This window comes from Rhea pennata, chromosome 1, assembly GCF_028389875.1.
Source record: "Rhea pennata isolate bPtePen1 chromosome 1, bPtePen1.pri, whole genome shotgun sequence".
Lineage (NCBI taxonomy): Eukaryota > Metazoa > Chordata > Aves > Rheiformes > Rheidae > Rhea > Rhea pennata.
The window spans coordinates 118,952,191-119,072,404 of record NC_084663.1 but is presented as its reverse complement, the minus strand read 5'-3'; the positions used below and the strand labels follow the sequence as shown (position 1 = coordinate 119,072,404).

Below are 120,214 nucleotides of genomic sequence, written 5' to 3'. Positions count from 1 at the left end.
TTTATTTTACTTGTCACACCCAGGCTTACAGAGATGGGTATGTGGCAACTTGGGCTGAGAACACGTAGAACATGTAGGAGAAAGTTAAAATCTACTGGACATAAGGGGGTGGCCTTTTTTATTTATTTTTTTTCCCCAGCATGTAACCACTACATCATCTTGTCTTGTTCATATAATTTTGATAATGAATAACCTGTACTATTTTTTTCTTAAATGACCATTACATTAAAAGCACATACACACCTCAACTGTCTACAAAAGCTTTGTTGAGTAATTCAACAGCTAAAAAGCATTGAAGCTGCTAATGGTTAAAATTAAGGAACTACGCTCTTGTAAACTATAATTTTACCAGAATTCTACTCTGGCCACAGGTCTAGGATGAGAGCTGGTATCAGGATGAAGTTGTCTGTCTATATGCATTGGGAGTAGGTCTTGTGTCTTCTGCTGCAGGTAGGTTTAGGGCTAGAGTTAGGGATCTGAGGGCTTTCCAGGCTGGTACCAAAATCCAGCCCATCTGGAAAACTAGCACATAGGCTGGTAGTAGGACAGAGCTTTATCTCATCAGTAGGAGCTAGAAGTCCTCCTCTGTGCTCCAGGTAGGGAAAGAGTTGGGTCTAGGTTTTGGGAAGTGAGGGTCTTCCAAGCAGGGTATCTTAGCTTCCAAGTAGATTAAGTTCTCTTCTATTTTTAAAAGCAGATCAGCTCCTTGATCTATTGTGTAGTATATCCCACAAATGGTTGTATTGGAATAATTGCAACATTGGTGCTCCACAGACAGACATGAGGGGAAATAAGGGATAGAAGACAAGGGTATATATTAGCTGTTTTTGCTAGTGAGCTCCATGCAATAGGCCAAAAGTAAACACATTCAGCAAGAGACTTAAAGCTCCTAAGAGATCACCTTTGGAAAGAAGTAGCTGAAATAGAGTACGTGAGAGAAAGACTGATCTAGAAGAAGGGGACTCAAATACTTGCGAACTACTTTGCTCTACATAATGAGGTGTTACCACATCTTACAAATTTTTCTTTAAGGAAAAAGGGAGTGTTGAGAGAAGAAAGACTGTGAAAGACTTTTCTTCCCAGTTCTGCAATATTTTTTACTCTCCGTCAAAAACCTAGGGATGGTTTAGACAGAGTTTCAGTGTTACATTTTAAAACAGGATTTTGCATATCTTTTTTATAAATAAGCAGACCGGCTCTTAAGAAATACTTATTTTTCTTTGCCTAACAGACAAAACCCATAGAACACTGGGTATATTTGGAGTCAAAACGAGTAATGATAAGCAGAAATTTGAGGAAAAAATAGTACATAAAAAGAAAAATGAAGAGGAAAGTACAATGCAGAGAAATGAGATTTGAGAGAAATAAAATTGAAAGAGGAGAAAAAATGTACAACAGGCTAGAAAAACAGAACAAATGCAAAAGAAACAACAAAACAGTATAAGCTTCTCTTGGTTCAGTAAGTGCAAAGTGAAGCAATATACAAAGCACTACAGTATCCTAATCAGAAATTTACAGTCAACCTTCATTGACTATTCTGTCTCTCCTTCTGTCTGTCTTTCAGTATGATCATACTGAAAAATATAATCCTTACTATTTTCCTCTACTTTGATCTGCATTTGCACCTAGGCTGTCAACAAAGTAGACTTAGGACCAGTATATAAATGGTTGTGATTGGAACTTAGAGAATCCAAGAGTTTCCAAAGGTATAGGACTACCACAAAAAGTATATAGTCAAAACAAAGGCTTTCCCAAACTGATGGTTATTATTATTGGTATTGGGTGGGAAAACACAGATTTTGTCATCTAACAGAAGAAGAATAGGATAAGGCATGGCAGATGAATATAGTCATGAGTAAAATAAATATTTGTGTTCCTATTTACTTTCTCTTTTGTCAAAGAAAAAGAATAAAGAGATCAATGAATAAGAGGGGAAAGCAGGAAATTACATGGGTTTTCATGCTTTGAGGTTTCTAACTGATAGTGATTAAAAAGGAATTACTTGTTAGGTCTCCTTGTTTGGTAATTGTTTTCTTTAAAATTTTTGGCAGTGGAAGCTACTGTACAAGAGACAGTACTGAAGTGGATGGACTGCTGGTATGATAAACATGGCCCTTCTTACGTGCACAGAGACCAGTTCTGTTCATTTATTTTGGTTCATTTGTTTGCCTCTGATTATGGACATAGTGTACAAGTTGGCATGTGATGCCAGTTTTACCTGTCTTGATTTCCAGATGTTGAAAGCAACAGGCAATTTCAGAAATTTCTCACTCCCTGTCAAAGATTATCAGGATTTCATTAATCTTGAATTAATCTTAGGAATGTCTGTTCGCATAACTAGTATTTTAAGATGGCTTCTTAGTTTTACAACCTAGCATTCTGCCTGTTGTAAACTTAGTATAGTCAGTAGTCACTTCTGTGTTCTGATGAACACAAATTGCACCAGTAAGATGCATTTACAATTTTTGTGATGAAGACGTTTTCCTAACTAAGGGGCGCAGTACTTCCCAGGTCTACAGAAGCTGCTAAGTGTCCTATTAGCCTGGTTCCATCTCCTTCTCCTGCTTGGAACTATAGACAATCATTTAGTTGTTTCAACTACATTGTTACCTTATAGTGGCGTATGATTATGGGTAATATTTGCCAGTTTTTCCCTGTTAAATCCTGCCATACTGAGTAGGAGATGTCCACTTGCCTCTTAACCATATGTGCAGAAAGCATACGTGACTTTATTATGTGATCCAAATACTAAGAAGCCATGCAGTTTTTCCTTTGGAGTTTGTGTATGGGGACTCATGAGTCTCATGGGGACTCTTTGACCTTTCCAGAGGCTAATATTTGTACTTTGATGAGATGTTTCAGTCTAGAAGATGCATTGTGCAAGTATCAATTCAAGTAATTCTTGGTATCTTGCATATCCTCTGTGCAGTGGCCTTCTTATGCCAATAGACTTAGCTCAGAAGAACTTTAGAAAAGATTTCTTCATAATGTGGAAAAAGGTGATGTCAGCTGTTCTCTTAACTTGTGACTCCCAGGTAAAGCCACCATACAGCTCAGTCCCTTGGTGCTAAGCCATGATTTGAAGTAAAGTCCCAGAAGAAGTTCTTCTCTCTGGGTTACATCATTAACACTTCAGAGAACGCCACGGCAGCTCTCAGACAGACTTAATTCTAAATCAAACCATCATCTGGAGTGAGCAGCTTGTGTTTCGCCTGTCAAAAAGGTGCTGCTAAGTAACTAATGTGGTCCATCTCTTTTTAGGCCAGAGAGGTTGCCATGGTAACCTATTTGAATGTAGATAGATATGCTTTTGAGTCATCATCAGAGCCTGGCTTTGATAGTACGGGGTTTGGATTGACAGCCAGTACTGCATATTGTGTAGGTTGGCACGCCTTTGGACCAGAAGGTCCTAGAATTGCTGCTGTTGCTGCCGGATGAGGCTTACTGAAAAAAAAAAGAGCGCTGCTCCCTGGGTTTTCTCTGATATTCTCTTGAATGGTTGTGATTTATTCCTTGGTGTTCTTACTTTATAAAGAGGCAGGTTAGAAATCTTTTGTCTAAGTAGGACAAGTTGCTTGCTTCAATTTCAAAGTCCTTCCCCAAAACAATGGGGTCTTTTGGGAAAGAGGCCATGGTATTTATCTTAGGAGAGATGTATCCTTTAAGGTTCTGTCATACAAGTCCTTTTCATATAATTTCTATGATAAATAAATATGTGGTTGTAGGAGTGCAGAACAGTTTTCTGCAGCCATCCTCAAGAATTGTTCTTTACAAATTTGTGAATCAAGTACTGCAATCTTATCTCTTTCACTTCTGGGAACTCCTTTGCATCCTAAATTTCCAACTTCTAGGAAGATCTATTTTCCCTTTATTTGAAAAGATGAAAAATGCATTAGGTTAATATAATTATAAAGTTTCGCTCATATCCAGAATGCACAACACAATGCATTTCTCTCTAAAAAATTGCATTTGGTTCTGCTGATTTTAACAAGTTGAATCTACCTATTTAATGTAAAGCTTTTGCTTCTGTTTAGGAAATTCCTGGAAGAGTCAAAAAAAAATGTCCTAAATCCCGTTAAAATTATGTCCTTCATTGGCAGCTTCTTTTGAAGCTTATCTGGTGATACAAAATACAGTTTCCTTGCTCTGTAGTTGTGCAGCAGAATGTATGTCTTTGCTGGCTAAACCAAAAACTTTGTTCTTGATGTCAAGAGAAAGCTTCTTGTGTTCCCTCTGGAGGGGTGTTGTCTCTGAAATTCTAACACATGATATTTGCAGTATTCTGACTTCACAAATCTATTCAAGAAAGTTCTTAGAAGTATGTTCTGCTAGTATGCCTACGTGACCATAAAACCTCCTGCTAGCTAGGAAAAAATAGTTGTGACAGATTTTAAACTACATTTCTCTAAACTGGCCACATAGCTGAATTCACCACACTAAGAAATTGTTTTTCAAGCACAAGAAGCAATAATGCATGGCTGTCTACCTCCTTTTCCTCCCAGATCGCCTATCCCCTCACAGCCCAATATTTTATTTGACGTTTCCAGATTCCCTTTGTACCTCAGACACTGAACTACTCAGAGGTCCAGCATGTGACCCTGCACTATCTCACCAAAGGGGACTGTGTACTTTGGTTCATTTGGGGTTATGTATGTGCTGCTTGGCAGACCAAGCAGAAGCATTTACTGTTAAGCTTACAGTGCAGTTTTTCCCATAGTGAGAAAAAAATAACTAATTAAATAGGATCAATCGTCTACCCACAGACCAATTTTCACAAAACTTCTTTGAACCTCCTTTTTCATTTGAGAATTCTGTCCAAGAAGGGTCTGTCAAATTGTGAAGTGACTGAACGTTACCAGGAGTTAGAATTTATTATGAGAGATAGACTGAGGGAGTAATAAAGAGGCAGTCCACTCAGCCGTATGAAACCAGAATAAAACCAGTTTGGTCTTTCTAGTATGCATGTAAATCAGCTATGTGTATGTTGTCTTCTTAAAAGGTACATTTCAGACTGGCTCCGGCTATGCACATCGTTTCGGCCCTGGAGCGTATTCTGTGGCATCGCTAATGTAGGCTAATTGCTGTGTGGGCCAGCACTCTTTGTAGGGCAGGCTTTTCAGGGGATGGCAACTTCACCTCAGCATGCTATTCCAGGGAACAACCAAGGCTGGTGTTGACCTTATGCTGAGAATGCCCCTGCTCACCTCATGATCCTCACTGCATGCTAGTGGTGAAGCCAACTGGGCCTGTGGTGTCAAGTCCCACTGGGACATTCTTGCCAGAATGGAGCTACTAAAATAGTGTGGCAACTGCCTGGCAGCGTTCTTCTGCTGGTGTGAAGCTATCCCTTAGGTATTCGTGCTGCAGCTTTGCCAGGCTGTTCGCAATGCTTTGGGGAAGGCAGAATGCCACAAGCACCTGTGGAGGAAACACACGTGCAGCTACAGATCTGAAACTAGTTTTGGAAGAATAACGTCACACATGCGGTTCAGTGCTAACATGTCAGTCAGCCTGCTCTTCACGTGGTCAGTTCCCAGTTCTCAATAGAGGCATACAGGGAGTATGAATCCAGGAGGCCACCAGGTAGTTTGCAATGAATCAGGCTGACTTGGCTCTTTGTCAGACCTTACAGTTCTCCATCTCTGCTCTTAAGGAGGCTTTAGGATTTTCTGTCTCCTAGTGTCACTGTTAGTGACTTCCACCTCAAATTCCCTTCCGCTGGAAACCATTAAACTACCTATCAGTTATGCTGCCAAGATGAGAGAGAGAAAAAAAAAACAGTTAAACAAATTATGGCTTTCAGGCATCAGGAAATGATAAAACCTTGCAAGGCGCCAAAAGAATCTGAGGTAATGCATCCTTTTTCTTCTTCAACTGAGGTCTGAAAGTCTGATTGCTTATTTATTCACTAAAGATATGTTTATAGAAAGACCTTAGCAAAAATGGCTTGAACCATACCCTGACCAGTTCAGTTCAGGAAATCCTGAGGTGGACCAGGTGCTTGTATTTTGGCATCACTTTCTGGGCAAGGATGAAGACTAGAACTGGCCCATAAGCTTTAGCAAATAGATAGTTGGGCTGTTCTGATTAGTGGTTTTCCTTCTACAGGATTGTGTATTGTCCCGCGTTCTTTTATTAAGGTCAGCTCCTGTCTTTGTACATGACTAAATCTATAATGCAACTAGCATGCCTAGTACACTGGTATACTACAGCTGTCTGATACTAGTGTAGTCACACTGATATGTTTAGAATAATCTTGAGCATTTAAACACTGATAGTCATGGCTACAGATTGCCTAATCTGTTTGGAGTACATTTCTGAATAAAGCCATAGATTTAAATTAAATATAAATCTCTTAATCTATATTTAGACATTTAAATGGTGGTGGCCTGGCTTTCAAGGTGCCAAGGATTTTGAACTACCTTTGACCTTATCCACCACCACTGACATTCACATTACCTCTCTTACATGTACATAAATAGATATAGACCTATAATTTACTCTTAACTCCTTTCATAGGGCAAAGAATATTACCCTACGTAAGAGGATGGAGGAAATAATGTACTATTAAACTGTAGTGGAGGAATATGATGATGCTATAAGTAATAGTGCTAGACAGCAAATGTTCAACTTAGCTCTACTTAGGCAAGTAGGAAATAAGATGGCCAGAATTCACTGGAGCTGCAAAATTTACAAGTTAGAAATGAGCTAGGGTATTTCATGGGCAAAGTTCAGAATGTAAGCTTATGTAAATATACATTTATTGCTGTAAATAGAATATAAATAGATTTTACATTGTAATTGAATATATTTATATAAATTAGAATACTCCAGTAATAATGAAATACTCTATATAAATTACAATAAACTTAGATTAATAAGAGAAGCATTCTGAACCAAGACATTGTTCTTAGCCTTGAATCTGTATTCACATGGCATTCCCATTTGTAGGTGCCTCGGTACCTTCTCTGTGGTAATTTCAGTAAGACTGCTTCCCATACCTCGTACTGTTCCTTGAACTAATCTCTTAGTTTAAAACATTATTTTTTCTTTCATTTATGTTCTTTCTTACTTATTACCTACATGATCACAAACTGTGAATATTTGAAATTATAACACACAAATCTCTCATGCTCTATTACATTTTTTCCTTAAGTATTGCATTAGTGTTTAAAAATTACAGTAAAATTCTTTATTTTTGTCAAAGCCCAGTTTATTTGGGATAGGTTCCTTTAATTCTTTTGGTTCCCAGATCCTGTCTAAGGGGTCAGGAGAGGAAGAGGGAAGCAAGTCACTCTTATTGGGTACTATAAACATCTAATGGTGATTCAGAGCATCCAATTCAGAGCCTAGCCTCTCTGTGTAGCCAATGAAGAGAGAGAAGACACTTAGGAGCATAGGATCGTTGAATAATTCATGTTGGAAGGGACCTCAGGAGGTCTCTAGTCCAACTTCTGCCCAAAGCAGGGTCAGCTCTGAGGTTGCCCTAGGTTGTTCAAGGCTTTATCCATTCTGTTTTTGAAAACCTCCAAGGATGGAGAGTGCATAAACTCTCTGAGCAACCTGCTCCACTGCCTTGTTGTTCTCATGTTGAATAAACTTTTCCTCATCCAGTCTGAATTCTCTTCTGTTTCAAGTTATGCCCATTGCCTTTTGTCTTCCTGCCATGCACCATTGTGAAGAGTCTGGCTTTATCTCCTTGCTGGTCCTGGCAGGCTGCTCTTAGGTCCTCCACAGCTGTCTCTTCTCAAAGCTAAACAAGCCCTGGTACCTCAGCCTTTCCTCACAGTGTCCCAGGCTGACCATCTTGGGGGCCCTCCAGATGTCTTCCCTATATTCGGCAGGGCAAAAACTGGTGGCTGTATTGTAGATGTAGTCTAACAAGTGCTGAGTAAAGGGGGATAATCGCATCTCTCAATATGTTAGCTATACTGCTGTTAGTATATACTAGGATGCTGTTGGCCTTCTTTGCTTAGGAAGGAAGGAGAGCTCAAGCAGTTGATAGAGATGCCTAATGTAGATAGTTTGAACATGTATTTAAATACGGACGTGAAAATTCATTTTTTCTTTCTTTGCAGTAGTACTTTTGAGAAGCAATTTGCATTGCACCGTCGTTGATATTGGTAGCGTTTCCCGTTTTATTGCTCATTCCAGTTGAAGTACAGTGTGTCCTTCACGCTGGGTGGGAATGGCTTTGATGGCTGTCCTAGCTACAAAGTGGCAGTATGCATCATAAAGGACAGAGGCTGCTGTTTCCAGTACTCCTTTTAATAAAGAATTCTGCTTGCCAATCTCCACACTTACCAAACGGGGAAGAATATCCAATTAGATTTTTCCTAGAATGTTGGGACAGATTAAAAAACTTTTATACCTTTGCTGTGCTACACACAGGCACAGTTAAGAGGTAATAATTCAAAAGCTTTGTATCTTGACTGAATGCTTCCTAATTACTGCAGGCCTCTTAGTCATTGCTGAGACTCTTATTTTCAACAAGCACATCAGTACATTTATTCAGATCTGACATTGCTCATGGCTGCCTGGATATGACAGGCTTGCATGGTTTTGTTGCTTAATTCAGTTGTCAGGGAGCAGCAAGGGCTGCTCCAGGAAGGAAGATGAGCTGGGAGCCAAGAGTGACCATGACATAGCAGGGACAGTGACCTCAGCCACAAGGACACTGTACCACAGTATGCAACCAGTGTGAATGGAGTTGGTGACAGAAGCAGGCGCCGGCAACAGTCTAGTAATCATCAGACAGATGCAAGGTGACAAGTCAGGTGCAAGGTCAATCTGGGAAACCCAGTGAATGTGTCAGGACACCAGGGCACGAGGCGAGGCACAGCCCTACTTGCAGTGCAGCTCAGGCAGGGACTGGGGGCCCAGGCGTAAGCTTAAGCTCCTGGGCCAGTGTGCAGAGGCTGGTGAGTAAAGGTCCCAGATGAAGCTGGTTTGGGTAGTTAGGTATATTGGTGCACTCAGGGCCCTGACAGCAGCTTTTGTCATTTTCTTAAAAAAAAAAAAAAAAAAAATGTTTAAAACAACTGAATTTGGCAAAATCAGTAACTCCTATATTTTGTCACAGTTTAGCAAACATATCCGTGCTCATAACTTTTCTTTTTCCAGTAAGTGATTGTTGAGCTGGATTTTAAGATGGATTCTATTCCACAGAGGAAAAAATACTGCACTACAGATATATTTTGTAGTCTAAAAGCATTTCTTCAAGTCACTGAGGTAAAGATCGCCTCGGTGGCAATTGAAGTCAAATGTTTTAAACTCATAATATAATGCAAAAGTTATGTTCCTCTGAAATGCCCCCCCCTCCAATTACAGATCAAATTTAAAATATAAGATCCAGTACAGTACAGAGAATACATACAAGAACTGAAAGAACCATATTTTTCCATAAAAAAGATTTCTTCTTCCCTTGAAGATGTGTAAAATCAACAGTATGCAAGGTTTGATCACATATATGCTAGTTTAATAAAAGGACATTTTGCCAGTGAGATAAAACTGAGCATTTTTGAGCCCCTGCAAATGCAAAGTATATGCATTATAAAGACAACCTATTTTTTTCTATTAGTATGTCTTTTGGTATTAGCACAGTTATGCTGTATTACTGGCCCAGCACTACAGCTTACACACTGCTATCTTCTTCAACTCACCTTTATCTACTGATCTCTCTCTCTCACCAGTACTGATTATGGAAGGTGTATAAAGTTATGTGATCTATGAGAAAAAGTATTTGTATCTGGGGGGGATGATAGAAGACTGCCAAGCGTTAGTAACATAAAAGTGAGGTGTGTTTTTTTGTGTAATTGTTACGTTACCTGACTGGGAGTGCAGGAGAAGAAGGGAGTCTACTGATTCTGTTTCATTTGTTGGTACCTCTTGTACGTTTGTACTGATTGTAATTCATAAATAATATTTTAAACCGCTTCACAACTATTCCTTTCATAGAATTTTTTTTGGTTTTAAATTGTAGTGCAGATTGGGTAAAAGCCTGTAGAGATGTGGAAGCGTGTCCATAAAAGATTTTATTTATCAGCAGCTGCACATGAAACTTACTATGCCAGCGGTTGCACAAAGCTACTTCTCTGTTCTCTCTTAAGTGCATTGCCAATAAATCCTTTCCCTTCTGGAGAGTAAAATTAACATAACTCCTGATAGCTAATATTTTCACATGTAGGGCCCATCATGTTTATGAATGCACAGACTATGATGCTTATGAATACACACATCATCAAGTTTATAAGCATAGCACAAAAGAGTTATGCTCACAGCATATAAAGTTTATCTCTTAATGTATAAAATTCAGTTATGAAAAACAAAAGCAGGAAAATTACTTCAAATTCAGTGTTTTCACCCTTCCAATCTACGTAACACAGCAGGTCTTTTCACAGTAAGCCTCAACCAAATTTTGTATGTATTGACATAGTTTTTTCTAAAGATATCACCTTAGTTATGTAAAATTGGACTATTATAGCTAAATTTTCAGGCAGAACAAAATTTTCAAGACTTCTATTTAAAAAAATTTAACAAAGCTAAATGAAAAGCCTGAAAATTCAGTGTCTAAAAATGTCATGCATATCAAGATTCCACTAACTTAAAGGAAAACAGATATATTCCTTTCTGAAGTTGTTTTTTTTTAAAAAAAAAAAACTTACCCTGAATATAGCCAAGATGCATCTGCAGTAGCATAAGTATATAAAAAGTTTGACGTAACATCCCTACTCTGATTTTTAAGCTTATCCTAAGTGTATTGGTATCAAATGTAAATCCCATGTCTGACACCTAGAAGTCTGAATTAATTAATACATGTTTCAAAGAACCAAACTATATTCATATTCATTTCATAAAATGCTAATTACACAGTCCCAATTACATGCATGTGAGACTAATATAAAATAATGCTTAAATTTAAACGGGTATTTTATACCTGGAATAGACAGGCTCAGTTCTCGTCCTATATGAAATGGAGTGCAGAACACCATGTTACTTAGGTTACTCTGTTCTATACTAACCAGTCCTTCCTGATACTTAACTCTTCTAAATACTAGTATTAACTGACATGTTAATGGCAGTAAAATGAATATAACACATACTTCACAAATATGCTGAAAAGCCGGCTAACCTGATCAAATGCTCAGCTGTAAGAAATGAGATGGTGTATTTGAACTGTGTCATGGGAAGCGGCCTGGCATGCTATCACAACATCTCAGGCTCAACAGCTAACCCTGAAAGAGCAGATACTTGCCTTCCTCAGATCTTCTCTATCTGAAGTAGAGAATTTGGATCCCTGAGTCAGACCCAGAAATACACTCTGCCCAAACTGACTATCTTGGCTTGCGTAAAATGCAAGATTGACAATGGGAAATGCCACAAGGCTCCACCGGCTTCTCTCATTTGAGCTTCTGTACAGATACCAAGGCATGTTAGATTTAATAAAAATGGGAAAACAGAGTCATAATATTACAATGGATCAGAAGATGTGTCTATGATGTAGAGCAAGGTTTGAAAGAACTAACCCAGGAAAGCATAGCAAGAGTAGTATTTACCAAAAGAAGCCCGAGGCCCAGGACACATCTTACAGTTTTTCTCTTTGCTGAAATTGAAGCTCCTGTCTGTACCGTCTAACTTCATCATCTCCTCCACCCCAGAGAGCTTATTTCCTCCATTCCTATCTATGCCTCCACCCTCTGTAGCCCTGTTCCTTGTCCTTTTACATTCAATTAGATACTTTTCCTCTCAGGCCTCAGTAGCAGAAGTGCTGAATAGACAAAATAGAGAGATACTCCTTGTTCTCTGTGCCAGTGCCCAGAACTCTGATGCCACCACATGCCAGAATAAGCAACTTCAATTAGCCCACTGCTGTATTAATTGTAGAAACAAGACCACTGGGGAATTTAGTAAGGTTAACAAATTTCCACTGAGCAGGGGCAAACTTCGATTCTTCAAAGGTTTGTAACTTTGTTTGAGGACAATAATATGAAAGGTAGTGTCACCCTAAGCCAAGGGGCCAAACTCAAGTCCCAGTTTCAAAGCCAGTATTCCGCAAGCTTGATTCTGAGTATAATCAACACATCACATAGTCACTGAGACCAAACTCAGTGTAGATGTGGCACACAGCCATATTCTACACATGGAATATGTCAGATGCCTTAGATGTACTGTACCTGCGTGCGTGATGTTCAGTCTTGAGCATCCTTATTAAGAGACTTGGGATAGATCTGAAAGGAACAGAAGAAACTCTCTCTTACACCAACACGCCTCCTATACTGATTAGTAAGACCTGGTTCCAGACAGCCGAGTTTTCAGTTAAAAGACTAAGGGTTTTACAGAAATTTAAAATAATGTATTTCCTCCTAACTTCTTTCTGAGAAAAAACGGAAACATTTCTGGTCTTGTTTTTTTTTTTTATTTTTTTTTTTTTCTGTCCAGAATCTTCAGGCTGAGGACTTCTTTGATTGTTTTCCACTGTTTATAGGTTTGCCAAACTTTAACTACTTGGAAGAAGTTTTCTATTCTGGCTGTTGCTTCAGGCTGACCTCCTCTTTTTCTTTTCTTTCTTTCTTTTCTTTTTTCTTTTTTTTTTTTATTTATTTAAGGGTGAAGAAGTATAGGGAGGTTGGGGCTAATTTGGAAGAGTAATATTTCAGTTTGGGAAATTTATAAGCAACTGCAAAAAATGCAAGTTTAAAAGACTGAAAACAACAGCAAAAATATTTCTATCTTTGATGTTCTCAGGAAAGAACTTTTCATTGTCTTGTTTGTATAGTTTTTCAGGGAAGTGGCAACAATGTATAGTAAGTTATGGTAAATACCCCAATTGTATGTATGTATGTCATGAATTTTTACCCACACCCCAGATGATCCCGAGTGCCATCTACTTTTCAGCCAAAGAGACAATATACAACTCTTTCACACTCAATACACAAGTGTCTCTGTGTATGTTCCACAGAAGGAAAAAAAAAAAAGCTTAAAAGTTACTTCTGAGTTAGGAATAGGGAAGTTTCTTGAGCATTTGTTGTTCTTTTTTCCCAACAGAGTAACATAAATTACAGAAAACAGGGCTTTCTAAAACAGCTTCCAATTGTATTGTGAAATTCTATCAGTGACTTTATCAGTTCGTTCTGAGAAAAAAGGTGTTAAATCACTGCATTTTCAGAGCCAACAGAAGTGCCTTACAGTTTTGATATGACCTACAAAATACAGTATTTTCTTTTACTGTTTCATTTGGCGGTAATAGTGAGAATAAACATAATAATTTAAATACAATTAAGCTATCGTAAATTAATCATATTTCTATTTATGTGTCAAGCCTTGCTGTCTGATACAGATTTTACATATCTGTGATGCGAAGATCAAAATTAAGTGCTAGAGCTTATGTACTACTGATGGAACTACCAGCCCTTCCTAGCAGCCTGATCTTCTAAATCCCGTCACCTTTCCAGTCTTCCATTTGGACAGAATAGACATGGTGGGGGCAGACCTACTGCCTCCTAAATGGCTCAGCACTTGCAGCAAAAAAACCTCCAATAGCAGTAGATTCATTTATGAATAGTGACTACCAAAAGTCCTCTATTTAAGGCCATTGCTAAGAGCACAAGGAAGTTTTGTGATGAGGGTACTTCAGTACTAAAGCAGTTTGATATTCATATAGCACTATAAAAAACTTCAGCTATATGTCACTTAGAAAGAATAGTGTGTTTTACTGCATCAATATAGATATTTCAGTTTTAAATATTTGTACCATAGAAAATATTGATTTGCTTCAGACTTGGATTGTTTTCTTTTCATTAATGGCCCCACATGCCACTCTTCAACTTTTGCACTATGATTATGAGATACTGAAAAAACAGGAAGCAGTTACAGTGTCATTTCAGTTGGAGATTAACAAAAAATATATTTTCCTTCACGATATATATGTAAAAAATAACTGATTTTGCTTAGATTCCCAGTAACTCTTGAGTTGAAACAAAGCACACAAAGTTCCTGCGCAAAAGGATTTTTAAAGTAACAAAGAGGGGAGTTTAGAAAAGATACCCAGGTACAACCCTAGCTACCACAGTTCAGTGCAGCAAGCCTTATAATATGGTGAATGTGCAAACAGCTGAGGTAAGATGAGCATTTTCTTTATGTACAGACTGTTCTTAGTTTACCTTTATGCAACTGAATGGAAAGGTTTAATTCACGCTGCATCATGGTATTATGCCATGTTCTACTATATACCTGAAGACCAGGAGAGAGAGAAGTTCTGAGTATACAAAGGCAGGAAATTACACTTTCTTTTTTCATCTGACAGTCATGCTACCTCTTGCATTTCTGCTGCCCATAGTTGCACTCTTGTGTTCTCTTTCTCACAACAGCAGCGTACTACAGTACCTACCTAAAAACGAAATGTTTTGGACAGTTAACAGAAATTTTCTTTTTTGGAGAAGAATTTTGAGGCAGTCCCTGCAGTAGTCTTCTACGATGAAGCCTTTATTTCTTATTCTTGCCTCGCAAGTTAAGTCTCTCCCTCTGCTAAAGTCACACACCTGTGCAGGTAACAGCTGTTCCAGTGATTCTTCAACTATCAGCATTCCTTCCTTGCAGAGGTATTTACACATGGGTGACCTACTTCACTGCTTAACTGTTTTTGACACTATTTTCCAGCTATATGGATTAAGAATTTTCTTCCTGAAGACACTGGTGTCTCTCTTAGCCTTTCATGACTCTGAATCATTTCATAACCTTAAACATTTTGTTAACTTACAAGTATTTACGAGCTTTGTTTGCATGGCCTCTGAATCTTCTCTATCATGTATGTATGAAGAACCATCATACTGTAAATTTAAAAATCATCTAGATTGGTTTCAAGCAACAGCCAGTAGACAATGTCCTGCGAAGAGCAGTAGGACAAAGTAAGCATGTTGTCCCCAGGCATCCCCAGTGTCCAGTAATCTGTGGTTTGGAGGCTTCTGCGGTCTGGATGGGTGGGTGGGGGGTTGATATATTCATATTGAACAGCCCTTTTATTTAATAGACTTTTCCTCTGTTAATTTGTCCAGTCAGGTTTTAACTCCTAAAGCTTTAGTATGTTGCAGTATCTTAAAAATATCTTGCAGCAGTGAGTTCCACAGCTTAACATTATTTGAAGAACATTTCCTTTTGTTTTCAATATGCCTCCTACCTTAGTACTTGTATTTGAAAAAGACAGTAAAGTACTGTTAGGGTCAATAACACTGCTAGTGTGTAAGTGCTCTGTGCCACCTGTAATTTGTTCAACTTCCATCATATCTCCCTCAGTCATCTGTTTTCAGACTAAAGAGTCATTAGGTATACCTCATACAGAACCATTCTGTTTCTTCAGTTATCCTTCTCAGCCTTCTCTGAATGATCTCCATTTCTGTTATCTCCTTTTTGAGTGGGGGGGAAAAGGACTGCATGTAATATCCAATAGGAAATGAACTATGGATTGATACTGGGGCAGAGGCATTGCAATGTTCTCTGTCTTGTTCCCTGTTCCACTCTTAGTAATTCTAAATATTTGATTTGCTTTTCTGAGTAAAAGGGGACATAGAACTGATGTTTTCTGAGAACTATTCATCAGAACCCAAAGATCTCATTTGTGAGTGGAGAGCCAGCTTATAGCTCATCCCTGTGTAATTTTTTCCCCATGTATTCCCTTGTGTCCCCAAGAAGTTTACACTTAACTATATCAAATTTCATCTGCCAATTTACTATCTAATCACTCAGTCTTGTAAGACTTTCTTCAGTTTTGCACTTCAGTTCTTCACAGTCAGCCCTTTAACTTCTTCACAACTTGTCCTTTACCTGAATAGCTTAATATCATTAGCAAACTGTGGTATCTCCCTGTTCACCCACTTTCTCCAGATCATTTAAGCAGCATAAGTCACAGCACAAGTCCCTGCAGGCTGCTCTTGTGATCTCCCTCTTCTGTGAGAATGAATCTTTTATTTCTATTTTATTTGCTTCCTGTCTTTTAGTCTTCTTTTTTCTTTTTTTTCTTTTTTTTTTTTTTTTTTTTTTTTGATATATTCTCCTGTTTATTGCAAAAAGGCCTCTTTTTTTTTTTTAAAAAAAAGAAGCTTTGACTAGGAACTCCACTGCCACTGGAAATCCAGGTAGACCTTAGATGTGAGCTATCCCTTGTCCACACTTACAATTTCAACCAAAGATTATAGATATGCAAAATATGAAGCAATGTAACAAATGCTGTGTTGTGTCTTCCTCAATATGTAATATTTATCCATGTGCCATTGATTCTTTTCAGTAGGATAGATTTTACTTCTTTGGCTAGTATAGACAATGGGTTTATTAGTGTGTAGTTGCCTGGGTCTCCACTGGAGTAATTTTTGAAAACTGTTGGCACATTTGCCTTCTTCACCTGGTTAGCAGGGGAAAGGGTTCTAAAACTAAGGTTACACACTACACTTCGTACTTCAGCTATTTGGCTCCTGAGTTCTCCTAGAACCTCTTGGATGAATGCCATCTGGTTCCCAAAAATTCTTGTTTATTTTTTCCGTTCTGTAACCTCTTCTGCCCAACACTTCAGTTTGAGATACATCTGTTCAATCCCCATTAATGGAAAGTGCTGGCATGGATTTCTCTGAGCTCCTGCACTATGAACATAAACATGAAAACATGAATGTAGTCTTTTATTCTATGGTCTTATACTCTTTGAGTGTTGCTTTTACACCTTTATGTTCTGTTGGCCTTACACAATCTGTGGCAAACCTCCTGTATCTGATACTGATGGAAGAGGATTTGGGGCGGAGTTTCTCATGCACTTGTGTATCATTCCTCAAACTGGTTTTTGATTTGCCTTATTGTATTTTATATTAATATACCAGAACTTGTAAACCTATCTGTTTTCTTCATCTCCAACACAGTTTCCAAAGGATACCTTCTTGTTTCTAATAACCTCCTTTACCTTGCTGTTCAGCCATGCTGGCTTCCAGTTCTGTCTTTCTTAATAATCTCCTAGAAGCTTGAGTGGCCCATTAGCCACTCATTCCATTACCCTGTGCCATGAGGATGAAAACTAGGGTTCTGTTAAATACTACAGAATAGGCCTAGAGGCTGGAATTTACCTTTGAGAAGAGTTACTTCACATCTTTCTGGCAATACAGAAGTTTTCTTCTCAGCCATTAAAGGATTCTTTCTCCACTGACATTCTCAGTCATGCCAAATCCTGCTCAGTTAGCAGCTGAGTATCTGTCTCTACAATGCTGAAAGAGACATAGAACTGAACACCAGCATACCTTTTAATAAGAATCTTATATGTGTATGTGCCTTATTCTCTTTGAAAAAAAGAGTAAGTTACTTTATTTTGTAGGTACATGTATGTGTCTGTACGGAAGCTAGAAATAATTTCCATATTGTCCCTTACCTTTTTTTAAAATACTGCCACCCCAACATAAAGAAAAGTACGTCAGTAAAAATGGGTACTGTCACTCAAAATTTTGTGATGGTATCTCATCACCAACTTGCAATGTAACTACAGTATGTCAAAGGAAAAAAACTATTTTAGGACCATGTTACAGTTTTATTTTTATGGTACAAGAAGAAAACTAAAAAAGATATATGCACTATCTCAGCTAGCTCTACAGCCCACCAATCAGAAGAGCATGGCTGTAAATATCCAGTCATTCACATACCTTAAATTGCATGCCCATTTACATACTTCCTACAACTAGCAGAAAGAAATATCAGTGGATAAAAAGTAATCCATACATTTAATTTTAGACTTAGTGTTTAAAAAACTATTTGTATCACAAAAATGTAAACAGCTGAGTGTATTCATATCAATTACTGATTTTTTTGTTTCTTTTTCCAGACCCAAATCAGTATTTTTAAAAATTACATTTTTAAAAGTTCGGTTATGTGTAAGTCTCTTTTGAGGCTACTACAGATTTATGCAAAGCTTTTTGTTTATAGGAGCTGATGTAAAATAGAAGGTTTATATTGTATTATTAGCAAGTACACATTTCCTTGCATACTAGGAGAACATGCTAATTTCTGCTGCTCTAACCTGAGCTTAATGACCAAAGGAATAATAATAATAAAAAAAGATCAAATTAGATCAAACTAGTGAGCTGACTGATCCAGGATTTTGCTGTCTTCAAAAAGTGCCAACATGAGACTTGTCAGAGGAGAATACAAAAAAAAGAAAAGGGGGGATCATGGAGAATTATGGAATTGTCAGCTCTCAGGAAAATTTATTCTAAATATAAGGAAGTTTAGCCTTTCTTTGGGCAACATTTTTATTCTGTTTAACATGACTATGAATGTTTTCAATATCCATATGAATACCAAATAATTTTTCAAGTGCTGTTAGAATTCGCACAGTTAAATAGGCAATCAGTTTTACATATTAATTTGGGGTTAAGTTAAACAAAACCTTTTTCTACACATTGTCTATTTCAATTTATTTCCACTGGCAGAATATGAAAGTTTCAATAGGAGTATGTAACTTACCTTCTACTTTTATATTCTACATACTGATATCATGCCATATGCTATCTGGCAGCTTAACAAAGAGTTCCTCTGTAGCAATCAGTTCTCACATAGAAGTCTGCAAATGTTACTGTTTGATTAAGAGTTTATTTTTCCATATCATTTTTAATGATATTAATTTACATGTCAGCACACAGAATCATATAACATCCAGTATCAACCTTTTGTTACTCTGAAAAATTATCATTTATTTCTATAGTTTGTATTCAGGATAAGACCTTGCCTGTCACTATCTTATTTTCGTATAAGATTCTTTCAAGAATTTTTGACTGTTTAAATGAGATATACATTTTTTTGTTTTGTTTTTATTGACTGTTAATTGTCATGCTCTACATATCTCATAATATTAATTTCCATATTTGCTAATTCTTCTGACAGGAAAGTAAAGCTTAATGCAATTCTCAATCAGTTCTAGTCCTTTTTAAACTACCTAAAGAAGTTTGTTTTCCTCTGATGTAGGCAATTTGGTTAAAAATTTTGCACTTTTGCTAGAAAATTAGTAAATTCATTCTTAAATGCCTTCAGAATTCCTAAGCAAATATTATCTAATTTACAGGATTAATTGCATTTAGTTTGTACAGTTTGTACATTTTTATCACTGCTTCCTTCTTTTTCAGCACCTCACATTCTTGCATTGCTTTGTCTCCTGACAGTTCTCTACAACCTCTGTAACATTTCCTGTGACTGATCAGTTTGCAGTGTTCTTATTCTAAATCTTTAGAGCCCTCATCTTATTCCCACTGAGTTAACACAGAAAAACTCTATAGATTTCAGTAGCACAGAATCTTGTCCTCATTCTTTTTGCCTCTTGATAGTTGAATCTCATCCTCTAATTTATGCAATGTATGTACATGTACATTCTTTTACTTGTTTTCAAGTAAAAAGTTTACTTGTCTCTTGTTTTCAAGCCCTTGGGCACTTACTTTTCTCTTACTCTGTTAATTTTTTAACTTTAAGTACTATCTGGATTTGTTTAGAACCTTCTATATGGACTTTTTTTTCAGCTGAGTTTTGTCCTGACTAGCTTTTTCAAACTTGTCATATAAAAAAACAGATTGGTATATTGTTGTCTTCTGTAGCCTCTTCTTGTTTGTGTTATGCATAGCTCTTTTAAGTCTGCTATAAGGATGAAGAGAAAGCTTTACTAAGAAATTTCCATGCAAATGAAAACATTAAAAAAGGTAAGCTTTAATGTCTTTGTAGCTCCTATATGCAGTATGAAGACTTTAATTTCTTCATCTTTGACTCTTTGATTAACTTCCCCATTTCTGAGGCATTCAGAAACACTACTGCACACCTAAGTGTTACAATGCTGGGATTTGGTATGATGTCTCCACCAAAGATACTCAATTTAAATATGTGACCTGTTGTTTAGTGGCTCTGTTACAGTTAGTTCTTCAGCTAAATCCTTCGCACTACTTAGAAGTAAAGAATAGCCTTTCCAATTATGAGCTTTCAAAATACTATTTGAAAAAGCAATCATTTTAGTTTATCAAGCATATGCTTACATACACCATGTTTTGTTCTAAAAATTGTCCAATAAATGAACTGTATTTTAAATTACTATTTTATTAGACAATATGATGTCTCTGATCTCCCTCAATAGTATGCACCTTGTATTCTTCCATCACAAGACAGGAAATGAACTTTCAAGTACATTTGTACTCTCATCACTGGAAGTATTACCTGTACAAGTTATCCCACTGAATTTCTTAAGTTACTGCTGTTCTGTAGGCAATAAGCTATTAAAAAAAGCAGGAAAAAAACTGTATCAGCTTCCCTATGCATTATTACCGAATTTGTACAGACTAGATACTGCAAGTTATGAATGCTATAATTATATACCAATTAATACATATATTTCAGCTTTGTGTTGAGCAAATATAAAAGTCTAGTAATTCTAAACAATAAGCAGATTTGTTAAAACAATATCTTGAAGGAGATTTTACCAGAAAACAAATGCATGTCACATTCTACTGAAGTTAATAGAAATTTTCCATTTGGTTTCAGTTTAAGTTCATCTGTGATAACAGTTGTTCTAGTTCAGTGCTGGTTCAGGCTTAGCAAAACTTCAAAACAATGATTCAAGTTCACAGTCAAGTTTGGGTTTGGTTCAATTCCACAAATAGATCTACATCCAGGATGAACTGAAGCATCACATTTTCTCACGACATATGTGCACTTTTAGTCTAGATCTTTGTGATGAAGTCAAGAATAAGCAGAATATATCTATTCAATTATATTCCTGTAGCTGAATGCAGCACTGCATGAATCAACAACAATAATAATTATATAAGTTAAAAAGAGCTGTGATATCAAATAGCAACTATGTTTTTAAATCAATTTATATCTTCTAAATAAAATTATGTTCAAATAAGAGAAAAAAGGAAGAGGAGGAGGAAGAAAACTCCTTTAAAGGAAATAAAGGACAGTAGGATTTTGTCATTAAAATGCATATGCAGAGAGAACATCTAAAGATTATAGAATAACCTTAATGTCATAATTTCCTAACCTGTGACTCTTTCACTCTGCAATCTTAATGACACCTACAAATGCCTAGAAGTTGAAGAAAGCTACAAACCACCCCTCACCAAAAAACTCTCAAATTCTACTATATGGATCATTATGATTCCCAAACACTTCATCCATTGGATGAGAACCTCTTTAAACAGAGCAGTGACCACTGCTACTTAAACTGATTTGCAGCAATACAGATTATCATTATTTGGATCTGGATCAGAGGGAGATAAGCTGTACATTTTGCCATGAGTATCACAGATATTTGCTGACAGCCAAGGAGTGGTGATAGGTAGGCTGGGTTCTAGCCTGTGGTTCTGTTCTTTGGAGGGCAATGTTCCCTTGAAAAGCTCATTACTCCTTTTTCCCTTTCATTGCTTCTACACCTTCAGCTTGGAATACGGTCAGTGCAAACAAAAGAATGTAGCTGCTACTCTCTGAAGGACCTCCTGTTAGCCAAATGCTGCCTAAAAATATTTACTCTCATCATTTGTCCAAATTTGGGGTGGATTTTTCAAGTGGACAGAAGAAGCATACTCCTGACAATGAGATGACTCACTGCCAAATCTTTAAAGCTTCAACTGTTGTACTGGTTTTGATGAAATATTTCAAAATAATTCTGTATGAGGTGGATATTCAGCCTGGAAAATATATGACTTTCATCAGTCAGATGAAATCAGGTCTTACGAAGGGTTATAGTTATGCCTGTAACTAGTAACATGCCCAAAACAAATAATTTAAGTGATGATCACCTGTTGATTCATGATCTTCCCCTCAAGTAGAATTTAACTATGATAAACTCCTTTTTTAATCTTGAGATAACATCGATTAAAAGCAGAGAGGAAAATCACACTAAAATAATGGTCAAAATCAGTGTCAGACTTTGGAAAGCTGAGTCAGAGATGAGGCTGGTATTTAGCTCTGAATTGCCTAAAACATCTCTAATGGTTTTAAATTTTATCAGCTCAGTCCAGACATTTAGAAACACCGATGACCACATGCACAAGTCTCATTATTTTAGCTAACAGCCTCATCAGTCCAACAACATACGCTGGATCAGAGGTCATGCTCATGACGGAGGCACCTAAAGCTGGCAAAAAGAATTGCACGAAGAGGCTTGAGCTATCAATACAGAGACCGTATTTGGACTCAGCATTCATTGGGAGTCTGGGTGCTCCATGATGATTTGTTTGTGATGATCTGTGTTGCTAGGCAGATGGGCGGCTGCAGCTTGCACCAGCTGGAGCTTTTTCTGGACGTGGGACTTCAGTTCCTACAAATAAGTAACTGGAGTACCTTTAGAAGAGTTTCGTAAGAGTGATAAACCCTTGATTGTGAAAGTGATGGCAGAAAATCTACATACTAAGAAGACAACTACATGGGCAAGCAAGCATTTTTTTTCCTTTTTAATTCTTCTTTGAGAGGTTAAAATACAAAAAATTATTTCCCTTTTACCTGCCTCACAGAACTGCTAACAGTAGCTAGCTATAAGGGGCATAAGACTAGCGTTCAGTAATCCAAGTTAAATGCTCCTTTTTCTTTGCACTCAGCACTTTCAATCTGTCTTTAAAATAAATATTCTCTACAGAACGTGGAATAACTTAGCTATCAACTTCTTTTCCCAAAACAATAGATGCTGATAATTACAGGAGTGCGTATTGCGTTTTGCTGTTTCCCACAAGCACTTAAGTTGCAAGGGGGCACAGCGATGAGTGATACTTCCTTACAGTTATGTCTACGGGTGAAGAGGAATCAGACAGAACCATATTCTTGGTTTCACACAGCTGAGAGGACTGGACACAGACTTGGAGCTTTGCATACTGCTTCATGTAACTTGTGAGTGCTTCTCTATCATTTCTGGAGTTCATTCTTGCTTAAGAATGATCTCTCTGCAAGCTGTTCAAGCTGTTGCTAGGTCATGCTACCTTCATCATTGACAGAGGCTGAATTTATTTTTTTTTAACTATGTGAAGCTAAAAAAAGAAGCATCTTTAATTATTTCTAAATATCAATCCCTAAAAAAGGACAATTGTTTATACTAGTCAATAAAATTAAAAAACACAGACTTCAGAGTTCTTGAAATGTTTATTCATTCCCTAAAGTCTTCAAGACTGATATGCATAACCTGTTTTCACTAAGAAGAGTAATGAAAAAAATGCTAAGACTAGTCTTCAAGCTCAGGTCAAGAAAACCAGCTCTAGCATTCAGGCTTTAAAGATCCGTAACACCATCAACTAAGAGATCAATGAACGTGCATCTTGGACCACCTAAAGATTTCTTGGAAAACAGAATTTCAGAGACAAATTCGACTTTACCCCTAAGCTGTATTTATGCAGATTTGTTACAGCAGAGTAAGCTCACAGTAGCTTCACAGTCTACTTCCAGATTTTTTTGTTCAGTCTTTGGGTCATTCTGTTATTTTGGCTGATAGCACTCAGAAACCTACCACAATCCACTCCACAAACTACAGTTACTTTAGAAGTGACAAGAAGAACTCCCATCATCTAAAATGAGAGGAGTATGCTGTTGCTAGTCTCTTAAGCTGTTAAGACTTGTAACATTCCAGTTAAATTGTTACTCTTACTTTCTAAGATGGTGAAAACAACAGCTTTATAGTTTAGACACAGCATTCAAATTCAGAACAAGATTTATGCTGTACAGATTTCCTCTGGGACTTGAGGTACCACTGACGGACAAATTCAGTCCCTCTGAAATCACAGAAATTGTCTGCAGTTCACACCTGTAAGACTGAACTACCTCCCTCAGTGCTAAAACATGACCCCATATATTAGCTGTTCACCTGTAACATTTTACAGACCAGGTATTTCCAGTTTTTAAGTGTATGAAAGGTTAACTCACTGCATATTTTATAAGGCACTGCCTTTTTAAATTCATCAATGTTGTCTGAAACTTGAGACCAGATGCTGGAATGTTATAAGATGTAGTATGCTGAATCACGTGCATAATTATAACGGAGACAAATTCAGTCCTCCTATACATACACTTTTTATGTTCTTTTGACTGTAGCTACTCCCCTTCAATATAGCCAGGAGTATACATTCACATACTGCTGTTGTTGATGCTCCGCCTTTCCTTCTCCTCTGTTGTTACGATAGTAGTTAATACACATATGTTTATAACCTCTTGGTTTTACCACAGCAAAGAAATGGAGATGCCTCGGAGGCAGGGCCCGAAGAGGAAGCACCAACCCGCAGCGTCGAGCGGGAGGCGAGCTACCACCTCCATGGTGTTCCGGCCAAGCCGCGGCACAGGACGGACCACCATCCGACACAAACGACACCACCACCGCTAAAAACGCGGAAGACACGCCTAGCTAGGTGGCCTCTCCGATATCAACGCAGGCTGACCGTCTGTCTGTCCGTCCATCCGTTCCTGGGATTCACCCACGCCCGCCCACGCTGCGCCAAGAGCCGAGCGGCCGCCCTCCACCCGCCGTCACCCTCACTTCCACCAACGGTCGCCGCGCGCCGCTTCAAAGCAGCAGCTGCGCACGCGCGAAGACAGCGCGACCGTTAGGGCTCAGCGGGCCTGCGCATGCGCAACACCGCGGGGCAACCACCACAGTGCTGAGGCCGTCTCCTACAAATCCCAGCATGCCAAGCGGCTTCTCCTTGCCCGGCAGCACGCCCGATGGCTCCCAGCAGGCCCTGCTTCAGCCTGCTGGGACCTGTAGTCCTCAGAGAGTGTTTCGCGTTGCTGGATTCTCGGCTCCATCCCCCCTTCGGCGCCGCCGCGATAGAAAGGCTCCGACGTGCCGAACGGGAAGACCCCGCCCCACCCGGCGCCCTCGTTGCTATGACTACCGGGGAGCGGGCGGAGCAGAACGGTAAACGGCGTCAGCAGCTGAGAAGCGGCGCCGTTGGTGACCCGGATGTTCATGGGACAGACATTTTCCCCCCCCCATCCCCCCACTCCCCCGCCTGGGCGCGGGCGGAATTCCTCCCAGTGGGGGTGGCGGGGGGGAAAGAAAGAGATCACGTGACCAGGGAGAGGGGTGGGGCGGGGCGCTGCGCGGCCACGTGACGGCGCGCGGCTGCGGCGATGGGCACCGCGCTGGACATCAAGATCAAACGGGCCAACAAGGTCTATCACTGCGGGGTGAGTGCGGCCGCGCGCGCGCGCGCGCGTGGTGCCGCGTCCGCCCCCGCCCCGCCTAACGGTCCCAACCGAAGCCCCTCACCCACCGACCGGCCCCTGCGCTCCTCCTCCTCCTGCGGCGGCTGTTACCGGGACGGAGCTCCCCGTTGGCCTCCCCGCGGCCGGCGGGGCGGGGGGAGGGGGGAGCGGTGGCTCGGAGCCCCTTGTGGTTCCTCGGCGCCCGACCCGGAGCGGGAAGGGTGCCGCGGAGCCGGGTGCGGCCGCAGAGGTGGCCGCCGGTTCCGGTGGCCGCTGCTGGGCGCAGCGGGGGCTGGGTCTGCCCGCCGGCGGCCGGAGGCTGTGTCCCGGCTGCTTGCTTTCCGCTGGGGCTTTGCCGGCAGGGGGTACTGGCATCATGCTTTTGAACCTCCGGGCTGCTCTGAAGGGCGGCGGTGCTTCCTCGGCAGGCGAAGTTGTTCACCGTTGTCCGTCTCTTCGTAACGAAAGTTTTCTGTTTCGCGGCAGTTTTCGTTATCAAGTGCCCTGAGGCACAGCAGGAGACCACACTGGCCTGCCTACGCGGTGATAGAGTTTTTGGAGGGCCTTTTTACATCGTATAAGGGCAAAGTTTTAGCCCTGCTCCTTTACAAAGGTTTCTGAGGTTGATTTGATCTCTTGTTTCAGCGAGTTGCTGTTTTGATAATACATGGGGATTTTCAGTGTAACACTAATAGTAGGCAAATATTTTCTAAATTTTGGGTCCTATGATGCTGCTTAGTTGAGATGTACTGCTCGGCTGAGAGAGTCCTGAAGAGTTTTGGGTGGGGACTCTGTGAGAGGAAAATGTGTCTCTGTACCTTTGGTAACTGCTCAGTGGCTGACTTGATATTGCAGATTTCCCTGTATGTTCCTGCTCAGGACAGTTCTCACTGGCCTCATGCAGCACAGTTCTGCTCTGGCAGTTCTTTGGTCCTTCTCTTTCCCATAGCTAGACTGGCAATACCATGTAAGTACTACTAACATGTCTTTGGGGAGGGCAGTGAAGCTTCAGGAAGGAAGGAAGTGAGGCCTTCTGAAATGTGACAGGAGGTAACCTATAGGTTAATGTAGCATCAGCTGTGGGTATTTCTGTACTGCAGCAGTACTGAGGCTTGATATACCATACAGAAACTACCAGTTGCTCTTACAAACTTTTGCAATAATGTTGTAGGTGTTCTCACACACTGTAAGAAATGTGAAAATGTCATAGGCTGTTGTTTGTACCTGATGGGAAATCTCTTAGATACAATATTTAGGCAAGGGCAGACCTATTCGTCTTCATTGGGGAACAGAGAGAATTCTTGAAGGTTTTCTTTTTCTTTTTTTCTCTTTTCCTTTTTTTTCCTCCAATCATGTAATTGTTAATAGTGATAAAGTGTTTGTACTTACTTCAAGTTTTGCAGTTATGTTCAAAGGAAAAAAATAAATGCTATGGCTTTTTCTCATTGCAGAAATTTTAGCAACAGTTCTTAAGAAATCATTTGGCTCTGTTTTCAAGATTTATTTTCTATTGCTGTTTTTCCAGAAAATATATTATTCAATCAGAAGTTTTCAGGTAAAATTTGGGGGTTATCTGTTCAGCCACACACTCCCACCATACCTGGAATCATTTTCACACAGCTTTTTCCATACATTGGTAGTTTGGCTGTTGCAGTGTATACAGTATGTTTCAATTCCTTGAATATTTTTATTGATGAAAAACTGTTTTAAACAAGTTTGAATGGAAGTTACTCAGCATCTGTTTTGCAGTTGTCAAATTATCTAGAAAATGATTCTCAAGGTAAATTATCATTTTGCAAAGAACACATCCCTTTAGGTTTGACATCAAAGTGGCAAAGACTGTGTTCCACATCTCTCTGGCACTGCTTTGTTAACACACATGTTTGGATGGTTCTTAGTTATTTCAGTATCATAATGCTGTGTCTGTCTTCAGTTTTTCCACCTGACTTGCTTTAAATCACTGTGAACTGGATATAGTTTATTACATGGAAGGGGTATGTCTTCTGTCATTAAGTCAAAATTAAATAAGACTTTATAGTAAGTATATCTGTCAGTATTGTTTGTTTGCTTCTATTTTAGCTCCAAGTGAAAAGGTTTATAATTTTAGTTCATTGACTGGATCTGAAATTTGGAGATACGAGTGATGATGAGAGCTGTGTGCTAAAAATACATGAATTATTGATAAAAATTCCTTAGGCACAGACAAGCAGTTACAAATTTCCTTTTAATTACGCATGGAATGTATTTAGCTTTTCTTTTTGAAGGAATTTTGTGATTGCTCTACACTTCAGCGACATCAGCTATGCTAATAAGAGCTTCGGTACTTTCATTAGCAGTACTTGAAAATGAAGATCGAATGATTCCTTTAAAGATTGTAGTTCACCCCAACATATCTGCCTAGTTATTAGTTTGAAGGCAATAAGGCTAGTTATTGTGACTTATCTTTGTTTTCCTAATTTACTTAAAACTGCATTTGGATGTGAAGGAAGGTGATGTCTAAATTTATGCACTGGTATAGTAATCTCTTTGTTATGGCTGTAACAGCTTAACACAATAGCACCAAAAAACTGTTAAAATGTATTGAGCCTTTTATGTCATAACTTAAAGATTTCAGGCAACGTTAATCAAAGCATTCAACCATGATTAATCCAGCGTAACTCCGTAATGCCACTCTCTTTCTTAAACACTCAGTTTCTGCTCTCTCTTTTGCTGACATAATTGGCTAGTAAAGCAGATCAGGGACCTGGGTAGTATTTGGCTGGTGGATACTCGAAAAACAAAAACAACACGTGCACATGCAAAATCTGTTGAGTCAGTTCTGTAGCTATGTGAGAACTGCACTAGCACAAGAAAGATAATAAGGCTGCACCTTTTAGTGGCAGTTTTAATTTTTGCTAGATTAAAATGACTACAGTCATAGCCTAAATTCTGTGAACTGGGTATTCCTGCACAACAGATTTTTCTGTGTATCTGTTGCCTATTCACTGTGCATAGGAATGTGACAGCCAAGCTTTGAGTTTCAAATATAACAGAAGATACTCTTTTCCTCTTAGGAATCTCTTCTCAAGTAGGGTAGAAGAGGGAATATCTGATCTGACCAGTATCAGAATGGACTTGTGCTGGATGTGGAGGAAAAAGTAACAGTAGAGAGATGAAAATCTTAGTATTGTGTCAAATTAGCAAATGATGATTCAGATGGGACTCTTATTTAGCATGAAGCAAGACTAAACAAGAGCCTCAAACTGCGAATTGTACAAATGGCTGAAGTAAACTTCTGGTATTTGCTGCTGGTTTCCATCAAAAGCAGTCTAAATGTGCAAACTTTTGATTATAGTATTTTATAACCTATTTAAAAAATCAATAGTTTAAAGATATTTCTGTAATCTTTGATCACATTTTATAATAAATAGAAAGAAAAATTATTTAAAGTAAATTATTACAATGTAAGTTTGCAGCTTCTTTCTTATGCTACCAAGGGAAAACTAATTCTCCTAATTTTGAGCTTGAGGCTTGATTATAGACTTCAGTGCATCCCTCTAAATTTGACTTGGAACATAAGAAGCACTATAGTTCAGAGTCAGGTGTGCTTATTTTCTGCAAAATATTGTATACAAAAGTTGTGTTATTGACCTTAATTAATTCTGCTGCACTTATTTTTGTTTTAGACCAGTAATAGTTTTCAGCAGAAGATAAATATTAGCAAAGGCTACATGATAACTGTACAAGTTTTAACACTATCATACATTTTTGTGGTTGACCAGGATTTAGTAAAAGTGTGTTTAAGTTACAAGAGCAGAAACAAGATATAGTCAGGCAAGCTTCTCCATAAAAGGGCAAAAAAGAGTGATATGAGTTATACGTATATCTTTAGAGGATGCATCTTATAGTTAGCTGCTGTCCATTCATTTCTACAAAAACAGTTGTTTTCAGTTAACCAACTGCTATGTTAAATCCAGCTGAATTTTAAGTGTTTTTGTTGTTTGGAGCAATCCCCTGTACTAAGCCGAAGTCTCTTCACTTCCTAAAATTTTTTTTACTACTAGATATTTGGTAACTAACAACTATACTTGTAGTTGTTCTTAGCTTCTATATTAATTAGTCTTTTTAAATTAGGAAAAGTTGAACATAATTTATTAGATAGGCATTAGGCAAGTCTGTGGTAGTTTTTGCTTTTTAAAAGGAAGTTAATTTAAATAACATTAATAAACAGTAAGGAATGTCTATATTCATTATTCATAATTGTTACAAATTGGATAAACTAAAGGTCAACTCAGCATATGGAAGAGCTTTGTTTTCTCCAGACTTCATTTGAGAAAATATGATTTAGATTCACAATTTAAAGTAATTTGTTTAAACCAAGTTTGCTAATTCTTGGATCAAAAAGAATAAGAAGACTTAGAGTTAAAGGTACGGTGCTTTTCCTTCATGATTGGGATTTTAAAAAACACAAAAGGCAATAAGATGGCTCAAAATATAACAGTTCTTTAATATCAAAATAAAGCTTGCTACAGCAAAACTGTTTAGATATGTAGGAACAGAAAATCTGCATTCAAGAGTGTGTGTCTGTGTGTGTCTGGAACGCTGGGGGAATGAGGGGACTGGCACAACTGATGATGTGCTTTATGTGGGAAACCTGGACAGGATAACGGGAGTGACTGTGGCAGTTAGTCTGAGGCTGACAATTAAGACGCATGTAGGCTGGAAGGGCTGAAAAATACAATGCGCAAAGAGTGATGCCATAGTTAACGTCAGTTAAGGCTTTTAATGACAAGTGAGTGTGAAATACTCTTAAGACAGAATTGGCCCAGAAGAAACTCCTTTCCTTTCTTTTCCTTTTCTTTTTTTTTTTTTTAAGTGAAAAATCAGATTTACAAATAAATCTGAATTTTACAGTTTTAGAGCATCTAATGACTAGTTAGTTGTGTCTCAGTTTTTTTTTTATGTTGAATGTGATCGGTTTCTCTGTCAATAATCAGAAGAAAATATAGTTAAAATTTACAGGTGGCTCAAGTGGGTAGAGTAACAAAGTGACAAAAATGATCAAGAATATTTAGTAGATATAACTTATATGAACTTAATGTGAATCTTAACATTGCCAAATATATGCACATAGTTCCAAAAGTAAGGGCCTGTGATGTGGAAAATGAAATCTGAGAGGAAACTAAGACATCTTGTTGGGTAACCAGCTGAACATGGACTCCTGCTCTACCAAAATAATGAGAAGCTTAAGTCCATGGGTATATGGGGAATATAGAGTGGAACTAGAGAAATGCCAGTCTTTTCTAAATGGCATTAGACTGTTCGGAACATTACTCTCTGAAAACTATGTATAGCACAATTCAGACACTCTGTAGATACTGGTTTGCCTCGTTTAATATGCTTTTCAGTTTTCCTAGCTGCTCAGCACGGTTTCATGTTGTTGATTGTTCCAGTCCTCAGCCGCCAGACTTGGGTAACTCTATCCAGGAACTAGAGAAACAAGGATCTATGTTGTTGGATCAGATGATGTACATGGTCATCCTGAGATTTAAGCTTTGAAAGTATCCATCTTTCTGGTGGCTTCATGTGCATGTTTGAGCAGTAAGGAACTGACAACAGAAAGCTAAACAGCTTATTGGGAGTCATGAAACTGAGATAATATTCTTACATAAATGTTACTGGTTGCAGTTTAGGCTATGTACCTCCCTCCTCTATCCCTATTTCACGTAATATACTAGCCTTCACTAAGTGGATATTCTTTTTAGACGAGCAATTCTTTGTAGGATTCTACTTGCTTAGTTCCGTCTTGTGATGTTTTATCATCTCACACTGAAGCCGTGTGGAGCCCCTAGCAAATGTGGAGGTAAAAACACATATGAAAGCAATTGACTAAGTTATTCCATTGTCATATTTGAGGCTTAATTCTAGTGGTGACACTCTCCCTGGTCCTCTAATTTCATGGTATTAAAGATAAACGAACCCCTTTTGATATGGACTGAAAACTGTGCTAGCTAATATTATATAAAGTGATATCATGTAACATTTGCAAATATAAGAGAAAGCTTTGTCATAAGTTGAATGCTGGCTATGATGTTCATAAGTATTTGAACATCTTAATAAGCTTATTTTAGTTCTTTGATTTGTATTTCTTGGAAGTACAAGTACGCTGACAGCTTTGTATTTAGAGAGGACCCAATTTTCACACAAAAAGGGACAAGGGAGCTCTTCAAAAGAGACATAGCAGGCTTCCCTGCACACATTAACTTGAAATATAACTTAAGCTCGTAACATGTTACATAAACAGTTTAGGTAAAATATATAACATCTTTTGTTGACACTCCCCGCTGTCCAAAGCCAATGATTTTTAAAGAGTTTGTGTTAGAATGTGGATTTGAGTTGTCCTTTAATTCTTAGGAGACATTGAATGTTAGAAGAAAAATTGATACTTAACCTCAAGCTGTTCTCCCATTTGCCCCAAATACATACAACCTTTCAGTGTGAAACTATGTAGATAATAGTTTGAGAATAGGTTGTTGCTGTGTGGTAGGAGATTGGCCTTACTAAATAAAGGAGTTCATATGTTCAGGATTGTCCTTGCTGCTTATAGTTCAACTGTGCTCATTTTTGATGCAATAACCTAATTGCATATACTAATTAAAGCCTTGTTAGCGAAGTAATACAGTATTTGGGTCAGCTTTTCTTCACTGTCCTTTTGTGCTTGTGCCTCCTGTTCTTGGCCTTTGCTAATTGCTGCAGGTCCTCTTTTCAGACTCGCAGTATTTCAGCCTTCTCCGTGATGCTTCATGTTGTACTGCTGCCTTGTTTTGCTTCAAACAGCCAAACCTGTTTGCTGTATTGTCATGCTGTACCACTCGTAAAGACAAAAGATTGGCAAAATTCAAATACCATTTGTCAGAGGTGTACATAACTAGATTAATTTTAACTGGTCAAATGTGGAGAAGGTAGTGTGAGCTAGTAGATGATTGGAATGATCTGTAGTTTGGTATCTATTTTGCAAGTCTTGTGAAAGCGCAAAGAGCGTAACTCATCCAGCAGGAAAAAAAGGCTGGTCAAAAGAAACTTAGTCCTCAAATTACTTGCTGCTGCTTCCAGATGCATATGAATGTTTGACATAGAACATCAAATTGGAGTGGACCCTATGTTGTAGGAGAAGGGAAGAATAAACTGTAGAGTGTGTAAAGTGAACTGCATTGCTTCCCTAGGGTTAATTTTGTGTGTGTGAGAGCGCTTCTAGATTGGTACTTCCAAGATGCTGTGTTCTTGTGCAAAAGTAATTTTGTAGACAAAACATTCTTAATGAGAAGTGACATATCTCTTGAGTGATACTTGATCTCTTTGTCTCGTAGATTCAGATAGATTTTTAAACCATTTCTCATGTAGCCCGAATTGAGTGTATCCCATTTCACTGCTTCTGTAGTGGAGCTACTTTCTCTGATCTCTTCTGCTCCGCTCTTGATGCTGGCCTTGTGTTCAGCTTGGCCATGTCTTCTACAGTTGTGCCTTCTCTTGCATTTCCTGTGGCTGACTGTCCCACTCTTCAAGTAAATTCCTCTTGGGATTTCTTTCTAACAGGTGAAATGGGACTTGTTTACTACTGATTGAACTGATAGTTGTTAATGAGGTTATTCTTAATTTTTTGGAGAATAAAGCTTTGGAAAGTATATTGAAGCTCAGACTCAGACTTGTGAAAGGAAGAGAATAGCTAAGGAGTTAATTTTAAAGGACACAATTTTGAAGTACAAAGGTCTTTTGCTCACATTGCTTTCATCGTCAATATTTGTCTTTTCTGACAAGATTCGATTGTTTTCTGGGAACAGTTTCCTTGAGTTGTCTGAAAATCGGCATGCTGCTTATGCCACTACAGTCAGAGTAACAACAATAGAAGAAATATATTTAAACGCATGTTTTCTTGTTGTCTTTTCTCCTATTAGGAAATTCTTTCTGGAGTTGTGGTCATAACAAGTAAAGACACAGTCCAGCACCAAGGTATCTCATTAACAATGGAAGGATCAGTAAATCTGCAGCTTAGTGCCAAAAGTGTGGGTGTGTTTGAAGCTTTCTATAACTCTGTCAAGGTAAGACCTGTGCAGGTTAATATCTTTAGCGGAATATTTTTGTCTGTGTTCTTAAATCTTTCCTTAATAGTTTTCAGGTAGTTATAACCCTTTGCTATATATGAATGATAGAAATCAGAGAAAATTCAGCATTATCTAGCGCTGTACCATGAGATTTTGGGGCAGCAGCATGTGCTAGATGCAAGACTTTCTTTAGAGCTGAAATGTAATGTAAATGTAGTATGGTTACCGGAGGATGTACTGAAGGAGCAGGGTTAAAAAAAAGAGAGAGAGAAAAGGTATGATTTTTGAAGCAAACGAGTTCAGTGGAACTTCTGTGCCAGACTGTCATCTCATTGGTTTCTGCAGAGCCTTTGAGAGTGTGTAGTATTAAGCATAATAGGACCTGAACTGTTCTTCCATGCAGTGTGACACTGTACACAAATTGCTTGCCTGCGAAAGTCCTCAAAGGCCCTTTTACTGCTTTTCTGGTTTTGGAAGTGTGGTCTAGACTCTTGACCTGTCTCTGCACTTGGTTTTTGGAATCTAGCAGGGCAGGTTATCTCAGGCTCCACACAAAGGTGCTATACTGATTAACAGCAAGGCTGGCTATGTTTAGAGGCAGCATAGCTATATTTGCAAAGTAGCTTGCCTGAGTTGGCACAGCCTCAGTGCAGAGCCTTTTGAAGCAGTCTTCATTTGTATCCTAGTTGATTTGTTCACAGTCTGAATAATCAGCCCATGAATGAAAACCAGTAGAAGCAAAACTTTTCTGTTCTAGTCTAGCAGAGAGGAAAGATTCTGGAGGAGAGGGGAGTGGAATCTTAAGGCAAAGCTGCACTGAGTGTGCCTCTTTCTAACAGTGTTGCATCGCTTTTGCAAGCGTGAAGTCTATATTTGTTGATTAGCTTTCTTCTAAGAAAGAAAGAAGAGCTTTATGGAAATAAAGAAAAACTTTCTTTTTGATGTTTCCTTAGATGGGCTAAAATCATCTAACCCATTGTTTTCGATCAGAACTGCTTCTACTGCTTTATTTTTGCTCATTCTGGCTGATTCATTTTATTAGACAAGCAGAAAGGGAGGGGGCACTTTCAATTTTTGTTTGGTAATGGGTTTTGTTTTGTTTTTGTTTCTTCCTGATGAACCAGTTTGTTGGTTTACCTTAGCGACAGGTCAGATCAATGTCCAGTTTGGCACAAAAGCAGAGCAACATGGAATGAAGCTGCTACTTTTAGTATCAGTGAGCTTTTAGCTTGGTTCAGTCATTGCTCTTTCCCATATTGAAAGCACAGGTTGGAATAAATGCGAGGAACATTCAGCTTTCATCTCATTAAATCTCATAAAAGTAATAACTATTTTAGTTGTAGCAGTTCTTATCTCTTATCAATGGGAGCTTGAAGTAACTTAAAAGTAACTTTGCAAGAAATAAAAATCTTGGAGAAAACCGAAATGCTAATAGCAATACTGTACTGGATATGTACGCTGTTTCGTTCTCATATTACTTCTTTTCTTTTTTTTTTTTTTTTCCCTCTAGTTCTTTGTATTTATGTAGGCATCTGTCATGAGGATTGGCAGGCTTCCCCAGTCAAAAGTGAAATCATAGTTAACTGTTGTTACAGTGAGTCTAGTGCTAAATATAGGTCTTTAGGGTGGGGAAAAAGGGAGGAAGCAAATAGCCAACTGTTCAGCTGACACATACATACACTTGTCAATTCCTACTGCTGCTATTAAGAGTCATAACTTGGAAAATATAGCTATGCTTTCCAAAGTGCTTGAGACTGCTGTTTAACTCTTTAAATATGTTTAACCATTCATTTGACACAACTATAAAATAGATCACAAATGATTCTCCTGAGGAAAAGCATTCTTAATATTTCTTTTCATTGTAAGATTGGAGGACTGCATAACAGAAAGAAATGCTTGAATTCTTGGAAACACTGGAAGTCTGTTAGTTTAGTGGATGTTTTTGGTTCTTTTTGAAATCACGAAGCTATCATCTGCTTCAACTTAAACCTCTTAAATATTTATCTTTGCAGCCTATTCAAATTATTAACAGCACTATTGAAATGGTAAAACCAGGAAAACTGCCCAGTGGCAAAACAGAAATCCCTTTCGAGTTTCCCTTGCATGTGAAAGGCAACAAAGTTCTGTATGAGACATATCACGGCGTCTTTGTTAATATTCAGGTAAGACAGTCATATCCATAAATAAAAATCTGATCTACTGAATGTATTCTAAAGCATCTTTTATTCTGCGGAAGTAGAGGAAATTACAACTGATAAAGTTCCCTTTTCATAGTACATGTCTTAAATATTTTTGCTTTTGTCAATTTGAAGAGTGAACAGAAAGTTAGAGATCCTTTGAAGTAAGTAGCTTTCAGGCATCTCTTTATTTTTCCTAAGTATACTGTATTTTCTGGATATAACTTAACATAGGATTAAAAAACACATTTTACATTAACCTACGGTGTCCATTCTATAGGTAATTTCTTATTACCTTTTTTTCAGCTCCTAGGAGTCAACACTGCCTATAGTTAACACTCCTTAAATGCAGCCATCCTAGGATCTGAGTCCCACTGATATATTGCTGTTTTTTTAAGGTTATTGCAGTATCAGTTTCCTTTTCCTTTTCCTTTCTAGGGACCTTAAGCTTTTTCTTTGCAATAGTTGATGGTATGATGGCTGATGAAAATGATCAAATGTAACATAGGAAGTGCAGGAAAGAATTAAGAACACAGTGCAAAAAGGAGAGTTTAGATTGAGAAAGGACAGAATATTTGCTGCACTGGTTAAAGCTTGTACAGTTCTCTTACAGATACAGTATGAAACTGAAATCTTACTTACATGGTTAGTGTGATATTTTCATCTAGTTCTGATTTTATGGTGAAAGAAGTTGTATTTCCCCTATTGTAGACACTCTGTAGTACATAGCCAAAAATAAATGTACTCTTAATCTAGTTTCAGTTAGATTAGTTACTTAGTAACTGGTTAATGCTAATAATACTTTAAAATATTAAAAATGAAGTGGGCCCACTTAACCAGATCCATGTTAGACATAGACACAAATCCTACCGGAGCAAAACTACCTCACGTTCAGAGTCTGATTTCTTGTGTTCGTTTGTCAGAAGCATCCTCCACCTAGAGGAAATCTTTCCATTCTTTCCAAAATTTTTGTTTCAGGCCTTCCATATTGAGTAATTATTGTAGGGAAGATGACATAAGTAGAACAGTTACAAGATATCTTGCCTGAAATACCTTAAGTCAGAACTGTTGTAACATATCTGACCACTCCTTATGCAGTAGTCACATTTTATCCATTATTCAGCTATATCTATTCCCTTCATGAATAAAAGCTCTGTTTACTTTTATCAAAACAAATGTATGTCTGTGTAACTTTATAATGAAGACTCGAATCAAAGTGCTGAGAGCGCATAGCATCTTCAAAAACAAACAAATTATTTCCTTCTTGTGGAGATGGGGAGTGAAGTTCTCTGTCCAGACCTATGTATATAGTACAGTCTTAACAGTCTGTTGAAACAGAGTTTTGAGATTTTACTTTTTTTGGTTAAAGATCACCAAAGGGTAGTTGTTTGTTTTGGGCAGAAAGGGGGGAGTGTTCCCAACTCTTGAATGTATGTGTTATTGTTAGCTCACCCCGTAAAAGCAGACATTCATTTCTTTTTAAACTCCTTAAACCTGACATTGTTTTCATGGGTTACAAAGAAGTGACAGTGGTAGAAAAGTCTCAGATGAAACACTTCTATCCAATATGCAGTCTATCTAGACCTTGATTTTTCATTGTTTTTCAAAATAATGTTTTAGTAAGGTGATGTTTTTGATGCTTACCAGACATCTTTTTAGTTACTTCCTTAGAGATGATGTTGAAATTTTATATGTTAAGTATACTTTCAGAGTATTGTTACAGACTTGTGCAGTTGGCTTCCAATTCAGCAATATTAGCTGCATCTAGCTAGCACACTACTTTGCAAGAGTGTGAAGGATTTACATGCCAGAGAAAGCTGTGTGTTGTATGCCCATCTGGGAACTTTATATTTTGAGCAAATAATTATTATCACTATAATAAAACTTCTAGTCTTGTCTGAATGTGTCTTGCCTGTTGCGGTGTTTTCATTGCACTTTTTTTTTGGGGGGGGGAGGTTTTGTTACTGTTTCTATTGTTACAGAGGAAATAATGATCCTATTTTTCATGATTTTTGACATAGTCAAGTAGATGATATTTTTTTGCCCTTGCAAGAAAACCCTGTCTAAAGATCTGGCACTCGGCTTTCAAAGTTCTAATTTACCATTCTATATCTAGTTTTGTCTTCAGGTCACTGGCATGCTCCAAATTACTGTGTGTGACATTCTTCAGTGTCCATTAGAATTTTCCAGTTTTCAGCAGAGTTTTGGTTAATTCAGAAGCAAATTGAATGCATTTCTAAATGCAGATACTCGAAGCCGTGTGCTCTCTTCCCGTCCCGCCATCTTTCCTCCAGCAGGATATTACTTAACCTATGTATTTTATATATGACAATCTTTTAACTTCATATACTGCTGACAGCACCCAAGACAAAGAAATTCTCTTTTTGGCTACATTCAGATGTTATTTTCCATACTTCCCATATCACTTTTTTTTCAGTCTTGGCTTTTTTCCTAATGTAACATTTGTTGTTTGTGGTAGGTATGTCAAAAATGGTGCTAAACAGGTTGAGTTGCTTTCTATAATCCAGATAACTTGCCTTTGATTGATATCAGTTGTCTTAAGGTATGCTTTAATGGTAAATATTTGTTCTGTTTGTTTATTTTTTGTCATTCTCTCTCATCTGCCCAGCTTCTTTTTACAACCTGAGAATGAACTGTAATTAAAAGGTTAATGATTATGTTTAAAAACAGCGTCTGTGGATGTTTTTTATTTTTCTCTGTATGTACCCTGAAGATGAAAATATACTCTCTCCCAAAGCTATTTAAGGTGCAATGGTAATTGATAGAACAGATACGTAGATGAATTTGGGGAACTATTTAGAAGTTGGGTTTGAATTGTTTAAAAATGTTTCTTGAGTTTTAAATAAATTAAAGGAGTTCATTTGCTTTCTACTTTGTTTGTATTTGTTATCAGTTCAAACCAAGAAATGGAAGAATATACTACAAACGGTACACTATTTATCATTTGACATTTGAGTAACTAAAGGTACTATTTAAGAGCAGCTTCAGAGACATCTATCCAAGTCCTGTGCAGTTTAAAAGCAAGCCTCTATTTCTTCATCTAGTGATTAATATGCTAGCTGGGAGTTGAGTATTAAGATTCAAGTCTCTGTTCTCATGCAGTGATCTTCTAATTAAATACTGATGGGGAGGCTGTGGGCCAAACTGCAAGGAAGGTGGTTTTCCTGTTGTCCTGGTGCCCCCTTATTTCAGACCAGGGAACTTGTAATGCAGTGCAGCTTCAAAAGGTTTGCACACCAGGGGATAGTCTGATAGGGAGGGAGGTGTGCTCTCTGGTCTCATTCTTCCAGGCATATTCAGGTGAGAATGAAGTGAGAATATAAGTGGTGAGAATGCCTGGACTAGAAATCTCTTAGTTTGAGCATACCTGTGTTTGCCAGTTCCTCGCTTATAAAGAGGGAATATAGAAAAAAATTCTCTAAGGACATTGAAAGAATATATTACAGATGGTGATGTGCATGGCTACTGTGCTAACAAAGATCGTATTATTTCTCAGTCAGTGGTTTATGGCTGCCTTTTTAACAAGGGGGGGAAGAGGGAGGAAATTGGCAGCAAGCTATTGAGAAGTTATCAGCAAAATTAACCTTGTTCCCTGAGTTCCTGTACATTGCTTTTAAGGTCAGCTTGTATGGTTAAAGGCAAATTCTTACTAAATAAGCTTGTAAGTGTTACCACGATTAAATTTAATTTTATAGCAAATGTAAACGTGAATATATCTTACCTGTTGATGATCACTTATCCAGTATATGGTGAGCAGTGCCATAATTGGTCTTAACTGAATGCAACTTGGGTGCTCAGGCCCCACAAAAATATTACTGTCAGTGAATTAGTCCCTCAATCTCATAGGCTGTTATTGTGTAACCCCAAGTGATGATGGGACAGTAAATACAAACATTATTTCATTTGAGAGCATCTAAAATCATTGTATGTCTCTTATCTTCTCCCTCTATGCCCCTTCCACCCATCACTGGTATATATGTTACCTATTAATCTCTTGTAAATGAAGTATTAGATATAAATAACCAGCAACCTTCTGCACATACACAACAAATAAGAAAAACTAATAGAGATGGAAGAAATCTTAATTAAGGCTCTCTTTTTCTCCTTTATCTTGTTTTTACCAGTATACTCTACGATGTGATATGCGACGTTCTCTGTTGGCAAAAGACCTAACTAAAACTTGTGAATTCATTGTCCACTCCCTGGTAAGAATGGTTTATGTTAACAGTATGAAATGGATTTTTTTTTCTCTCATTTAAAGTAAACTTCAGCAGTGGTGTTCATTTAAGGAAAAAAAAAAGTAACAGTACTATAACTTGTAATAGCAATGCATGTGATGTGAATGAGTGAGAGAAGCTAGCCACAAAACAAAAACACTCAATAGAACAAGGATGTCCCCTCTGCTGAGGGTTTCTTCTAAATAAAACTACACATCTCTCTCTTTTTTTTTCCCTTCATTTAGAGAAGTCTTATCTGGTACAAGTATGATTTAGATAATACGATGTTTGTATTCATTTTATTGTTCATTCTTTTCACTTCTGAGACAGTGGTGGCTTTAGAAGATAACTACTACACTGTTCTTCTAACCACTGTTTCAGGTAATCTGAGCGTTTCGTAGCCAAAGGTTCCAGGCACCCTCAATGCCTGTTGTAGAAGCGGGAGTGCATTGGTAAAGAAAAAACACCTAGTGCCTGTTCTTGAGATGATTAACTGTGGCTTAGAACATTAACTCAAATATCAAAGTTAGGAGTGCATCAAGTTGGAAAAAAGTTTGTCAGCTTAGTATTGCTGAGCAAGCCCGCTGTTGGCAGTATGTTCAGATATCCAGGGTAACTAATATTCAAATCCTGCAGTTAGCAATGTGAAGACAGCCTTCCTGCTGTGGCGGTATCACTGTGGGATGAGATTTGTCTGTCTCGCAAGAAATGCTTTGCCATTTGTTATTTAGAGGTTCCTGTCTCAGCTTGTTGTTTTTAGTTTATATTGGCTTACACACATGCCCAGAGCATCTGATACCAGTACAGACTGTGCAGGTCTAATTAAATACCTCTTTTTTACCATCCAGAACTTGCTAGAACATACTTGTTTGCATCATTCTTTTGAACTCTGTAACAGGACACTAAAGCATTAGATTATTTTGTCTTTCTTATAAATAATGGTGAAAATGTATTATTTTAGTTCTGCAGTACTTTTTTCAAAGATTTAGCTAGGTGCTATATAGAGGTCTCCTATTGGTAAGATTTCATTATTTTATAATATGTTATTCTACTTTATATTGGTCCATTATTATAATATAAGTAAACCACAGTTGTCAAAATAGTGAACAAATTACATATTATGCAGTTTCCTGGTTTTATTTCTTGTTCCCAGTATAGCACTTGTTAGATCATGAGTCAGTAAATCATGCCGAATCTCTCAGTCAGGGTGAATTAATGAGGTTTTACTGAACATATAATTCTCACTGTCAGTGCTCAATGTACCATTTCCTTTAACCTTATTCTTTGCCAGAATTTGTCAGTTACAGGAAAATACAGTCAATCTTTCTGCTAATATCTTCCATCTTGCAGCTGGGCAGCAGAAGCTATTTTGAATTCTTAAGCAGTGAAAGTAAATCCTAACTGGGGGTTCGAGTTAAGCCCATTGGTATTAGCACTCTACCAGCCCTCAGTCGTGTGCAGCCGGGGATCTCATAATTGAATGGTGCACTGGACACTTTACATGTGGGGCGCAGGGGAAAACAATGTGCCTCACCGAGATAAGGATCCAGTCGATGAATAGTAAGTGAAACGTGTGACCTGCCGCCTTGCTGATACAGTGTATGGGCTGCCATCCCAGCAGGGCTCAGAGCCCATTCAGCCACTTTTGTACAAACTAACTTTTTGTTCTTGTGATAAAGGGTGTAAATAGATACTAAAAACTATAATAATCTACCCTCGGAATGGCTCATCTAGTACGGGAGAACTAACTATATAAAGAAAACAAAACTAGGCCCAGAAAGTACTCCAGGCTAAAGAAGCTGTAACTCTAACATTGTAAAATCAGCGCTCTACTAGATTCCATCAACTGAGGATCTCCTAGTAATTTGAAGATGGCTTAAGAGACACAAACTGCTTTTTTGAAAGGGCAGCAGGTAGAATGGAAGAGGGAGGGAGTTTAGAGTGTTCACAGATAACAAAGGGGAGAGGGAGAATTTAGAGCACACATTCAGAATAATGGACTAAGCTTACTTATAATTTCCCCCGCTTGAATAAATTTGCTAAATAGTAATAGTGAAGTAAACATTACAAGTAAAAAATGAATCATGGTTGGTGGGTAATTACTGACATGTATTTACAATCCAGTATTCCAGGATGTGCTTTAGAAGATTAGCAGTGGGTTGTGTGATATTTTTTTTTTTATTATTTCTTTTCTTCCAGGTAGTTTGCAGGTGTCAGCCTTTTGACTTTCAATGTAGGTAGGGCTTATGCCATTGATTCATGAATGGAGATCTTGCTGTGGTTTATTGCAGTGGCAAACACAATAATCAAAACTTGATGCAGTCCATTTTCTGCACATTCAGAATTGTGACTTGAATTAAGACAATATTATTAATAATGAAGGCAGGAAACATCAGTTCTTTATTACATAGATGCATACTTTCAGTATTAACAGTCCTGAAAATCAGCCTAGCCAACATTGCTTGACTTTGACTTTTTTTTAGTAGTCGGTATGGCTTGTAAATCGTATAGTTTACAGTTTAACTTTTTCATTGCTCTTTAGTCACAGAAAGGGAAGCCGATGCCAAGCCCAGTAGACTTTACAATTACCCCTGAAACCTTGCAGAATGTTAAAGAGGTAAGTTTCTTATTTTATATATAAAATTATTCAAGTAATTCCGAATGAGAGCAAGAAAATAATGATTAAAAGTATCCCTGTAGATAATCAGTTCTTTTTCTTTTTCTTTGTTTTGTTTTTTTTTTTTTTTTTTTTTTTTTTCTTCTCTTACTTTTTTTAAGCAGTAATCTTGTCTGTTGTCTTCTGGTTGTGTGACTAATACAAAGTGCAACTTTCTTCAGTAATGGTTAAGGAGTTTTTTCATCTTTGAGTGCAAGATGGCAGCAAAATGAGCATTTCCTGCTTTAATTCTCCCTTTTGCATCCAATTCACTTAATTCTAGACTTCTGAAGTTGGATCAGCTTTTCCATGGCTTCTCAAAGCTTCAGTTCAAACATCTTGATCAGCCATTGGGTTGTTTCAATGGCCATTGTTGACCTTACTCTGCATATTCACAAAATCACAGAATCATTGAGGTTGGAAGGGAGTTCGAGATTTAGTCGAGCCTCGCCTTGCTTAGAAGCAGGATTGTCTAGAGCAGGTTGCTCAGGGTGAGGTTGAGTTTTGATACCTCCAATGATGGAGACTCCACAACCTCTCTGGGTATCCTATTCTAGTGTTCAATCACCCTCACAGTGTGTGATATATTTTTTTTTTTTTTAAAAAAAAAGTTGTGCCTGTTCTATTTTTATTTTACTTTTTATTATTATTATTTATTTAATGTTCAGTGGAACTTCCTATATTTCAGTCTGTGCTCATTAGCTCTTGTCCTGCCACTGAGTGCCACTGAGAAGAGTCTTGCTACATCTTTACTACCTCCCGAGCATGTTGATGAGATCTTCCTGAGCCATCTCTTCTCAAGGCTGACAGTCCCAGTTCTCTCAGCCTCTCCTCCTATGTCAGATATTCCAGGCTGTTACGCATTTCTGTGGCCCTTCACTAGACTTCCTCTAGTGTGTCCATGTCCTCCTTGTACTGGGGAGCCCAGAACTGTAACCTAGAGGTAACCTAGTAACCAGTAACCTAGAGGTGGTCTCGCCAGTGCTGAGCAGAGGGAAAGAATCACCTCCTTCAGCCTGCTGGCTGCTCTTCCCAATACAGCCCAGGATGCTTGTTGGCCATCTTTGCCCCAAGTGCGCATTGCTGGCTTATATGCAAACTTTGTGGACTAGGACTCCCAGAAAAGGCTGCTTTCCAGTTGTCAGCTTCCAGCCTGAACTGGTGCATAGGATTATTCCTCCCCAAGTCTAGGACTTAGTATTTCCCTTTGAACTTCACAAGGTTCCTGTTTGTCCATTTGTCCAGCCAGTCAAAGGTCCCTCAGAAAGGGCAGTGCAACCGTCTGCTCTATCGACCACTCCTCACAATTTTGTCTTGTCTGCAAACTTGCTGATTAGCAAGTCATTAGGTCATTAATGAAGATATTAAGCAATACTGGCCCCAGCATTGACCCCTGGTGAGTGGTCTCCAGCTGAACTTCATGCCACTGATCACAATGCTTTGAGCCCTGCAATTCAGCCTGTTTTCAGTCTGCCTCACTGTCAGTTTATGTAGTCTATACTTCTAGTTTGTACTTCATCGGTTTGGCAGTGAGGATGTTAGGGTAGACGCTGTCAAAAGCCTTGCTAAAGTCAAGATAAACAGCATCCACTGCTCTCCTCTCATCCATCAAGCTAGTCATTATTTGTAGAAGACTGCCAGGTTGGTCAGGGGGACCAACCCCTTGCAAATCTATGCTGACTACTCCCAATCATCTTCTTATCCTTCATGTTTTGAAATGGTTTTCAGGTTTATTTGCTCAATTGCCTTCCTAGAAATTGAGGCAAGGCTGACTAGTCCATAGTTCCCCAGATCCTCGTTCCTGAAGATAGGAATGACTTTTCTTCAGGGACCTCCCCTGATAACCATGACCTTTCGCGGATGATCAAGAATGGCCTTGCAGTGACATTGGCCAGCTCCTTCAGTACTCAGGCATGCAAGTATCAGGCCCCATGGACTTGTGTATGTCCCCTTTGTTTATTCCCTAAATTGATTCTCCTCTATCAGGGGTAAGTCGTTGTTGTTCTAGACTTTCCCACTGATCTTAGGGGCCTGAGGTTCCTGGAAGCAAATCTTTCCAATAAAGACCGAGGGGAAGAAGGCACTACATACCTCAGCCTTTTTCATATCTCTTGTCAGCAGGTGTCCCACTATTTTAGTGGTGAACTCACATTTTCCATCATTTTTCTTTTGCAGCTGGTATACTTAAAGAAGCCTTTCCTGTTGCCCTTCACAACCCTCACCAGATTCAGCTCTGGGAGGGCTTTGACTTTTCTAACCCCATCCCTGCACACTTGGATAGTGTGAATAGTGTTTTGATATTTCCCCTGAGTCACCCGTTCCTGCTTCCAACTCTTGTTACTACTTTTTTTTTTTTTTTTTTTAATGTCTTTACTTGTCAGGAGCTCCGTGTTCATTCATACAGACCTCCCATCATCTTTGTTTGACTTCTTGCATGTCAGGATAGACCACTCTTGAGTATGGAGGAGGTAATCCTTGAAAATCAACCATTTCTCCTGGCTGAATTGGTATTCTGCAGCCTTTGATGTCCCTAGAGGCTGATGCACACTGAAAGCATACATTTTCAAGTATAAAGATGTAATATCTATTCTTGATGGTAAAACGATTTTTGAAATGGCTCCTAAATACTAAGCTGTTAGCAGTCTGCTCTTTTGCAGTGAACCATGTTTCCATTTAAATATTTTTGTCTTCTAATATTCTACCCTTTTGCTTAGCAAAGATTCAATGATGTGCCTCTTGAGAAAGTCCTGTTCATTACAAGCTCGCTCTTAGGTTTAATAGCAGTCCACATTCCTTTCTTTATTTCAAATACATAACCACAAAAAGTAGATTCTAAAACTTGTGCTCTGAAAGATGTTGGTGTTTAATCGTGAAGTCGTCTTAAAAAATGGTGTTGAACTGTGCGTTAGTACAAGCAGTGGTATTACATTTTTTGCTCTGCCTCTGTGAGAAATGCATGGGTGTGAAGTTCCTATCTGGTGGACAAGGGTCTATAGGTAGAAATGGAAAAGTCATTGATTCTGGATATTTTAAAATATTAAAATTTCAGTTCTCTGCTTTTCTGCTCACAACTCTAGTTTGTAGAAGACCACTGGAAAACCAATCAGGCAATTTTCATTAACAAAGCGCAACAAGATTTGATGGAAAAAAAAACAAAGTAGATTAACATGTTCTTGAGTCTCATTTTTCAGGATTATGTAGTAGAGTGTAAAAGATGGATCTCATGAGAGAAGACCTAGCTAGGATAAAATGCCTAGAACACTGACAAGAGTAGTAAGGTTCTAGGGAAAATAGGCCTTTAAAAATGAAAGTCTTGTAGACTAGATTTGAAGAAAATGGCTTTGAGTTCTGGTTCTGAAAGTTCCTTTTATGTCTGTCTCTTAGGCCCTGAGCACTGCATTTCAGGGGATAGTTACAGGTGTCTCTGTGTAGCAGGGAAATAAGCCTATGTTCATTAACATTGGTGATGAGAAGAACCTGCTAGAGATCATACAATAAAAGAGCTTTTTGGTAATGTAAGGGCATTTTACTAACCTAAGTAAAGTAATGCATCATAGGACTCATATGATGGAGAGATTTTGTCAGGGATGTAACTTTTGTTATTTCCATTAGGAGAAAATACCCGAATGAAGTCAAGCCTGCTAAGCACATGAAGATACCTCTTTTTTTTTTCCCCAAAGACTTACTTTGAGCAGAATGCTACATTCTGCAGAGGTGTTGGGGATCTGTGTGAAACAATAGCTGAAGAGAATTGTTCTGCCACTGCTTCTGGCAGCTAGGACTAGGAAGCAGAACAAATGGATTGGGGAAGAAACTTTCAAAGAGTTGGTTTGGAAGAAGCCCATGGATACATGGGCAAGGAAACTAGAAGCCATAAGCAAGTGTGAAAGAGGTGGTTGGAAGGTAGAGGGTAATGTCAACATGTCAACGTGGTATCAATACCTAAAAACCTGAGAAGAAAGAGAGCAATAATATTTGTAAAAGAAAAAGAAAGTTGGAGCATGAAGTTTGAAGACTTTTGAGAAAGTTGAATGGTGAAAAAAATGAGCTGAAGATGTGGGTGGAAAACTTGATTGTTTCCGTGTGCTTCCTGCCAGACCTAGAAATGTAGCTGGAGCTTCTGCAATAGGAGGTTCTCTGCTGGCAGAAAATACCTGTGACGCCTGTTGGCCTAAAAAAAAATAAATAAATAATTAAAAAAAAAAAAAAAAAAAAGAGGGCTGACAAAGCAAGAACCCCACTTCATTCTCTTATAGTAACTGATTATGGACTTGCAGAAACTTAGACTGTTATCCTCAATCCATTATTCTTACTGCTTGTTTATCTCCTATTGCAACTGGTTAGTAAGTCAGTAGCATCCAGCCATGATGACCTGATTGTCAGTAGCATTGCATTGTGGTTTGCTTTTTTTTATTACATAAGAAATGTGCTTGCTGTTAAGACTGTTAAAAGTGTGATCCTGCAATCAAATTACAATCTTTATTGATTGTTGAGCCTTTTAACTGGTGTCTTGCACCAGTACGCAATACAGTACATCTTAAATTAAATGAGCGTGTTAAATGTCCTTTTCTTCCCTCCCAATAGTAACCGTGAGAGATAAGTTTAAAATGCTGTGAAAATCATTGAAATGATAGTCTTTACTGTAATCTTTGACAAAACAAAAGCAAAAGGCTGTTCTTCAGAACACTGGTCAACCTGACCATCCTTTTCATTCCTGCCAGCTTGTCTCTTTCACCATGTAGTTCCTAATTTCTGGATAAACTGTAGTATCCAGGTTGTGTCAGATCATTCCAGAATGGATAGCGCCTACGTATGGAGTTAGTTGGAAGGGTGCATTTCAGAAAGTTGGTAAAAGATAAAATCCTAATGCATCTGCATAAAGATGCCTACTTAAAAATGTGTATTAAATAAGTTACTTCAGAAATTTCTCAAGTAAAAGTTCTTGATTTTGTAACTTTTCTGCATATTTCGGTAACTTTTCATCCTTGTCTCTGTAAGGTTGTTCCCCCACCACCACCACCACCAGTCAGCATTCTCTGCTGTTATACTGTTATAGTTATGGTTTGTTTTTGTTCCCCTTCCTTTCCCCCACCCCCCAATCTTTCTAGAGAGCCTCACTTCCGAAATTTCTCATCAGAGGTCATCTCAGTTCTACAAACTGCATCATTACACAGCCATTAACAGGGGAACTGGTAGTGGAGAATGCAGAAGCTGCAGTCAAAAGCATTGAACTGCAGTTAGTACGTGTGGAAACCTGTGGTAAGTTTTTCTATAAATATAATGTGTGTATAGACGGCAATAATTAACAGAATACTTGCACTCTTTAAATGTGCAAGTTTGTCAAAAGTCATATAGTTGAAAAGACCTGTTTAGAGAAAGAAAAACATTTTGCACCTCAGGTAGAATAGTCGAAGCGTTAATTTAAATAATCTCTGTGATCCTTAACTCAGGAGCGCTGGTATGTAAAGTTATATCAAAGGACAAAATGTGTTGAGGTTATTCCCTGGTAAATCTGTGTGTTTGGATTTTGGCCGTTACTTTCCTTCCTCCCCACCCCTTCCTCTCTTCTGATTCTCTCCCTTTTCACCAGGATGCGCAGAGGGTTATGCCAGAGATGCCACAGAGATTCAGAATATTCAGATTGCTGACGGGGATATCTGCAGGGGCCTACCAATTCCGATATACATGGTGTTTCCCAGGTTGTTCACTTGCCCTACCTTGGAAACGACAAACTTCAAAGTTGGTAAGTATGTGTGTTGTACTGGCATCTTCCACTTGAAATTTTCAAGCTTTTAGTTTCACTTTAGCTTCTGGCAGATAGTGAGAAAAATCATTGTCAGCATTGCAAGAAAAACTAAGAAAATGTTTTCCTGCAGAGGTTCCCTGAACAGTATTGTGGTATTCTTCATTTTTTACAGATTGAGAAAAGAGCTCAATACTCTTAACTAAAACAGTTATGAAACTGTTAAGTTAGTTCTGACTAATAGAGTTATATGATAGAAGGACTAGAGCAGTAGCATAGTGACAGGTAATTATTTTTTCCTGCCAAAAAAATGAAGTGTGATTAAATACTTTAAAGCATTGGAACAGTAGCCCAAGAAGAAAATGGCAAGATGATTGCTTCCTCCTTTTTTTTAATCACTGAGATCTCCTCTTTTTTTTAAATTATTTCTCCTTTTTGTTTTCCATTCTCTTGCTGCACAGACTCAACAGTACAACTGTATGTAACTTTGCTTTCTTGATCTTTACAGGCGAATTCTTTCTGCTTATTTTTCCCACAGTGCAGCATTTTCTTTAACAGACACCTAAAATCTAGGTCCCTATTTTCCTTTCCCAGATACCAACTTCTGTTCTGCTGCTTAACAAGTGACATTTTCTCGTTTGTTCAAATAATAACTGCAGAAATCCTCCATGATAACCTGTTGTTCTACCATTCTTTCTTCTGGAATTTGTTGGTGGTGGTAACTGCATCAGACTCGAGTTAGGAGTCTGTACTCTTAGGATCCTTCCCAACTGAAGCTTCTCCCTTTCGTGCTGCATTATCTTTGGACAAATGCATACAACTAATTTTTCAGCTTTGAGTGCCTGTTTTCTCAGGAGCATGTTTGCACATGCTCTATACAGTGATTTTGCACTGAAATAAGCAATAATATTCTTACTGCTTATTCTAGTCTACATTTAACACTTCTAGCTATTACATAGTACTTACAGTGACAAATTGCTACTGTTAGTATAATAAATATCTACTTTTGTTTATAAGATCAACCTTCATATCCTGTTATGAAGGTGCTGAAAAACGATAACATTATTATATCATTACATATTTTGGTTCTCTGCAGTTGTTAACTCTGCTTGATTTCCTATTCTATCTCCATTTAGAGACGTGGATCTGATCCTGGTACTTTTGAGAACAACACAGAATATATTAGAGTAAATTTTCTTTTGAAAATTTCTTCATTGAATGCAGGTCTTTTTTTTTTTGGGGGGTGTTTAACTTCATTTTCTGTAAAGGCCAAAATAGTCTTAGAATATTGTATTAATATGCTGTCAGCATATATAGGACAGAGTCTGTTTTCTAACTCTTCCCCTTATTTGCCTCTAAACAACAAACACTGTTTTGAGAAGGACACCCCAAGCCAGTCTCCTGGTAGAGGAGAACAAGCCCAGGTTCTGTAAGGTTAGTCCAAGGTCTCAGATGCTGTGATTAGGTTCTGTCTGGATTACCTTGTTCTTCCCTGCATTGTTGTATTACTTAGCTACAGAAAAATCTTGAATATTAAAACAGCATAGAAGAGTTCTGTGAACTGATGCATCTGAGAGCAAGAACTGTCTGCTTCTAATCCTGCTGATACAGTTCACATTAATCTGAAACCTTTTATTTTTTCGTCTTCCCTTAGAGTTTGAAGTTAACATTGTTGTTCTTCTGCATGATGATCATCTCATCACAGAGAATTTTCCCCTGAAGCTCTGCAGAATGTAAATAGCCACAGGAGGACTACCTAAGGATTTACCAAAAAAGGGAGAAAATTCCTCAGATACAAGGTTGAATATTGTCCATGGATTAGTTTACCTAAAAACACATCTCTTCCTCCTTTCTGCTAGTAGTTCTCATGTGTTCAGTCCCCTGTAAATCTTCCTGAACACTCTGCCTGTCTTCTCATGATACACTAAGCAGATGTATCCTTCTGGTCAGCCTTGTCAGGTGTCTTTCAGAACTCAAGGTTTCTGCACTTTTTCTCAGACATTTTCTGAAGGAATGATTTTGGGTATTTCTAAACTTGCAGGATGTAGTAAGTTTCTCTTGAACTAGTACTACACTGTGAAATACACAAAAAGTTCTTTCTTTAAAGACTACTTAAGCCTAGTAAGTCCTGTTATATACTATGTATATTGTGGGGGGGGGTATTGCACTTGGGATATAATGCTGAATAGAATGTTCTAAGATAAAATAAATGGTGCTACAAAAATGTAAGACGGATGAATATTGCAAGGTGGGGATGAAATAAGAAGGAACCGAGCGTGTTATGAGCAAATAGATTCATATTCCCCTTATTGAACAAATGGTCTTAGAGCTGAAGTTCCTTGTCTTGTGTGTGTGTGTGGCTTTTTTTCCTCCTTCCTTATTGCATTGGCTCTTCATAGGTTTTTAGGCTTAGACAGAGTATACTCTTAATTTAGCTTTGCTGTTTGCATGAAATAAATAGCACTAAAGAAAGAGGACCAGTCAAAAGTTCTGACCTGAGAATGTACTTCAGGTATTTCTTGCATTATAACATCTCCCTCCTTAACTTCTGAAGCCCAGTTTTGATGTGAAAGTGTGCTTTGTAAGTTGTTGTCTTAGGAATGACTGTTGTGACAGAACAGCACAGCTGCATTGTTACAGACCAACCTATCTATCTATTGTCTGTCTATACTAAATGATGTGAAAAACTGCATAAAAAGATACTTTTGCTATGGCATTTTGTGCTTTTAGGACATGATTTGGCATTATATGAATAACATTCCATTCACTCTTAATTAAAAGTGGGTTAATATTGTCACTTATGCAACTTGCTGGAGTATAATGTATATGCTAGGAGGGGAATTAGTAAAGGAAAACATACTATTTTACACTTTCAACTGTACAGTTGCGAGCATTTTAATGAGTTTCTGACATCCATGTGAACAGGCCCATCAGGAACTGGATCGGCAGACCATTTCACTGAGAACTAACCCTCCTGAAAATGAACATGGTGTGGATGTTTTTTTTAAAAAAAAGTTAACAGCTGCACCTTTCTAACTGTTAATTTTCAATATGATGTTGTGTAGGAAAGGTGGCATTTTAAGTGTATAAAGTGCAATATAAATTATGAGTAAAAATCTGATAACATAAAAACATAGAATTAAGGAAAAAAAAAAGCCCCAAAAAATCTTTCCTCTAGCTTTATCTGGTAGAACTGTCCAGCTATCATTTTGAAGTTTGGCTGTGGCTTTGTATCTTCTGTATTTTAGGAATAAACACCTGAAATTCTATTTGTGTGTTACAATATTCTTGTATTAAAGTAGTACAGTTCCCCCTTCCCCCTCAAGTAAGTAATAAGGAAGTAAGTCGCACATTTCTCTAAGATCAGGAAACAGTACAAGACCATTTTGGGGGAAACAAAGCCATTATCTTTATTTTACAGGCTGTTACACGACTGCCACCTGCTGCTCAAAATTAAAGTAGCACCATCAACTTAGAGATTCGGCAATCGTTTGAGTTGTCCAGGCATTTGCTTCACCCTGCCTCTGCCTCCAGGAGCTGCAGCAGTTCTGCTCCTTTAGTGCAAAACTACAGCCTGTAGCTTGTCTCACTGCTGGCACAGTGATGGTCCCAGTGGGTTGATAAAATGCTTTGGAGAGCCATGAGTGTGACTGCTGAAAAACCTGCTGGATGCTCTTAGTTTCCAGGAGGCAGCTTTAACAGGAACCTAAGGACCACTGTTACCCATGATACTTATTCAGGAATCTGGTCCCAGCTGTGCTGTGGGCATAAGGAAAATAAGATTGGCTGATAACAAACAAGTATATGTGGATACAGGCCAGTTCAGTGCTAAGATCTTGCATTAACAGCAAGTGCTGTCTTCACCTGTTCACAGCCAGCTTACCCTTACTATCTTAGGGCAAGTTGTTTCATTTATTCAGTGAACAATTTCAAATATGGCATGTGTGAGATCAGTAACTTATTAGACTTAGCAAAAATAATATACATAAAATAAGAAAGCATATCAACTGCAGTAGTAACTTTATTTTGATCACAGAGTTCCAGTTAACATACTGATTAATCAAAGTAGTAGTTTGAAGCTTTATCAGTAGCATACATACTCATTTTGGGGAACAAATGATCCTTAGCATTAGCTAACCTAATCACATATAATCAATTAATCCTCCTTGTACTGAATCCACAGTCATACTCTACTTCCAGAGTGTTTTGCTGTACATGATCTGAATATGGTCTTTTGGCTATCTGAGACAAATTTTGCAATGAAGGTTAGTTACACTGATGGCAAACAGACTTTATAAAGTAGTAGGATAACCAATCTTTCAGATCTTTATATTCTGTACCTCATACTTTTAGATAAACTAGCATTCACGTACAGAATACAGATGTACTGTATTGCTTGATCAAAAATAAACCCACTTTTTTGATTTAAACAAATCAACTCTTGACATGAGAGAAATTCAAGCCATATTCTGAGTTTAGTAAAAGTGAGGCATAGCATTCCAAGTGCTGCTATGCAAGCAAAAAGAACCATAAAATACTTTAAACTTTTTGCTTCAAATTTTACAGAAAAAAATTGTTTAAACAATTTGAATTATTAGCTGTTGATTCATACAGGAAATTGAGCCACAGTTATATGAACTTCATTCGTAACAATCATGAAAAGCCTAATTAAATTACCAGGGAAGAAGTAATAGCTCAGTTGTCTGAAATGCTGCTTGTCATGCAGATCATTTACTGTATGATATTAAAATTTATTTTGAATAGCGTCAGCTCTGGAAGAAAACACTTCCTTTACAGGAATTATGCACAGGGCATCACCATACTTTGAGGAAACTAGTAGTTTAAATATTCCTTTGCCAAAAAACCCACCAGCTGTGTGCACTTCTGATGCCTGAACTAGATAAGCTGCACACAGTTAGGCAGCAATGAGGGAAAGTGCTGGATCTCAGAGTATACTAACTTGAGTCTATTGGTACCATGGCAATACCTACATCTTAACAGCTTAACACCAAGTGTAAAGTACTGAAGTCACTGTGAGTTTTGTTACTATTTGCAATAAAACCAGCATTTCATTTCTTCCTAGGCATCATGTCACACCTCCTTTCCTTATGGTGGTTATTTATTTGCAGCGACTTTGCATTTTTGTTATCATTTGTTCAAATAAAGCAAGGTTTAAGCATATTTGTTTCGTGGAGGAAGCTCAGGAAAGTCTTCAGGTAACAGAGCATGAACACGACAGATAGGGCAGGTACTTGAATGTTCCTTAAGCCATTTTCTAATGCACTGCAAGAATAAGAAAATAATGTTCAGAAAACAGTTGAAGTCTGGTATGAAGAGTTCACCTTAAGTAGGTTAATAATTATCACTAATAGGTAAACTATTTTCCAACATGTCCTATAGCCTGTTACTAGAATTTGCAGCTAGAAAACTTTCTCTAATTCTATTGCTGTGCTGATCAATTTACACTAGTACCTATTTTGCAATAACAAATAAGCAGCAAACAAATGTGTTAATGGACAAAGATCACTAACAGAAGTATCAGTTTTTTTAATACAGTTCCATAAAGTTGTATATGCAACTACTATCAGGTGGCAAATACAGTTTTTATAGGTCTAGCCCATTCTGTAAATATACTTCAAACAGAAATCTGTGGCTTGATCAGCAACCAGTCGTCTGTGATTTAGCCCCTGAAGAGTAAGCTTGAATTCATTCTGATGAACTATCATTCTGGTTAAGAGCTAAACACCAAAACTGGAAACTTACTTACCAATACACAGACTAGAGCAACTCTTTGAGTACAAACTACATAATGGAAAATTGTGTGTTGTTTTTTGCTTTTTAAGTGCTAAAGAATAGCAGGGGGTTTTTTTGCCTTTAGGAAATGGGAACAGCTGTACATCTGAACTTGCACAGTGAAGAAAATATAAAAATGCTTACTTCTCTGTGAAAACGATGCCCACATTCTAGTTCACACGAGTCTCTGCTTAGCTCCTCATGACATATTATGCAAGGATCATCATCGGAGGTCTATATATAAAGCATTAAGTTTTTGAAAGCTAGCAACAATCATCAAATTCTAATAAGTTAATAACGTTACTAACATCTCCCCTCCCTTCCTCTGACATACTTTGATTACTCCATGTCCCATAATACTAGCTACAAAAAGTGCATGTTAATAACTTCAAGGTCAGTGAAACAGTGGAGAACTTACTGTATCATCTGATTTTTTCCATTTAGATCTGGCTGTTGCTCCGACATTTCCCCATGGCTGGGAACTTGGCCGAGATGGATATGGATTTTTACTTGTGGCACTTTTAGGTCTTGCCTTGGGGGGGCTGGGTACGTTTTCTTCTGCAGGTACTTCTTGAGTCCGAGTTCCAGTCTGTCCTAGCGAAGCAGAAGATACTGACTTCACAGCTCTCCCTTCCGAAGTTGATGCCTAGACAAGTATTGGAAAACAATTTTGAGCAAGTTTATATCGCAGAGTTTGATAGTAAGGAAAATTTTGTGCTCTTCTGGACTCTGCCATGCTGTTTCCTTGTCAGAGTTGCACATCAGAAATGTCAGTACTACAACACACTACCTTATTTTGATGGTCCAGAATGAGTTCTGTCACCCTCCTAAGGATTTCATCTAAGCGCAGACCTGACAATGTGTTTCCATTTTTTATTCGTACTTCTTTTATGAAGTTAATGAAGTCTGAACTGAAAGACAAAAAATTAAATAATTACAGATTATTAATATTATGGCTATTGAGTTAATCAGAATGCTAGAGAACATTGCCTCTTCCATGTTTGATTCATACCAATAGAGCCATTAAAAGATTTTCACTTTTCACATGAACTATAGCAAACACCTGCTTCTAATATCTCTCTCAGTAACAAGGTTCTAGCCACCTTTACTATAAAATATTATCTAAAATATTAAACTAGTGATTTTAATAGAAAAAAGGTCAACACAACAGATCTATTCCCTTAAAAGAACCTCTTCCTCCCCCCCAAAATTACTCTTCTCATGAAATATGAAACATTTACCAAGAAATTCATTCTTTTTTACTTTATTATTAGAGGTTTAGAACTTTTGTTACCCAATGTAATAAGAAATGCAGTAAAAAAGAAATACCTGCTATAATTTGGAAAAATAGTCTGTAGATTTGCAATAATATTATCAAATGCTTTGGGAAGCATTTTGCTGTTTGGAAGTCCAGAAGGCCTTAGCTGTACAGCCAAGTCATCTTGATGGTTTCGGTTTGGCTGGCTATTCTGGGAATTATTTCTGGAAATCCGTGACGGGCTAGTTACTGAGACCTTATCGGAGTATGATCCTCTCAGAGTGCTGGTGGGTATTTTCACTGATCCATCATTCACAGAACAAAACTTAGAATTTGCATGGGTTGGTGTCATTCCAGCCTGTGCATTACGTGAAGCATGTGTTGGACCTTGATCACCAGAACTTGAAAAAGCAGGAGGTAAATTAGGATGTGCAGATGCAGCGGAATACATGACAACAGCCGGATCACTGATAGGAAGTCCACTCTGTTTCCTCTAGGAAATAAACAAATTCCCCCCTCAGTTAGTAATTAAAATAAACAGAATTCTTTGAGCATTTACAGCATGAATGGTGCTGTACTTGGTCATGCAAAGGAATTGGAAGGTCCTATCAATTTACCTTAACTTACTTTACCAAGGTAAAAATATATTTCACAAATATATTTTTCCCAATATGCACTACGTATAGACAAACTGCTTGAAATCTGATTAAGTATGACAACATATATGCATTCAAACTGCCTTAGCTTATTTGTTTGCTAAAGAATTAACTGCTGTTGGACAGCTTTTAAGTTTTAAAGTATAGTCTGAGGTTGGCAGTAAAAACAGTACTGCTTTAAATAAATGCTATCAATTTGAAAATACAAAATTCACTCCTTTTAATTGATGATGTAATTCCTATATGATCCAATGTAATGTTTTTTAGACAAACTATGTCAGCTATAGTCAATGTTAGAAAATTTAGAGCTGACTTGATCCAAGACTACTTTTTTCGCACTAACAACTCTCTTCCATAAATGGAAAAAAAAATCCTTCAAATGAGCTTGGATGTTTGATACCATTACTGCTATTTGTTCCAGATCCTGACTGCTCTAAAAAGTTTGTTTTCTAACCCACAAAACTAATATTCTACATTTATTCATGTTCAAATTATAACTGCAGGTTCTTGCTCTATGTTCTTAACATCTTTCTGAAGTAGTATTTTACCTTCCATGCCCAGAACCTTCCCTTACAAAGAACTGTCTCCTTTGGAGAACGCGAAGAAATAAATGAAAGTAACTTTTGGAATAAGGTGTTAGTCTATGAAAAAAATCAGAAGATCCAATATTTGCATGAGAATATGAATTTGTTTTATAGATATAGGTAATCAATCTAACTTTGCTAATTCAGATGCATAAAGAATGAACTGAAACATTACATGGCAGGGCAGTCTCAAACTACTAAAACAGATTAGTTTTTACAAGTTTTCATATTAGTTAGTACATAGCTTTAGGTTTATTTTTGATGATCCTTAAAGCTTAAAAAGCTTACCAGGTTATATTTTTGTGTATAAGAACGTGCTGAGCTTTAAAGGTGGAATTGATTAACAAGTCAAGGAGGAAAGGATTTTTCATCATTGATTATTTTTCATTTGGATTCAGTATTTAAGCTGAAAGAATTATAGAGGTATCTCTTCTAAACCTTGTATCACTCTAGTAATAACAGATACTGACTGCAAAACAAGAGAATCAAACTTCCCTCTCCTCCCCAACCTGCAAATTGTTGGTAAACTAAGGAAGATAACTAAGAGTATTTACATATTCTTATCAGAAGAGTCTTGAGAATTCTGTGCCATAAGCAGAAAGAAGATACCTAGAAATAAGTGGAGAAGGAAAGGTATGCAAGAGAGCAGAAGTGTAACTATTACTAGTAAAACTCCAGAAAAATTGTAGTAACAATCAGAAATTTACAGTATTAGAACAAAGCTTTGAGTCTAAATTGTACCAAAAGCAAAGAGGGGGGGGGGGGGGGGGGAGGGGGAAAGGGACTTTCTACAGAAAATGCATTTATGGAAGAATGTTTCCTGTGTGGTATTTCTTGATGCCTTTGGATATTTTGTGTGTGTTTGTGCACTATTAATGCATTTTACTTACAGTATCAATTATATCTCCCCTATTTTGAGAGATGACTGAACAATTTTGTCCTTACTCCAAACTGTCCCTTTTGTATACAGCAGCTTCTGAATGTTATTTGTCTTCATGATTGTGCAGGAACTCTGTGCCTTGGTTTCAGCTTCACTGTCAGTGAATGGCAGTATTTGTTTATTAGCATCATTCCTGCAGCTATATTGCCTGCAAGTATTTTGCCTTGGTGCATACTTAGCAGAGTATTGACTTACACTGACTTTGTCCTTGCACCAGGGAACAGTCACAGGTGCTTTGGAAGTAACTGACACGATTTGAGCAAAGCATGTGGGACTCCTGACCCACAAAGAAAACATTTTTAATAGTATTTATCTGGGATATAGCTATTATAGATTAATTTCCATAAATGGTTATACTCCATCTAACTTATGACAGATATGACTGGAAGTTAATTTTGGCATCCACAATCAGTTACACGTGTTGGTGTAACAGGGCCTTGTCTCAAAGGATTTTGGTGCTACAAGAAAGTCATGATATCCAAAAATATTAATCCTAATTCATACAGAATATGAAGCATGCTGAAGTTAATCTTAAGCAACTTATGCCTCTTTAAGGACTTAGTGATTTGTTTCTCATTGGGCTTCCTCATGCTACATTTTCCTTTAGGCCAGTATTTGGACATATGGAGAGCCAGGCGACTTTTTGTTCACAACTGGAAATTCAAGTTCTAATGTACACTTATATAAAAGATAGCCATGCTGATGCAAGCTTAACTTCTTAATAGCCTTGAAACCCATTGCTATCAAATACAATGTACATACTAAGACACTGGGAGATGAAAGATCTGCAGCTTCCATTTTAGTGAGGCAGTTTAGTGCTCCATTTTTTACCATCTGAATTTTTTCTTCATACTGAGCCTGCAGAGGGAAAAAAAATACCCTCCAAATTAGCATTAATTTAAGCTCTTTCATTAGTCACAGTGGCATAAACACAACTACATTTTGCAAATCAACAAAAATATCAGGCCTTGCAAATGGAGAAGCAGGGCTACAATTTGCTATAGTAACATACCTCTAATAAGGTACTTGCATTAATGCTTGAAAGGGTTTGGGAAATGGTGTGTGTACACACATTCAATTCCAGTTCTTAAAACTTAACCTAGACATTTTAGACATCTTCACTCTTTATAGCAAGTTTTCTGTTACATTTAAAGAAGTTGCGTAGACTTTTGAAGTCAAAGAAATACAAAAGAACTGACTGATTGGACTTGTTAATATGGGAACCAACTTTGAAGCAACATCTATAAAAAACAGACTTTTGCCTTTATAAAAATCTAAGTCATTAACTGCAACTTATCCATACTTTCATAATCAGCACTTATTATTGGAGGTTAAATACTGTTGTTCAATACTTGGAGGACAAGTTATTGAAGCTTTAAAAACAATAAATAAAAAAGAGGAACGCACAATTATTTAGAAGATACTTATTTTGCTCTAATTCAGAAGACAAAGTTCAATTTACTGGTTTGGTAAAATAAATCAAGACTTACCTCTACTTCTTCCACTTTTTTCTTTATATTTGAAATAAATTTTTCCCAAGACTCAATCTGTGTCTTCAGCTGAGGTAATGCTGATGCTGAGCTGCTGAAATAAACAGGTTTTCAGTTAAACTCCAATATTCCCATTCTTTTTAAGACCAGTGGATTTAGTACAACAATTTTTTCTCTCTGAGGTAAATCACAGTAAATTAAAATTCTTTACAGCCTTTAAAAGTTAAACTACTGGCACTTAGGTCCTATCCAGTCTTGGAAGTGGACTCCTCAAACAGAAATTAATATGTTGAGGCAATTGAGACAGAGTACACAACATGTTAAGACAAACATAATTCCAAGGGCTAAGCTAATTCCTGGGCAGAATGGAAACAGCCTTGTTGCATGCCCAGCAGATCTGTTACACCTCTTTTCCATTTAAATTGCAGCCCTTTCCCAGTGATACTGGGCAGGCAAAACTGGAACATTCCCAGTAACCTTATCTTCCTAGGCTAATAAGACAAGAAGCTTACTGATTTTTAAGTACCTCACATATTGGTAAATTATGATTAAAAAAAGAAATTCAACTTAGTAAGAGGAAAACAATATACCAAAAAAAGGGGGGGGTATACTGAACTACAGCATTTTCATACACCTTTCAGGCTAACATCAATCTGAGCAAAATTGACTTGTCTAGTTTAAAAAGTCATGATTAATCTCCAATAGTTACTTCCATTCAGGAAGTACTACTGTAACTCCTGGTATAAACTTCCCATACCTGCCCCCTGACTTCAACACCTTAAGCGTTGCTTCTGCATTGGCAGCTATGCTGTAGAGCTTGCATACTTCAGCTTCCTTCCAGTTTTTGAGTACTGATACCTGCAACAAAATGTATTTTTTTTAATGCAATAAAGCACTATTATGGTACAAGGAATAAAACCTCAAACTAGATTTCAATAAGCATCTCAAACAATAGAGAGCACAACATGTAGGTTCCTATGATGAGGAATTTCAAGTAGAATTAAGTGTACGAGCATGCTTTTGGGGGGGGGGGGAATAACACAGGCTACAGTCACTTCAACTGAAGGTAGAAAGCTCCTACTGCAGGTATGACAGCCTTCAAACCTTTCACGAAAAGGAACAGTTGTTTGAGACATTCTTTCAAAACATTTCCAATATAAAATATACTGTATAGCAGAGATCTTGACATTTATCAGTACTCCGTTCCTTTCAGTGAAATACTCAAGTGAATTGTTGAATTCTGATTCTACCTGACACAGGAGTAACTAAATGTTCACTAACTATACCTTAGTTTTAACAAGGAATTCGTATCTTCCTTTCCTTAATTCTTACAAATGGTATCTATTCATATATGTAACAAGGATAAGTATTAAACTGTAAATCACTAGTTGCATTTTATTTGGGGCAATATTAGATGTCCCAAGCATTCATTCTGTGCACTTTAGTACTAACCAATAATAATGTGCCTTGACAATCTGCAAAGTTTTGCAGGGTAATTTCAAACAGCAGTTATCAATATTTATCACTTTTGATGTATACTTACAAAGAGTCTTAGAAGCTATTTAAAAGAAACATGTCTTCATTAAACAAGACTTTGCCACTCATTTTCCCCACCTCCTATTAGTGCAAACGACCCAGGCTATAGCAGAAGTCTTTCAGGATTTTTTGTTTGTACCTCTGCAGTTACAGCTCTTTTCACACACTCTTGACAGTCATCTTGGCTCTTTTTTATTAGTTCTTCCAGCTTTACTTTCTCATTAGCAAATTTATTACTGCGAAATAAAGTTAAATATTTGGTTAACATTTACAGCTGAGTAATAAATAAAAATGACAGCAGTCCTATGCATCTGCATGTATATTGTACAGCTTGTGGCTTCAGGCACAGTACCTGAGCCATACTGCTGGCTCGGTGGGGATTTCTTAATCACATTTTACTGTGCAATGTAAAAATCTTAGAGGACCTTCAATACTCCAAGTTTTATTGTTCTGAGAATTAAATTATATATATATATTAAGAATGTATTTTTAATGATACCTTTACTGTATAATACATGCAAATAAATAAAAAGATGTTTAGATAAATTTATGTTTACATTTAGAACTACAGATATGTAAAGATCCTAGCTGCATACCACACCAGTACGTTTTACCACACACAACTTCTAATGTGTTCTAAAATACAGTATCATATATCAAAGGAAATACATGAGTATTTTGAAAAGCCTTCTTTTCATGTTTTAAATATCTATCTAAAAGGAAATAACATTTACCTACACTAAGCAATCAATATCTCTTACCCTGTTAGTTTACTTTTTAAGTGCTTATTTTTTCTATGCATTCACTCAGAGTAAAACAGACAACTCTGGTAATGACAAGTCAGTAGAAAAATGTAAATATTGCTGAAAGGTACAAGAGTTTTACCTGGTCTCAAGATACGTATTGAAATACAGCTTATACTGCCTTTCTTTCTCTTCAATGTTCTTTGAATACCTAGAGTAATCAAATCTTTATTAAACATATTCTGGAAAACATTCACTAGCAAACAGATTTCTTATTCTTTTATAACCATAATGACAGTTATGCAGTAAATGTATACATCTGATTTATATGCTGTTCAGTACTGTATGTTTATATAAATGAACTCCTAATTAAGCAGGACGTAACTAATAGAAAATGCAGCCTGATAGTTTTTTCAAGAGTGCTTTGGCCCAACTACTCAAAAACTAAAGATATTAGAACAGCATTGAAGGACAGAAGTCTTCTCAGGGGTCTGTAAACAGAATGAGAGCAGTAAAAATAATGGATGAATTGTGAAATCTGATTAGGAAAAGCATTGCTAAGTAAGTCAGTTTCATCAGTTGTGAGGAAGCCGTTTTAAATGTTTACCTATAATTGCAAAAAATACTGAAGCAGACAGGAATCTATTTCAGCGTATTAGGGTGATAAAACATCTGGTTGGATATATTGCCGGTGATTAGGTTAAAGGTTTCTGAAGTATTCTGAATATTTTTGGAAAAATCTGCCAATAATCTACATCAAATGACACATGTCTAATTTCTCACTGTCGGTGATGTGATGCTGTGGATGCTTGTTGACCATGGTAGGCAGCTGAATGCAGTTGGTTCCTGCTCTTCCAGAGCCAGAGTCAACTGCCAAAGGAACAGCTGGGTTTGCTGCAGAGAGGGTCATTGTGGGACTCACACATTCATATTAATGATCAGATTTCCAAGGACAGCTCTGTAGAGTTCTGTTTTATGGTGAAAGAGTAAAAAGGAGTAGATATATGTAGCTTTGAGGTTCTTATGTCTTCACTTTAATCTGAGAAATGAATGACAAGACTAGAAAAGGAGGAAACATATTCCTAGATGACTGGATGTGGCAAAAGAAACAAAAAGTATGTGAGAAAAATGGATGCAGATCAGAGTGTAGTTGGGTTGACTGCACAAAAAGAGAAGGAAGGGAAGCAATGAAAATTTAGGGCTGATCATAAGGCGGTAAAGGAAGTAGGGTGAGGAAGCAACAGTAAGTCATGAAGGAGAAAAGTGAAAAAGTAGTTAAGATCTGAAGCATTTTCGGAAAACCTGAGGAAGATCTTAAATAGTGATGGAGTTCTGTTTATTATTCAGATTAAATAATAGTTGATCTGCATACAGATGAAGTTAGCAGCAGCACTCATCCAAGAACTGTATTTAACTCATTTTCAGAATCAGGGTAACAAATCTGAATTCTCACTCTGCATACATCACTCAGCTATTCAGTGATTTTTTCATGCTTTTATATCAGAAAATTTTAGCAAGTTATTTATTATTTAGCTGTAGTCCATGGAATCAGCAGATAATACTGAAACTTATAGCCTATGAGATGTGACATCATCTACTACTGCTTAAAAAACAAAATCAAGCAAAAGGAAAAGTGATGTAGATCTGTATTCAAAATTAGTACCTACATTTCATTAGTATCTGTATGCTTTTTAGCAGTGTGCCTTATTGTTTTTAAGTTCTCTTGATTTTCTTTTTTCTCCTGTTGCCATTTTTTCTTTTTTTTTTCTAAATCTTGATCAAGCCATTCCAGTTCACTCCTTGATATCTAAAATCAGAATATAAGAAAACATTATTTCTAAAAGACTATTTCACTGAAGTGCAGGTTAGAATAGATTGCTTATACTTATGAGCAAAACCAGTGAAATTTACAGTAACAGAATTGTACTACTGCTTAATTTATTCTTAGGTCAGGTGTTTAGCACAGGCAGCACACTCATTGATGTCTACCTGCAAACCTCATTTATATGGCCAACTTCAGAACATGTAACACCTACTTTGTAGTTAGTTAAAACAAGAAACCTAGTTGCACAGTGTTATGTACACATGCATACTGAAATCCAGCTCACAAGCTCTGTTCCAGCTTCCTAGTTGTTAGCACTGATTCAACAGACAAGAAGGCGGCAATGAATCCATACGGCTGCCATAACCGCTTAAACAAACACCACACGACACATCATTCAGAAACACGCATCATGAAGAAAAAACACAAGCACCTACATCACCCGTGGACAAGCTCACCCACCTTGGCTTGCTCAAACTTTCTGAGCTTCCATTTTTAGTAAATACTCATACAGAAACATGGATGTAAGACTCCATTGTCCCCTATATAAAAGTTTGCCAGGCTATTCGTATCCAGAGTTAAAGCTAGAGTTGGAGGAGCTTCCAAGCTGCATTGCACGGATTTACTCCAACACACAGATGAAAGGAAGAAATAGACATTATCATAGAAACAGTAAGACTGGAAGGGACCTCTGGAGAGTGTGATTGAATGTCACTAAAGCATAAAGAAAGGGGGTGGGTGAAATGCTTTTGGCCTTCAATTATTTTTTTTAAATGAGAACACTCCCCAATGTAGACAAATGAATAACCTGTAGCACATACGGCTTTAACTGTAAAAATCAGCCCAGGCAAATAAACTGATAGGAGACCAATAGATTGGTCTGGATTGTCTATTTTTGCTCCCAGGCCTCTTCAAGGACATAAAGCCTGTTAGCAATCCCAGTAAATCAACGATTACCTACTTGAGACCCCCTTCTTCTCAAGAAGGGGGGAAGGCTCAGTAGTATCATGCTTTTTGTTCCTTAGATTCTGTCAAAAGCAATAGCTATCCACTAGATGGAGGCAACCAATCACCTATGTGTTTGTGTTCTTATGATGGCATACAGACAAAAATTTTGAGATTTGCTAAGTTAGACGTTATTGTGATGAGGACTATCATTTAAGTCTCAAAAATACAGCTGACTGATCACAAGAAATCTAAAACTCAGCAGGAGGGGGAGTTCCCTGCAGTTTGTCTTTGCTAACCAAACCATTGCATGAATAAAAATGTTACCTCAATCTCTTCAACACTTTTTTTTAACAGCTCTTCTAAAGTACTGATTTCCTCTGAGCTTCGGCTTTGTAATTGCTCATATTTCTCCTGAGCTTCTTTAAGTTGTTCTTTTAATACCTGATGCTCTTTTTCCATACGCAGAATATCTCCCTGAAAATAAATTATGAAAGATAATCTAACAGTAATTATCCACAAGGTGGCAAACATTCATGGCACATCTAAAATGAACAGTCTACTGTCAGTTGAGATTCAAAAATCTGCAGAATTCTTCAGAGGAAGTTGTGTAACAATTTGAATACAACTCAGGAAATGATCATTCATGTCAGATTAATGGAATATGAAGACTTTGAAGGCCATATATCCCTACTCATCTCCTGATACAGACAGGAGACTGACATTAACAACAGTCTGAGCTATCAGCATGCCTAAGTGGAATATTTAATCAAAACTCAAGATTTTGAGAGGAAGTATCTAACTTCCCCTGAAACATACTCTAACATCTAAATAGCTACAAAAAAAGAGCTCCAAAGCCACCTTTTTTATGGACCTACCTGAAGTCTGTAAGGACATTAAAGAATATGGTCCAACATAATGGGCTAAATCCCCCTTCCCTCCAATATCGGTTAAAATACCTCACTTGCAGAGAACTTTATCTTTGCACTACTACATTTTGGGGCACTCCTTTTACCTCCTTCATGAAGAATGTACAACACAAATACAGGTTACTTACTTGTTGCATTTCAAATGGATGAAAAGGCAAGGTATTAGTTTCTCTATCAGCTACTTCACGATTTACCTAAAATACAAAGAATCATTACTTTAAAGGCTTTCTTGTCTACATGCGCAGTTAGTAGGTCAGCTGGTTTGTTTTAGAGGGCCTAGGAGATCTAATCTAGTCTTACAACTCCACTATTTTGAAGTAGGTTTATCTATACTGTAAGAAGAAATTATGCAACTGTTTGCAAAATGGGCTTCAATATATAACAAAAGCACTTCCCCCTCCCCAATCTTCCTCTAGTTTAATTGACCATGAGGCAGTTATTTTAAAAACATTTCTCATGTTCTTATCATGTTGGATAATCTCATACAAATGTATGCATGCCACACCGATATCTTCAAAAACATTTCCAGTTAACAGGCCAGGCTTTGAACAACAAATTTGGATGCGACCCTTGTCTTCCTGTGCTATCTGAAGAGCATTTTCATGACTGGCGTATGCTGATATAACTACGGGGTGCCATTAGAGTGAATACTGCAGCCACTCTTCCATTCAGCTGCATGCCCTGCTCTGCCCCTTCCAGCATGCCCAGCAGGGCTTCCTGTGCCTGCAGGACCAGCCTTTTGGTTTTTATCTTCAGAAGGGGAGGGGGGAAAAAGGGAAGTGTGCAGGAGTCTCACCCTGAATTCATGCTACAGCTGGGCAGTCACTGCAAGACCAGAAGGAAAGCAACAGCCAGTGATTGTTAGAATGTATAAAATATCTAAAACCTCAAAGATTATAAAACAAATTGCTGAAATAGTTACAAAAAGAAAAATGAAGACATAAGAGAGAAAGTCCTCTAAACTACATTTAAACTGATGTGTACCAGGTCCCTCTTTCATTCTGGGTCAAAGATCTCTGAAAATTTCAGGCACAATAAAATTCAGTGACTTCCTCTTTAAAGAATTACAAATGTAAAACAGGAGTATAAAAACTGTCAGCAACTCAGACTGGAAGCCCTAAAGTTGTTCTCCATCTAGTAGACATCTTAATATTTTCCAAGCTAAGTTATGGCTTTTTGCAGAGGGTAAGTAGTAGAGAATGCTAAATAGAGTGTTTTGGGTGGCTTGAGGTATGACCTGAATATCACTCTTTAAACTCCATATACTATTCAACCCTTCAGAAAGTCATAAAGAAATAATTCAAAAATGAGTTGCATTTTCAACAGTAAGAGTAATGTAGTAAAAGACACTGAACGTTTTCATTCATCATTTAAAAGCACTACGAATACTTTCTCTATCTTAATTTCTTACCTGAACAGCTATCATCTTTGTATGAGGATTATTCTTCATTAGAGGTGTACCTCTTTCTTTTTCCATCTTAATAGCCAGCATATCATTTTCAGCTTTATTCTTACTAGCAACAACAAAATTGTCTTCATAAACTGCATTATCCGAGTTCTCAAGTAGGCACTGAGGGTCTTCGTATGTTTGTATTTCAGTTGGTATAAAAATGCCAGAGACACATTTTTTGTCTGAAATTCCTGATTCATTATTATCCTGATAAGCTATATGGTCAGTATAAATATAAGCAGGTTGCTTAGCAAAATTTGAAGTGAGAGGTATTTGAGAAGTCACTGGCAATACTCTTTCATATTGATAACCCAGTGAAGTCTCAGGCAAAGATATATCAAGATTTTTAGAATCAAAGCATTCTAGTAAAACATCTGAAAAGGATGACTCATTTTCTGTGGTATTACTATTCTGACTATGTAAAAAATGCACTGATCTGTACGAAATAGGTAAAGAATAGGACAAATATTCTGGAGTCTCATAGCTTGCTACTGTTATGTCAGTAGAGGTTGAAATATGAGGTTGATTAGCATAAGATAGTGGTTTGAATTCCTTAGCAGCTGGATTTAACTGTAGCTTGTTCTGGGAAGAATTTTCTTGCATATTGCAGCCTATATAGTTTTTCTCTTCATTATCTCTAGTTTCATTTCCATTCGTAATTTCTTTAATAAGAAGTGCATGCTTCGTTAAGCCAATAACATTATCCACCATAATGAAACGAAGGGATTCCAGAAGAAAAGATTTCAGACCACCTGCATCTTCTACAATTTTTCGAGCTTCTTCAGGGAAATGTTCATATTCTCCAACTAATAATTTATCATTAATTTCCATAGGGCCATGTGCTTCCAAGATTTGAGAGAAGTAGCTTTAAAAAAATATATATAATTATTAATCAAAGCTTTTAATATAATTTTAAAATTGTATTTCACATTTTACATTTTCACAGTAATAAAAAAAAAAGAACCTTTAGAACCATTGAAAAATGATCATTTGGTAGTTGGTGATCTAACTAAACAAAGATCTTCTGTAATACTCCTGCTTTTCCTAATTTAAAAACGTGCAACTAATTGGAAAAATTAGTACCTACTACTTTTATGCATATACTTGCATGCACGGGACTAACAGGGCTGAAACAATTGCACCTGCACAATACATTACAAAGTAGAATCTTGCAAGTAACATTTTTCTCTCCATAAAAACAAACGCTATTTATATGTAAAGTATTACCACAGAAAAAGTATATACTGTAGTTGTCTAAGTATTGAACACAGACATGCAAAGGTCTGAGTAAGGGGAGTTGACAGTCTAGGCAAAAAACAAACTCCAGAAAATATTAGAGGTTAATACAAAACTTATTTAAAATAAAATCAAGTAAATATAAAGGAAAGTATACCATATGAAAAGGAAGCATGTAAAAATGTAAAAACCCTTAAGATTTATGAGGAAGACTGGCTTACAAATCAGTGTTTTCTCTGTGGCATTCAAATCACTTTATTATCCAATTTATAAGCCTCTGGGGGCGGGAGGGAAGTCCCCTTTACCTATACTGAGCACTTCAATAAAGAATGCGCGGACTAAAAGACACTCTGGCACATGACTAAGATGAAAAGAGCTCACATATCCGAGAAAAAAAAAAAAAAAAAAACTCCATCTCCATTTTTCACAAGATAGAGAGGGGGCCCTCAGGCTCCCCCCACAATCCCTTGGTTAACAGTCTAATACCGTACAAACATAGACTAACAAAGGTTTTTGGTAACCGTTAATGAAAACATCTGAGCTGCATACATAATCTTTCAGTTTGGTGCTTAGCACAAACTGAATCTTAGCCTCATTCACCACGCTTTGAGTACCAACTCAGGATAATTCAGTCGAACAGAAATGAGAAAATCACGGTCATTGCAAAGACGTTCAGTGGTTTTCGTAAAGCAAAGCTGCTAATCTGTAAGTCACTAATACACAGCAATATACATCAAATGTAGCAATAAATAAAATTTGTATCAAGGTACCTTCTATTCATTCTTTTATGCCTTAAATTTTGACTTAACTAGGAACAACTACTATGATCAGCAGTAAAACAAACAGGGCAGTTCCATCTTCAGATGTCAGAAGTATCACCCCGCTTATCATTTCAGAGCAAAGCTCAGGTTCTTATTTGACTGTTTTCCTTTGTTACTTACATGCACATTCACAAATATAAGTCCAAGGCCTTAGTTTTTCTGCACTGATCTAAAAATGCAGTTTTCATAGTATTAGTTATTGTCAATTGCTTCTACACCAAGAACTGAAGATGTTTCATTCCTGATTACTACTGCCACTTCTTTCTGGAAATACAATTAATTCTCCAATGCAAAGGTACAGAATTTACATACATATAAGCTAGAAAATTAAATCCTTAAAACTGCTGAGCACAGAAGTATATACATACTCATATAAACTCTCACAGGTTGGATTCAAGTTATTATCCAAAAGACTTTGATAACAGTTATTATTTGAAACATCACAGAGAGCTTCAAATTCCTCCATTTGACTCCGAAGATAGTCTGGGATTACAAATGGTTCATAAGGATTCATAAAATCTCTGTAACAGTTAAAAAAAAAAAAAAAAAAAAAAAAAAAAAATGTGTATGAACAGTAATTTTTTTTCCCTCAAAAAGTAATCATGTTTTTCCACATATACTGAAAACAGCTCATGGTAACTACGTAGTCCTATAAAAACACCCTAACATCAAATTATTTTCTAACAACAAGAACAAACATTACCGCCAAAATATTTTACTGCTAAAATATTTTACTTCTATAGAAGCTTCTACCAAGATCATATCAAAACCCACCAGACTTGGTGTTTTGAAGTTTCTATCATCTGTTACCTGCAAAGCACTTTGGAGTTTGGGCAATGAAGAAAAATTACATGATGGTACTTACAAAGCATTTTCTTCTATAAATATTTTTTCTTCATCTCGTGGTGCTGTACTAACTCCACTGGACAATACTAAAACAGACTAATTAAAAAAAGATTATTATTTTTAAGCTCACAATAGCACATACAAACTGATTCACTCTAAAGAGTTTGAGTAGCTTATCTACCCAGAATGTTGTTCTGTAACTTTATTGTGTTCAGATGCCAGAAAATGAACTGTAAAACTCAATCGGGTAAATATAATTACCCATACTGCACCCCTTCTGGAAAGTTTTTAATAATTAAATTACTAGTTTCTTCTTCTGAACTTAATCTGGATGGAGAAATTAGGATATTCAGCCCAGCCTGTTCTTTTTACTGATTTCATCTAAATCCTAAATATGCCCATTCTTTCACCAAGTTCATATTATAAGAAAACACCAACGCAAGCAAACAACAAAAAACCGTATAGCCTCATTTTTTGCTCACACTTCTGTTTAACTTCTTTCCATTGGGCTGCCTATCAACCGTCTTTCCAGGAATCCCGCCCTTTACATTTGAGATCCATGAAGCCTTAGTATTTTTAATACAGGTAAGTTCTCAGTTACCCCTAGTTCCACCTGGTTTTAATATTAGTCCTCTTGTTTTTATGTTTATCATTATAAGTATTTTTTTTCTTTTAATCTAGTAACTTTAGAAAAACACAGACTTGTATATATGGATCTAAGGAATAGAAAAACTCAGTTGATGACAATAGTAAAGATTTTAACTTTTGAAATTCTAATAAAATTAAAAAAGAAAAAAAAAGAACAAAAGAAAGAAAGGCTGGGTACATAGAGAAAAATAATCAGAAAGAATGTATCGATGCTTTCAGTAAAGTAAAATACCAAAAGAAACAGCAAAAAGGCAGCATATATGCCAACTAGGATATTAGTCCTTCAACATCTATAAAGTACTGAACATTTACTGAAATAATACTTTTCTGACTATTATATGGAACATTCTTTGCTTCTTCAGTCACTGATATGCCCTTAAAAAATATCAGAAAAGACAGCTGAAGATACGACTTCAAATCTATTTTATGAGAAGCGTAAGGACACATTTTGCTTTCTCAAAATGACTTGCAGAGAGTCCTTTTCCAAATTTGTTACTTTGTTACTTGTCATTGCAAAATGAAGTGGAGCATAAAATATTAGTTATAGAGTGCAATGTACAGGTAATTACAGCAGTTCAGATTCTTCCTCTCATGCTCTACCATATTCACAGAAGGTTTGCTTTTTTCCCCATACGGGAAATCAAGAGCAAAACTGCAGTTTAGTATGAAGGCATTCTTGTTGAAAAGACTGAGGGTATTGTACATGATCAAAGCTAGCACTATTTATAAATAACTGATCTTTTAATTTCAAATTTCAAATTGTAAAATCTCTTTTACAGTGGCAAATTCTTATTGTAACAAAAAAAATTAAAATTGTATTAATTGGATCTTTACAGTATTTTCTACTTCAGAGAAAACTATCTCAGGATTGAGTCTCCACAAGTTATTTAGGAAAACAGCCCCTATGCATAAGAACTCTTAACAGTTCCAGTAAATAAATAAATTATTTATAGTAAGCAGCTAAAACATCACTGACCCGTAAGTCTTTTGATTTTTTCTTTCTGTTTTTGTTTTTAACTTTGATACCATTAGTCTGAAACAGAAAAAAAAAAAAGGTTACTAGGTTTTTCCATCAGAATAAAATTATGTTTCCAAAATCAGTATGTTAATTCAAAAATTTCAAAAATTCTCACTCTTCTCAAAAAACTAAGACTTACAGCATTAGCCCTCATTCCCCCCACCTGCCCCCAGCTGAAATACACAAACAGAAACAGAGCTTGCAAAACCTTATCCATTCTGTTTTTCATCATTCTTTTCCTCAAATACACAGCACATTTAAAAGCAAGATATTCATTCACTATTATACTTCTGCTGCTTACTCTTTACATGAAGCAAAAATTGTATCCATAATTAGGCAGCTGTAACACCACATAGTGCAGCTTCATGTGAGAAATGAGAAGCAAATAACTAGCAAAATAACTAGCAAAGTAACTATTCAAATTTCTACTAAGATAAGCAATGAAGGAACAAAAAAATGCATCTTCCCCTTTTAAAAGGGCTGAATATAGGTTAACTGTTAACCTACCAAAAGCATAATTAATCATGAGTTTATTTTAGAAGTAGTTTTATTATGATGGCTTTAGTTTCATTCTTGGATTTCTAACAGTCATGAAACTCAAGAGGAGCAAAGGATTTCACATCCTCTTGAGACACCTATTAACTAATTAACTCTAAACATTTATTCTATATATCAGAAGTAAATCTTGGTTTTGTATGGATCAGTTAATCTGAAAACTAGAGCAATTTAAAGGAGAGTGCTCCAAACACATAATTAACTGAAAACACATAAAACACTTCTGCCAGTTAAAAACCCCTATTAAGGCTCAAGATACTGAGAAGTGATTCAGAATGATGTAGTTTTTAAGCTATGGCTTTAATCTGAAAAGCATCTACAAAAATTACAGTGAGAATGCAAAAGGCTTGTCTTGATCCCTTCAAATTTACTTGGCTTATTAGCAGAACAAATTTCTAACTCCTAATCCCACAATTTAATATCTGAAAGTAAAGTTGAGTTGCATTTGCTCCTCATATGTTGCTTTGGACTGTAAAATATACAGTATGGTTAGCATTACTACAAATTATGCACATTCAAGCAAGTATCAGGCTTCAGTTCCAGTTGTTATAGTAAATATGCAGGTATGACAACTAGCAAAAGTTGGTTTGCAAGTTGGACTTTTTTTTTTTTTTTTTTTAATTTCCCAATGCTACTTTTAAAGACAACTGTTGTTATCAAGCAGTATGTAAATGCTACCCCCTTCATGCACCAGACTGCTTTTTTTGCCCCATCTGAAATCATAGGTGTAGCATATCACTGCATTCCCCTCCACTTTCACTACAGCTCCCTCTCATCTTCCTCCTTCAAATCCTCAAGCTAAAACGTACCTTGTTGGCTTGGATTTTCACTAAAGAGAAAATCCTAAACAAATACTTTACTGAGAAAAGTTTAGGAAAAAAGGAATTCAGTCTTCAAATGCTTGAAGAAATGGGCAGGAGGGAGGGCAAAGAGAATAAATTGTAACACTACTGCATCTGAAGATGATGTAAAATAATCTCATTCACTTTTGCACATTTTCATGAAATGCAAATACTTGTTTGTTTTTGAACTTATATCAAAATAGACATTTAGTGAACTTACTGACATATCTTCATTTTCCTGCTTCTTTAATATAATGGTAGGGTCATCTATTGAAAGAATAACAATTAAAATTATTAAAACAGAACTGATTAAAACAGAAACAGTACTTTTTCATCTAATTTGTAATACTGAACTATGAAATGATAGTAATAATCATTATAGTCCTCCTTCATCAAACATCACCAAAGCATCTCAAAGACTACAGCTGCAGGCAGACTCTTCAACAGACTTAGAGAGAAGTAGTTATTTTGACCAGACTTATTTTAGTTGGACTGAGTAAAAGTTTGTGCACTAGTCTTGGAAAATGGGACACAAACAGTAGAATGCAGCCTTTAAAAGGACAGCTTGCCTTTTTAGACTATGCTGCATTTTAAGCATAGGACACAGAAGATTGCATTAATGAGGTTAGTAATTGGCTGAGTTTCATTATTTTATTGAGCACATCAAGTGAAGCACACCAACAGGCAAAGTACAGTGCTCACACAAATGAAGAGCTTTACATATTTACCCATTTTATCAAAGAATTCATCTAAAGCTTGATGAAGAAATGGATACTTTTCTCTGCTATCTTCTAAAAGCCATATAAAACAACGGGCTTTCTCCAAAGGCGCTTGTAGGAAATAATCAAGAATTTCTTTGTCTTCAGAACTAGTCATCACATAGTCCAGTTTATTACCATATTTTTCATTCCAGAACGTGGACAAAATACAAAGGTCAAGGTCTTTTAACAAATGTCCATACTGAAGGAGAAAAGTCTTTGTAGCTTTCAGGCCTAAAAAAGAAGAAAAAAGCCAAGATCTCATTCAGGCCTCAGAGCTCATTTAGGGCTAAAAGTGTGATATTCTTCTTCAAAGATAAACAGTTTGTTCCAGATACTAAATATAAGAGAGCTAAAATACAATATGGAAAACCTATCTCGCAAAATGCAAACGGAAGTTATCAAGAAGTTTATATAAAGTTTACTTTTATTGAACAATCAATATAAAAGAGACATACATGAATTCTTTAAGGACATGGAAGTAATTGTTTTTTTTTTTTTTTTTTTAATCAATCTCATCCAGATTTTTGATATCTTTGATACCTATTTTGCCTTTGTTTGTAAACAAAGTTTACATCTTTATTCAGGTATAAATTCATTAGGAAACTGCACAGCAAGCCAACACTACCAAAAATATCAAGTTTAATTACTTCAAGTTATACAGACAGCTAAATTTACATGACAAAAAAAGTATGAAGTTTTCCAGAAATAAATAATTTACACCTATTCTTATTTAAGCTTATTCCATACTTTCAAGTTTTAGAAACTCTTTTGATTCTTTTTTTATACACTGGAAAAGCCCTGCCCACATTATAATGCTTTTCTTAGTATAACTAAGGATCAAGCAAATTAAAAAAAAAACAAAACAAACCAAAAAACCCTTTGTTTTAGGATCTAAACCTAAGAAAGCAAGACTGGTGAGCAGGCAGGTTATCTTTTCATTTGTAAACCAAGTGATTAGGATATGTTACATTTTTCCACTGTTATTTAAACATATAACCTACCCAAATTGTTAAGATGTTTCATCCACTTGTGTAATTTGGGATCTACTTCTTCCAGCTCACTCATCACATGAATAAAAACTCTTGTTTTTACTTTGTTTTTTTTCTGGATTAAGTAACTGATAAGCTGCTCCATTATTTCATGTGATATGCTAGTAATTTTGGAATACGACATGTAATCCTCCTCACTGATAACACACCATGAAAGCAGTTCCTTTAATAGTTTTGAAACATCACGAACAGCTGTTTTTATTTGCTCAGCATTTTGAATAATACACTGCAGGATTCGATCACCAGCATACACACACTGAACAGGACCTGCAATAGGACAAAAACAAGATTTCTTACCTTTTTACAGTTTATATTCTTTAATAGTGGTAAAGTACAGATAATATAGACTAAATTGTATTTTTTAAATTGGCTTTACCACAACACTTAAAATTGGTTAGAGATTGTAACCAACTTTCTACAGAAACTCTTCTTACCATTTTAAAGTTGTGTTTTGTCAATTTTATGTTTGGTTTATACAATGAAACAACCCTTAGCTCCTTATCTCAATGCAATATTAGAAAGTTATTACCTGCAAGTAATAGTAGCTTCAAGCAATTGTCTGTACAGATTTATGTATGTGGGTTGCAGAGACAGAACTCCTCCAAGCATTACTTCCCAGTGCCCAGGCATGCTTCTGAATATCCAAGCACACATGCAGAAGCAAACCTTTGTCCTAGCCTATTAATCAACAGTGGGTTTGCATGTTGAGGTATCTTTTTTTTTTTCCCCTCAACTTCCCATGCTTTTACAGTTACTGCAATTTCTCCAGTTAGGAAACTGTTCTTTCTTTATCTGACCTCAGTTTTTAGTTTTTTCTGTAGCAGCATCCTAGCTTTTAGGATTCAAAGCTTTTTCTAAAAAACACTTTTCAATAGGTACAGTAAAATTTGAGCCTCTGTCTCTCAGTGCTTATTCATGAATCAGTGAAAAAGAGTAAGATTTTTTTAAAGAAACTTGAACAGCCATACACTAACAGCTTAGTTATTTATAAATTAACATTTCTTTTATTTCAGCTCTATTTTTAAGTATAAAATAAACATATAAATATTAAAAGTCTTTTTTTTTTAAGGGGGAATTACACTCACTTTATTATTCTGTTATAATTTGATTTAGGACATTCAGAACATTAATTATACTACCTCATAACAACTTTTAACAATAATCTACATTTCCACATACCACTGTGACCACTGCATTGAGATGGTTCATTTCCCATTTGGTTTTCTTCTGTTTTTTTTCTAGCAGAATTCAGTGCATCTTCTCGTGCACATTTTCTTCGTAATTTTTTTTCTTGTTTCATTTTTAACTTCCGAAGACTGATAAAAGCAATTAAGTAGTGAGCCTAATGACAGCTGAAATAACTTGCTTAACTACTTTGGCATAATAAATTATTTTCCATTTCTTACAATATCTATAATCTTCCATTTGACTACAAAAACATAATAAAATTAGTCTTCATTCTAAAGTTATTAAGAGACCACAATTTCATTACAATTTCATAAAAATCAAGTATACTGGTGTAAGAATATCCTGGAGAATCTTGCAATTACTTTTACTCCCACTAATAATTCCTGACTTAGGATTGAGTGCCTGAAACACTGTCAAAAGTATTTTTTTTAAAAAAAAAAAAAAATCTTAACCTTAACATTTTATACAAAATATTAATTTTGGATTTGACTTTTTTTCTTATGAATTTATCCTCTCAGCATGGCACCTCATTACTTTTAACCTTACTTGAGCAAAAAGTACAAACTCAGCTATGTCAAACTACACGGCATTTTTACAAGTGGTTTTTATTTACACTTTCTAAGCATTCATATAAAGTTTGTTAGATATTAAACGCTGTGGAATAATGGTGTTGAATTTACGCCAAGCAGCAATTCCTGTAAGAATAACCCTTGCAACCTCAGACTGAACATAGAGGTGATATTACTAATCTAGATGCACTCTATTTTTCACTGCATGTTTAATTAAGATGACCAATCCATTAAGATGAGTAACAGTCAGCCATTCTTCTAGTGTTCCAGTTAAATAGCTTAGCACCAAATGAAGGATATTGATCAAGAGCAGAAGTAAAGAGACAGCTGATGAAGTCTATATAGCCTCCAAATCACAGTTTCGCCAAACATGTCACTTCACCGCCCACAGATACCACAATGAAAGTTGCTTTCAGGTATAAGGCCTTAAAGATGACTACAGGAGTTTATATTCAAAGGCTAACAGAAATTTATTTTATTTCAACTAATTCAAGACCATTATCTCAGAGGCAAAGGGCAGCAATAGCTTTCCAAAATATCTGTAGAATTTTAGAAATTCTTAAAAATGCATGTAATCCAATCCTAGTGAAAATTTTGTTTTCAATTTGATTCAACTTGATTTTAAATGGTAGAAACCATACCTTGAACACTGCTGTTTAATACTGGCTCTTGGAGGTTCCTTAGTTCTTGAGATTTTCTGTTCAAACTGCCAAAATAAGTAGCATCATATTGATTAAATTTAAATTACATTTTAAGCTTAATTTTAATTTTTCATATAATGAAATATTGACATACTCAATTGATGTTTATGAAAAAATAAAAATAATAGTACAAAACAGATAATGCAGCCTTGTAGGCTAATTAAGCCTTATGAAGGTCTACCTAACAGTAGCTTCCACTACCACAACTTGGACTGTAGCAACACATCTTTATCCCCAGAAAATGCAGGTTGAAAGAGAATACTAAAAGTCAGGAAGAACAGGAGGCCATTTTTGCTTTACTGGTAGGCAGGAAGCAAACTTCGTAATTGCTTTTTGTCTCTCACAGACCAGCACTGCTCAAGGAAGAAGAATCCATCTTCCAAGTGACTTTGCAGAGGGTAAGAGCATTGTCCTAGCAGACTTATTTAGCACAGGTGATTAGATCGAATTTAAACTAACCAAGTTCTTTCTATGTTGTGCATACTAAATATAAAATAAAGCTGCAGTTCCCAGCTAGGAGAGCTCTCCTATTTAACTGTAAAGGACCTAGCAATACCATGAGGTAACACCTATTCCACCAGGCTAAAGAACAGTTCAAGTTTCTAAATAATATTCAGGTTCTGTAATGAAGACAGCATATTACTTATGAGTTCATAGTTAAAGTCAAGACTAGAATGCATCTACTCTACCAGGCAAATATTTTAAAGATGATACTCATATTTCTTATTAATATTTACTTACTTCACATTTTATCAGACCAGAAGAATTGAAAATAACTATTTTTGAAATAAGGCCTGTACAATCAGGAGTGAAACATAACTCTTGAAGAAAATCCTGTAGGAAAAAATGAGTTACACAAAGAAGACATTTAATTCATACAAATTCTGTGTTCTTATACAGATTACAGTTACTTAATTTGAGGTGATCAAGGTAGTTAGAGCTAGCATGAGCCTCAAATCTCACTAGATGAGGAAAGCAAGTCCTAGGAAAGAGAGTAAGGACTGCAAATCATAAAGGTCCTGTATCTGTGGCATATACACCTTATTCTGAAAGCTATAGCAAAGCCCTCTCTCTCCAACTTCAGGTATAAGAGTCAACATTAGGAATATTAGTTTATCAATTCATAATCCCCCTAGATTTCCCTTAATACTATACTGGTTGTCAAAACTGTCTTTTGCAAAACTCTTTAGGTGCACTGAATTTCAAACTGTTGCTTCAACAGCAAGAGTGTGGAAGGAATCAAACTTCCATATGGGAGGAAATGAAAGATGCAAGAAAAAACAGCTAAATGTGGTAAGCCTTCACACAGAGAGGCCTTTCTTCTGTAGAAAGCTGTAGGCGTTACCCACACTTGCACATTAATACAAGTTTGCAAGACTCTCTACTTCCCTGCCTCTCCTCCCACCAAAAAGAAATAGTAATCACTTCAGTATGGGTAGAACATCAGGCTGCAGCTCTTAACTCAAACATCTGAATGATAAAACCATACTGGAAAAAGAAGGAATAAAATGCTTCTCCTGTGACACAGATCTTACCTTATCGTTTCTATCACTGTATTTTGTAGTTTTCAATTTTTTCCAACAGCTGATATGAAACTCCACTTTACACTGCTGACAGCAAGCAATACGTATAAAGCCCTAAAATTAGGAATTTAGCATTAGGAATTTAGAAAATACTATTAGAAAATAGTACACAATTTAAAAGATACGTTAGAACTGTGTTTTCCAAATAGCCCTCTAATATGAAAGAGGGTAGAAAATACGCAAACAAGAAGTTTTATTTCCCAAACTCTTTCAAACCAAAATTTACCTTAAAGTCTGGGTCTGTAAAAAATATTTGGATTTTGGAGTGGCCATAGCATTGCTGGTAACGACAAACTGCATCTGGTTTTGGAGGGAATTTGCATTCCTCAAGACACTTCTTCAATATTAACTACAAAATACAAAATGATGCAAGACAAATTACACACAAACCAAGAAAAGATCCAACACCTACTTATAAGCTTTTAAGAAATTCTGGAGTAAAAGAGACATTGTTTTTTCACCAGTAGACAACTAATACCAAGAAAACAACTCTTTTCTAATGAAAGTTACAGAATCTTGCCTTTTTATGCCAAAATATTCAAAAACCTGTTTGAACCACTGCCAGCTAAGTATGTATAGCTTCCTCGCATGGAGTTTTATCAGACTAAAGTTGTACATGCTTAACAACTCTAAGCAAATAATGATAGAGAAAGGTCTCTATTACCAAAAATGATGGGCCAGATCATTTGGACACCACAACTAGAACAGTGTTTCTGTTCATTCCTGACACTTTCCAGAATTTCAGGAGTGTCTCATCTGGGTTACTGTACCAAGTACATACACAAAGACAGTTCAGATCTAGCCCTGCACTAGAGCTTGTAAATTCTCCCAGAATAAAAAGTATGAAGTAAAGACATCAGAATGGCTTTATGTAAAGACATCCCAAATCTCACAGGACTGACACTTAGCCCAGATGAATAAATTAGACAAAATTACAGTATTGCAGATAGCTGCACCCCACTCTCCATCAGCCCCAAACTATCCATATATAGGCCAGTGTCTATACAGCGTCAACTTGGGGGTCTAACAGAAATTATTAGGGTAGACACACAATTATGGAAGAGCAGCACTATTGCTTCCACAACAAAACAGACAAAAGACATAGCCATGTTCATACACTGAACAACGTAGCAAGCTCTGCTGTGTCAGACTAGCTCTCTGAAGAGAGCAGCTCATATGCCTTGTCTTTTATGGCATGAGTTTATCTGAAAACTCTTCACAGCTTAACATACTATAATTGAGTCACTATTAAAGAAAAAACAAAACAAAACAAAGAGAAAAGAAAACTGTTCAGCGTGAAAAAGAGTAACGTGTAACGTCAGAACCACAAGTTAGAATTTTCAAGTCAAACGAGGAATTTTATCATAAAACTCCCACTGCATTTCCCCAAAACTATACAGTTAAATTCCCCTGTTTGGTTTTAATTATAGCATCACTATTGTTATTTTCAACTTCACATTCTCACTTACTCCAATTTTTATTCAGATCTCTCTACCGTTATATTGTACATTGTGTTCACATCTATTTGAAGTTTATTGACACGCAACTAAAAAATTAACTCATAATGAGTGACTTGTAAGAGCAGATTGGAACTATGTTATTACATAAATATATCTAAACGTAAACACTTACACAGACACCTTGCGTTGCAACTGGGTTGCTTCCCAGCACACACATGCACGCACACTCCATCCCCACAAAGACCAGGCGCTGGGATTAAGAACACTCTAGACAGCGAGCAACACCACTTGTAGCAGCTGTTCCACACTGAAAACTCCCTTTTACTCCTCTTTCACCTTCTTTAGCCTTGGTAAAGGGTGTGTGTGGTGGGGGAACCTAAGGATTCACTTGGCAGTGATCTTGGCAAAATACACTAAATTTTTAACACACACGGGAAGGCTCTGTTTAAGGGAACAGCATTTGTTAATGTACCTGTAAATTCTCTGTTCGTGTCTCTTCAATGACCTTAGATGTTGTGGGCCACGTTAATACTCCAGGTACAATCTTATGATTAACCATTGTTTGTGATTTTATAAACTGATCCAGCGCTTCTGCAAATCTAAAGTTTAAAACAGATACAAGATGTTCAGAATATATATCAATAACTCTTCTACATGGCATGTAATACTTCCATGATTCATTTTCTGATCCAAGAAAAAAAGCTGTAAGAGTATATAGAAAGGAAGAGCATCTGGCTCATTAAGTCATCTTGATAAGAACTATTCAGTATAGTAAAAACAACAAATAATAAGGGAAGGGATAAATGTAACACAGACATACAAATCTAACCAGCAGGCAAAAACGGAGACAGTAGTGAAGATCAGAACTTTTCAGCCACTGATTGATGGGCCATTAAGAAAACTACCCAGGCGCAGCCTTGAAGAAGATCAATCTGAACTTTGTAACCAAAAAGAAGGGGGGAAACATAATTACCATCAGTATTATGGAAAATTTGAGAGGGCTTTGGGGACTATGTAAAACTTATTATGGGTCAAAGGGAAGGGTCAAAGATGGAAAAAGGAAAGGTGCAAGATGAACCAGGGAGGAATAAGTGAGGGAGAAAGAGGAGACAGGGATAATGGGGCTGATGACATTCAAGCAAGCTAGTGGTCAGTACGCTTGTCTGACTAAGCCCCACACCTGTTCACCACGATCTATCTTCTTTTTAAATCCTTTGCTTAATTTATTTTTTCGTGTGTAATCTCACTCTCTATTCTCATGTGTAAATGCTGCAAGGTCTAAGTGCAAGTGACAGGAGAAAAGGTCACAGGTCTCAGGGCCTGTAGGTCTAAGCACTAACAACTGGTATGCAAGAGACATCCAGGTGGCCAGCAACAGGGGAAGGGACTACAAACCAAAGGGCTTATATGCCTGAGTGTTAGTAGCTGGAGGGACCACAGGTCATAGAGCTTATAGGAGCCAACAACTGGAAGGATTGTACATTTATATATTTGTGTATTGAAAGGTCTACGTGCCAGCAATTCAAAGAGAGATCATGATTCACAGACCCTGTGAGTATGTGTCAGCAGCTGGAGAGGCCAGGGTGCTATGTGCAAGTGTGAGAGGCTTAAATAGCAGCAACTGGAAAAACCTGGGAGTGTTTATTTTCCCCCAGTAAATTTAATCCTGTGTGCGTGTGTGATCCACTAGCAAACTTCAAAGTGGACCAGCCAGTGAGCAGGACGAGACCTGAACCTGGAAAGACTTGAGGTATGAGCTGGTGGCTCGGAAAGAGGCCCAGCGTCTAGGCATGGATACTAGGCAGACTGTGCTGGTATTCAAGGGATCCATGAATGTGCTTGTCAATCTGGAAAGTGAGAGCATGCATATCTTCAATAGTGAACTTCAATCCTGATCAGTCAGAGAGAAGGAACAGGACCCTGCTATGTGTACTTATGTTTGACATTAATTCTGGTAGTGCTATAGGTGAGTGCCACTCTGTGGTAGTCTGTGTGGCCAGCTGCGTGAAGTGTCCTGCATGCGCATATGTGCCATCCCTCTCTGGGACATGTGCTCAGCCTTGCTACTGGCCAAAATTACAAAACAGGAACAACAGCCACATCAATCAGACTGGGGCAGAGAGAGCTCCTGGGCCTTAGAGCACACCCAGCTAGACTGCAGCAGCCAGGAAGGAGGAATCCCCGTGTCTTAAGAGTTTGCTGGATTCAGTGGCTTCCTTAACAGTAACAAATTTAAAGTTGTAACAAGTCAGTCTGATATATGAATTCGGTGCTTAATAAAGAATAATTAAAAAACATACCCATGACCTCTCGAATATAATTCTGCATCAAATATTGAAGTTTTATATTATACTAACCTGTTTTGTCTGAGGTACACTCTTCCAATTCCATAGTATGCCAAACAATCAAATCTTTCTTCCTGGTACTGTTCTATTATTTTGTTAAATTGGTCTTCAGCCTTTGTTAATTCCTTTAAAATAATTTTAAGGAAAAATATGTGACATTTATGCAGAAGATTTTCATTTTTCTTCTCTTTTTCCCTCCAGCAAATCAGTAAATTCAGTATGCCCTATTCTATGAACAGTAAAGTCCTATGAACAGTAAAGTGCAATTAAGAAATAATGTGTTCATATACAATGGTTCTCTTTTCTTTAAAGGAAACTTATTCTGTAAACATAGGTTCCCCAAAATAATGAAATGAAATGATTGAGCTTGTTGCGCTACAGAAGCCTGGACATTTTTGAACATGTTGTCATATACTGAATATTTTTAAACAATACAGAGAAAAAAAAAGTATTCAGTGCTAGTGTTTTCCACAACCAAAAGCACTTTTTTTTTGAATAAAAACATAAAATTTTGAATAAAGATAATACAGTTGTTTAATGCCATACCTCAGGCTGTCCTATTCCAAGAAGAGCAGTAGCATGTCCATAGATGATTACAACATAATTAATAACACGAAGATTCAGTTGCTGCAAACAGAGTCATATTATAGCATGGCATGCACAGAAACACTATGCCAGTAACTAGAACATTACTATCTAGCATGAATTGAAGATCTTCACTACAATAGAGATAAGAAAGTATTATATCACCCTATTTATCAAAGCCTCTAAACAGATCAGTGTTACAACTTGCACAAAAAGTGAAGGTTAACAAATCTGATCTTTTCTGATGGCCTTATGGTCCTTTGGCCACCCCATATATTTCAAAGTAACACATTCTGAAATTTCTGCTTTTAGAAATGCTTTTATTGGGCCTTAGTATGTTGACTTCATAACATAGTGCATCTCTGCTAGACTAAAATACTCCATTTCTCAAGTTTATGTTCAGAAGTGAGCAGATTCTACTTAAAAAAAAAAGCACCCTCATGCAGATATGCACATATACATAGTCAGACAGAGCTAAAACTACAATACAGTATTTGTAGGAAATCTACAATAACAAACAAATTAGTGGCCTAGATGTAGGCACACAAAAATTCAGTGTTTTCTATCAAGGAGTCAAGACTATTCAGGGGAAGGGAAAGACTGAAACACAGTACTGAAAGCCTAAAGCTCAATTGCCCCTAATAAATAGCTTATTCTCCTTAATTTACCTTTAATTCTGAAGGATTTAGAATGCTCAACAATTGTGAAAAGGCCTGTTCAGCGCTGCGACACTTCTGGTCCATCAAGGCTGTATAACCATCACGAACAAGAGATTTCAACTTTTCTGGCAACATAGTTAAATCTACCTAAAATATTTAAGAAAGTGGTTAAGTCTAAAAAGCAAGCACTCCTTTCTCTTTCAAATGAAAGAAGTTGTTTACTTAAACATTTATCCATTAAACAACTGTCAAAATTCTCTATTTTCTACAGTTTTATTATAATCCCACTTTTCTAAGTATGGTTGAATAGCAACAGTCACTGTAAGCAGACCTCTTGAGACCCCAATCTTTTCTTAAAGCAGCAAGTCAGATAAACACTTCTTAAAAAATGTCAGATTCACATTCTAACAGTTTATATTTTCCACAGACTTACTGCAGTCAATCTCTTAAAATCTAGTTTTTGTTCTAAATCTCCACCTCCTTCTTTTCAAGCAAGTCTCATAAGTTTAGTCCAAACATCATCATATTACCTCTCCTATCTTAAAACAAACAAACAAAAAAAAAACTTAGTTTTTGTCACTTTCTACATGCCAACTTGTGTAAAATTTTTTTTAAAATCTGAAAGTTATTTCGTCCTGTCTACACTTTCTCTCCATCTACATTTATAATTAATGCTCAAATGTATCAGAATTCATTAAGCTGTCATCCTTTCACTACAGGTGTTTCTTGAAATTAGCAGAACGTTCCACCGGTGAGGGTAGTTCCAGGCAGGCAGTTTCCGAATTAAAAACTTTTTTCCCTTGATTTGTTAAAACACTAAAATAAAGTTGGTTTTGGGAAGCAGATCATTGTGCTAGGGTAGAAGCACTTAAGCTGTTTAAGAGGCTCCCCCATCATTTATTTCTGCAGTCAGAAGCAAAACCAAACAAGAACAAAATGTCAACCTGTGCCACCACCACCCTTCTTTAAATTTTAATACCTTAACATCTGAGCTTATTTTTTCACTGGGATTCTAAAGACAGGATTGTGGGTAAGGAAGAAAGTAAGCGGGAAGTTTCTAGAAGAATGGGACATATGAACTTTTCAATTGTCTGATTTTTCTAATGTTGTACTTAACTGTATTCCTATGAGCTGAATTAGGATTTCGATATACTAAATTTAATGCATGTCTAGAACACTAGAAAATAGCAACAGATGCCCTTTTAGTGTCAAATCACATAAATGTTCTATTTTAACAGAATCAGTATTTTAAGTTTTTAAAATGGAAAAAACTCTAATGCAAAATGCTATGACGTATACTGTAGTCAAGGCCTTTACACAGATAATACATTTTTGAGCGTCCCAACATTCAACTAGCAACAGAATAAAATTAGTATGCAAAGTAACATGGATGCCACTGTGTAAAACAGAATTTTTGTGCCACAGCTATATAAAAGATATTGCATTTAATGGCATACCTACAACAGCTTAACTTACCCTAACCCAGTCATCACTATAACCTAGTCAGAATTACTTTACTACACTCTAGCTATTTTTGTATTTTCAGTTTCTTTCTGTACTTTCTTGAGCATTTATGAATCATATTTTGTTTTCATGCTGTGGTCTGGTCATAGAGGACAAAGCATTACAGAAGACGACATCTATGATCCTATCAAAGTTATGCTTATTAACAGAAGTGGCAAGGACAACAGAAACTACAAGTAGGTACAGAAAAGACCAAAATGCAGAAATAAATTTATGACACAATAATTAAGACTTACTTTTTGATTTTTCAGAACAAAACTAGTAATATAAGGTAACACTGTCAGAGCACAAAGTTATAGAACAGGAGAACAATAAGATAATGTGCTAATACAGCTGATTCAGCTGACTAAAAATACTACTTTTGACATTACTGCTGCATTAATCTTATTTTTATAAGGATTCCTAGGAAGCAAGAAGTTTGAGTGAAGGCAGAATACACGTCTTCTCTTGAATCTGGTTTTGTCTTATGAGGTAATAAAAAAAAGAATAGTAAATTCTGGTATCTGCTTCTCCAAATTAAAAAAGTGCAAAGAACTTTTTAAATTACATACAGCCTTATGAATTCATTCCAGAGCTTCAGGATACTCATTAATTGTTGCTGATGAGAATTAAGATGGAGAATTTTCAACTTGCCCATTTTATTGGGTTCTAAGCAGCCATTCAACAAAATGTTCTGTGATTATTTCCAAACATATGGATCAAAGGAAGACACGTTTAGAGGAAACTCTGGAAAGGGAACTATACATCCCTGAATGATTCCCAATCATCTTTTATAGTTTTGTCTTACAAATTGGGATACAAGAGAGCTACATTACTCATTCACACCTCTAACTAAATGTTATTCTGTGACTACATAGGAAATCAGTGAAACAAAATTCAGTAAGAGTTCTTAGGGAAAAGGAAGGTGACTTCATTGTACAAAACTGCTAAGTTGATTTTACTTATCCATATTCACACATTTGCTTACATACAAAAATAAATGTTCAAGTGGTCTAGACAGGATGACTTTGGTGTGACACAGGATGCTGGCTATTGAGTTCACAGCATCTCTGGGGTCTATTTTGACTGGCAATGATAAATGAATTTTGGACTTGCCCCACACACCGTTAGCAGTGGGTGCTGTTTTGGATCTTTTTCCTCTTTACTTTATCTTGCTACTGATAAGTCTTTGACTAAATTCCTTAATTTCTCTGTTCTAGTTTTCCTTTTCTGAGTATTTCGTGGCTTCAGTTTTGCTCTCCACATTCTTGACATCTTTAAGTCAGTTTTTCTCGCCTCTTCATTTGAATGAAACCACACACACAATACCCTGTGGCAACTGACACTTACCTCCCTTTTTAGTATCGCTGTCATTTTCGCTTGTGTTCATACATATGCATTTTCATTCATATTTCATTCAAAATAAACTTAATGTCTATGTAACAATTTCTGCAACTAAACCACCTCTGCATAGGAACAATTTTTTTTTTTGAATGGAAAACAGTTTGATCTGAGATCAACTAATGGCCTGAGTTAGCTATGCAGTGTTAACACATAGTTTATGGTTATTAAACAAGCAGATGCATAAAATCCTAATCACCTCAATATAAAGCACATAGATTCAATATATAATTAGTGAGGTTGTAATTATATATGCATTAAGAAGTAATTCTGGAGAAAATTAATGAAATCTCATAGACTTCCTGAAGTCCAATAAAAGTGATCTTGCTCTATTTCTCCATGATCACTACAATAGATTTTCTTTCCCCTAGGCAGATCTTTAATTTCACAAAGCTTTTCGGCACACACCATCATTGAAATCGCTATCCTTTCTGTCAAATTTAGATTTTCTTTTTTTTTTTTTGGAGGAAGGGGCAGAGAGAGTGAGAGAGAGGGAAAGAGGAAAAGAAGAAACGCAAAGAGAACTACAAGCAAGGAGACAATGGAATCACATAAGCTTTGTTTCCTGACAAAAACCAGGACAAATATGAAGTGGTAGGTTTTAGTGCTATTGTTCAAGATAAGGATGAGATTAAGGCCCAAGCTAAGGTCTTACACTAACCAATTCCCACAGTTACCTGTTGCATAGTACAAAAGAGTTTATCGTGGATGGTTTTAGACTCTATCTTCAAATCAAGGTGATCTCTACAAATAAAAGGACAATGGTATCATAAACTTGTAGATGTACTTTATACGTAATCTAATTTTCAAGAAATAGAGAAATATCTGTGCTTATCATCACACAAAATTCACCTGTATGCTAAAAACTATCAAGGTAGCATCTTTTCACCATAGCGATAACCACCATTGTAAAACCTTCAAGAATTATGAAACGGTTCAACCTTTTGGCCTGGGAATCACTACAGCTTCAGGGGAATTGAGGTCCTCTCTATCTTTGTCTACCCTCTGCACCTCATTCTGAGCTGATTCGCTCTTACTGAGGAGTGTGATGGCTGACTAGAGAACTTTGGTGTACAGACTTCCCTATACCAATGGCAGCAGTGCAAGATGGCAGTTTTCAGCTGCTTTGAAAAGGATTTGTTCATATACTGAATTCTAACGATTCTTTCTCACCAACGAAAGTGAAAGGAGAAACAAAGCTGTGGCAACCCAGTTAATTGACACTAATAACCTCTCTTGTGACAAAGTTTCATTTCCTAGCTACAGTAGCATTCAGAAAAGATTATGAAAAAACAAAAAAGAACTAAACTGCAATAAATAAATATTTAAAAAGGCTAGTTTTTGTGGTCATGTACAAATTAGGACTGGAGACAATTGGGTTCAGCTCCCAGGCTTCCTATAGGCTTAGCCTCTTCTACGCAAGAAATCTACACTTTTTTAAAAAATCTCACTTAATAGAAACTTGCATCAGCTTCCCTATTTCAGTGTGAACAGCTTATTTTGCTCTGTCCCACATTTGTTTTTAATCATCCTAAACACAACTGAAAAACACTAACTGAAAAAGCATACAAGTAACAAAGTATAGTCAGAGCTTAATTGGTCTAATTCCACAATCCTGATTAAAACACTGGAAGCTTCCACCTCTGCATGGCCTTAAGCAATATATCATCATTTGCCTCAGTTCCTTACAAAAAAAGCCAGTTAAGGAAGGAAGAACTATATACTGCTATTTAACAGATCAGAAATTCTTTGGCAAAGGCTATCATATACAAATGTAGCACCTTCCTCAACCTTGTTCAGATCACGCTGGCCCTAGTATCACATGAAATTCTTCTTGCATTAAACTTTTAAAAAAATTTTATGACTGATGGGAATATGCATTTTTAGTTAAAATTCACAGTACTTTTTATCTTAACTAATTTAATATTGGCCCAAACCAGGAAATGTACACATGTGTACAAGTCAAAACTTAAGTCCCACAAAAGAACTAAAGGACTTTAACTAAAAGCTCATTTTCAGTATTAATTCGAGACCAACACGGTTCAAACTCCTTTTTTTTTATTTTTAGTAAAGTATCAAAATTTAAAAACATTTTGTTTGGTATATGGAGTAGAACAAGTACAGAGAGGCCTTGAACATAAGATAGAGCTAGAATTATGCTGTGGTGTAAGTCTCAATCTAACAATTAGAACAAGGTTCACATTATTTTTTGTTGCAAAGTTTTCACATTTACTGTTATGGCTATAATAGTGCAGATTGCTTTTGGGTAACATTTTTTTAAAGAGGTATTATTAATAGTATGCTTTTGTTTACTAAAATTCAATTGACCTTTGGAAAACATTTAGTTTTTAAATAATAATTCAGTCTCTTCATGAAAATTGAGTATTATGAAATCTAACCAACTATATTCAATTTAATCAGCTATTTTAACATGAACAATATCCTGAGGAGAATATAAACAATGTGAATGTATACTAGAGTATGTTAGATTTTAAATAAAAAGTGCTTATCAATTTTCAGTTACACTTCATTCAGACCAATTTCCCCGACTTCCTCTTTCACAATTTAAAAAAGGTTGCTTCATCCACAAGAATAACTCTTGCATCCTGCCAACAATTCTTCCAACTGCTTTAACAACTTCAGTGGAAATAGAGCCTACAGTAAAAAATAAGATACACTCGTCCTATTCTCATACTCTTGCTATTTGTTACTGGCTACTGTCAGAAAGAACTACTAGGTTGAAGAAAAAGAATAGTTCCTGTATTACAGAGGTGAAAATCATTAAGTTATTACTAATGTAAACTGCTTAACAAAGACTAAATTCTACTATCTACTTTTCCTACAGAGCCTCTTCTCTTCCAAAGGGAATCTGAATTTCCAACTTTGATTATGTAGCTTGTCATCCTAGCAGGAAAAAAAAAAACTTCAGTATACAGGCACCATAGCCTTGGTGGCATTTGCAGAGAGGTCCATCTTCTCACTAGCATTACTATTCCAACTTAAGATCCGCAGTAATATAGGCGCATTTCAATAATGCATTTGGCTAAACCCTGAGAAGCATTCCCAGAAGAACTTGCTTAATGCACATTGCATACCAGACACATACCAGAAATCTTTATTTGTTCATATTCTCTTTCCTGTCTTGTACCTTAAGGTTTTTAGGTAGTCTGGGAGATATCTTGGAAAAATACGATGTGTCTATCAATTGATATTCACTATTAATACTGCTACTACTTTTCCACTTTCGATAGTTCACAAAATGAGGAATCGAATTTTAAAAAGTAGCAAACTCTTATTATTTGTATATAGATTTTAAGAAAAAAAAACTTTCTGTGCATATTTATAGAAGTGCTGGTCATCTTAGAAATGTTAGAGAGACTACTAAAACAAAACAAAAAATAAAAAACTTAAAGAAAGCACATTTAGTAATGAGATCACCTAATCCAAAAATTAACTGCTCAGATCCCACCAACAATGGAAGCGGAGAAGATGAAACGCCACCATGGCGGTGAAATTAGTTTCTCATTTTGTGCCTGGTTTTGCCAGGCCTACAGGCAAGAGAAAGAACAGGCTTCCATACCAGGATCTCCTACATTCCTCACCTCTTAAAGTTAGAAAATAGAGCACTGATTCTCCCATCCCCCAAAACATCCTCATGCTGCATCACCTACCTAAACACCTTCCCTTCCATACTGGGACCCTACTGCTACAACCTCCCTTTGCTGCTACTGATACCATCCCACAAGATCACAACTCTGTGCTGTTTCCACCTGTACTCATTAACTTTCCTTGCTCCAGAATTTTGAGCTGGAAAGCACAGGCCTCAGATGGGTTAGGTTTTTGTTAGCAAAGTTCAAAAAGTGCAGCTGGCAGCAGCCATAAATACCCACCAACTGCTCAGATAAATGTCCACACACAGGCAAACACCACTAGTTTTGTCATAAATGCTAATATTTAGGCACTCATCTTGCAACTCAGTAGAATGTCATCACATGGACTGCTAGGAGCCGCTGCTGTGTAACACTTAACGAGGCTCCCAAACAGGGGAAAACTACAACTTAAGTGTTAAGATTAAATCTTAAAATTAAATATTACAGAATAACAAATAACAAATTACTACTAATAACCACATATAATAAATATTAAAACATTTCTAATGACAAATAATATTTGATATTTAGAAAAAATTAGTCTGGGCTTTATTCTTCTATAGCTTATCTTCTTTTCTTTGACTCTACTGAAATCATCATCTTTCATTTAAAAATAAACATTACTGCTTTAGGAGTAGATCCACCTAACTCAATATAATGGACTTCTACACCAGATTTAAGAGGTGAAATTAGCCCTTAACTATAAAGAACCTCCTAACCTCTTTAAAAAATAACTAATAAAGAGCAAATAGATGAAGCACTTTGAATATGAATGCACTTATTTCATTGTTTCAGTGATAACTGTCATCCACTCAATTGTATAAATACTAGAAGACAAAGCTGCAGTAGCACTAAGTGCTACATAAAGCAACTCAAAATAATAAAACAAATGTCTTACCTCGTCTTTTCAGAGTCACTGGTTTTGTTCTTTAACTTTCCTTTGTTTTGGTGACTCAGATCTGTAATAGGAAAAAAAAAAAAAAAAAATCAAACGAAATGACTATTACCAAAAAAAGAAAAAAAAAGGAAAGAAGAGACATGAACTCAAAATCCACATTTTATTTTATAAATAATATACCCTAAATATTTACAATACCCAAAACTAAAACAACTTGAAGTTTTTCAAAAAGCCACCTTCTTATGAATGTTACTTTGTGAATTTGATACTATTTAATGAAATCCTATCAAGGGGGATATACCTAAAAGAAAAAAAAAAAAAAAGGAAAGAAATTCTATAATGATACGATCTGACTTTACAATATTGTAACAGCACTTTAAATGGACAAGCAGAACAAATCAGAATGTGTTAGAAACTATAGTTGATATTTTAAACTATTAGTTGGTATCCAGATATTTTTAAAGGGAATACCTAATCAATATGAACGTTAAGCCTTTACAACCAACTTTGAATAAATAAACTCTAAAGAGCTTGCTGCTTCAAAAATACATTGCTAAAGGAGTCAAGTTCAACCCATACTAATCTTAAAATTGCCAACGTATGGGTTAGGTCAAGATAAATGTTCCTGATTATAAAACACAAATGTTCAATAAAGTGGAAGTATTGGGCCACAAAGACAAGAATCTATCATTCGATATCAATTCACCTCTAATTCTGAAAGCTAATGTCAAAGACTTAACAAACTCTACTAATATGTTTTAGTTTTTCAGGTATCTAGTATTGTAGTTGATGAGTTACAGGACTCTGAAAACTGAGTAAACACATTAGCAATGAAGAACAAGAAAACATGTTTTAACAACTATTTTGTTATTGGTCAAAACAAGAAAGATCCACCATTAACAACAAAACAATCTCTCAACTGTTTTCTGTGTAACTAAAACATAAGGTTAGGCATCTGAATGGGTATATGTGCACTCATGATGAAGTCAAAGTTCCTAATTTTCACGAATTTCAAATCAGACCTTTACAAGATGTTAAAGACTAAACAGCATCGTTGACAATATCCACTTCTAGTAACCACATAGCTACACAACCAAGGGAAAAAAATCGTATTTCTTGACTGGTAAGGCAGAAGCTGAAAATGTTTAGTTACAAAACTGCTGAGGATTACAGGCTGCAAGATTTCCTTGCGTATTCTCCTAACATATGGGGGAGGGAAGATTTTTGGCTAGTTAAACCTACTTGTAAATCAATCTCTTCTGCCTCAGCTACCTCACCTAAGCAGAGAGATAATCTCCAGCTATAATCTTTTAGAACCAGTTTAGGAGATAGCAGTGACTTCTTGGCACTGGACACCATCACAGAGACCATACCCATTCCAGCACTCGAGTTTAGGTTATTCAAATATTGGAACCCAATAATAAAGTATAACAACTTAATAAATCAGCAGTATTTAACAGTTCACTTAAGCTTAATCTAATCTTCCACGAAATTTAATTAAAAAACAAAAGTTACAAATTTATACGTAAAGTTTCAGTAACTATGTTTAAAATGTTCACTCATGATACCTGGGAAAGTATTTTATTTTTATAAGGTTGTATACAAAATCTCAAAAGACTTTAACGGTATAAAAATATAATTGTATCCACTTGAGTAGTGCCACTCAAGTCAGTAGGATGTCTCAAGTCTCAAGGTAAATCATATGCACTTACATCACAATTTTTTTTTCTTTAAAAGATACTGTGACATAATCAAAACAAAATTCAAGTGCATAAAGACTAAATATGCTCAAAATTGTTTTGTGAGCTATTTATTGAAAGTGATACTCAAACACTAGTCTAAATTGTTGAACTGCTGAAGCAGTTCATATATAGTAAAAATTCTGAAGCAACACTAACCATCACCACAAGTTCCTCATAAAAGAAACTTAAATGCAATAAAATAAGAATCTGTTTGAAAGTCAGATCTTTCAAACACATCAATATTTTGCCATAAAGAGCTAGAGAGTCTATTCCCTTTTCTTTTATTAATTAGGTTTCTTTCCCCTCAGGTTCTGGTACACCATTCAAAGCAATCTTAATGAAGATAAAGAAAAAAATGATTTTTTGTATTATATCCTCTACATTCCTAATAGCCTTGAATTAAAAGGCTTTTCAAACATTGATTCAAATCAATACAAGCCTTTCCTCTCTCCACCAAAAGAAAGAATTAATCAGCACTATTTTTTCACTGAATGAATTTCATATTAAAAGACATTCAACAAAAATAACTTAAATGAACAGAAACTATTACTACCACAAAACAGCCAATTCAAGCTTTTTTTTCTTTTTCTTTTTTTTTAAATCTGGAAGTAATACCTTCTTTAAAATAAAGGTAACAAGCAAATCCTTCTGAATCATAGTTAAAATACTTATAAGAGAATATATTAATTCAATAGCAAACATAATTCACTTACCCCACAAACATTTTAAAATACTAGAAGTAGTATTGCTAGAAATTCCCATTAGGAGCAAACAAAGATATTTAACAGAAATATAAACATGCTCAGAAAAATAGTACATGCAAACTACAACTGAAATGAAAAAGAACAGTAACTGTAAGACAAGATACGGTGGCATAAAGTTACTTTACATTAAATCTCCTGCAAGTTACAAGCTCACAAGTGAACAAAGAGAGAAAACTGTTCTTCCCCACCCATGCTAAACTTGTATCAGCTAGTCATTCAGAGCATAGCTCCTCCTTTCAAATCAAAGACAAGTATTCTCCTCCACTTCAGCACTGACATAATGAGTATGGGGGGGGGGGGAAGAGGAAGGAACCACGGGGGGGGGGGGGGGCAGAGAGAGGACCCCACAGAACCAGTAAGTACTCATGTTTTTTAATGATTTCAAGTTCAAGAAAGCATTCCATGTCTCTTTATCTCATCAGCCTGGAAGTGCGTTCATTTCTCTCCCAACTCTCGTTACTCATCTCCCTCCTAAGCACTCAAAAAAATTAGTTATCCTTCTCACTCTAGAAAATATCTGGATTCATTTAGTTCTCACTTGCTCCAGCTACTTCAAATTCCTGACAACTGTGCATCTCATATTTTGCCCCTCCACACCATCTATTTCCTCAAAATATGTTTTTTCTTCCTAAGCCTGACTTCCTCTTTCCAGATCCCTTCCCTGATTTACACATTCTGCATTAAGCTTTTTCAACACTTTTCAATTTCTTCTTTTTTTATAATGCTATCATGTCACATCTTTTCAACAATTTTGTCTCAACTTGTTTCTTTTGCAACCTTTCTGTATTTTACATGTCACAACCACCTCTCAATTCTTCAAACTGTTTACATGTCCAAAGCCTCTAAGAGTAAGATCACTTCTTCCACTGCACGTTCATGTATAACATTGCAATAAACCTTCATAGGCTTCTTAAAATTAAATTCTGAGGTGCTCTGCATTTTGGCACCAGTGCAGCTAAATACTTAAGTATGTTAAGTCCAAAGCACAGTAGTGGGGGGTTCAAGGACTTCAGATTAACTTTTGCGTAGGCAGCACTAGAAGGCCTTGGAGGTCACCTCTTCAGACTACAGCACAAGAACACAGCTGGTTCAGATCCAGGAGGGAATATAAACCATAGACGTTCCATGTAAATATCATAAATAAGAACAATTTCTGAATATCAAGAAAAATCTCTTATGCTTTTTCGGTTGTAGTATGTTTACCAGGTGAAAAATTCAGGAAAAGATTTCATTTTGAAAATGACAACCACTAAAGCTTAAAATGAATACTTTCATCACAGAAAGGTATCTTTGGCACTGCAGGAGTTTGGAGGGATGGGAGGTCTTTCTACGAAAGTTTTTTTTCTCCTCATCGAAAATGTGAACCACCAAATACACCAACTTACACCTCTAACAGTTTGCAGCTAAAGATCCATTCTGTCAAGACTCAAATATTTAAAGCTTCTTTCCTCTCTAGTTGCAGAATTATTTTTCTGGTGATCTATGTGGAACTTTGATTTTAGTACTTGTAAGTGAATTAAGAATACTGAAACTATCCACACACTTCTCTTAAATGAGGCAATCTAATTTTATAGCCTTTAAAATTCTGAATCTATCTTAGACTGAATAGCAACATAAAAAGCTCTTATATTTAATTTGCATTTCTAGCTTGTCACTTAGCATTCTACTTCTAGTTCCACTTTCAATTCCAACTTCATCTAGATGAATTAGGTGTAAATTACAAAAACATGAAGCAAGTAAGAGCTAGAAATACAGAAGAGAAAGTATCTAAGTAACTGCATGTTAACAGGGAAAAGTGTACCCTGATAGTTCAGTTTTGTAAAAAAAGTACACTTCTAGGTATACTAGGTACACTTCTGCTTAATAATGGCAATGGTAAGGGGAGAACTGACTCAGATTTGATAAACAGTAAAAAACTCACCTGGTAGAAGCTCCAAAGACCAACTTTTGATTTCTGCTTTTTCGGTATCGGTTACCTAATAACAAATACATTCATTCGGTTTTACAGACAAAAAACAAATTGAAATTTCTCAAGCTTTATACTCAATACCTTCAAAAACAAAAGTAGTTTTTAAATCTGAAAACTGATTTGCCCATTTCAGTATTATCTGAAAATGCAAGATTAAAATTAAAAAAAGCACATAATGAAAATCATAGAAAATCAGAAAATACCATATATGATGCCCCCAACTAAGAGGTACAAAAATATAGTTAATCAAGAGTTTCAAACCAGCTGATAAATTGGAATCCTCTTTAATGTGACAGTCAAGACCAATGACAAATTAGCACAAATTTTGTAGATTAGCCACTAGGACTACAGCTTGATAGCACACAGCTACTCATCAATGGCTTAAGTCACATCAATCTGTCTTATGTCATGCCAACTAACTGGAGAAACAGAACATTTTTTTTGATTTGGACAAGCTTGTAATACACACTTTCCATAGCACTTCCAGTAGTACAGTGTCAGCACCAGTTCCTACCATTCTACAGTAGCTAGTGATACGTATTATCACTAACTCTAAGAAGGAGGCAGAAAATCTCCCAGGTAACAACAGCATCAGAAACTGAAAAGACTAATAATCGAAATCCTAACCTTTAGTAAAACAAAAGAACTCGTTTAACATTAAATTACTAATATTATCAACTAAACCTCAAGCCCACAAATGTCTTCCACATAATTTGGCATCTCTAGCTATGCAAAGTGCTATCTATATCAAGAGCACTTCATCTACAGCCTCAAGGATCTACTCAGAAGACTAAACAGCAGGATCCAAGACTACATGCATATTTGTACAGCTTCTGCTTCACTTCTGCTCCACCAGTGACATAAGCCACAAGCCCTATCCATTTTCTCCTGCAGTCATGGGACTTTTTCTCATTGCCCCAAGTATAGCACATCTAGTCCACATTGCAGCTTTATTTAGACACTAAGTTTACTATTAATTATTAGTAATAAAATTATAATTTTTATTTAGTTTTCATTTATTAACAAAAAATGCATCATAAGTAATTATACTTATATCAAACTCTCAGGAAGTAGCAATGAACAAATTTGTATTGAACAGCAGGGGTGCACAGTGCCCTGATACAACCTAATATATCTTTGGCCTTTCCCTCCCTATTCTTTAGTGCACATATTGCTTAAAGAGCTTGTATTATACATTTCTGTTTTAACAAAGGAGCATTTCAGCAAATAAGTCAAAAAAAACCCATTTTGCTGGAGATCTCAAACACTAGTAAACCAAAAGTTTTACCTGATTAGTAGTACAATGGAAATAAGTGTCCATAACAGTTGCATCTAATCAAAGCATATAGAAAAGACCTGACAAAGATTAAATATATTCAGATATCATTTGGCAGTTATCAGAAGAGAATTCTTGGTAGTCTTCAGCTTCACTTTTAAAGTTCAGAACTTTCCACATCCACACATTCCACACATCATGTCAATACAAAATTAAAAACATAAAATATAAAATTAGAAGATCTGCAATCCAAATATTTAAAGGGGACTTTTATTCATTAGCAAAAATATTTATTCTGTGGGATGACAGCATTTCAGTTGAATGGTTTGTCTCTACTGTATAGTTTGCTGGATTTTGGAGGGAAGAGAGCAGTGCTTATGAGTTTAATAGTTCTATTATAAAGCTATGATCATCCAGTGCTGTGACAAAGATTTGCCATATGCAACTGAAAAAAGGAAAACCCTACAGCTCTTACAAGAAAATAAAACAAACAAAAAAAAAAGAATAAGGAAATATTACAGATATCTTAGGAAGTAATATCTTGCTGAAGACATACACGTAGTCCTAGTTTTTGAGCCTAAACATGCTCAAAAATAAAAGACAATTTTTACAGGATATATTTCTAACCATACATTTTCAGAATGGAAATAACTCTACCATATTCCAACCCGTGCTATGTTTGAACTTTAAATAAAGTTTGCTTGGAATACAACAATCTAAAGTTAACTATATTTTTCATTTACTAAAGACGCCTTTTAAATCCTAATTATTTTCAAAGCTCCATTACCTCCCTTTTGTGCCCTGTGATATATTACATCGTATTTTACACTTATTTTTTCCCCAATTTCATACCTATTCATATTATCTGTACTGAAAGTTTCTTTTTTTTTTTTTTTGCAATAATACCAATCCTAAAAGGGAGGCAAATTTAATACAGATCTACATTGGAAGAGTTTCCTACCGTAAAGACAGATGAAAGTTTTCGCAAGTTAATCTTTAAGTATTTCTTCTACATTCTGTAGCTTGCTACTTTCCTTTTTAAGAAATATTCTAACTTTCATTTCCTTTCCTTTGCCCTTCTTGCTTAGTTTCGTTTTCTCCGTTAGTGAGTCATCCTTTTTGCTGCCCCACCCTCTTTTGGATCTTGAAAACAGGATTTTCACACGTATATGCTAAACTATGTTGATCCTGCACCAGCAGGAATCATAATCAGGAATCAGAAGAATAATATTAGATCTATACTATTTACCAGCCTGTTTCTGTTAATATGACACGTTTACAACACACATTTGATATGCTAATTTATATCAAGCAATTTATAGATTAGCTAATAACAGTAAAGGAAAATCAAAAAGAGCTACAAAAGTATCTCTTGAAATAATAGTGTGAAAGAACAACTTTGTTTACAAATGGAAGCTACTAAGTTAAAATTTAGAATTCAGTGCTGTTATAACATGATTGCCATAGTCTGAAAGCACCTAACAAATCAAAATTCTCACATAGTTAAGGCACAGGAATGGTTTGTGGGCTCTCCATAATTCTGGGCATGAGATAGGCACTAAGTCAGCAACAGCAGGGAACCTTTACTGACCTCAGTTAGAAAAATCCACTCAAAGCAAGCACCTGAATTTTCACTGACAACAAAACCTACATTTTTCCACAATTTTCTTTAAAATAAATGGCAATTTATTGCACTTACAGCAGGAAAATAACCTTTTGAAAAGTGGAGTTAGAGACTTTTGCTGGGGGATTCCTTTGATTGATTTTTTAGTTACATGTATCGTTAGATCCTGAATTATCTTTCAGTAACACACACACACACAAAAAAATCACTCATGAACACAGTACGAAGTTTACTCCACTAAGTTTCACTGTCCCTTTCATCTAAAGCTTTCCTCATACAAAAGGCAGTAAAAATCACCTAGTGGAATGTCAGGCAGTTACCTAAGCTTATGAACAGTCTTTTAAACTGAAAGAATGAATCTAAAGAATCATGAAGCACTACTAGTGTAACGCAAGTCCATTTTGTATTTTAGAGATATACCAAGCTTGTTTAAAGCATACAAGCCAAACAGATACTTGAGTGCCACAAAATCCTGATTTTAAGCATAATTCAGTTAAGAGTACTATTTAACTAACGTTTCTTCCATACAAAAGTAACCTGTTTACAGAGCAACAAAGTAATGGTCTATAATCATGCTATTATATTCACATTACATCAGTGCGTGAGTCAGTGCATAACACTACAATATAGAAAAAACCCCGTATTTGAAGTAACTTTGGCTCAAGCATCTTCCACTGTACTCCATCACACTCTTATTTTAACTGGATCCTCTGAAAGCCAAAGGGGAGCCTATGCCTGAAGGCACATCAACAGGTAGGACTGGGCAACTGATTAAATCCGGTATAACTTCAGAGTCTCACTAACTCAATTCCTCACAATATATAGCGTCCAACTTTGCATTCAAGCAACCACTTCCAACCTTCTTTCAAATCCAAAGTTCTAAATATATTTTTTAACAGCTAAATATCACAGGAAAAGTGCATTTAGCTGTGAAAGGGCACACTTATTAAAACACAGCTGCTACAAAATTCTGTCCACAATATTGAATAACATATTCCACGATGAAGAAGACTAACACACTGTTAGTCTTTTAATACTGCTTGTCAATACCATAACTTACCCTGGTATCATGTTTTTGCTGACAATGGTGATCTTTAGGATCAGATTGTGCTCTCATTTTGTCTTTTTCTATTTCTTTTGGTTCTTGAGAAATGACTAAGTTAGATTCTGAAGAATTGTAGTCTCTAAATAAAATTAAAAAAAACAAAAAAATCTTGTGCTTCATACTTAAAATAATAGGTACTACACACATTGTGAAAAAACACAGGAAAATACAAAAAGTTTACTGCTTATAGAAGTGTGATGGCATAAGCATATTAAGGATTTTGATCACAGAGCCATATTTGATACTTCAGATGGAACAGTCCATAAGCAACCAATAATCTTTAAGTTAAAAAACAAACAATAAAACATTCCATCTCAAAACAACAAAAAACCCTCCTCCTTCCCCCCACACATTTTCTATATAAAGAAGAGGAATTTGAATTAGGGCACATTTTAAAAAAATAGAGCTTGCCCAAGGCCACACTTTATCTGTGCAGTACAGAAGAGGAAATAAGAAAGTAAGTTTCTCCAGAATTTTCAGTTTTACAAAAAGCTCTTTAGAAGTTAATTTATTGCCCTGGTTTTGAATAATAGATAGCACTGGTGCTTCAAAATGTACCAATTAAATTAAAAATGTCTTTCAGAAGACTAGTTTAAAACAAAAGTTAAGGCATATACTGTAACACAGAACATGTGATTATATAATCTCTCTTGCTCTCTCCAGGAAAATACACTTGAGTAAACTAAGTTTTTACTAATTATTACACATATTCATTTTAACCACTGCCAAAACGCATAGATAAGTTTGTTAGCATTCAGTTCTATATATAATTAGGATTCAATTCTGTTTAATCTTGTAGTGAATCTTACATAGCCAAGTTAGCACAAAACAGTGGGTGTGATTTCACTGACATTTTCGGACACCAAAATTGCCCCAACAGCTTAAGTACTTCAAGTAGGGTGAATAGAAAATATGACAAATTTAACTGTTCCCTGTTTTTCCATTAACGGTGAAACTTAAAATGCTGAAGGAAACTACTTGAAAGTAGAACACATCACAAGAGAACTTATTTAGTTCCTAATTCCTCCTCACTAATAGGCTACAGTTTGATACCTGTTTTATTCCTTTATTTTTATCTGCTAGTAAATAATGAAATTTAAGCAGTATCTATACATTGTACTACTTAATCAAATCTTACATTAAGTATTGTTAATTAAAAAAAAAGTAAATAAATCTGGCTGTTGCTTACTTTTTCTCAAGAAGTGATTTCTTTGGTTTCTGCTTATACTGTTTAATACCTATAGAAAATTACACAGGAAGGGAAAAAAAGATTAGCTAACTTCAAAGGAAAGTTGCCAATGAAGGAATTTTGTTATGCTCATGGGAAATCTTGAAGTTAGAAAACATTACCATTGATTTCTTCTAAAGTCTTCCTTAATTTGTCATTTTGTTGACTGAGATCCTTCAGTCCTTCAAGAATATTCTTGCACAGTTCCTGAGCTCTCTCATTAGCTTCCAAAGCCAATTCATGTTCCCCCAGTAAGGAAAGAGCCTTACAGAAGTGGTAATGACCCTAAATGGATATCAATTTAAAATTTAAGTGTTCATTCTCTTTCAAAAAAAAATCTACATCCAAAACAGCTTTATTGCATGGGATAATACAAGGTAAATTTTCACACACACTGAAGTTACCTACTCCACCTATTTCAGGTCAAGTGGTGAATAACCAAAGTTTTCAGTATGCAGAAACAGAAAGAACATTCACTGGGAGCAGCATCTAGCCTCTGGCTGTGTAGAACAGCAAATTTGCTTTTCCCTTAATCTCAGCTACTAGTTTCCAAGCTTGTAACTATCTCTTATTTACTCTTCTTTAGGCCAAGAAAACTAGGAAATAAATTTTAATAGTTATTAAGCATTTTATGCTACGAAGAACTTTGTACATTTTTAAGTATTGCAGTAACACAGCTACCCAAAACAATATAACAAACACCACCTTCTGTCCTTACCTATTTAGTGCACCATCCAATAACACTTGTAAGCATTTCAAAATAACATTTTTAAGATAAAAAGACAAGCAAACTATTTACTTGGCTGACTGCAGCAAAATTCTCAGTCCATTAGATACTGCATTCATTCTTCTCTCGTTAGTGCTTAATGCAGATGAGAACATTTAACATCTACCAAGGTCAACGCTGTAATTCAGACTTTGGAATCTTTGTTGGTTTATAGTACTAAAAAAAGAATTTTAAAATGAATATGAAACTAACCTTTGGCCAGTTGGGCTTCAAAATAGTGGCCCTTTTTCCATCAGCAAGGGCTTTCCTTAAAGTAAGAAAAAAACAGTTATTATTTATATTTCAGAAATGCCTACGGACCAGGGCTGTAATGTGCAAGACACTATAAAAATGTAAAATGAGTAAAAGAACAGTTCATTCACCTATATATAGGTATGATCAAACAATAGTTTTTAGCTGAAGCTGATCTGGGTTAAAATGGTGCTATCCTATTTCACCTATCAGATATTTATTCCTTCTCTCCTCACCTCCACCAAGTCTTTCAGCACCTCTGCATCTACTGCTAGCCATTAACTAAGCTCTATCCACGTGTTCCTTTAAAAATAAAGTCTCAATAAAAAGCAAAATATATTTTGAGGGCCATATTAAAAAGCAGCTATATAATTATAGCTTCAGATTTGAGGATGTGAGTATTAACTGTTGAGCAGAGACTGTAATCTACAAACTCTCAGCAAATGAAGCCAAAAAAAAACATGCCCGAGTGATCCGTTTTATATATATAGTTACAAGGAAAGCAACATGAAGGAAAAAAGAAAAAACACCCAACTTGTTCCATATAATAAACAAAGCTCATAAAGTGCCTGGTCACTAACACTGTTTTTGTAACCATTAAAGACGTTTGTACAGAAGTACATAGTATTTGTACATATGTACTTGTATAGAAGGATCTGAAGGAGGAAAATGAGATGTTCTCTGTTAATGAGAACTGCATTTTAAAGAAAAGCCTGAAACAGCAGAAAGATACAGATGTCTCAATTTCAAGGCTGAGGAGAGACTTCACACTCTCCCTCGCTTTTCTTTCCTTTTCATGTAACAATTAAATCTAGACTGATAATCATTAGACTGACGGAGTCTCAATTATAATAACAGTAAATTCTCAGCTTCATAAGGTGTCCTTCCTCCTTGCCCATAAACAAGGATTTGACAAGAATAACCCCCAAAGGCACACTGACCTCTTCTTCAAAGGGCTGAAAAAAAAATCACAGTACTCATTGCTAAGATTTTTTTTTCCCCCTGTAATAACAACATCTGCCCCCAACAAACACACACAGAGAACTTCTAAATGGAATTGTATACTCTAAGCTGATACAGCTAATATTACTCATTTCACCTAATTTTGGTGTCCGAAGGTAGTAACATCACAAGTATTAGATACTTAACCTTTTAAAATAGCATTTTAATAAGTATATCGATCTGCAATTGCAGGAGAACACAGCATTTCAAATTAAAAACAAGGAGTTACTTACTTGTATTGTCTTGTGAGAATTAAGCAAAGAGCTCTGTTTCCATAAAGAAGATGGTTCGCAGGACTTAAAACAAGAAAAAGAAGAGTCAGTGACGTACACTGCTTGCGAAAATCTTAAGAAAAAAAAAAGTTTCCACAGTAACTTTCTGCAAGCATTCTCGCACAAACATCATAAACAAGTTTCCCTGAATATTCCCACTGACTTACAAGCTCAGGCACTAAGATGATTAGTATTACAATTAATCATGCACTTGTTCGTAAGATTTGAGTCCACTAATGCAACTTCCAGTCAATTCAAGTCACTCAACCTACCTTTTCAAAAAACAAAAAATAAATAAATAAATCAGAAGGAGATTTAAAACTCCTTCTTCAATTCATTTGGCTCTGACAAACATCAGAGCACACTTCCAGTGGTCCACAGGTAGAGCTAGTTTGTTCCCTCCAAACTTAGCTTGCTTGAAGGAGCACAGGGAAGGAAAGAAAGAAAGAAAGAAAAAAGAAAAAGCATGGAAAAGCTAGCTCGATTGTCACATTCATTACTTCTTATTTTGTCCTGAAATTAATGACTTCAGATAAAATAATTCCTAACTGTGAAGACCAAATTAAATTAACAATTCATGAAAACTTCTGGATCACTGGTTTTACAAATCTGTTTCTTATCCTTCTGTCCATGCAGACTCTAAGCAAGCAGTTCTTAAGAACTAAAGCATGCCCCCGAAACACCTAGTAGGAGGGAGATAAACAAGTACACGTAAACCAGTAACCACTTGAAATGCAGCCAAGAGGACGCAGCTAAGCAGAGGAGTATGATAGTTAAGCTAACAAAAGTCATCTCAGATTGAGAACAGGAGTAAGGAAAAGCATAGAGCAGATGAAGTGAGATTCCCTAGCTGCTAGACATTGCTGAGTTATCCTTCACTTTCCAACGGGGTCTTAAAACAAAAAAATCTCTGTAACAAACAGTTGCAACACAACAGCTCAGGGCAACAGCCACACGATTTCTCTTGCTCTTTCGCTGAATCCTGCCCTCCCCAACTACCCTGAGCAGAGAGTTCTTAGTCTGCTCAATCACCTCAGCTACAGCCACTTGATTGAAGCCAGCCTACCAGACTTTTTTTGACTTTTACCTGACTTTTTATGATTCTGAAGCCCACTATACTGCCACAGACGCACCTGAACTTGCTAAAACAGCATCTGCTTGAGTACAACACAAGAAGTGATGCACCAAGCCAACACTGTTGCTAGCTTGCATTACATATAGCCCAAAATGGCAAATGTTCCATCTGTATTGAAAAGAAAAAGAAAAAAAAAAGAAAAAGAGAAATTTAATTTTTGTCTCCTTGCTCCTCTGTAAAGCCTAGATAAGTCTTCTAAGCCTTTCAGCAAATGACTTTGAGGGAGAAATGGAACAAGAATTAAAAAAGGAAATTAAGCACCATCACGTAAGATTAGCCAAGCATTTATTGCTGCTCACATTAGTTCTGCATCATACTTCAGATAAATATTTGGAACAGTTAGTCCTGCTGTTCTGCTGGAATAATATTTAGGAGAGATCACAGAATCACAGAATGCCTGAGGTTGGAAGGGACCTCTGGAGATCCCTGCTCAAGCAGGGTCACCTAGAGCATGTTCGACAGGGTTTCATCTAGGCAGGCCTTGAAGATCTCCAGAGAAGGAGACTCCACAACCTCTCTGGGCAACCTCTTCCAGGGCTCTGTCACTCTTACAGTGAAGAAATTCCCCCTAATATTCAGGCAGAACTTCCCTGTGGTTCAGCTTGTGCCCATTGCCTCTTGTCCTGTCACTGGGCACCACTGAAAAGAGTCCAGCCCCTTCCTCTTGACACTCTCTGTTAAAATATTTGTCCTGTCACATGGGACAACTGAAAAGAGTTTGGCCCCATCCCCTTGACACTCTCTGTTAAGATATTTGTATATACTGATTAAGCTCCCCCCCTCAGTCTTTTCTCCTCCAGGCTAAACAAGCCCAGCTCTCGCAGCCGTTCCTCATAGGGCAGACACTCCAGCCCTCGGATCATCCTCGTAGCCTTACACTGGACTCTCTCCAGTAGCTCCATGTCTCGCTTGTCCTGGGGAGCCCAGAACTGGACACAGCACTCGAGATGAGGCCTCACCAAGGCTGAGTAGAGGGGCAGGATCACCTCCCTCCACCTGCTGGCAACACTCTTCCTAATGCACCCCAGGAGACCATTGGCCGTCTTGGCCACAAGGGCACAATGCTGGCTCATGGTCAATCTGTCATCCACCAGCACTCCCAGGTCCTTCTCTGCAGAGCTGCTCGGCAGAAGGTCAGCCCCCAGCTTGTACTGGTGCCTAGGGTTATTTTCCCCTAGGTGCAGGACTCTGCACTTGCCCTTGTTGAACCTCAGGAGGTTCCTCTGTGACCAATTCTCCAGCCTGGCCAGGTCTCTCTGAATGGCAGCACATCCCTCGGGTGTGTCAGCCACTCTGCCCAGTTTGGGATCATCAGTAAACTTGCTGAGGAGGCACTCTGTCCCCTCATCCAGGTCACTGATGAACAAGTTGAACAGGATGGGACCCAGTACTGAGCCCTGGGGGACTCTGCTAGCCACAGGCCTCCAACTAGAGTCCGCACCACTGATGATGACCCTCTGAGCCATTCAGCCACTTCTCAATCCACCTCACTGTCCACTCATCTAACCCACACTTCCAGAGCTTATGTAGGAGGATGTTATGGGAAATAGTGTCAAAAGCCTTGCTGAAGTCAAGGTACACAACGTCCACTGCTCTCCCCTCATCTACCCAGCCAGTCAATCCATCCTAGAAGGCTATCAGATTGGTTAAGCAGGATTTCCCCCCAGTGAATCCATGCTGGCTACTCCTGACCACCTTCTTCTCCTCCATATGTCTGGAGATGACATCCAGAAGGAGCTGTTCGATCCCCTTTCCAGCGATGGAGCTGAGGCTGACCAGTCTGTAGTTGCCTGAGTCCTCCTTCTCGCCCTTTTTGAAGACTGGAGTGACACTGGCTTTCTTCCAGTCCTCAGGCATCTCTCCCGTTCTCCACAACCTTTTAAAGATGATGGAAAGCAGCCTTGCAACAACATCCGCCAGCTCCCTCAGCACTCGTGGGTGCATCCCATCAGGGCCCATGGGATGACTTGCTGTCAGGTTTGCCTAAAAGATCTCTAACCCGATCATCTTCGACCTAGGGAAAGTCTTCCTTTCTTCAGTCTTTCTCTCCTCTCGTCTCCAGGCTCTGGGATTCCTGATGTCCTTAGCAGTGAAGACTGAAGCAAAGGCAGCATTCAGTAACTCTGCCTTCTCTGTATCCTTCTTTCCCAGGGCCCCCTGGGGAAAAGCAGTGGGCCCACATTTTTCCTAGTCTTCCGTTTGCTACTGATACATTTCAAGAAGTCCTTCTTATCGTCCTTGACATCCCTTGCCAGAATTAATTCCATATGGGCCTTAGCCTTCCTCATCGCATCCCTGCATACTCTGACCACATTCCTATATTTCTCCCAAGTGGCCTGTCCCTTTTTCCATATTCTGTGTGCTTTCTTCTTCTGTTTGGATTTTGCCAGGAGCTTCTTGCTCACCTGCAGGTCTCCTGTCCCCTTTGCTGAACTTCTTACTCACAGGAATACACTGCTCTTGAGTTTGGAGAAAGTGATGCTTGAATGTTAACCAGCTAAATGATGATACTAGAAGTGGCTGTTATAATAAAGTATTTATTACTTCCTTTCAGGTTTACAATACTTATTCCTAGTCATCTTAGATCTGCTTTAAATTCTAAGAGGATTTTTTTTTTTGGGGGGGGGGGGGGGAAAGGGAGAGCAAATGACTACTAGTACCAAGAAATAAAATATAACACAAAAATAAAGGATTTTCTTTCTTTTTATTCTAATTAGGTACCATTTGGCCTCTAAAAAAAATTATTCACATGAAAGTATAGAATCCGAAAAAAACGAATACATATGTGAAATAACAAAAACATAACCAGTTCCCTACTTACCAAAACTCTATGGCTTTCGTATATGACATTATAGCACAATCAAAGTTTCCTTGGGAAAACTCCTCGTTTCCTTTCTGTTTCATAGATTCACTGTTCTGTGAAATTAATATTGTAATGCACTTAAAAAGCATAAAAATAGAAATGCTATACAAATAAGAATACAATTAACAGCAATTATAAAGTAGGACTAACTCAGAAGCTCTCCTGAATTCCAAAATATAGTTGTTACCAAAAACAATTGTGTGTCAAATTGCAAAATAATGGAGTACAGCACAGTCCAAACAATTTTATGCCTTTCAGGAGAGCCCCTGCACTACACCGCCATAGCAAGGAAGACATAGGAATAAGTCAGACTCCTGTAGAAGAATCAATCTACACTAAAGAAATACACGGCAAATAATTTAAGAATATCTTTTTTCTGTGCTAAAAGGATCAAGTCAAACACACTTATATCAATACTAACTGTATTTCCTTGAATTCTGGGGGAGAAAAAATACCCTCTCCAATGGACACTGGCAACATAAACAACTAGCGTTCTGTTTATTAGGTCACGATCTTGTACGGAAACAATTGCTTACTTAAGTTTTTGAAACCTATGTATCACTAATCATTTCATTCTACAACACACACACACACAAATGCATAGTATCTTCTCTTACCTTCCTACAATTTTCACAGGTCACAGCTTCAAATTCTTCAACTAAATTGCAGTCCTCTAATGCAACTTTAGTAACGTAACGTTTGCCTGCAAACAAAATTCCAAAAAACATAATGGGAGAAATAGCAACCAGACAAGAAGTTCATCTTTTGCTGCTGAGTATCATGGCATATTTTATCATTGGAAGCAAAATTTGACATATGAAATAATAGAAACAAATTAAGCAACAGAAAACCTCAAAAGAAAAGGAATGATTTATTATTGGGCAAGACCAGAATAGCTTGTTGCAGACAGTAAAATATTTAAGAATTTGTCTAATTAAAAGCAATTGGGTGAAACTATTTTTATTACACAGAATTTGTACTCTGCTACTCAACTATAAAAAGATTATTTTCTTTACATGCCAAATCCAATGCCCACAACTCAGTTATTTACTGTGACAGTTAAGTTAGAATACATACACACAAAAGGTAAGACCAGAATACAGGCCATTGAACTGTTGCCAAAATCAGCATGCCTGTGAGCTTTCTGACACTAACTATTTCATAATTACAACATAGGTGACTCTCCTCACTATTGTGTTTTTTTAAAGTGTTTATACTTACATTCAACAAAGAAAATTTCAAGACAGATCCAACCATAATCACCAAGTTTCTCCAGCTTCTGCAGAATACTGACATCACCTGTATACCTGACCCAATCAAGGGCATCCCCAACATCAAAGAAACCCTATTTTAAATGAAAGGAAGGAGGAAAAAAAAAGCGGGGGGGGGGGGGGGGAGAAACAGAAACAGTAACTATGTCTACGCAAAGCACAGTATTTAAAAAATAAATAAAATCTCATTGACAACATAATGCGAGTATTTCATGTATAGATAACAAACAATATTACAGCACCTGCACTGTGCACTTCCTCCTGATTTGTTAGTCTTCCAAATATTTAAAACAGACAATAAATGGCTCACAAGTATTTTACTAACACATAATCTTATATTACAAGAAGACATAAGAGAGAAATATGTTTAACAGCATTTATATTTAGAAACATTTTATCAAATATCTGGAGAACTTAAACACAGATTAATACAGCATATTCATTAAATAAAGACAGACATTTCATTTTCTGCAGGAGACAGGGAGCCATCCAAATTATAAATCTTGGTCTAGAATTTTTTTTTTGATGTATATTCATAAAATTGCTTTACTGTGAAGTGACAAGATTGATTAAAGAAGTAACATTCTCCAGGCTGTTAATATGCAGGCAGAGCCAAGACTTAATTCTATAATCTATTACTCCTCTCCTATTCAAAATATATTTAAGTGTTCAAGTTACAGAGATTAATTTGAAAGATTGAGATGTGTGAACAATATTTGTTGCCTGCGATATTCTCACATTATCTGGGTCTACAGATTTTGAAAAGTAATTTAAAAATCCACATGACTAAGACAAATCTCACTAAAAATAACAAGTACTGGGTTATCCAGCAGTAACATACAGTTGCACCCATTTTATTCCTCCTGTTGTTACCATCAGGTATGATACGGTCTTCAAAACTTCATTTTTAGCTGTTACAAATCATGTAAGCCAAGTTAAATGAGCAAGTTGTGAGAAAGGAACAAGGGAAACTACCAGCAGATACTGAAATGTGATCTCGGCTCCAGCTACACAACCTAAACCAACCCACCATGTTGCAGTAGCAACCTCCAAGAGAAATCATTTATTTTCAGCCTATGAAGTACTCCCAGAGTTCTCACTAATCTTAGTGATCTTACACAGATAACATTTATTTCTCAGGTCTCGTCACGCACAGATTTTGGATATTTGTACAAATATTTTGTTTGTATCTACACATAAAAAAGTATTCTTCTTAAAAACAATGTGAGAAACTTACATTTTCTATTCTGCTACCAATTCTCAGTATACCACTGATAAAAGGTGGAACGTTCTGGGGGAGACAGAGAGAGAGAGAGAAAGAGAAAGAAGTTATTAAGATCTGATAATTTCAGTTTCTGTCTGCTTAGGTTCAACATTCTCTGTTTTGCTTGAATGCAAGTACCTTTTGGACAGTTGCTCTGGTCCATCTCAAAGTTTCAGGAAACATTCTAGTATTCAGTAGCAAAATCCCTACTGTTTTGTTGAAAAATAAATAAATGCAGAAGTGGAAATAATAAACATGTGGATGCCATGGTTAGGAAAACCAGCTATTTTAACCACTTCTGCAGTTATCTACGTACTGAAAAACCAGTTGATACTTCCAATGAAAGACATCCAAAATAACAATCCTTTCTCTCCTCAGATCTTCTGATCCTCCAAATACATTTTACTACTGGACATACAACCTTTTATACAGAGAAAGGGAAAGGCTGAGGGAGTAAGAAAAGGGAAGCAGAAGTAAACACAGAAATGGGAATGCACCAAGTCCCTCTAGTATAACAACTGAACAGGAGACTACCACAAGAGGAAGAAGCACAAAGCCCCCATTACATGAGATGAAATGAAAAAATAGCAGGGAAATCCTGAAGTACAAGGAGGTGAAAATAGAGCGCTTTGTCAGCCTAAAGGAAAAAAACAGTAAATAGAATATAAGGAAGTATGAACCCACAAATGTGACACTGTACATAATTATTCAATCATGATAAGCCATGCAACAGTAAGGGGAACTGGAAAAGTAGCTTGAGATTGAAAACAATTTCAACAAATCATAATTCTTAAGAAATACATCATACTTTTTATTTAAAATCCTTTGACCACTAAAAACTTTGGTTATATCATTCTCTCCTCTGCACTATTATGCTGCTGTTTTAAGTCAACAACAATAGTAAATTTTAAATATAATTTTCTGAACGAAGGAAAAAATAATCAAGAAAAAAATTATTTATAATTTATTTATAAATTTATTTTATTTATTTAATTTATTGATCAGGGAAAAGCACCATTTGCCTCGTTGATACAAGTCTCTCATGAAAGTTTCTTATATAGCAATCTAAAATGGTCTTGGTCAAATGCATTATGCACTATACAAATATTTAATAAAAATAATTACAACTCTAACAAAGGCCAGGGCACCACACTTTCTAGAAAGTGGAACTCAACTGACTGTCAAGAAATCTCTTCCCTCCAAAGAGAAATGTCTGATCTTAGATATAATCAGAAACTGCATAAGGTGAAGAATTAATTGCTTATTACACTTGAAAACACATACAAACTTAAAACATGATACTTACAACAACCTTTTTAATCAAATCAACAAGGTCTTCCAAAAACTCCAAATCATAGAGTCTCTTCCAATTCTGGTCTAGAATCTGTGAACTGCTTAAAAACAAAATAGGTTATTATTTAGAAAAATAACGCTATGTTATATGGTCTTAACTACTAATAATATTCTTCTAAGATCTAAGCAAATCAACAGCTACAAACTCAAACAAGCTCTTTGTAGAAAGAAAATCAAAACCAGTTGAGGAGCATTTGGTACTTTCAAAATATAGTGCATCCATTCAAGTCCTTAAATATACACTTAGATTCCAAACTTCAGAAACTCATTCTTAATATTTTCATCCCTATGCTCAGAAACCGTGTCTTCTGACTTTAACTTATTTAGCTCACTGTAAAAACATTAAGACAGTTTATGATTTCCCTAATTTACCTGTTACTGAAAGTGTACATAAATCTTTCACAAGTAATAAAAAAAATGCAAGTGAACCACTTTAAGAACACAATTGCTTACCTCCAATCAGCTACCAAAGAATTACTCTCACTTTTGAAGAGAAGTGGCCAGAAGATGCGTATTTTAATAATGTTGCAATATTCTCTTAATATGTCAACCGGTTGACTGCACCATGCTTCACAGGGATCAACATCTTTAATTAAAAAAAATAGTCAGCAGTTAGTCTATCCAATTCAGGCATTACAAATAATCAAAGTGCAATTAAACATTCCAAAAACATCAGTTATTTCCATAGTGTATCCCTGTGTATCATCTAATTAACTGAAACAAGATGACTTGAAAATTCTAAATGTAAGTGGTGACTTGCATTGTTTTTCAGTCCAGGGAGAAGAGGGAATCTATACTGAAGTGAGACGAGAAAACTGCTGGCAAGTTTTATATTCCTTGGCCAATGAGTGGTCTCACTGCCTTCTGAATTACATTGAAGAAGTGTTGCTTGCTTCTAATGAGGAGCCTAACAAAGGCTGTGAGCTGTTTAAAGGCTATAAGGGGTGCTACTATCAAGACAAAAAATAAGCTACTTCTAGCTATACCTGTTTAATTATTTTCTGTAATAATTCAGTAGTAGCATGGCATGTAGCAACAAGGCACAAACTCTGCAATTTTTTTTCCTCCTGAGCCCTTTCTTTGTGATGTGTTGCTCTTTCAAAAATATAATCCATTTTTCTTGGAGACAATCTTTTATGGATAAAGACTCTCATTTGACTGTTGAGGATATCAACTGCCCTCAGAACAGAAGCAGTAGCATCTGAGAGTTTGAATATATACAAAACCCAATTTTACACAGGTGGCTGCATTCATCTGAGTTTCCCACGTACTAGATGTCATAGGTTTCCATTTTGTATATTGAATAATTTTGAAGAACTTGGTATATTGTGTAGCCATCTACTTTTCTACAACTAACCAAAAAAATCAAAGAGATAAGGAAGGAAGGAGGGAGGGAGGGAGTTACAGCAAAGAGATGAGAATTATTCCAACCCAAAATATAGCAATGCTTCCACTCGGAAGAGACCAAATAATTTTGTATGTATGGAGAAAAAGTAAGAAAAAAAGTGAAACAGCAATCCAAAGATCCACATGCAGCACAGGAATTGCACAGTAAAAAGTTATGTAGAATTAGTTTAATTTACATACCTGTTCTAGGTTTATGTGAAGAACGCTGTATAAATACTCCATGACTCTAAAGATAAACATGTTAATTATTAACACAGTATATCCTGCAAACACATTACATCAACTACAAGCAACAACTACTTAATTAGTCCTAAATATTAAACCAGTATAAACTCCTTACATCCGTGGAAAGGAGGAAGGTATTTAGCTTTTAGGTTCTGTCATCAATTCCTTTTCTGAAAAAAATGGTAGTTATTACAGATACTTTTGCTTTCAAACCACATATTTGGGGGACCAATATCAAAGATGGTCTATAGGTATGCCTTTATAAGCCAGTATGATGAAATAGACAAAAAAAAAATCTATAAATCAAAGGAGCTGTTGCTGAGGAGTATACTTTCATGTCACACACTTTTCAGGGGGTTTTACTTTGTACTAGTTCAAGCGTTGTCCCATAGACTGGGCACCTATTAGAAGTTGATGTACATTACATATACTCCTGAAAGCAACTTTTGGTTTAGTTTCAATCCACGTGAAGTCTATCAGCATGCTTCAAGACCTCTCTGCAACATAAACTAAAACATGGTAACTGGGAACAACTAGTATATTTGCTTCAGAAGTGCTGTATCTTTGTATCTTATGCCTAGCATCTTATGCTATCACAAATGTTTAAGTACATCATTCTGTCCACAGCACACAAAAATCTTTATTGATATCAAGAATTTCCCATGAGACTCATTACTCTGTCTGTATCAGTCCCTAGTTTGGATACATTTTTACAAATAGGTCATTTTATCTATGCTACATATTCTGCATGAGAAGAAGAATTGTAGGCCAGTGAGTTTGTATCTGGCAACACCACCACTTAGGATAAATAACCTGTAACTCCAAGTAGCAAAAATGTGCAACTACCACACTGTGTTTTAAGACTCCTTAGGCATAACAAAAAGGAAAGTATCCTTGGAAATATTAAAAGAAAAGAATACTACATTTTATGCAATAAAAATTAACACCTAAGGTGAATGGAGGCGTTATTGGATTCAAAAAAAACTAGAATACAAAAGATGACAAGAGCAAAGAATATACAAAGACTATACAATTATTTGCAGTCTTGAGCTTACATGAACTAACTTCTGAATACTTGGTGATTAAGGAACTGAATACACATGAAACCCTGAGGTGTACCATCCCAAACGCAGACTAGACACAAAGCCAGCAGATTAGTAAAACTGTGTTAGCAGGATCTATATATCGCTGTCTAGTTTTACTTATCTATTGCAAGAGAATAATTTACAGAGGTATACTATATCTTTGCAGCACTTGAAGTTCATCAAGATTAGTAATCAGTCTATAGATCAGGCCTAAGTATAAGCCTCATTAGATCATCTTGCAAGTCTTTCATCTAGTTCCAAACCCACTTACCAGTTCACAACAAGATTTATCACCAGCATAAAAAGCCAAGGCTGTAGATTCAGATTCAGACACAGGCTCAGCCATCGTGCTTAACCCTGAAAAAAAAAAAAAAAAAACAGAAAAAAAGATAAGAAGCACGTCGGGGTAGGGGGAGAGGAAAGTCTCAATTTGCAACAGTTTCACCGAAGATAAGTATTTGTATTTTTATGTGACATAATTAGTCTTAAGGAAAGTAACCTAAAGCGTCAGATAATTGCTCAAATTAAAAACCAGTTAAATTAAAAACTCTTAACGGTCTTGCAAGTCCGTGGCCCCCGACAGTACTCCTACGACCTCATGCCGAACAGCCAGGAAAGCGAAGGGCAGCTTCCACCACCCGGGGAAAGAGGCAGCACCTAAGCCGTATTCGCCAAGCCCGAAGACAGGGGATTTAAACACGCCGCACCCGTGGATATCTCTCCTCGCCTAGGGCCCCGCACCGTCGCCGCTCGCCCTTCCCCGCCACGGCCGCCGGCGGCGGTGGCCGCCTCGCCGCCACTGCCCGGGCCCGGAAGCAGCGGGGCTCTCACCAGCGACGTGTCGCAGCCGGACGGAGCCGTGGCCACCGCCCAGGCAGCGGCGCCGCCCCGCTCCCGCTCCCGTCCCCCCGCCCCGCCCCGCGGCACCGGCCCCGCCGCGGAGGGGCTCCCGGGGGCCCGCCGGGGCCGCAGCGCTGGATGTCGGGACAGGCGCTACCCGCCGGGGGCTCCGGGAAACGGGCGTCACCCTCCCGGCCCCACGCGGCCTGTAACGAGCGGGCACCGCGCGGCGAAGGGTGGGGCGGGGGGGGAGGGGCGCGCCCACCACTCACCGCGCCCGCCACGGCCAGCGCGAGACCAACCGCCGCCGCTGCCGCCGGGCCCACGGCTGGCCCCTCCCCCCGCACGTGCCAGCCCGCTCATCAGCCTCCGCCCCGCTATTGGCCGCCTGCCTTCTGACGTCAAGGGAGAGCTTTCCACCCTGGGTGAGACGCGCGGTGCCACCCCTCCGCGCGCCGCGAATCCCGTGGTTGCTGCGCATGCGCCTGCTTCCCAGGGGCGCTCGGAGCGGGCGGGGACGCCAGAGGCGCACCTTCTCCTACTGCGCATGCGCGAGGTGCCAGGTGCCGCCACCCAGCGGAGGTAGGGTGGGCGGATGGGCGCTTCTCTTCCCCGCTGCGCTCAAGGGCGCCCTGGGTGTGGTTCCCTTCCTGGGGAACTGGAAAGGAAGGGGGTGGAATGACCTAGCCGGCCGAGGCAGGCGAAAGAAGGAAGGAGGAGGTGGAGGAGGGAGGGCTGCGGGCAGGACAGGCCGCGGGAGAAAAGGGGTCGGCAGCGCCGCGGCTGCTGCCCGTCCGTTGAGGGGTGCGCGCGGCGTGCCGGGCTCTGCGCATGCGCACCGCCCCCCCCCCCCCCCCGGTCAGGCCGGCGGCGCACGCCGCGGCGGGGGGTGGTGGTAAATAAATGATTTGTGCGGTCTTGCTCCCTGTAATAGTATGTAAATCGTAGCGAAGCCTGTGAGTGATGCTTCTTTTCTTTCATCCTCCCGAAGTTAAAGGGGAGAGACCGGCATGGTTGAAAATTCTCCAGCCCCGTTGCCAGAAAGAGCAATATATGGATTTGCTCTTTTCTTAGGATCGTGGTTTGGCTTTAGTAAGTACATAGGGTATTGAATAGTTCACTGAAAAGTGTTGCTGTGCTTAGGAGAAAAATACAGTTCCAATAAGACCCATCTAAAAGAGTTACAACTACAATTTTACTTAGCAGATCTGTTACAAAAATCTAGCATTACCTTTTGTGATCCTATCATGTTTTGTCTGTCTTTAATACTATTATGGGCTCAAATGCTCATTTGAAAAAAACTCTGCATTCTAATTTTAGTAACTTTTTTACTTGAATTGCATATAGTGTTGCTGTTCTCTAACCACTGTAGATATTTAGCCTACAGCTAAATGTCCCCACCCAACCCCCAAGTGCTAAAACCCCAGATACTTAAGGTTAGGGGATATTTGGTTAATAGCAATGGGAAATGGCCAGAGTTGTGTTGGCTTTTCTCTGCTGATGCAATAGATGCTTTAGCATTTCATTAGGGATATTTTACATGCCCACACAAAACTAGAGAGGATGAACACTTTTTCAACGAATGGAAAAGTGTTGTAAATACTTTGTAGTTGAACAGTACAGTAAGATCTTTATGCAAGTCTCACATTTTTTGGAGGTGGCAATGCAAATAAGTCAGCTTCTGTTCTTCCCAGTGTTAGTTCTATGGAGCAAGCCACTGCAGTTCCAGATTTTGTCTCACTAAACTTGTTTGGCTACTAAATGGTTTATTTGGGTTTTGCTGAACTTACTGTGAATTTGTTGTTGGGGAGAAAAATTTTCAATGTTGGTTATGTTAATATGAAAATTGCTATTAAACTTACCAAGAGACAGAAAATATTTTCAGTATTTTTTTTCCTGAATCCAATTCTTCCATCCTAGCCCTGCAGTTCTGCCAACTCTTCTTTTAGTCATACAACTCACTGTATGATCACTTTGTAATCTAATATGCTCTGTATGCAGTCATTTGGCATGCTTTTGCAGAGTATTTTAGTCTTGTAGTTCCAAGGCAGTGCACAAAATTCTGCCTACATAGGCAATCAAAAACTAAATATTAAAGTAAATACAAATATGGTAGCATATAATTAGCTACAAAACATTGTCCCTATACTGGACAGGTTTTGTGTATGAGTTGTGTATTCTACCATATCATGTTAGAGCTACTTGAGTTTAAATTATATAAAAACAAAATACTATCACAGTATGTATTGACATGGAAGTATTGCTCTGAAACTTAAGAAGAGTCTAAAACAGTATCAGTTGTACTGTTACGATTTTTTTTAATTATTTTGCGCAGTTCTGTATCTTATCTGGGCATACGTTCCTGAGACTTGGCTGTTCTCACTGGGACTAACATACTGGCCTCAAAAGTAAGTTCAAATAATTAAACTCTTAAGCCTGAGTATGTATGCATCTATAACACCATGAATTAATTTTGAATAGCAAATAGAAAAACTATACATGTATCTTTAAACAATAGCCTTGCATTTAATCCATTTTTCCCTGATGATAAAGGGCTGGTTGTTGTTTTTGTGAAGCATTATTTTATGCCAATAAGTAATTACTATAAGAGAAAACATTGTGTAATGAAAGAAACAGTATTCATTTCAGTGTTTTATGGTAAGTTTGAAAATTTATCTTAACCAAGTTTGCCAGCTGAAATACAGTAGATTTTAAATTGTATATAAAAAATAAAACCTCTGTATAAGGAATTTGTTTGATTGTTTATAACGGACTGGTTAAAGTTACTCTGTAGTTAATAGTCGTCTTGGGAGGAACCAGGGTCCATAGTGGTGATATTTCTTTCCATCCTAGCTAAGTTTGTGCTGGATGCAATAACAGCCAGTACATTAAAACTGTTACGTTAATAGACACTTTGTTGTTATGATATATAAATTTTAAAATTTTATTTCTCAGGTACTGGGCAGTTGCGTTGCCTGCATATCTACTAGTTGTTATAGGAATTGGCTATATATTACTTTTTGGTATTAACATGATGAGTACAGCTCCACTCAACTCCACGCATAATATTACAGGTAATTTTATTGTTATTCTTTGAGGATTTTGATAGTTAATTGACAACTTTTTATATCTGTATATATTTATTTATATGTTTAAGTAATATGACTCAGATTTTAAGCTTTTCATTTTTCAGCTGAGTTAAATAGGAGAGGAGTTCCTGGAAATACTTACAGTCTAGAGTGAGAAGATAGCCATGAGCTCGACTCTTTCATCTTTACTGTCTTTCGGCAGTGGTTTCCAGCTAGTAACAGGCATCATGAGAGAAAAGGAACGTAGGCAAGTGAAGTTCTCCTAGTCTTGTACCATACATTACAAACAAGTGAGGAGTGTAATAAAGGAAGGATATGAGTACAAGGCAATGGCAGATGAAGTAAGGTGTGCAGGAGTAAGATTGGTGTGCTGAGGATGCTGCAGTACTGAGGCCTCATTAGATAAAGGTCAGTAATGCACTCAAAAAAAAATTTTTCAGTTTTTCTTTTGACTTTCCCATAGTCTCTTTCTCCAAATCCATTCTAGGCATAGAAAATATTATCCAGACTACTGCATCTTTTTCCACATGGTATTCTGTTTGCAGATAACATTTTTTGGTTTAAAAACAAATAAACAAACAAACAAACAAAAAAACCAAAACACAGCAAAACTTGCCAAGGAATGTAACTATTGCTTATGGGGTAGGCAAAAGAAATTGCATCGTTTTAAGAAACTATGGATGTAGTACTAGATTATGATGAGCTGCTCAGGAAAAAAAAAAAAAAAACAAGGCTGTAGTTCAAATGCTTTACTTCAGTGCTTCTGCCAAAAGCTGTAGTGCAGTCCTCCGTGAGCTCTTAGCTGCTCCCTCACAGTCATCTTCTCACTTGGTGCTAGGTCAAATTTTTTGTGTGGCTGTATGACAGATGGGATGGGGAACTACTCTGGTTGAAAAACAGCTATTTTTATCACTCCCCTTCCCCTCACCTCGAGGGATCAAGTTTCCTAATTGTGTTCAACATGTAATTGGAAAAATGTTTGCACTAATACAGGGAAGGGAGCTGTGTGGTGATGGCAACAAGCAGCCAACATGAAGGGAGGATATACTGCATCTTGCAGTGGAAATCCTACTGTAAATTGTTCAAACAGCAGCCTTAGCCATTGGAGAGGGAAGAGGGGTTGGCTGTTTGTTTGTTTGTTTGTTTTTCCTGTGCGTATTTATTGTCATACAGAATCTCAAATCAGGCAAAATACCATATAGTGATTCCAGCAGGAGGGCAGACTTATTTCTTCAGTGACTTTGTTGTAAGAATTTCTGAACTACTATCGAATACTTTAGCAAGATGGAGAGCTTTTAGCAATGCTTACAGTAGCTAAATGCGTAAATGTTGCAATATGTAGCGTTTCTTTAAAGAAAAAAGCGTCTTTAATATGCAGAATGTATTTATTTTGTTTCCTGTAGATAACTATGCAAAAAAGCAACAACAGAAGAAATTTCAAGAAGAAGCAATTCCTGCATTGAGAGATGTTTCCATCAGTGAAGTAAACAGAATGTTTTTCTTTCCTGAAAAGGGCATCTGTGATAGTAGTTAATTGTATTTAAGGTCTGTCTGAATAAAGTATTGGTAGCAACATTACAGAAATAAAAAAGAAAATCAAAACCTGTCCGTGCCAGGAGAAGAAATTTTCTGCTGGTATAACAAAACATTTTTTTTCTGAATTTCTAACTTGAATTCATGTAAACATATTTGTTGAGATGGCTTGGTTTTGTTATGCATAGGCCTTAATAATCTTTTTGATTCTGAGAATATTGCCACATTAATTTAACCGTTCTTGTGATTTGAAAGAAATGATCTGTTACTTATAGGCCATTCGTATATTTTCCCTGTCAGTGTAAACAAAAAAGAACTTGAGCCTAACTCATTTCTATTTTTCACTGAATTCAGAGAGAGCAAATGTACTCTGTTAGAGTAATGCTTGAGAATCTTAAAATCTTTTCCCTGTTGTTTTTGTTTTGATTTGGATTACAAGTCACATTAAAATGAAGTATTTCCATTTTGTATTTGCATTTGTAAATATTAATAAAATATAGTTATTTATTTTCACACATTTATACTTGCAATTTTTCTGTGGTTATGTAATACTTGTCTTCGGTCAAGGTGTATGGGGTAGATTTTCTTACACTCAGCAATCTATGTTGATTTTCTGCAAATCTGTTAGACTTACTAAAATACTAAGATTACTGGAAACAAGGAGTGTGAGTTGTAAAGATTTTCTGCATCAAGTTCTAAAATCTTTTTATATATATATATATATATATATATATATTCATCCTCTAAAAATATAGAAAACTATTACTAGAATCAAAGAAATCTGGTAATTCAAAGGAATGTCTGTAAATAAAGGAACTCACAGGTTCATCTTACTATGGTCTAGATTATAGCACAAAGCATATGTGCTTGTTTCAGCAGTGGTTCAGATATTTCTTAAAACAGTGACTTTTGTTTTCATTTGTGCATTAATAAGGAGACAGACAATACATATTTATTTTCTTCTGAGAGTCAAAAATCTAATTATTACTGATTTTAATGTATTTATCATCAGTGGTCAAGATTATTAATTTTGATTGGAAAGACCAGTAAATAAAGCCTTATTATGATTTGTTAGACCTACAAGCTGACTTGTAACTAAAATCTCTGATGGTCACAGAAATCATAATTTCATTAAAAGAATATAGAGCTTTCTGAAAATTTATGTATGAAGGCTCTTATGCCTTTAGAAATCAGTCAAAACAGCCAGAACTTTATGACCTGGCCACAATCAATCAGTCTGCTATAATTATGAAAGCTGCTGTTTCTTCGTCCCCTAATCTTTAATAGTTTGCTACTTTTCCCACCTTTATCTAAAGGAAAAAAAAAACATGTTAGGTCTTGTGAATATGAAGAGAAAAATACCCCTTTAATTAAGAGGGGGGGGGAAAAGCTCTTTGGGATTTCTCTGAAATAGTATATTTCAGGTGTGCAGTTGGGAACATTTTCTGAGAATAAATATTCATACATATACCTTATGTGTGTAAATTAGTACCATGCTTATTTGCTTGATAGTTTCAGGCTAATTTTTGTGTGTGTGTATGCTTTATTTTTCACTTTGTCTCCAGTTGCTGTCATTGTCCCCCCCCCTTCCTGTTTTTTGCCCTTCTATTTGTTTCT

The 120,214-nt window shown here is 36.8% G+C and overlaps 3 protein-coding genes across 13 annotated transcripts; 2 read left to right on the top strand and 1 right to left on the bottom strand.

Annotated features, from left to right (window-relative positions):
- Positions 1-24,845: 24,845 nt before the first annotated feature.
- On the top strand, positions 24,846-54,387 carry VPS26C (VPS26 endosomal protein sorting factor C). Of its 3 annotated transcripts, XR_009961114.1 has the most exons (9): positions 24,854-25,158; positions 33,108-33,251; positions 35,267-35,416; positions 39,577-39,657; positions 42,212-42,286; positions 47,434-47,584; positions 47,916-48,068; positions 49,723-49,867; positions 54,306-54,387. XR_009961114.1 is itself a non-coding variant. In XM_062598899.1 (8 exons), the coding sequence occupies exons 1-8, from the start codon at positions 25,102-25,104 to the stop codon at positions 49,216-49,218; spliced, it is 825 nt and encodes a 274-aa protein (XP_062454883.1). In that variant the 5' UTR covers positions 24,846-25,101; the 3' UTR covers positions 49,219-49,254. The 3 variants fall into 3 exon arrangements, 2 of the variants coding, with proteins under 2 accessions (XP_062454883.1, XP_062454876.1); XM_062598899.1 differs by lacking the exons at positions 49,723-49,867; positions 54,306-54,387 and adding an exon at positions 49,205-49,254 and having other exon boundaries at positions 24,846-25,158; XM_062598892.1 differs by lacking the exon at positions 54,306-54,387 and having other exon boundaries at positions 24,855-25,158; positions 49,723-51,337.
- Positions 52,072-114,304, bottom strand: TTC3 (tetratricopeptide repeat domain 3). Of its 8 annotated transcripts, none has more exons than XM_062598829.1 (46): positions 114,248-114,304; positions 113,407-113,492; positions 112,006-112,051; positions 110,872-111,004; positions 110,372-110,459; positions 109,039-109,092; positions 107,752-107,875; positions 107,148-107,233; positions 106,489-106,583; positions 102,494-102,556; positions 101,220-101,274; positions 100,363-100,525; positions 100,202-100,250; positions 98,968-99,091; positions 94,960-95,014; positions 90,533-90,593; positions 86,662-86,728; positions 83,090-83,227; positions 82,383-82,463; positions 81,849-81,961; positions 79,964-80,090; positions 78,258-78,380; positions 77,984-78,085; positions 77,190-77,282; positions 76,389-76,453; positions 75,170-75,306; positions 73,943-74,257; positions 72,909-73,172; positions 72,401-72,447; positions 70,742-70,798; positions 69,137-69,213; positions 68,640-68,792; positions 66,176-67,079; positions 64,893-64,958; positions 64,163-64,312; positions 62,736-62,875; positions 61,211-61,279; positions 60,465-60,561; positions 59,547-59,647; positions 58,790-58,883; positions 58,062-58,157; positions 55,191-55,612; positions 54,652-54,772; positions 54,280-54,507; positions 54,006-54,095; positions 52,072-53,351 (listed from the first exon to the last, which is right to left on the bottom strand). In XM_062598829.1, exons 2-46 carry the CDS (start codon positions 113,479-113,481, stop codon positions 53,241-53,243), a joined length of 5,919 nt encoding a protein of 1,972 aa, XP_062454813.1. In that variant the 5' UTR covers positions 113,482-113,492; positions 114,248-114,304; the 3' UTR covers positions 52,072-53,240. The 8 variants fall into 8 exon arrangements, with proteins under 8 accessions (XP_062454813.1, XP_062454837.1, XP_062454830.1 ...); XM_062598853.1 differs by having other exon boundaries at positions 58,790-58,880; XM_062598846.1 differs by having other exon boundaries at positions 110,372-110,456.
- A 164-nt stretch (positions 114,305-114,468) lies between these two features.
- PIGP (phosphatidylinositol glycan anchor biosynthesis class P) lies at positions 114,469-119,112 on the top strand. Of its 2 annotated transcripts, none has more exons than XM_062573619.1 (5): positions 114,469-114,557; positions 114,967-115,067; positions 116,311-116,383; positions 116,931-117,049; positions 118,468-119,112. In XM_062573619.1, the coding sequence occupies exons 2-5, from the start codon at positions 114,986-114,988 to the stop codon at positions 118,596-118,598; spliced, it is 405 nt and encodes a 134-aa protein (XP_062429603.1). In that variant the 5' UTR covers positions 114,469-114,557; positions 114,967-114,985; the 3' UTR covers positions 118,599-119,112. The 2 variants fall into 2 exon arrangements, with proteins under 2 accessions (XP_062429603.1, XP_062429596.1); XM_062573612.1 differs by lacking the exon at positions 114,469-114,557 and adding an exon at positions 114,725-114,779.
- Positions 119,113-120,214: the final 1,102 nt, after the last annotated feature.

Excerpts from the sequence above, each read along its gene's own strand:
- VPS26C (XM_062598892.1), top strand. The coding sequence starts at position 25,102 with ATGGGCACCGCGCTGGACATCAAGATCAAACGGGCCAACAAGGTCTAT. Across the intron at positions 35,417-39,576 it reads GCGTCTTTGTTAATATTCAG|TATACTCTACGATGTGATAT; the intron begins GTAAGACAGTCA and ends TGTTTTTACCAG. Across the intron at positions 48,069-49,722 it reads AACGACAAACTTCAAAGTTG|AGTTTGAAGTTAACATTGTT; the intron begins GTAAGTATGTGT and ends GTCTTCCCTTAG.
- TTC3 (XM_062598829.1), bottom strand. The coding sequence starts at position 113,481 with ATGGCTGAGCCTGTGTCTGAATCTGAATCTACAGCCTTGGCTTTTTAT. Across the intron at positions 101,275-102,493 it reads ATTCTCACAAGACAATACAA|GAAAGCCCTTGCTGATGGAA; the intron begins GTAAGTAACTCC and ends TCTTACTTTAAG. Across the intron at positions 69,214-70,741 it reads AAAAATCAAAAGACTTACGG|TCTGTTTTAGTATTGTCCAG; the intron begins GTCAGTGATGTT and ends TTTTTTAATTAG.
- PIGP (XM_062573619.1), top strand. The coding sequence starts at position 114,986 with ATGGTTGAAAATTCTCCAGCCCCGTTGCCAGAAAGAGCAATATATGGA. Across the intron at positions 115,068-116,310 it reads AGGATCGTGGTTTGGCTTTA|TTCTGTATCTTATCTGGGCA; the intron begins GTAAGTACATAG and ends TATTTTGCGCAG. Across the intron at positions 116,384-116,930 it reads CTAACATACTGGCCTCAAAA|GTACTGGGCAGTTGCGTTGC; the intron begins GTAAGTTCAAAT and ends TTTATTTCTCAG.